Raw genomic sequence first — 123,763 nt, 5'->3', positions numbered from 1 at the left:
TCTGAAGAGTCCATCATGGTTTTTTAATCCTCCGTGTCCTCCTTGGCTACTAGCAACTGTGTGGAGGAGGGGTGGGGGCCATAGACAGTATATAAACTGGACCAACAGATCCCGTTGCTCTGGACGGAGACCAGTGAAGTCTATTAGAAGCACTTTTCCGGTGAGCGCTGAGCGTTACTGAGCAGCCTCCAACTGAGAGAGACAACGTAGATGTGACGTGAGCAACCTGTCTGAAAGTGTGAAGTCTTCTGGTAGTTGTGCCAAGAGAAATCTCAATCATTCCCAATCTTACAGAGACGGAGAGCGTAGGTATATGTAAGGAGATAACATGGGCACAGGCTAATTATTGCTAACTAAAATGCTAGTTAACATTAGTAATTAAACTTAAACAGCTCATGTAAGTCCAAACTGCCTGCGAGCTTCTCCTGTACTATACGGTAATTCCTCTACTATGCGACAGTAAGTCGCGTGGATATGACACAATCGTTAGCCTATTTTTCCAAAAGCGTCTGCTACGGAGCCATAACGTGAGGTACAAGGTAATGGAGCCTTTTATACATTGTCGTGTTTCTTTCAAAATTAACAATGGACAAATAGAGTCTTTAAACGCTTCAGATGTAAAGTTACTCGCTGTCAAAGTGACGTCAAAATGAATGGCAGTCAGTGGAATGCTAACGGCGGGTGAGTGCTTGTTGGCATCAAAATGGCGCCATAGGAGCTACGCGTTGTGAGGAGAGGCTTACCCCCTTGGTGGGGGCACGTGTGCGATCACGTAAGGCTTGTGGACGTGCTGAAAGTTTTGTTGTTATTACTTAGAATTCCTCTAAGGCAGAAACGACGCACTATAGCTTTAAACTAGCAGAAAAGTCATCCTATCTCCTTCAGGTTTTAGGAGACCTGCGGAGGGCTGCATGTCCCATACTACTTGGTCTTAATGTTTCATGGCACGGCTATAGATATAGCACCCCTTTGGGTAATTCTGTATACAATATTACTGAAAATGACAAAATACAGTGGCAAGATATATCAACATTTATCTTGGTCAAATAACAATAAATAACAATCTTAGGATTCCTCTCAGTTTTCAAAAGATATTTTACGTACTTAGAATAAGTGTAACATTATAAAGTGTCCGTCACTGGCCATGCTACAGACCTACAGAGGGGAAATAAGACAATGGCAAAGTTAAGGGATAAACAGCTTTTATGAGACAATACCATATTTCATATTTCCACAGACAGATATTGGCAAATGTTATTCAATTCAACAAACCCAACATAATTTAAATGTACATTCTTAAATACATACATCAAGTTGTGCAGAATTTGTGTTTTATTATAGAATAAACCCCGCATCACCACTACTGTCTAACACTGTGCACGGGGCTTTGCTTCGGTGCAAAACAAAAGTTGCATGAACCCCTTTATTTTTACTCAGATAAATTATTCACATGTCCACTCACACTTTTTTTTAAAACTGCACGTACATAGCTCGGATGAGATTCTGCATTTTCATTGGTCGCTATAAGAAAGCCATAAATAGAGCATAAAAAAATGTTTGTGTCGTACCAGTTTCTGTATGTTCACAAGCCGGCGGGGCGAATCTGAAGCATTTAGATACCCGCTTGACATGGACACATTTTGGAAAATAACAGGCCTTCAAGTGACTTCCACCAATGATTCAGTCCTGCAGTAGTGTCAGTGTGAAGGCTATTTCAGCACTAACTCCAGGGGCCGCTTCATTGAACACACTTTCTCTGATATTTTCTTTTTAAAAAGCTGTTTTTTATCAGTATCAGTTGAGTGTGTTTACATTTCAATGTCATACTTACTGTATGTATACTGTATGTTTCTATTATATCTGGCCTCCCAAATGTCTTCCATATGGTTGGAACCACCAAGGCTTCATCATAGAGTGTATGGAGCTGATGTACCGTCATTGCTAATCAACGCTGCTGCCTCTCCATGATGATAATGCTGTGTCTTTTAAGCTGAAATCTTCACCTTCATGGATACTGAGAAACAGGGGCGGAGCCAGATGTTGTAAACATTGGGGGCTCAGCCCAAAGGGAAGGGGGTCCAGGGGCATGCTTCCTTGGGTGAGATTTTCCCCATTTACAGCAGCTCTATGCACTTCTTTTCAAGCCATTTAAAAAAAACAAAAAAACATGAAAGTTCTGTTCTCCAACTGTCTTCATCATTCTGAAACCAGAACACAATTAAATGTCGAGGATTTTCACTCCTGCCACCTACAAAAAGGCAAAAACTGTCTGATGTATCTATTTATAAGTTAGGCTATACAACATAGGTAGGGTAGGAATTTGGCGTGAACAGCATTACTAATCTTGAAACCTATTTTTAAGAGAGTTCACAGAATGAATGGCAATATTTCCCCAGTAATACAACTTTTGCTTCATTGATTTGCCGGCCCAGTCAAAGAGAATGAGGGGTTATTTAAGTTATTTTAAAACCCTCAAAGATTCGGGGCTTTTGAGAAAACATTCAGGGCTGGAGCCCCAGAAGCACCCCCGCCTGCTCCGCCCCTGCTGAGAGAGCTGAAGCAAAAGTTGATTATCAGTTTCAAGAATGTGCAATTGAGTAGAGAAGCGCTCAGCTTGTAGTTGAAACCAATGTGAGGAACAATCAGGTGTATAATGTATGTGTGTGTGTGTGTGTGTGTGTGTGTCTGTGACCAGCATATGTGTCCACATCAATTGCACGTCAAGTTTGCATCAGCAGGTTTGGAGGTTTATTTAATGTCATAGCAGCAAGTTGTAATGTAAAGTAACAATGACATACACACTTGTAAGACCATCAATGAAGGAAACAAAGTTTGCACAATATTTTTTTTTCTTCAGTCACGGTTTATGCTGCCTATTTAATTTCGACTGTTCTGTTATAACATAGTGGGGGGGGAAATCCCCCGTGGGTTTCATAAAAGTGATGGGAAGCAAACACGTAAAAAAACGCACATGGTGATGCGGGCTAAATATCTGCCATGAGCAAGGAATCAGAACAATTACAGCCACACGAAAATACTATAGCTCCTATTTCAATGATAAAAAATATGTATTGCAATGACAGGCTGAGTCATTACTCAATAACCAATGGTTTTCTCTTCTGAACCTCTGTTTCAGCAAACTGCATGACATGGCACTTATGTAAAAAACAAACAGTGACTGACAAATGAAGATAACATTCACACCGCACAGCTTATCTATTCTCATTCAACTCATTTGAAGGCTGCAGTGATACAGAGAGATACAGCGCACTGTCACTACAATCCTCAAGTCAGTGGATTCAAATACTGCTGCGTCTGAGATATACTTTTGGTGTTTTTGTAGAAAGAAAAACACACATTTAAGGTGCACTTTGACAGGATGGGAAATGGAAAAACACTGTAAGAAAGTCTGAGCTGCTGCCTGTGTTTGACTGCACCCTGCATGTGCATTTCCTCCTTTGTCTTTAATGTGAGTACAATGTGTCAAGACGGCTACATTTTACTGACATTAATGAAACCTTTAATTGTACTTGTATATGTAAAAGATAACTGACATACATGACAATCAATACGTGGACTAATGCCTGTTCATCTCTGTGATCACAGCATACTGTACTTTAGTTTAACCAATAATTTGATTATTCAGAGCAGCGTGTACTGAACTACCCAGGCTAGTTGGTTTTATCACGTCTGTAATATATATAAATTTAGCACACCTCTCACAGACACACTGACTACTCAATCGGCTATTAATACAAGTTCTTATTGGGGCTGCGGGGCAACTCCTGAATCTGATATGAATACATATTGGCATATAAAAATACAACAAGCATACCTACAGTATGTCCTGCTGCTCTTCCCTGGTAAAAGGTGTTTCATACAACTACATACTGGTGTACGTATATACACTATGATATTTAATAGTGGCTCCTAATTTGCATATTTTTCGTTTAAATGTCGTAAACATTAATATATTTGAGTGACGATTGTTTTTATTTGTGGATTAATACAAATGTTTTAATTTTACCCATTTCAGTTCAGAGTATTGTTTTATTAGAGCACAGGATTTATTGGTATACATACAAAGATAGGTATATACAATTCATGACTTGAACCATGACAGTTTTACATTTAACTTGCCTTAGATGGAGAGATTCCAATCAGTTTGAACTTCAAATGAAAGACACGGTACAGAGAGGCTTTACTCTCAGTGAACTGCTTCAGGGTTTTACAATTTTGGGCACCACAAACTCTGCAGTGATTGAACATTTCACAGCTGAAATTAATACATTCTGTGGAAAATAAATTGCAGTAATACAGTACAAACAGCAGAGGGGCCATTTGGCTTCTTAATTCATGTTACAGATCAAGGAGTAGTCACTTCTCAGGTATATTTTCCCTCTCCCCCCCGCCCCCCAAAAAAAACATCTCTTTCTTCTCATGCTTACTGACAAACCTACTTTGTCAAACTTACCTATGGATTTTCCGAAGTGGACCATGATAGTAAAATACATTTTTTTCCACCACTCACATTAAATTATTGCAATTCCAATATTGCCCAACTTATTTCAAGAACATCAAAATAAAGGCAAGTTTAACAGGTGCACTAATAGACTTTTTCATGCAATGTTCAGATTTTTGTCATGTATACAAAGGCATTGTGTCACATAGGCTTAGTATTACTTTGAGCATTGCCACTTTGAACACACCTTGGATTAGAATTTGATGGAAAGCTTTTTTTTTGACATGGATCATTGTGGACAAAAAAAATTATAATAAGAAAAAGGAAAAGAAAAGCGGAAACTAAACTGTAGAACTGTGTATTCATTGACACCAATGAAGTCAGGTGGGTAACACCAGCATTCCATTATATTAACATGATTCAAAGCTAGCCATGTGATGGGATTAAATGTCATTATGATTAGTATACAGATGTGTCAAGTGTCTAAGGTGCACAACTGCCCGGAGTACGCTTACGTGAATGTGACAAATCATAGAGTTCACATTTGCAATAATTTCTTGTTTCCTTTTCCCCCTTTTCTCTCTTTAACAAAGAGAAGAAATAAAAAAGTATATTGCTTCAAAAAACTTTTTTTTTCTTTTTTTTTTGATATTGTGAAACATTTCATTCACCTCTTCTCGGGTTTGTCTAGCTAGACAAAAGCATTACATTATCAGTCAAAGATACATACAGAAAGATGCTGTGAATCCAAGAGATTAAACGATCAACAATGGGGACGTGACAGTGACTAATTCCTGGGACCACTTGTTGGGAGTCTGTCTGTCTGGGGCAACCTCCTATCTACCAGCAGGTGGGCACAATGCAAGCACTGATGTATTGCCTGGGTGAAGGGGAGGGGCTGAGAGATTAGTCCGTCACAGTAACAATAGTCAGTCCAAGGACCATGGACCTCAGCGTGTTCCAGCTCTGTGACTGAGGATCAGCAAAACCTAGCTGCACATGCTCTCCATCCATCCCTCCCTCCCACCCACCGCCTCCTACGCCTTTTGTCAGTGAGTAATGTTGAAAAACACAAAAGGGGGCTCCTCATTTGCTCTTTCCAGACGTGCTGGAGCCCCCTGCCCCGCCCTCCATTTTGTCGGCAATTTCGGACGTGTCTAACTTCTCTGAGCCATCCCCTTTCTCTGACCTCTCCTTCTCAGACCTCTCCTCCCCTTCGGCGAGCTCGGACCTCTCGGACCTGGCGTCTGCGTCCCCCTCCGACTTCTCCTTCCTCTCCGAGTGGTCGGGGTCCATGGACGAGGTTCCCGGCTTGTCCCACGTGCCCATGGCCTCATGCTCAGCTATACAGGTGGTGATGTTTGAAGTCCAAGCCTTCAGGTCCTCCTACAGAGACCAGCAAATGACACACGTCAAGGAGTGACTCTTTCTTATGTAATCTTTCTCTTTTGCATGTTTTTCATATTGGGTTTTGGAACTTTTAAACCATTTCATCATTACAGACACAACATGTAGCCTGCAATAGGGAAGAGAAACCCATTCCAACTGTTGAAATTCCACTTATCAGAACAATCTGATTTCAGGAGTCAGTAGAAACTGGTGGGTGGACAGAGATGGGATATGTTTCCAGAACACAGAATGCCAAAATTGAAATAACTATGACCATGAAAGAGTGTTGTACCTTTCCTTGATTACAGTGTCTTATAGTTCACTTTCATAAATCAACCCCACCAGTTACTAAATGAGAGGATTCCCCAACCTAGGGGTCAGGAACCATCTGAGCTAAATCTGATGACTACTGGGGCATGAACCAAGAAAAACATAAGTTCTGCAACAAAGATCTGTTTTAATTTTTAGACTTTTTTCTAAACTTTGAACTGAATTATTGCATAATTTAAAATCTTTGGGCCGTTGTTAAAATGACACCATCTGAGAAGTCGTAAGGGACATGTCTCTTTGGTGGAACTGCTAACAACTCATAGACATAGTATTCTAAAAGTATGTTTTTTTTAAACTTTAAATCCTAATCTAAAAGATAACTTGGAACTATCTGTAAAATAAGGAGTAACGTCTGATTTTAACCCAAACTGTGATCTTTTTCTTAACAGCCATGTGCGTGAACGGAAGTGAACTAACGTCTAATTTTACCCTCAGGACTGGATTGTTCATACCCCAAGGTCTCCTGACACTCACTGTCAGTCAAAGTAATGCAGTCCTTTATCAAGGGGTTTGCACTTGAAAATTGAGTATTCTTTCTTTCCAGTTTTCACCATACGTTTACTCGTATAGCCTATTTTCTGGCTCTTTGTCTGCATGTATACACAATGCTATCATGCTATCTGACCATGCTCTAGTCCCACGAAGATCTAGTTTAATAATTCCATTAGCGTGCAAGCTCTGTGGCATCTGAACATGCGCTTGCTCGCAAATGAGGACTGTATGGGATTTGTCTTATAGCAAATTGACCTTTCTGTGAGTCTAAACAGGGCTTCGGATGTTGTCGCCTCTCTCCTGTGGGAGACGTTGATGGCTACATTAGAGGATAAATAATTTTATACACAGACTATGAGAATACATTTAGGAAGGAAAAGCTAAACCAAGCTGGCAAAACAAATATCTCAACTTGATAATATGTATGCTGCCTCTCAATGCCCTGATGTATACAAAGAGCGGTTGTCGCTACAGGCAGAGTTTGATGTTCTTACGACACATCCCTCTACTGAGCTCCTGCTTCAGGCAAGATCAAAGCTTCTTGAACACAGCAATAAGGCCAGGAAACTACTGGCGCACCAGTCACTTCAGGCATCATCTTCCCATGAAATTCCCCAGATTCAAACTAGTTAAGGTATAATGACGGATCCTTTGGAAATGAATTAGGTATTTAAGGAAGCTAACATGTCTCTTTACTCACCTTATCCTAATTCTACCCCTCCAAACTTCAACTTAGTTTTTTGATCGAGTAGATATCCCTTCTATTGAACAAACTGTAGCTAAAATTAGAGAAAACAATCACTATTGAACAACTAAATGCTTCTATGGCATCTCTACAAAGTGGGAAGAGGCCAGGACCAGATGGTCATCTGTCTGAGTTCTATAAGAAAGTTAGCCATTAGCTGACCCCCCTACTACTGGACTACTACTATTAAACAAATCATTTAATTCTGATTGCCTTTCCCAAACTCTTACTAAAGCTTTTAATGAAAAAAAAGAAACTTGTAGGCTACCTCTTACCGGCCAATAAGTTTGCTTAATGTTGACCTTACATTATTGTCAAAACTGTTGGCTATATGCTGGAATCTATCATCCCATCTATTATTTCACCAGATGCAGAAAAAACTTATGACAGAGTAGAATGGGACTACCTCTTTCACACAGAAATTTGGCTTTAAGAAGACTTATTTCATGGGTTAAGTTGCTCTATCACTGCAAGCTTCAATTAGCACAAACAATATTCACTCTGAATATTTTTGTCTTTATTACTTCACTAGACATGGTTGTCCTTTGAGTCCCCTACTATTTGCAATTGCCATTGAATCCTTGTCAATCTAACCCTCATATTGAAGAACAGAACTGAAGGTCTCTCTTTATGCAGATGACTAGGTTTTATGCACTTCCAACTTGTACGTTTCTGTTCCGTCTGCCCTTGCCACTCTTCAATCATTTGGTCAAATATCAGAGTTATAAATGGAATTTTAAATAAAAACAAAATATTTCCCCATCAATATAGCTGCAGTAAACTGTCCTTCACAGAACCTACCCTTTAAGGTGGCCCAGCATAGCTTTACATATCTCGGAGTTCAGGTCACTCACAAGCATGCAGACCTTAACAAGACTAATACTTCATTTATCCACAACTGCACAAGTCATTTGGTTAAAATTTAAATCCTTTGACGGTTCTCCTATCTTTTTCAATGCATCATAATTTTTGTGCCTCAGATCTTCTTTCATAAATTAGATGGAATAAGAGGGTTCCCAGACTGTGTCAATTATATTTGCAGACCTAAGCCACTCGGACGGATGACTTTACCGGACGTCAGGTTTTATTATTGGGCAAACATCTGGTTTTATTATTGGGCTAACAACATCAGGATTTTAACTTTATGAGGTCTTTGATCCCCCTCCCCCAATGTGGCTGGTACTAGAGGCCAACTCCTCCAAGTCGGTGTCACCAAAGTACATGCTCCTATTCACTCGTTTATTTCTCCCTGTACCAAGACATGTTGGTTAACAACTCAAGATCTGAGGGGGCAGCTTAAGCACTTTGGCACTTTGGCCTCCAGTCATTTTATACAGTATCTATGCTCCGCTATTTGCTAATCATGTTTTTCCTTTATCCCTCGTAAACAATGCCTTCTTGGTATGCTCAAATTTAGGGGTCAAGACCTTTAGAGATTTGTATCTTGATAATGTCTTTGCATCCTTTCAGCAGGTCTCAAATAAGTTTTCATTTCCTAAACAGTTTTTTTGATATTTACAGGTTTGCAGTTGAGTATCGATTCTCTGCCTTAACCTCATCGGAACCTGAACATTTAATACTACTCCCTACCATTGTCGCTCTTCATACTACGTCATCTTACAGCGCTGCGGTCGAGCAGTTGCTCTTCCCTGTGCGTCCCATTCAGACTCTACAGGGTGCCCTGTGCATCGGTATCTGATGCTGAGGGCACTGACCAAGCATCAGTATGTTGATGAGTTAGGAGTGAGAATGGCTTGCTAATATTGTCCACCTGGAAATCTGCAACAGCTCTATATAGAGATATCTTATCCAACGCTTAAGATATTTCTTATCAGATTAAAAAATATTCAGCTACAATTAGTGGTTTATCCAATAAATGTAATGACATTTGGGTTCCTTTTTTCCATATGTCAGAAGGTTAAAATCCCCTCATGGTGAGCTAGTTTGGGATGTGGGAGTTGTGGTACTACAGAGGCCTGTACTATGAAGCAAGATTTGGCGTTAATGAGGTAACTTCAGGTTCAACCCAGGGTTTTATGTATCACAACGGTGGATCACTTGTTACTGGGTTATATCGCCATGGTAACGTATTTTTATGAAAGATATAGATTTTCAGTGGAGGGAATTACGTATCTTTGTCGGCTCCTTGAGCCGTATGTTGCCAATGCGCACATCGGTTTTTGTTTTTATAGGTTTTATTTGCTCTAAAGATTGCTTACCACTGCCAGGGCTGCAATTGATAATATAATAGGCTAAAGCAACGACAGTTTATGGAAAGCAAAAGTGTAATTATGGTCAGAGCTTGTGCCTGACTGATGGGGAAGCGATATTGATAAGCGTTGTGATTTACGCATAACAGCGTCGGCTTTTTTTGCCAGCTTTCCTTCCTGCGTTTTGCCTGTAAAAAATGTTTCTGTGTTCTTCATATTTATGTAGAATTATAGTTTGCTCATCTTATGTAAAATATGCGGCTCTGGTAGATGTTTGCGATTGGTCGTGCTGTGCAAACACCGCCTCTTTTATGTGAACGTTCGCGTCACTGGATTGGGAAACACTGGGTTGATTGAACTAGTTCTTAACCACCGTCGTGACACAGTTTATGCGGGACCGCGGTTGTTACTGTACGTACACACCGCCGACGACTTGAGCTGCAAAGAAGCTCTGGCCGCCCTGTCAAGGACGCTTTTCAAAAAGTACAGGGAAGCTTATTGACGCTTTGGCCGCTCTGACGTGGCAGCATTCTTCGATCATGTTCAACACACGATTGAAGAAAAAGCACCAGCAGCCACTGAACGGCCAATACATTGACACTAGAAACCTTTTATAAATTACATATATAATGACAGAATTTGTATTGTTTGTTGGTCGCAGCGGTGTCTGTTAGCAGTTAGCTCGCTCGTTAGCCACTGAAGCGCAGCAGAATGCAGGCAGAGCGAGCAGCCGCCAGCTGTTGACCCGTGCAGGACTTCACTGCGAGTGGACTGTTTAGAGACAAGGCAGTTAACGTTAACTGGTCCCTATACTCAAACAATATCATAAATGATAGGGAACCCAGCAACGGCGATCATGAGCTTTTCCTCCATTTTCACGGAACTAATGTTTTGGTTGGAACGAAAGTTTACATCATATGTTTCTCCAGAATCAGCCAGTGCGAAGGACGTCTATATTCCGATTGGTTGCTGGCGTTTGCCGCTGCTTGCTGCTGAACCGCGTCATAGCTCATTACCATAAAGTTGACCAAAGTTCAACTTTCTGCTCGACGCTCTGGTCGCTCTGGTCGCTCAAAACGGCCAAAATGCGGTAACTTTAGAAGCTCAAGTCGGCGGCGGTGTGTACATACAGTTAGATTAGGTGAAGCCGGGTAACTGAAAGAAATCCAGGGCATGTTGGTCTTGATTCGTAGTACAGGCCTCAGGTCTTTATATGTCTACAATACAATGTCTGATGTTGTTTTCCATTTTCCTGGGTTCGTGATATGAATTTTGCATAATTCTTTTCCTCCATTTTGGTTTGTACTGTTTGTTGTTATGTTTGAATGATCCTGTTTTTGTCTGTATTTTTATAAAATGCTACTCTACAAGAATTGTAACTGGAACACAATATTCAGTTTGTATGTGTCTTGTCATAATCCAGCATGTTAGTTTCTATTGGCCTCCAGGCCGGGGTGGGTGTGGCCTACCTAAATTACAGGGCTGAAAGCAGCTGTGAAAGATACAATGGGAGGCTGCTGTGGAATGACTGATTGAGAGAGCCAGCAGGTAAGGATTGTGTTCCTGATTTAACTGGCTACCTTCGAGTTTATGATTTAACTGACTACCCTCAAGTTTATGTCAGTGTTTTGAATGTCAAAGAAATGAACTGTCACTTGAGGAACAGGCTATTCTGCACCGAAGCTGGAGACACGCCAACCTGATGAACGCCAGGTAGGCCTCAAACCTTTAACTTCAGTCCGGCGGCTAAGCATTTAGCTTTTCTTAGTATCATATGTGCGAGAAAAACCAAGCTCTGTTATAATCCCTAGACGTAACAAGAATAATCAAGTTCCCAGGGTTTGTTATTCCGTGACATGTGTATATTGTATGCTCCTGAAAAGTCCCAATAAACTAAATTGGAATATAAATAAATAAACGTGTGTGTGTGTGTGTGTGTGTGTGTGTGTGTGTGTATGTGTGTGTGTGTGTGTGTGTGTGTGTGTGTGTGTGTGTGTGTGTGTGTGTGTGTGTGTGTGTGTGTGTGTGTGTGTGTGTGTGTGTGTGTGTGTGTGTGTGTGTGTGTGTGTGTGTGTGTGTGGTAATGAAGAAACATGTCACACAGTGCACAAGTGGGGCTGACAGACAATGGAGCTCTATAGCACAGAGGATTGAGATATATCAGGCTTTGGATACACACAAAATACTTTTAATAGGATTTGTTGACAAAATCACCAGACTTTTCCTTTGACATTACAAAATATGTGTCTGCAGCAAACCTAAATCATAGGTATATTTCTTAATGTGTAGACATCTCTTATTTGCCATTAGAGGTGTAGTCTTTCATGGACTGCTTATTTGGCACACAGAAGGTCTAAAGTAAGGAAAGTGGATTATGTCCTAATGTCTGCTCGTCTTTAACATGCCTCAAATATGAATGTTCTTACCTCATCTTTTGCATGGAATGCAAAGTTGATTCCATCGTTTATTCTGTTGCAGAAAAAAATCAACAGTGATTGTCAGTTTCTCATACACTGCGATGCCTTTTATATGTCTAATAAATAAAAATATTGCACGTATTTAATATTCTGTGCTTTGAAATCTGATAAAATAGGGAATAATATCTTTTTTAAATGTGAAACAACATTACACTTGAAAGTCCCTCCAGTAAAATCACAATTTAATATCACAAATTCTACCATTTAATATTTGCCGAAATAGAAAAGCTCTTACTGAAGAATGAAGACATTCTTCTTCTTCTTGTATCCCATTGAAGGATCGAATGTGCAGTTACTAAGGTCTACAGGAGGCTCTTCATTGTATGTCGTGGCGTGGTTCCGAGCATCCTTGTAGAAGGTCAGCTGTCCCTCTTTCAGCACACAATATACGTTCACCCAGGATTTGCTGTAAAATTAAAATGACACAGGAAGCAGATCTTAACACATTAAGATTGAATACATTTCTGGACATAACTTGGGCCAGTTAGATGTATTATATTAAAGGATACCTATTTTACTCGTTTTCAGGTTCATACTTGTATTTTGTGTTTTTTTTCTAAGACATGTTTACATGTTTTAATGTTTAAAAGAACAATGTTTTTTTTGGCCATGGCTGCTGCACCTGTATTTACCGTCTGCCTGAGATGCTCTGTTCCTAGAATGGGGAAAGATTAACAACATTTGCAACAAAGATTTTAGGTTTGACGTCAGCATGTAGATACATGTAGCAGTGTATGTAATGTAAACTGTGCAATAGTGTGCCTGCCTGGAGAAGATAATCATAAAACCGGCCCATATGACGTTATTCCCAGCCGAGAGTAGAAACAACTGTTAAAACCAGAGCGTTCAGAACATTGTAAAATCTGATGGTGTAGGGATTTATTTTAAATCCATTTACTTCATTATTTAAAGCTTTGGCCACATTTAATATGAACATCTGACATTGTAACATTATAGATATAACAGAAAATACGGAGAAGCAAATAGGTCTCTTTAAAGATGGACACAACTATTTGTTTAATATTAATCAATTAATCAATTATCAATTAAATTTTTGTGTCCAGTTGACTCGTTTACAATCATCATCTTGTCTTAAATATACACTTGGTCGCTACATACATGATATTGTGCTGGAAGCACCTATTATGGGGGGAAAAAAAGTCAGCATCCCCACCAGTTGATGATCCATGTAAATAAACAGCATTGCTCTTGTGTTGCAGTGTAGAGCTAGTAAGCCAGAATCATATAGAAATCAGGAAAGAGCTTCTAATGTCAGCCTAAACTCTGACAACTTCCAGAGTCAACTTCCACACAGTGGGGAAATACAACACAGTTGTTGTGCTAGTTGTGAACAGAGCTTTTATTAACCTAACTCCACAAATTACTCTAGTTCATAATGCACTCCTTGGCCTTGAAAGTAAAGACTGGCTACTACTGTAGGTTGTAAACTAGTTAACACTTGCTTGCACATGCTAACACTTGCATCTTATGTTAGAGCAGATAAATACACAGTTTTATCCATTCCTTACACGTTTGCTCGTGTGTTTCTGGAAAAGTTTAAAAAGACACCACTAAACTTTTTAAATGATGAGTATCACTCTTGTTGGAGCCCAATGGACACTGCTTCAGCATGTGGAGAAATCCAAAGCTTGACACGCCTATTTACGGTGGGTAAGCTATGATTGGACAATCGCTGTTAAAGAGGGTTAGGGGATAGGGTTTACGATGAATTGTAAGCTGTATGGTTTTTATCAGTAGTGGTTGTACCTGTTTGGGCTTCTCTGCTGAGCTTCAAGGTCAGATGCGGTGGCCTTTTTGCGGTAGAGGAAGCCTTCGTTTTGGGCAGTGTGTGAAGGCGGCTGAGGTGTCGTTGGGGCACCAGTAGCTGGAGCTGAGCGAGAACGTCGTGTCTCCTCAGGCTCCTTTGGACGGGGCCTCCTCCTTGGTTTGGGGCGGTCTCGGGCACGAGGGCGTCCGTCAAAACGAGTCACAGGTGCTGAGAGGCTGCTTCCAGGGCGATAAGGCTCTCCTCGTGCCTGAGAAAGCAGAATAAAGAGAATGTGACACCAAGTCACACAAGAATGAACATACACAACACTGTTGTGATATACTGTATGTAATCTAACTCACATTTGCTGCCTCTCTCTCCTGGACCTGTTCTACAATCTCTGCCATGGTAGATCTCTTCTCCCTGCAGCGACAACAGACATGAGTCACCCAAACAGAAGACACAATCATTATGTGACCTTAAAATGAATTCGGATCACGCTGGACAGTGCTGATTAGGCACATTTTGTAAAGATCATTTGAATTTCACTCTCGCCAGCACAGCTCATTCACATACCCTGAGCGTTTGTCAGATCCCTCTTTCACAGAGCCCTCCAGGTCACTTGAGTCCTGTCTCTGCAGCCTCTGCTTGCTGCTCCCCTCCTGTTCACTGGACGACTGCCTCTCCAGGCGCCTCCGGTAGCGCTCCTGACGCACAATCAGTGGCAGTTCGTTCAGCCTGGCCTGGATCTCTTGTTCGCTGGAGGTCTGTCTACCCAGCTTGTACTCCCTCTCTCGCCTGAGATGGTCCATCTGAGGATCAGAGCGGCTGCCACGGGGATCCCTCTGCAGACGGCCATGGAGGAGCTCCAGCCCTGACTCTGGCCCCACCATGTCTGCCATTGGGATGTCCCCAAACTGTTCCCGCTGCACTCTGCTGGCCTCTAGAAGGGGATTTACAGCCTTGTGGATGTGGTTGATCCTGGGTTGCATAAAGTCAGCTTTCAGGTGCTGCCATGCATATGCCATTTTAGGGTCCATGATGCCACCACTCTGCACCAGGTATCCAGAACTGCCCAGACTTCCACTGCTGTAATGATTTTGTGCCAGAAAGCCTGAGCTACCCAATCCCCCACTGCTCTGATAATTCTGCGCTAGGTATCCAGAACTCACCACATTAGGCTGTTGTGCTAAATACCCAGTGCTCCCCATATTAGGCTGTTGTGCCAAATACCCAGTGCTCCCCATATTAGGCTGTTGTGCCAAATACCCAGTGCTCCCCATATTAGGCTGTTGTGCCAAATACCCAGTGCTTCCCATATTAGGCTGTTGTGCCAAATATCCTGTACTTCCTAAATTAGGCTGATGTCCCAAGTATCCAGAACTGCCCATATTTTGTTGAGGCAGAAAGCCAGGGCTTCCCATACCTCCACTGCTTGGCTGCTGAGCTATGTTACCTGAACTTCCTAACCTGCCACTGCCTAGATGGTTTTGCGTACCACCCACACACCCAGTAGTCAGTCCAAAGTACCCGGAGCTCTCTGCACTGCTAGCAGTTTGATGGTTTATCCCAAGGTAAGTAGAAGTGTCTGCTCCACCACTCTGGGAGGTCAGCGCCGAGAAACCGGAATCACTTCCACCTCCGGCCGCCTGGTGGTTCATCCCAAGGTACGAGGAGCTCACCAGCTTCCCACTGCAATGCTGGTCCAGTCCTTGGTAGCCTGATCCATTTATAACTGGCTTGTAGCTGGCTAGAGTTGAGGACAACCTCTGGGTTGAAGGGGTGGCACCCAGATCCAGCCTGGTCTGTATGGGTTTGGGTTCTATATGCGCCTGTACCGTCTGCCTCAAGAAAGATGAGGTAACACTTGCTGCGGGAACACTGGGAGTCAGACATGATAATGGGAACATCCTTCGGCTGGAGAGTGGGGTTGTCTTTTTCTCCTCCTCTTTTTTCTTCTCAGCCTAAAGAGAGAGTTAACTAAATAACTAATAGCACTACTTAAACCCAAATAAAACCAGAAATCAAAAACGGGTCCAATAAAATGGGGGTACAACAAGTTATCAGGAATTATTTGCTCATTTTGTTACTGCCTACTAAGCAATGTAGCATGAAAGGCAGATGGAGTGCAGTGAATAAGGGTACACAACATGCAGTAAACGTCATGAGACAGATTCGAGCCCATAACGGTGCAACCTCATGGCATGCGCCCATGCCTGCTAAGCAAACACAACATCCCAAGGTCACGTTTTTTTTTTTTTTTTTTTCCTGTAGCAGCATTAAATTTCGACTCCACCAAACTGATTAAACATTTATCTACAGTCAAGCTTACTGCGGAAAGCTGGCGGAGAGAGCTGAAGCGTTCTTTCCAGGTTACAGCAGCCTTGCGGAAGGCCTCGTGGCGAAGGATGAGTTGCTCAACCTCGTCTGTTTGCGCCCGGGCCCCTCCCTCTGGCTCCTTGGAGGTGATCAGCGGCTCCTTGGCCTTCAGCCAGGCTTCCGCCTTTACCGTCTCCTGGGTAAACTGGAAATGTTCCTGCTCTGGAGGTGACAGCAGACCAACAGCATGGTTACACCAATGCACACTCCAGTAGAAATCCATTACATGCTTGTGTACATTATGGTGATATTTATGTGAGAGATCATAGCGGATGTGTATTATATCATTTCAGTCACGTTCAGAGCGAGTGTGTAATGTTAGCGCAAACAATAAGCTTCATTCATAATTCATGATGAAAGGACAAAGTGGAAAAAACATTTATAGTGTAAACCCATTTGACATTTAACATAGTGTTATGTTAAGAGCTGCTTCTGCTCTGATGTAGTCATCTACTGAGTTACTCACTGCGCTGTAACCTTTCCTGGTGTCTGTCCCATTTTTCGACAAGATCCCTCTGCTTAGCCAGAAGACTGTCCAGCTTCTCTTTTATCTGTGGTGACAGACAGATTGCAGTCATGACCACAACAACCCAACAACATATAGCTGAATCAGGTCATTTTATGGTTATAAATTATTTTGTGACATAGAGACAGAGCGCAGTCCCGCCCCCTCCGGCAAGACTGTGGGATTTTTCTGACACTAAGCTAATGCATTTTGTTATCCAAGTGAAATATCCAAATGTCAGTTTTAGGCTAATTATATTTCTGTAAGTAAAACTAAAGCATTTTTGTACACAGTATGCAACTTGTGTTATAGGGGAGTGTGGAAAAATCGGAATGCTATAGCATTAAGTTTGCGAGTGCTTTTAATTAGCTTGCTAATACATAGCTAACATTAGCTTACTAACAGCTAACTTGCCCTCTCTGGTAGACATAGGTTGCTAAAATAATCACTTGACATGCTTAAATCTGATGTTTTTTGGCTAGCTACAGGCACTTTAGTGTTTCAGTTGTATATTCGTTGCACATTGTGGCGCCAATTGTTTAACCCTCCGGTGGGCGTGGCTTTCAGAGTATGACAAGATGCGCCTGTTTGTTAGCCTGACCTCCTCTGATGCGGGGTTGCCTGCAGCTATAAGGATCTTGCCCAGATCTGCACACTGCTGTATGGTCTTGCTGCGGCCGTCTACTTTGGCTTTTAGGTCCTGATGTTGTTTCATCATCACTTCCAGAGCCGTCAAATCCCTGAGGAGGAATAGATCAGATTATTCAGGTTAAATGAAGCAAAACAGCGGATCCTCATACCTCCAGAGTGTAACATGTTAGCTTTATGCTTCACAAGTAGCCTATACAAGTTGACACACTGTAATACAGTGCTAGTGCTAATACGATGAAGGAGGTATAAAAGGATGAAGAATAATGACTTTTTTAAAATTATTTTTGGGGCATTTCACCTTTATCTCTGAAGTACAGTGGAGACATTGACAGGAAATGTGCGGAAAGATAGATGGGGATGATATGCAGCAAAGGCTGGATTTGAACCAGGAACGTTATGCTTACATGGTATGCATCTTAGATCAATGTTAGGGCACTGTAATAGCCTTTTGCCAGAAAATTAATGGGCAATAATTTTGATATTCAATTAATCATTTAAGCCATTTATTAAAGGTGCAGTAGGTGAGACTTATAAAATGTCATATTTGCTGAAACTGCCCCTATGTTCCAGTAGAACTACATGAAGCAGGTCATTAAAATAAAACATCTGGCTCCTCTGGCACCACCTACAGCCTGTAGTGCGATTTGCAAAAATACACCGCTCCCTGTTCAGATGCACCAATCAGGGCCAGGTGGGGGTGTCTAACTGCGTGTCAGTCACTGCTCATGCACAGCATTCATTCATTGTGCCTCCCTTGTGGGGGGAGGGGCTTAGGAGACCGTTTTGGGCTTTAGCAGAAAGGGGGGAGGGACTGAGAAGTTGTCGATGTCCTGGATCTTCGCAATCCTACCTACGGCACCTTTTAAGCAAAAATGCCAAACATTTACTGAGTCCAGCTTCACAAATGGGACTTAATTCAACTAAATTTTATTTTGCCTTAAATCACAAATCACATATTTGCTGTAAGGGGTTGAACAATCTCCACAGCATCTTCTATCCTCAGATAGAATCTTTAGACCCTTGGTATTTGCCTTTCTCTGTTGTTTTTTTTTAAAATTGTAAATCAATCATCTTTTGTGTTTAGGAATGTTGATTGGACAAAACAAGCAATTTAAAGACATCACTTTTTACTGGGCTTTTTTCTTTTTTTTTTACTTTTTCTGACATTGTAAAACCTGAACCACTGGTTCCCAAAGTGGGGTCCTTGAGGGAGTTCAGGGGGTCCTCAGCAAAAGGTGGAATTGTTTATTTTCACTATAATTCCATTCATATGCAACACAATGGAAATAACACTTTCTGCAATAAAACATTTGAGCAAAAATCCTATCAGACGGGGGACCCAGGGACTAGATCTTATCAAATGGGGGACCGTGGTCTAATTTGTGTCAGTTTAGGTGTCTTTGACATAAAGTTTGGAAACCACTGACCTACAAAATTGAATTGATTAGAAAATAAGCCACAGACCAACCAGTAATGTAGGTAGGGCTGCAAGTAATTATCATTTTCATTATTTTTAATTGTTTCAATTAATTGTCTTTAAAATGTCTTGTTTTGTCCAATCATCAGCTGAAAACTCAGATATATTCAGTTTACAATCCCATCAAGACAAAGTAAAGCAGAAAATCTCCACAACTGAGAAACTGGAATTTTTGCTTAAGAAAAAGACTTAAATAATTGCCCAATAATAAAAAAAATAACAGCTTTTTCTGTTCAGCCTAATGGAAAAAAATCTGAGTCCCGTAGTGTGTATGTTCGTGCATATGTTATGTCAACAGCTGTGAAAGATTGGAAGCCAAGTAGATGTGTTGCAAGCTTACTGTACAGTGGAACTGGCTGGGTGAAACGACAAGTACTGGCAGTGTAAAATGTATATTCCTCGATTACATCGTATGAAAAATTGAATAACGGATGTCATGTGAAATTAGGTCAAGGTGGCACAGCTGCCTAATTCGACACTACACAGTTATGAAATTCTGCAAGGACTGCACAAGACCACGGAGACTTTCAGTTAACTCAATAGGGCTAGGCGATAGGGAGAAAATCTGATATCACCATATTCTTGACCAAATACCTCTATCGATATTGCTGCGATATTCTAAGGTTGACAATTGGTGCTCTAACAAAATATCTTCACACTTAGATTTTAGATAAATAATCATCAGTAATGTCGACATAATGTCTAAGTGGGAAAAGGCAAATAATAGAACAGCTAGAACAGTCTGGTAAGTACAGAAAAGTACATCACTTTACTGTAATGCAGCCTTTAAAACCAGTAAAAGACAACACTTATGTCATATCACGATATTAGGATATCCAAAATCTAAGGCGATATCTAGTCTCATATCACGATATTTATATAATATCGATATATTGCCCAGCCCTATAACTCAACACTGAACAAAACACTAAATGCAGCTACTAAAACCTGGACCACATACTGTACACCACACGTGTCAAACTCAAGGCCAGTGGGCAAAATCCGTCCCCTCGCAAATTTTGATCCCGCCCATATATAAATTTAGGTTCACAATACATTTTGGTCCACCTAGATGTGCGCCAAACCAAAAAGACGAGAAACTGTTTTCAAACTGCAGTTAACAAGACACTCGAAGCCGAATTTGGCAGATTCGTCGACTTTGAGACTCAGAAATTCCCCCAGAACCGGAGAGTTTTCATATTCAGGCTGTGAAACTTGTTGCTGTAAAAAAAATGGAATCCTTAATCATCATCATAATCATTAATGCGAAACTCTACGATGGCGAAGGAACTTTTTTGCTGACTTTTTTTAGGGCTTTATGTCGACCAAACTGTAAGAAAGCTATATGAGACATGCAATAATACAAAGATATTGATTAAATACTCTTGATTAAATAAAAGCATGTCTGGCCCTTGATGTGATTCTCATTTTCCAGTGTGGCCCTTCGTGAAGTTGAGTTTGATACCCCTGCTATATGTATACAATGGGTTTTTTGTACATCTCAACACAGCTTCAAAGACAGCAGATATCTTACCTGGGCTCATCCCATCCTATCTGGCCCATGATGCCTTCCATCCACATCAGGTTTTCACGCACCACTGAGAAGAACTGCACCTTGTCGGTTACTGAAGTGACCTGGACGCGACTGGCCTCACAGGAGCTCAGCAGCTCCTTCCAGGCGTCCATCACTTCCTGCTCTTTGACCATGATGGCCTCCGCCTTCTCACCAGCATAGATGGTTCTCAACTGGGCAGCGTTCTCCTGCAGCTGCCTCACCTGCACCAAGACGGGATGAAGGGGGTTAGTGGCTTCATCGCAGTATCGTCGCAGTGTAGAACAATGGTTGTGTTTGTCGAAATTGAACTGAACTGATTTAATTAGGGGTTTTGCCTGTTGGTCGAACAAAACAAACAAACAAACAAGCACATGTTTAAGTAAACTCCTATTTTTTTTTTTCACTTCATGTTCCACGAGCTTGGTCTGAACTTAGAAAAACTGCTTAAGTTTCAGTGCACCCGACTCCTGCAACAAATTGCATCACTTTCTTAAAATCAACTCAATTGTGCCTCTTGGACAATTTAGAAATCTGGTTCTAAACCGGCAAACTTCTACTTGTAACTGCTTTACATCATTGTATTTTCTTTTGCATCCCTATTATCCTAATTTGTTTATCAAATAATTTTCCAATTCAAAATGTTTTATTGTCTCTCTATATTTCTTATGATTGTACTTTCTGTGTTGTTCTGTTTTTGTCTTTGTAATCTGACTCGATGACATTGAAAATAAAGGTCCCTCAATGGTCTCTCGAGGATAAATAAAGGTTGAATGAATGAATGAAGCCTAAGGCAGAGAGAAATCAACCTTTACTATCAAGAGAGGCATTTTGAAACATATTTGAGCCTTATAATGAAACTAATACAGTCTATTTAAGTCTAAATTAACCTATCAACATTGCTAATTATTGCATGGAGCATTTGTTATTATGGTGATGTTTGTTGCCATTTGTATGGCCCTGTCTTTGATGGTCTTTGCAAGGAGGGGCATATCTTAAATTTTCTGAACAATCCCAATTATTTTTTATTTTTTTAGGTCTAAGAATAGATACTTTAATATTTTAATGATACTTGATTCTTTCATGTTTTCACGCCTTTCTATCTCCTGAGCTGCCAAAACACTAGCATCGGTAGTTTGGAGATTTGATCCAATTCTTTAAAAGTGGATTTGGTCTGCTTTGCTTTCTCTTTCTCTTATCCTAGCCAGATACTTTTCAGCGAATGAAGTTTTTTTTTTTTATATATTACTGTTTTTGTTGGCTGCTAATTTCTCGCCGCAGATCAAGCATAGCAGTAAGCCAGCAGCGTTGACAGTGAAAGCAAATTAATCTGTCTACGCACTATTTCATTCTTTTTTCCTTTTTAAGACTTCTTCTGTTTTTGGATTTGGAATGCATAGCTAGTCTATGGAAACTCAAAACCGCTTATGAGGTTATGCCCAGGTCGTAGATGTAGCCTACGTGTAGGCTGTGACGCAAAGGTGTTGACTGAAATGTTACGTAGCCTAAATGGAGAATTTAAGAATATCTTTAGGCCTACAACAATAATAAATGTAAAAAATAAAAAAGCCACAGGGAGTCACGGTAGAGGGGCTAGTCCCGCATTACCAGTCTTTCCTCCACAGCGTTGCGGAGGAGGGTCTGGCTAGTCCACACAGCATTCCAGGATGGGAGAAAAACGTGCTCTGGTTTATTGGCATTTCTTTAAACCAATCACAATCGCTAGGGCCGGACAGAGCCACAGACTCTCATACATTTCATTTGTCCAGAGAGTCTGGTCACTCTCCGTTGACACGTGTTAACTTCCTTGAAGGCGGGTACTCTGTTGAAGTTTAAAACTATTGGATCTGCCCAGAGCCGCTCTGGATCTGCCATAACCAATCGCTAACGTTTGGTCGTGACGTCGGCTTAGCATCGCTAGCGTTAGCCTTAGCCAACTCCTTCACCACTAACGGAGCGAGCTGGAAAATCAAACTGTTCCCGAACCCCGTGGGGAGGAGGGCCACAACATCATGGCCCCCAACACAACTCAGCAAAGATTGTTCTCGGTCGGCCTTTAACTTCTGGATATTCGGCAGCGTCGCCACAACGGACCCTCGCATCTTTCTCCGCCGCTATTAAGGAACTACAACTCAAACTAGCGCACAACCTTTGCGAATATACCGCAAAGCCAGACGACGTACTGAAGGAAAATGAAAATTGAGCAGAAGCACGTAGAAGGGTGGAGCCAGGCTAGTATTTCCGCCGGCAACGGAGCAATCCCGGAAGTGGAGCGTCGCGGATATAGACTATAGAGGGACTAACGAGCTGCAGGTTGCCTATGCCTGGCCTTAGGGCTGGGTAAGTTCATAGTTGTGGCCAATGATTCAGGGGTAGTGTTTTTTTTTTTTTTTTTCTCCAAAAAAAGTTTGGTATATATGCCCCCATCCTTGTGCTCATGAGCTGCAAGTACTGTGTGTGACTGATGGGTTCAGAAAGCAATCATATCACTTGCCTGTGCAACGAGCAGTTGAAGGGCATGCTCAAAGGAGTGCATGAGCCTCTGCAGGGTGGCTGGATTGGTGATGTTGGCTTGGCACGCCCTCACCTCTGGCAGCTGCTTCATCTTCCCTGCGATCTGAGCCAATACCTACAACACAGGACAGCGTCGTTATGACGAGCGCTTTAAAAATAGCACCTGCATGTCACGGACAGACTTGTCTATCTTTTTGAAATGAAGAACACTGTACACCTGAATCCCAGGCGGATATTAATTTGGACTGTACCTCTTTGCAGTCAGTGAAGAACTTGTGCAGCTGGTGCGATGCTGCCAGCATCTGCCTGCGCGTCTCCATCAGCTCCAGGAGGTCGGCCCACGACTCGTTCAGTCCGTCCTTCCACTCGGCGATGGTGGCCGCGTCCGAGTGGCCGCAGTCGATCATCTCGTTCACCATTTTGTTCACCTGCTCCATGCGCTGCTGGCCAATGCTGTTGGTTTCTGAGGCGAACTTGGTGAATCTCTCCTGAAGCACCTGGAACACGCACAAAGCACACAACACTGCAGAAACTGGACCCAATGACACAAGCTTAGTGATTCTGATACAATGCAATAATTCATTAACTGACCACCATTATGAGTTTCATATCAACTGTTTGTTGAGACAGATCCTGCTTTACATTCTGTTAAGAATTTTGTTGCTTTGTTGTTAAGATGATTGATTAATCATTCGAGTCATGTTTCAAGCAAAATGCCAAACATTTGAATGTACTAGCCTATCAAATGTGCATTTTCAATGAGTCTTTTCAGCTTTTCAGCGTCTTTATATCATTGTAAGTTGAATATTTTTGAGTTTTGGACATCTGGTCAGACAAAACGAATAATTTGAATAAGCTATATGTTAATAAATAACATAAAATGATTGGATGTGTGTGTGATAGAAGTGATGAATGAAACAAACGCACTTTTTCTTCATCAACCCAAACTATACAGCTGTACAGACGCACAGTCGCAGTTAATAATAATAATAATAATAATAATAATATAATATCAACCTGAGCCTTTAGTCTCTCCCAAACGAATGATAAGATTTTATTTAGAGTATTTATAGCAGCTGTATCGCTTTTATGTCTGTTCTGTTCTTTCAGTGTAAAAAAAAAAAAAAAAACCCTGACGGTTTTATTTATATCAGTCACATGTCTGTGATGCCCTGACGCCACAATAGATCTATAGTTGGAATAACTGGAGCAGCAGTCCTTAAACATCAGGTGTTTCTTCTTTGAAATGGCTGCTTTATGAATCCCACCCGATAGGACAGTCGGGTTGCTGTGCGTCATGAGTAATTGGCGTCTCCTCAGAATGACGCTGGAATGAGCGAGGATGTCCCGTATGGTAAACTTCCTTCATCTTCGCGTCTCTCTCTCTCTCGCAGGAGCCCCGTTAGCCACATGGAAAGCCCCCACTGTCAGACAGGTGTTGATTAAACTCCATAATCATTTTGTATCTGTAGTTTGTGCGTATTAGTGTTGAAGTAATTGTCCACCAATTGTCTAGGTTATCTATAGACAGAGGAAATGACTGCAAGGCATGCATTATATGCATATATGTTTTTTTATGATCTTTAAAATCTAAAAGAAGTTTATTCTTCTACCATCACAGCTACGGTAGCCTTCACGCTTCAAAAAGCCGGTCTCTTGCTCTTTTCAATATCCTTTTTCTTTTTCTGGGCGAAGAAGAAGAAGACTCCTGTTCCTGAAATTTGGATTTTGAATACGTGTGGTCCTCCGTGTTTCCTTCTTCAAACTTGCCAGGGGCCGGGAAGCTACGATACCCATTAGCAGCACCTGTGAGTTTATGTGACAGCGAAAAACACGGAAGGCGGAGCAGTATGTCCTGTATGTCCCTTACCGGCTAACGTATTTCAAGATGGAGCATGAATATGGAGCGTCTACCCCAGTTCATGCGAATGCAAATGTAAAATTTCAAGCCAAAAGGAATACTTGGAATTGATGCTGGTGGTAAATATTCATGAAAAAAGGACAAGTTTTTGAACGGGCAACACCGATTTTGGTAATGAACAACAAAACACGTTACACACTGGACCTTTTAAGCTAAACTGTCTGTTTTGTTACATTCTTACAGTGCGGTGGATTCTTAAGTCTACATTGGTAACAAAATTGCTACATGCTGGTTCATTTAGACATGCACAAAATGAAACAAACACATTTCTATCATCTTTTTGTATAACAATTAAATACGAGAGGTAAATAAATGGTAAGGTCTGGGCTTTGTCATAGCTGGCAAGCAGAAAACTATGTCCTTACATGATGGGACTATGTGTACTGTGTTTACTATTACTGCTTACTTGGCCTCTAAGTGTGAAAGCAAGCAACACTTTTGTGAAAATTAAAGTATTCCAATAATTGCATCAAAAAAAAAAAATAGTTTTGATGTGAAATACGTCGTGTAGTTCATGGTGTTCCCTCATAAATTACTCGTATCAAAAGTTGAACATGTCCTGGTTGGAGTAGTGTAGCAACCACACAAGCACAAGCTTCAGCGTGGTCTGCAGAGGGCCACCGGTCTGGAATGAGGTTGATAACACTGGAAAAATGTCTTAGTCTGGGTCTGCTTCCAGAAAGATCAATGATGTAAAATCTTGAATACTCTAAACTAGTGACTCTGAAATCCTTTGATTTAATTCTACTGTTATGCTGACTTGTTACAGGTTAGTGTGTATTGCATTTGATCGATTTAACCAATGCTTGGACTGATGGACTAAATGTCTTGGGACTACTTAGGAAGGGTTAGGGTAGTTAGGGTTTCTTCTTTTGAAAATGAGATTGTAGAACACACGTTTCCTTTTTTTTTTTTTTATCCAAACAACATGATAGTATTTATAATGTGTTATGTTTGCTAGTGTCTGGGCCCCCATACACAAGCTTCAGATAGCTTACCAGGGTGTCCCATTCCACATATCTGCATCATGTCTTATGGTTGTACTTGTCTTTTAACTTTTGTGAGTAAATTGAATTGAATTGAACCCAAACGGTGTTGACGGACTGACCGTGACATCCTCCAGGTCTTGGCCCAGGTCAGTGGAACTGGCCACCGTCTCTCGCTCAGTGATCCACTTCTCTAACTCTTCCACGTCCTTGTTGAGCTGATAGAGCCAGTACTGCTGCTCCAGCTTGGTCTTCCTGTGCTCCACCATGTCCTTCAGAGACACATACAGCCGGTCTATGTGGGACTGCTGCTTGGTGATCTGCTCACTGTTGAAAATGGATAGAAAACTACACGTTACAGCTATCAACAAGATGGGCGTTGACAATGTCACCCTTATAGTAACCTACACGGTAGATTAGAGCATGCAAAAATTGAACTTTCCTCTTTTCTTGGGCTATATGTGCTGCTTTGTGAGTGCACGTGAGATGGTGGGTCAGGCCACACCTTTCTGGGTGTCTGAGTTCTCGTAGACGCTGGCATTGCTGGGATAGCATGCCTACTGTCTCTGCATATGTTTCCACCGTTTGCTCCAGAGCCAGGTGGGCCTTCAGCAGCTGCAGGGTGCTCGCTTCGTCCTGAGAAATATCAGAATGATGTCAGAGTACAGGTTTCACTTTGACATCACATTTATGCCAACAAATAACCGTATGAGCGCCGGGGCTGTCCGTACCGTGCCTTTCTCTTCATTGACCAGATGGAGCTTCTGACCTGACAGCCAGGACTCCACTTTGGCCGCCTCGCTGTAGTACTGCTGAGCCTGCAGCGTGGCGTCCAGCATCACGCACCTCCTCTCTGTCTCCAGCTGCAAAACCTCCCACAGCTGGCGCACGTGCCCCGCCCCTTCGCGCACAAACTCCACCTCAGGAGTCCTCAGCGAAGCGATGATCCCCGCCCGGTCCAGAACCTCCTCCACGCGGGCGCGCCGCCCCGTCAGCTCCCTCTGGAGAGTCTGAAGGACCAATCACAATCAGAATACCTTGATTCCCTCAGGGAAATTATTTAGTTGCAGTTGCTCACAGTCAAATTCAAGGTAAAATAAGAGTTAGAAAAGAGCAAGTCAATAAGTGTATAAAGTAAACAATATAAACATAGCTACAGTAAGAAATAAAAATGAAAATAAAAACGTTAAGTAGAAGTGAAGTGAGATTAGGTTAGAAGTAAGATTAGGTTAAAAAGATTGTTTCAAATGGATTATACAAATGTCAACATAAATACAGTACACACATAAATAAGTACAATGTGAATAATAAGTAGCAGCAGTGAATGAATAAATAACACATTTTGCACATGTAGCTGATAAATTATTGCAGCAAATAATTATTGTACATAATTGTCCAAGAATATTAAGATGGGATGTGGAGATATGTGCTGTGAGACCAGTTTTGACACTAAGCGTGTAACACTCAGAGGGAGGAGTTATATAGTTTGATGGCCACAAGCAGGAACGATGTCCTTTGGCGCTCTGTGGTGCATCATGGGTGTCTGAGTCTGTCGCTGAAGGAGCTCCTCAGACTGACCAGTGTGTTCTGGAGTGGGTGGGAGGAGTTGTCCAGGATGGGAGTGTATTTTGGACAGCATCCTCCTCTCTGACACTGTCAAATCAGAGGTAAGTTCCCACGCTGAGCGGGGTAAGGTCACATTCCAGCTGACCATGGGCCAAATGTCGTCTTTGACACTTACCTGGTTCTTTTTTACATGCTGCTGTACACCCTGGAGGTTATTCCCATAATCCTTACAGGAGGCCAAGGGAAGCCGCTCCTGAATCCACATCTACAGAAGAGAATTAAAAACAATGTGTATGGAAGAGGAAAAGTGTGGAAGGAAACAGGGCTGAGCCATTAATCGTTTTCAAATCGAATTGCGATGTGAAAGAATGCGATTAGCTAATCGTGAAGACCGTGATTAATCCAATGGGACGTATTCAGTTGAATGTTTGGTGTTACATTTGGTTTAACATTTTTTATTCCTCGTTTCATTATTATATTTACTGTTTTTCCATAAGAAATTATATTTTCAGTGGATCTTTCATTTATTTTTTATTACTTTATTTAACATGATGGTAGAAGGTGCAATTTGTAGCTTTAAAAAAAAAATCACAAATTGATTCGTAATCCCAGTATCTGGCAGGAAAATCACAATTAGATTTTTTTTCGCCCCAAATCGTTCAGCCCTAGAAGGAAAGGATGGGAGGGACAAGAAGCGTGCATTTACCATCTCATCCTCCAGGTCCTGGGCGACTTGATGCATCTCTTTGGAAGCCAGCAGGATGCGGCGTCTCTCCTTCAGGGGCTCAATGAGGCGGACGATGCGGGTCTCTACCACGCCTGACTGCTCGCTGGCCTCCGCGTCACCGCCCACCCTGTCACCTGCCATCATCCCTCGCTGGGGTAGGCAGACCCCCTGCAAGCTCCCCAGTTCTCCCACATCCTTGTAAAAGTCCCCTATCTGAGACTCCATAGCCTGCACCGGAGGGGAGGGGAAGGTCATGTTACAGCCATGTGAGGGATGGACAAACGCAGCACATCAGCTGCTTTTCTGTCGGAACATTTCAGGGTTATGTAATGGACTGCCTCGCTTTAAGGAAAACAAGCATATGGTGCATATTTTTTAATGCCACTGAACCTCGTGCTTAAGAACACGCCACAACTGCGGCCTCCGTGGACACATGTCAGAGCTGGGGGAAATGACATCCGCAACATTGAGCTGAAGTATGCAGTCTGTCAGAAGCATTCGCTGCATCAAGGCAGATTAGAGAGTTTTAGTTTTACAAACATTTCTCATGGCCAAAGTGCTGTGGAAGTAGAAATCATCTTTTTGTTTCATGTCACATGGTGTAGACCAGGGGTCTTTAACATTTTTTTTTAAGCCAAGGACCCCTTAGCTGAAAGAGACACAGAGCGGGGACCCTCTACTACATATTTTATAAAATGAAGTTGCATAATACACTGGGCCTACAATAACATGTATGGTGGCCTAAAGCCTTTACACATAGCTTTTTTTGCATAGAATACTAAGCTATTCAAATAGCCTACTAATTGTTGGCATGATTTTGTAAATCTTTTGTAGATCTTCAACAGGGGGTCCGGGACCCTTTATGGGGTCCTCAGAGTCAATGCAAATTATTGTTATTTTTTTTTTTTTTAATTTCAAAAATGAAAGTCTTATTATGAATCCAACATATTATTATAAATATAAATCCCCACTGATGATAGGCTTACTGGCCTATAGGTAAGTCACTAAGTAGTCACTGTGCCACATCTATGTTTTAACATTAAAACATGATTTACATAATCATGCCAACAATTATTTATCAGTATTTTATGCACTAAAAAGGTACAGTATGTATAAAGGCTTTAGGCCGCCCTACACGTTATTGAAGGCCCAGTTTAAAGGTGCACTATGCGTTCCTGTATGGTTTGAGTGCAATTTCATTTTTGTCTCAAATCGTAGGCATCTCTCCTTGATCCGCTAGCTGCCTGGCCCCTGAATCCACTGTGAAAAAGCCAGGTCTCGGGAGACAACACAGGGGTCGTAAACGTCAAACAAACACTAGGGGCACAGGCTGTGCACCAAAATACATCAAAACACGTTCCAGCCAATCACCGACAAGATGGTCGGGGGAGGGGGTGGGGGTTAGTGACAATCAGTTAGTCATGACAGTTTTCAGAAACATGAGGGGAGGGGCGAGCTTGCTCTGTTTTGTTTTGAATTTACTTGGAATGTCAACAGAAGTAACGTCATGCAGGAACGCATAGTGCACCTTTTAATATGCAACTTCATTTTATGCAATATATGTAGTAGGGGGACCCTGCTCCATTCCATCCCTCTTTCAGTTAACGGGGAACTTGGCTTAAAAAGGGTTAAAGGTCCTATGACATGCTGCTTTTTGGATGCTTTTATATAGGACTTAGTGGTCCCCTAATACTGTATCTGAAGTCTCTTTTATATAGACCTTAGTGGTCCCCTAATACTGTATCTGAAGTCTCTTTTATATAGACCTTAGTGGTCCCCTAATACTGTATCTGAAGTCTCTTTTATATAGACCTTAGTGGTCCCCTAATACTGTATCTGAAGTCTCTTTTATATAGACCCTAGTGGTCCCCTAATACTGTATCTGAAATCTCTTTTATATAGGACTTAGTGGTCCCCTAATACTGTATCTGAAGTCTGTTTCCCGAAATTCAGCTTTGGTGCAGAATTACAGCCACTAGAGCCAGTCCCACAATAAGCTTTCCTTAGGCTGTGCCATTTCTGTGTCTGTAGCTTTAAATGCTATTGAGGAGGAGAGAGGGGAGGGCAAGGTGGAGGGTGGGGGTGTGGCCTTGACCAACTGCCACTTTGCTCATTTGAAAGCCATGATGTCTCTCTCTCATGGGTGGGCCAAATTCTCTGGGCGGGCAAAGCAGAGAAAGGGGAGGTAACCTTTCCCCTTATGACCTCATAAGGAGAAGATTCCTGATTGGCCCATCTTAGCTTTCATTTTCTCAAAGGCAGAGCAGGATACCCAGGGCTCGGTTTACACCTATCGCCATTTCTAGCCACTGGGGGACCATAGGCAGGCTGGGGGAATTCATATTAATCTTAAAAAATCTCATGAAGTGAATTTTTCATGCCATGGGATCTGACCCCTGTGTCAGACAAAGCCGAGGAAACAGAAGTCAGATGATGACCAACTGATGGTGCTAACCACCAATTTAATCATTTGTGTCTGGAGAGCCGCTCCGTTTCACACGTGACAGCGTATGAAAGAATCCTTTGGGTTTCAGTGACACTATTTCAAGAGACGGTGCCAACAAGGTCTCAGAGAGACCCTGGGGAGCTTTGAGACTTGCCTGGAATTTCTGGAGTTGCTCATTGAAGGTGGGCAGATGGTGTGCCTGCTCCAGCTGGGGGGGCTGCTGCTCCAGGTGGGAGAGCTGGTGGTCCAGGTCCGAGTAGCTCTTCACCGCCGGCTCAGGCTTGTTGTTTTCAAAGAGCTGGCGCGCCTTGGCCTTGGTGGTGCTCTCCAGGTCGCACCAGCACTCTCTGATCTCCTCCAGCTTCTGCTGAACGACTGAACGCAGCTCCGGCTTCTCCTGGATCAGCTCCAGACCCTCCTGGAGACAGGAAGGCATGACTGTTCAGGACCACTTGTTAAACTGACTGTAAACGCATTGCACTGCATGGATCAAAATCATAGCATCAATTTAAGCCACAGGACAAAAGACGCACTGGCAAGTCCGAGCGATGTTTGACAACACTCCTACTCAAAAAGCAATATTACAAAATTTCATTTTAGACATTCATTTACTATTTTATTCATATATTATGCTACTTTTGTGAACCCAAGACTTTTGTAAACTCATTTTAAGCACCAAAACATTTGAGTGTAGGTATGTTTTCACAAGCAAGTGGAGAAATATTTCCACTTTAGGGCCAAATTATCTCTTCACACATAGCTCTGGAACATTTTGGGCATCACTATCCAGAAAGCTGAGTTTTTTTTTCTGAACATTTTGATATGAAACCCATGGGATCAGTTATATGTGAAACACATGGGGATCAGTTATATGTGAAACACATGGGGATCAGTTATATGCAAATACACTTAAAAGGAGAATTCTAGTATATATGTAAAAATGCTAGACCTTTAGAGGGTTAAAGGTGCAGTAAGTGATGTTAATCTAATGCACTTTTTGTCAAATTCAGTGAATATCAATGTCACCTAGCTCTCTATTTTCTGTGTGCGCTGAAAAAAAATCCAGTGTCTTCTGCAACACAGAATGATGTTAATTTTTTAAATTATGGTCTCGTTGATTTTAAAATCGGCGATAAAGCAGGAGGTGTTTTAGGGCGTGGCTATGATGTGATTGCCAGTGAAAGTGTGTAACCTAACGTAGAGTGTAAGTCACACATGCTCCGTCCATTAATAATTACAGTCTATGGTTAATACACAGTAGTGTATAGTGTAAATGGAAAACAAACAGAAAGGATCACGGTGCGATCACGGAGGGCTTGTATCATGTTGACGCGCCAACAGTTTTGTTGTCATTACTTAGAATTCCTCATGGGGGCGACAGAAACGGCGCACCATAGCTTCAACGTGCCGGCCGGCCAGTCCGGGAATCTTGGGGGCGGTTGTATTTTTCTGGCAGTTGAGTTCACATATCAACAGTCTTTGCGCAGCATCACTTACTGCACCTTTAAGTCATCGTGTATTTTCCCAGGTGTTAAAACTGAACTTATTTGAAAACCTTATATGTCGGCCTGTCATTTCGTTGCTGATTGACCGTTTGCTGCTCAGTCGTACACTCGTTTAATGTCAGCTTTTGCTTCAAGGGATGGTTCCTATGGGCTGAGATGATTATTGCTTCACTTGGTACCAGAAAAATGTGAACTGCACTGTTGCTGCATATAACTGTCCACCATTTTAGATTTCAAGCACAAATGTAATCTATTTCTAAACTCGAAAATCCATATTCTTTTACATGACAATGATTTTAGGTACCCCTTTCATCGATTGTCTCTACCAAGGGGAGTTGGCGTTCAAAGAACAAACTGTATTATACGTACTTAACAGCCCCATTGCAAATCTCCACACACCTACCAAAACACATCATGCTATAGAAAGGCACTGAGAATAACATTTCATAGTGCCGAAAGATAGTGGCTAAATTCAGTTTTGTCCCCAAAATAGCTCGGGACAACACAGCTCCATGCCAAGGATGGAGCCCCCTGCTTGCAGAGAGGCAGGTGTATGGAGCAAAGTTTGGCCTCGGGCTGACCTAAAAATCATGCATGGTAAGTCTAATAAACCCCTGTTCTGTCCTTCGCCTGTGTTCTTCTGCTCCACTTCTAGCCCCTAAATCTTGGGCTTTGTTCATGAAGTGATCTGGATGAGGAGATGCACGAGGATCAAAGCTTGTGGCACTCTTTTTTTTTTTTTCTTTTTTTTTTTTTTTTTGTGTCAGTGAAGCTCTTCCCTGACAAGGATTATTACCAGTCTCCTCCCATACCTAGACTTAGGGGAGTTGGAGGTGTTTTTCTCCTATGACAAGATTTTGGATGTATTTGCATCTGGCTCCCAAACACACATTTTAAGCGTGGACCTTCATGACTTAACATCGCCGGATAATGTTGCAGATTTTATTCCATATTCTACAAATACAAGCATTTATGCTCCACATTCTTCTGTTACATATGACAGTGGGTGATGTATTTGTTATTTACTTAGCTTGTATTGTAATAACAACCGTGCATATGATGGATTTTATCTTCTAAATTCTGCTTCCCTCCTTTATCTTTTCACAGGGAGCTGGCCCCGTATCCTATGGCTTTCATAATGCAGTGCTGCATTCCTCCTCTTGGCACAGGCTCTCTGCTTAACTGCTGCTAGCGCTCACTCTCTCACATCCCTCTCTCTCGCTGCTATCTTTCCTCAGCCTCGCTCTGCCTCTCATAATGCAGAGCCAGCAGAAAGCAGGTCTCTCTGTCTCTCTCTCCTCTCTTGGCTTTACTGACACCGAGTGAGGCAGAGGGAGAAGAAATCAGAGAGGGGGTGGAGAGAGGAGAGGAGAAAGGCAGAGTAAAGGAAGGAGGGAAGCAAAAGGAGAAAGAATCAAAGGTTTATGGAACAGGAAAGAGGCTGCGGGTGTGCTGGGCTGTGCTACAGCCTGGGCACAGTTGGATCCAAAGGGCATCTGTGAAGTGAATTTTCGAGGTAGTCGTGGCTGAAATATTTATTTATTTATTTATTTTTAAATGGCTGCCACATATGAATCATGCTATTATGGCAGCATTGTGTTGCCAAATTCTGCAGGCTTTCTTGTTATGCTGATGCAGCACAGTGAGAAAGTGGGTGGGATTAAAGGGCTTGTTTTATACTACTGGCACAAACAACAATGTATTCACACCTACTGTATGCATAAAAGTAACACTATGCAACTTATGCTATTACCTGCAAAAGACTTGCACTAACGGTGAATCAAAAACCATCCAAACAAAACACAGAACAGACATCCAAATTCTAATTAAGCTAAACAAAGAATCATAATGCTGAACATTTCAACAAATGTGGATAGCAGCGTCCTTGTTTGATGCCATGTTGTCCCTTCAGCACAACCCACAATGCAACATAACGCTATGTATTACAGCCACGTCAAACCAGCAAATGTCAACTTTGAGTACACGGGCCATTGTTTACAATTCTGGATTGTTCCCTCTTGATACAAACTTCGTTTAGCTGTGACATACTTCACACTAAAAATACTTTATTATGCATTCAGGATCTTTGGTTATTTAAGTATATTTAATGTGTCTTGGATTAGTATATTAATAAATTGATTTACCTTTTTCTAAAATACATATGCCAATTTGGGTGAATGTCCTCAGTGATTAAGATGGAAACACTGCAGGTGAATAGGGAAACCATTTTAACTAACAGATATCACCGTTGAACTTCCCCAGTTAATTACTGACATTAAGACAATTGTTTTTTATTACAAGTTTTCTGAAATTTTGCACTTACTATTTGTTTACATTTCCAGAACAGAAATGTGAATATTGGATAAAGCCAGCTTCGAAATTCTTGTTTCATTTTATTGGCATATTAGACTCAAAGGTTCTTACAGAAGGGATTTTGGATATCTCTTTTTATCACTCCATAAATCACAAAATACATACCGAAATTGTGTTTTTTAGAATAAAATGTTCTAAAAACCTCTGTACAAACCCTTGGAATATGGAAAGTTTGGTGTTTGTAAGGGCTACTGAAGAGAGATTTCTGGCTCAGAGTATATCAAAACTCAATTTGAGAAAACAGCCTTAAAAGATATGGATTGTAAAATTTCTATACTTTTAGCAAGACACTATAGGTGATCATGGTAAAAAGATTATTATTTACATTATGACTAGTCTATATCCTCAACATTCCAGGTCCAGGATTGCTCAGTTGCTGATTGAAATTCCGCTGGATTTCACTCATTTAGGCCGGATATCCATTGCCTTGGGCTCTCTCTGTGTTGGCATTCTAACCTCCGGTGGATTTGTGAGGACTATGGTTAACTGCTCCTCAGATCTCTGCAGGGTAAATCCAGACAGCTAGCTAGACTATCTGTCCAATCTGAGTTTTCTCTCGCACGACTAAAAACAACTTTTGAACTTATTTTGCAGAGGCCCTGCAGCTTTTCCCAGAGTTTAGCACCGCCCAAGACGATTGTGATTGGTTTAAAGAAATGCCAATAAATAAACCAGAGCACGTTTTTTCTCCCATCCCGGAATGCTGTGTGGACTAGCCAGACCCTCCTCCGCAGTGCTGTGGAGGAAGGTCTGGCAAAGCGAGACTACATTATGACAAATATTGCTTGTATTACAGGTTTTATGAAATGGGCATTGAGGCATTATCTAATGCAATTTTTTTGGTGAATTTAGGATAAATCAACACATGCAAATAGACAAAGTGTAGTAAAATAAATCTTTTCTGTCTAATAGTCTGAAAGAAGACATGTTATGGAAACAAAATAGCGCAAAATCTTAAAATTGACAAGTACATTAAAAAACCTGAAATGTCTCGCCTTCTCTTTTCACGTCTAATTTTAGAGTATATTGCCTCTAAATTTTCTACTGTGTTGTTTGAAACCATTTCCATACCAGTGAGGCATGGGTGGCACGTAATGCTAGTAGCATGTTCGTTCTGAAAACACCATTGACATCAAGACAGAAATGTTTCATCAATTAAGGTAGTTGTTTTAATACTGTAAGTGTAACATGCTGGTATTAGTCATAGTTTTAAAGTTTATTTAAAATATATATATATAAATAAAATGACAGGATGACATCAGTTTATTCTTATTACAGGGCTATGATAGGCTATACAAACAGTGATAATAAAACAAAAATAATATTTTGATTTACATTGTGGCAGTGTACTAGACCAAAAATACAAATGTGCAGGTAAGGATAAATAATTCAAAAGAAAAAGAGGACAACGCACAATAAGCTAATGAAGTAAGTTAAATGAGGTAGCCTACATTTAATATGAAAAACAGAAACATCTGGAAAGTGGGGGAATGGGTAACTTCATCTATTCTACATGTTTCATGAAAAAGTTACTAAGAAAATGCTAAACCACTGAAAGTCATTGTTGGATGTTAAAAATGTATAGTGAAACCAAACAGTTTTGAATCATTACATAATTTGGAGATTTGAGACTTTTCAAGAGCATCAGGACAATATTATGCTTACTAAAATAATATATAAGAATGTAATGTAATAAATCCAAATGTAACATCAAATAACACTACACTAGAGTGTGATAGAGACGATGGTTATTGCAACCTGTGTTTGCAAAATGTTTTATAGCAGAAGCATGGTATGACTGGACTGGGTTTATATGTATATAGTGTTTAAATGAAGATGTTTAACAGAATGCCCGAATCAAAAGCAAGCACAATTAGCTTTAACTGTATTTAAAGTAGACCTACCATATACTGTTTTTCGGTTCATACTTGTATTTTGTGTGTTCTTTAAAGGTCCCATATCATGCTCAATTTTAGGTTCCTACTTGTATTTTGGGTTTCTACTAGAATATGTTTAAATGCTTAAATGTTCAAAACACATTTTTTCTCATACAGTCCGTCTGAATATCCCTGTATTCACCCTCTCTCTGATACGCTCCGTTTTAGTGCCTGTCTCTTTAAGCCCTCCTCCTGAAAAGCCCAGTCTGCTCTGATTGGTCAGTGTTTCCAGGTCTTTACATCTGCGCTCTGAGTCTCTGCACCATCACTGCAGTTGGGGAATGACTGTAACAGCTCAGTAGCGGCACTTCCTATATATATATATATATAGATAGATATTAGGGGTGGTACGGTTCACAAAACCCACGGTTCGGTTCGTATCACGGTTTTAGGGTCACGGTTTTCAGTTCTGTACGGTTCTTGTTATTTTTTGTTTTAATCTTTAACACTCCAGAATATACTTCAGCATATGATATATAGCTAAAATTAGCATATTGAATGCATGTTGCACAAAACATGCACACAGTGGCAGTTCTATATATTGTTTTATTTCATCATAGGTACCATGAAATCCAAAATGTTCCCACACACCAGACTATAAACGACGCTGGCGCATCCTCCAGCTCTGGGCAGCCTCTCTCCCACTGGACATTTCTGCAGGTGAGGCGTCGCATTCCTGCGCAGCGCCCCACTCCACTTGAGGAGCGGTCGGCTCGGGGGCCCTCAAAATCTGACGAAAATCTTTTAAACTGACCTTTGTCGATCTGAAATGAAGACAGATTCAGCAACTGCATGGCCTATTTCGCTTAAAAATGTTTTCAGAAACACTGTTGGTGAACTATTTTAGTACAATATGAGATTGTATTCTGAACGAGCCGCCATGACAGTCTGTTCTGAAATTAGGGACCAGCCAGACCCATGTGACGCGATCGTCCAATCAGCTGCCATGGGTTGCGTTTGTCACGCCCATCCCGCTCGTCATTTCCAGTTAGTGTTTTAACATAGGTGTTGAAAGTGGGCACTACGGCAGTAAGAGGTTAGTGCAGCTTAACAGTGTACTGACGAACCGTGCGGTACACACACGCTCCGAACCGAGACTAGCGAACCGAGCGGTTCGGGTGTTTTTTCATGAACCGTACCATCCCTAAAATATATATATATATATATATATATATATATATATATATATATATACTGTAGTTTAGTTGTGACATGTACAGAAGTCCTAACTGCTTATTTAAAGGGCAAGTTTCTGAATATGGCTGTGTACATTTCTTTGTGGATTGAGCTTTTTGAAACTTTTACAGTATTTATTTAGCACCACAACCTGCTTTATAATCAAAAAGACATGGAAATCTCACTTTTTACAATACCTAAGAACCTTTTACTGTTCCTTATTTTTCTAATTCTGCCCATGGCTGCACCTGTATTCACCCTCTGTCTGAGACGCTCTGTTGGAGCACCTGTCTCTTTAAGCCCACTTCCCCCTCCCGAAAAAGCCCAGTCTGCTCTGATTGGTCAGCGTTTCCGGATCTCATCTGTGCTCTGCTGTCGCTGTCTCTGTACAGTCTATTGAAAATGAAGACTGACTGCAACGGAGTTTATAGCGGGGCTTTATTCACATGAATAATTGCTGATAAAGGCTTACTACACAACCGGTTGTGTAGTAAGCCTGTTCCAGCAGGAATGTTAACCCGAAATTGGGGAGAAATTAACAACATCAGCAGCCAATATTACCGTTTTCCCTGGCGTTAGCATATAGCTACATGTAGCAGTGTTTGTAATGTAAATACTGCCGTAGCGTGCCTCCCTGTAGCAAATGACCTTATGCCGAGAGTAGAAAAAACGGTTGAAACCAGTGCGTTCACAGTAGTGGGAAATCTGAGGTTTGAGCTCACAGGGATTTCTTTAAACAATTTAATATGTTTACCTGTAAACATATTTATGAGGCATTTGTCTCCTTTAACATATATGTCTCCTTTAAAGCTATTGTGTGTAGTTTCCTTCGCCCCCATGAGGAATTCTAAGTAATGACAACAAAACTGTCTGCGTGTCCACCGTGGATGTATTAAGAGAACTGGATACAGTGTTCAGCGGGAAGCCTCGTACATTCCAATGAGAGTTGCTCAAAAGCGCCGGTAGCAACATGCGCGTTCATGAGCTTCTCTCCCGTGTCTCTTACATCCACGGTAAACGTAGCGAACTCATGAACTCGCCATTTCATTGTCTAAAATATTCACTAACATTAAACATTGTGTTTTCGTTGTTCCTGATCGTTTACATGCTTAGCTAAATAAACGATGGATGTATTTAGACAACCAAGGAGATGTAATTATTATGTCATGCTACTATTTAGCTAGCTAGTAGCTAGCTAGTAGGTTAGCCTGCAGTTTCGTGAACAGAGCTTCTCTTAATACATCCATGGCTTTATCTCTCATCTACGTAACAGGCTTTACAGCATACATACATCCATCCATCCCTCGGATGTATCATAACATAATACCATGGATGTATTAATAGAACACATGGTTAATTACAGCCATTAGCTGGAGCTATATCCATTATTACAGCTACAGAACAGTCATATGAGCATGCACAGTGCAGGCGACGTGTGCAGGCGCAGTCTCGCGTGTCTGCTCGTGTCCATTATGCGCGTTCATCATGCCTAGTTTAATAACTGTGGATTTGGCTACTAGTGAATGTTAAAAATGTTAAAAACGTGACGTTTTAACCAAGGACCTTTTTAAGTGTTCGGGCTGGTAAGTTAATGTACCCCAAAAAAAATATCCGCTGAAATATAGAAGTTTCTTTCGCCATGCAAAGTCTATGTGAAAAGTCTTTCTGGGCCATGAGGTGCAGTACCACCCTTATCCACTAAGCCCATGGTGGCTTTTAGACATGGCGCTCTTCCTGGGGGCTTGGTGTCCTCATGATACCAGCCTTCCGTGATCGCGCACAGCCCCCCCATTTTACGGTTTGTGGGTTAGTAGGCACTCCAGATACCCAAATGTATGTCCACAAGCACTAACAAAGTGGGTTTTTTATGACATGCCCCTTTAACATTCTTACTAGCTCTTTAGTGTCCATGTGGCTGTTGTGTGTGTGTGAGAGGTTATAAACAAAGTCAATAAAGTGAAATAATGGACAAAAGAAAATCCATCTACACTGTCTTTTTCCTCAGTCTAATGACGTGTTAGCTAGAGTAAGTGAACATCTTTTAAAGCTGGGGTAGGCAATTTGTTTTTGGCATCATTGGGTAAGAAATCCATAATAATCTTTCAGTATATTGTAATTCAAGGGGTCTGAGAGACAACTAGACTTCTGCACCTCCTCCTGGCTGTTATCAGGCTTTAGAAAATCTAGCCCGTGACGGGATACTTTAGCCAATAACGGGTCATTCCAGAGAGAGCCGAAAGAAAAAAAAAATTTTGCTTTCTACCCACTGTAGCTTTAAGATACATAAGTATTTCTTAATGCCAAGATAGCAATATCGTCAAAGTCGGCCAACAACATTACTAAACCCTAAAGTAGATACGACCTAATTTGATTTGGCTGTTAAACAATATGTTGACATATACTGTATGCAGTGTTGGGGAGTAACGGAATACATGTAACGGCGTTACGTATTCAGAATACAAATTATGAGTAACTGTATTCCGTTACAGTTACAATTTAAATAGTTGGTATTTAGAATACAGTTACATTGTTGAAATCAATGGATTACATGACGATACTTCTGTTTCACGAGTTTATTCACTCTGAATAAATTAAGGCAACTCTATGCATTTTCCAGAAGCCCCGATATGAAATCGAAAAAAATAGCTATTTGCGTGATCAGTAACAATGGAGTCGAAACCGGCACGACAGAGCCAGGACAGGAATAAGTTTCTATCTTGGAAATTCAAACAGCATTTCACATTAAAGAACGAACAGGGAGAATGAAATATAACTGTGCAGTTCAAGCACCTCTGCTTGCCAGCAACCAACCTCCTTTCAGCGTCCAAATTACTCCACCTCCAACCTGAAGAAGCATCTTAAAGTAAGCTATTTTTTTAATTAGCCAAGGGTAGTCGTCTGCTGTAGTTTTACTGGTCACCTTGCTATTTTAACATTGACGTGCGACTTTACATTCTCCTAGGTGCTGATTTACTAGCTCCAGAGCCGTTTAAAGACTGACTAGCCCCGTTTGACATGCTAGCTAACGTTAGCTAAAATTAGCTCGTGGTAGCAAGACTGCGGTTAGATTTTTGTAGTATGCAGTTCGCGACTACCAATACAATAATCTATCTGCTTGTTCAGGTACACATTCAGCTAGTTGTAATAAAAAGAACACACCATTATAGGCCTGTTTAGTAAGCTGGATGTGATAGCTGCATTCCTACACTTATAAAACGCAATTCAATGTGGAAGTAATCCTGAAGTAATCCAAGTATTCAGAATACGTTTCTCAGATTGAGTAACGTAACGGAATACGTTACAAATTACATTTGTGGGCATGTATTCTGTATTCTGTAACGAAATACGTTTTGAAAGTATCCTTCCCAACACTGACTGTATGAGCATGTAGTACTCATACCAATGTCTTACATAATTAGCTACCCTCATACTGGAACAACTTGTACACTTTTGATACAACCATTCAATAAATCCCATGAAAAAAACAAAGCCAACAATAAATTGATCCTACTAATATGTAGTAGCCAAAGCCTTCATTGTTGTGTACACAGCAATTCAATGTCCTTCTAAATACTCATGAGAGTACAAAATGTAATCTACCACTGAAAATAGTCCCCAACAGACATTGGAAGTGAAGTTAGAAAGTATAGGCCTTTTTCACAGCATACAATTTGACTTGTCATAGTAGGAAAAACACAGCTTTTACTTATAACATTAATGATAACTTTGTGTCCCAGTAAGCCTTGACAGTGAGCCAGCATGCAGAATACTAGGACCCTGAAACTGAAGCAGCTAAATGGAATTCAGCCATTTTATATTTACACCTGTGCTTTTTCCTATTGTAAAATGTCTAAATGCATGTCTTCAGGGAAGACAAGCCTACTGAGAGATGCATTATTAGTTTGGTTTATTGGGATTTATTATTAGATCATGGAATGCATTGACAATCAGAAAAACATAGAATAATGCTAGCCAAACATTGAAAAACATGTGCATGAGTGCATGGGCAATGTGAGACCCCTTATTAGGGGCGCTCAAGCCCCCCTAAATTTCATCTCAGCCTCCCTAAAAATTATAATAATAAAAACTAATTTAGTTAGAGTTGCAAACTTGTCTGTTAGTTACAGAGGACAAACAATAACGGGTTTAAAGGGCTTGAAACAGGTTTAATATCCTGTGTTGCTGTCGCCAATGTTATGCACCTGTAACCCAGTCAAGGAAAGGGTTAACAGAAACTGACTTTTGGCCAATCAGAGGTGGTTAAGGTCAGAGATTATTGGCTAATGAAATTACTGATTTAGTGGGGGGGATTTAAAGGTCGGATCCTAGAATCGCCCCTGACTGAATGTATGTATAAAAGTGAAGACATCATCCCTTGTTAATTTCCTTGACTTACGTTCTACCAGTAACCTACAAAAGAGGGGATGAAGATAAAAGTTGATCTAAAAGATCTTTCGAATTTTTAAGATTTGGACTGTTTGAAAGGGGCAGCAACTAAATATGAAGATGCCCCCAATATTTCAGATGCTTAGTGTATGTGGGTATAGGATATAAACTAATAATCTTTCTTCTGAACGTTTCATTCATATTGATCCCAAATCACTTAAAAGTATTGGGTACCAGCCCCTAGACAGAGGCAACCAATTGATATAGTGTCCATATGTAAATATGTACGGTAAGTGGTGTGTGTTCATTAGTCTGTCAATGATCTATGTGCTCCAGCAGCTAGACAGGCCCATGGTTTGTCTGTGTGCTAAGGCTTGGCACAAGGTGAGCTGCCAGTCCTCTCACTGTAACAGAGATGCACCCACAGATCCTCCACACCCACCAGCCACCAGCGGTGGAAGAAGTATTCAGATCCTTTACTTAAGTAAAAGTACTAATACCACACTGTACTTCAAGTATTAAAAGTAAAAGTACTCAATGCAGAACTCTCCTCCCATTGTAGAAAGTGTAAAGGATCCAACCAGTCGTGTGTTTAAGGGTCTCATCATCTCAGCTGGACTTGTAGCCGTTATATTGTTGGCTAGTTTACTTTAGAATCAAACATCAGATTTTATAAACTACATGGGTTTTGTGTGCAGAAATCTTTGTGTAAAGTAACTAGTAACTAAAGCTGTAACAGATGAATGTAGTGGAGTAAAAAGTACAATATTTCTCTCTGAAATGTAGCCGAGTAGAAGTAGAAAGTGTCATGAAAAGAAAAGACTCAAGTTAAGTACAAATACCTCAAATTTACTTGAGTAAATGTACTTAGTTACATTCCACCACTGCCAGCCGGCCTTCATGTGCTGAGTAAGTACTGTGAGAACAGAGGTGAGGGGCAGAGGCGGGTTAGCCTTCCAAAAGGACGCGGCGTTCTCCGATCACGGCAGGACGCGGCCTCATCTTTTCTCTCCGTCTCTCAGGTAACGACAGAGAGGCAGATGGGGGTTGATGAAGTGGTGTTTGGAGACACGAGGGTCTCTGTAACTGTCTGCACGGGGCTACAGCACATACACAGGAACTTTAGGAAACCCAGTCAGCACAGGACAGACAACCTCTGTGGAGCAGCCATCTTCTGCGCTCAGCGTCAATCCTTTCGGTTGATATATCTGGTATTTGGCATGAAAGGTTATACAAATACGCTGATGATTCAGAAGTAAAGCCGTATCCTGTTCAATCCATTTCATTTCAAGCTGCGATGTCATTCTAGTTAGAGGTCCTCTCAGTGTCTCTCTGATTAGAGTCTTGTGATGAGGCAGAACATTATAACTGTTTTTTTTAATTCTGGAAAAATAATGAAATGTCTTGTGTACATATATTAAAGGAACCTGGTTATGGGTCAGAAGGTGTCATGGTGGTCTAGTGTAGTAGTTGAAGATGTATACTGTATAACCAGGGCCACACAGAGTCTGTGCAGAATTCTGCAGAATTTTCCACAGAATTTCAAGAAATTTCAGAAATTAAAATAAAACTCGAACACGTCTGCTAAATTCCGCAGATTTTCATTTTGGATCACCGCTGAAAACATAAAAAAAAAAAATCTGCAGATTCCATTTGGGTTTGCATATAACTGTAATGGCAATGGTTCTATTCTGGTCCAGGACCATTGTTGCCTTATGTTTTTCTATGCTTCTTGTCTGTATCTGTACTGTAAGATATCCCATGAAGGTCCCAGGACATGTCCAGGCCTTTATCTCACTATTGAACATATATAATAATATTGGATTTCAAAAATACCCATTCACACATGCTACATGGAGTATATTTCAGTTAACTGTGATAATACCATGTGTGCTGAGCAGACACTAACTCACGTGTACCAAGTATTCTCAACTAGTGTCCAGCTTCTGTTGAATTAATCATTTCATTCGATTTCACCAGTGCTAAGGATAACATGGATACGTTTGCTTTTTAATATAGATACTGTACATACAAATGCCATTGTTCTACGATCTGATTTTCTTTTTTGGCTGTAGAGCATCCCTACTCTTCCATTTATATTTCCTCAAATGTGAAGTTTCTTTATCCTCCAAACATCCACTTGAACACACGGCATACATAAACTGGGATGCACAAACCTAACTGACCACAGGAGATGATTTGGTATAAAAAACTAATTTACATAATAACAAGAAACATTATATTAGGGCTGCAACAAACCATCTATGATATGGCTGCACAGATTGAGTGACCAAACCTGCTAACCTGGAAACTGTCTATAGCAGGGTTCTTCAACATGTTTTAAGCCAAGGACCCCTTAACTGAGAGTGAGATGGAGCAGGGACCCCCTACTAATATTCTATAAAAGGAAGTTGCATATTAAACTGGGCCTGCAATAACGTGTAGGGTGGCCTAAAGCCTTTATACATACCTTTTTAGTGCATAGAATACTAAGCTATTAAGATATTTGTTGGCATGATTTTATCATTCATGTTATAATGTTAAACATCCATGTGGCCCAGTGAAGCCTCAAGATGAACTGGATCTGTGGATGGCTACCTTACCTATAGGCCAGTAAGCCTATCATCAGTGTGTTTTTACAAAAAATAGGCTGAATTATATTTGCTAATAATACGTTGGATTCATGTTAAAAGTCCAATGTGTAGGAATTTCTCCCATCTAGCGTTGAGATCATATATTGCAATCAACACTCTCGCACCACGCAACTCAAAGTACGTATTACAGCTACAGTAGCCTTCACGCTTCAAAAAGCCAGTCTCTTGCTCTTTTCAATATCCTTTTTCTTTTTCTGGGGGAAAAAGAAGACTCCTGTTCCTGAAATTTGGATTTTGAATACGTGTGGTCCTCCGTGTTTCCTTCTTCAAACTTGCCGGGGGCCGGGAAGCTACGATACCCATTAGCAGCATTAGCAGCACCTGGGAGTTTATCATGTGACAGCGAAAATGCGAAAGGCGGAGCAGTATGTCCTGTATGTCCCTTACCGGCTAACGTATTTCAAGATGGAGCATGAATATGGAGCGTCTACCCCAGTTCATGAGAATGCAAATCGTGAGCTGAGAATTATAAGGTTCTATCTCTGTTTAGGGTAGTTCTGAGATATTGAGCATCAAAGTCTTTACATCCCTTACAACCTTTTTATTTTATTAATAACTAACTAAGAAAATATTTTTTTACATAAATAACACCACACAGGCATTAATAAACACCTAAGGGATCAGATTATGTCAAAAACTCAATTTCGGCCAAAAGTGGAGATAGAACCTTATAATTCTAATCTCACGAAATGTAAAATTTCAAGCCAATAGGAATACTTGGAATTGATGGTGGTGGTAAATATTCATGAAAAAGGACAAGTTTGTGAACGGGCATCACAGATTTTGATAATGAACAACTAAACACGTTACACACTGGTCCTTTAAGACATTTTAATTTTTGAAAAAACTAATAAATAAATAAATAGAGAAAAAATACATAAAGAGTCAACTACTAAAAGCACAAACCTATCTGCACACATTGATTGCTATGCAGAAGTAATCTTTTAGCTCTTTTGCATCGTGACTGGACAAAGTCGAGGTGTCTGCTGGCTCAATGGGAGGGTCTAGACTATGATAAACCTTCAAATACATTTCACACATGGACAACTAAGATGGCTTATGAGGATTTCCTCATTAGGTAATATACAGTAGTAGGGCTCGTCTTCTTGGGCCATGGATATAATTAGTTACACTGCTATTTTATGAATATTTAATAATAACTGTATATGCCACCAAATGTGTAAAAATCTATGCAGTTTAATGAATTTCTTAATCTCTTCAATAAAAAATGAATAATTCAAACACAACCTCTCAGGATTTTATCAGAGATGTACTGTAAATACATTTTTGCAATGTCAAAGTCTGATAAACCTCACCAACCCTGCAATTGCATTATTCAGCATATTCTTTTAAACGTTGTCATGTGTTTTAGTCACACTGTTACACGGTTGCAGGTAGAGGACTGACAGGAGCCACGCATTTTCTTCTAGATTTTAAGTTTAAGTATGAAAACTGAGTGTGAAATAATCGAGGGTTAGGGTTAGGGAACACACTTTACACAATAAATCATTGTGCACAGATAGATTTTGCCATGGCGGAGCTTTTGGCCACTGAAATGCATGCAAGGAAATGAGAAATCGGATCATTAACCTGCCTTAATTTCCTACTGAGAAAATAATGATTAAAAATATTTTATAAGAAATAGGAGATTTAAAGGATTCCAGCTGCAAAAAAAAATGTTTCTGTTTGGCTTCTGTCTTTCATATGATGCTTGGGAGCTGAATGCAAAAGAGCACTTCCTGGTTTAACTAACCCCCCCCCCACCTCCTCCCCAACCAAAGGATGTTACACTGTGCTGAACAAAATAGATAAACTACACATTTTTCCACAATGCACATTCCTACATTATGAGCAAAAGCATTGGTTTATGCAAACTTTGCTCGACTAACTGCTGAATCCACTTACATCTCATATTCTCTACGAGTCCTCCTCATCCGCAGCTCCATGTGACTGAGCTGATCATCACATTTTTCTTAATAATAGCGGCAATATATTTGTGACTGGTCGAACCGGTCGAATGCAACGTGCCATTAGCAGAAATGGAGTCTCGTTGAAGAATTTACATCTCAAGAGCCCACCTGAGCTTCACTGAGGCAGAGGGCATGGAGAACATTCCGTGTGGATGAGATGGTGCCCTGTCACTTAAGCAAAGCATGATGGGAATCTGGGGCAAAGAAGCAAACCCGTTTTCATGATGTGAACTGACTTTATATGCGTCCCTAACAGATAGCAACATGGGAGTGAAAGGAATCTGCCTTCTCTGTGTGCTTGGCCTTCACTGCTGCAAAGGTTTAAGTGTCCTCTATATGATTCACTGTAACCTCCATAACTGATCAATGGAATTCAGGTGGTCAAACCCCCCCTGTGCAGAGAGACCGGAGAACCACAGGGATCACACCACCTGTGAACCTGAACCACACAGCTGCTATAGCAACATAACCTTGAGAATGTAATTCAGGATGTCCCCAAGCAAAGTGATGAAATGGAAGCTGAGTGATGATAGCTCTCCCACTTTCACCTATTTGATTTTCCTGCCACCACACCCAGTATTACTCATGTTCTGTCTTTGGCCTGCCCCCCAACCCCGACTCACCTGCTCTGCCTATCTGACCTCCCCATCCAACCCTCCCTCCCTCCATCACCATGCCCTGGTCACCTCCACTCACCTGTTCTATCTTGGCAAGCCATTCTTTATTGCGGGCCAGTTCCGCCATAAAGGCCTGGTGCTTCAGCCACTTCCTGTGTAGCTTTTGAGCCTCGTCCCGCGCTGTGTCTCGGGCCATCAGCATCTTCTCTTCCACCCGCTGTCCCAATCACTCAGCTAGGGGAGACAAAAATAGCCACCATCAGGAGCCCAACGCTTGAGCCAGCCCTTCTTCCCCCCTTTCCCACAGGACGTCCTGCTCTGCCTCCTTTACGCAAGAGCCACCCGCTCTGCTCTGCTCTGCAGGGGCCTGGGTACCTGCGCTGTCACCACCCACCCCTACCCCCACCAGACACCCTTTTCTGGAGAAAAAAAAAAAAATCAAGATAAGCACCTCAGCAGCAGTGGTAGCAATGGAAGCACTCAAGCCCTTCCTTTGGGTCGCCCCTGGGTCCTCATGCCCTACTGCTTCATGGGTCTTGCGGTCCTGATGCTGCAGTGCCTGCTAGCCAGTCTCAGAGAAGGCAAAAAAAACAAACCAGCGAAATAGAGAAAATGCGCCAATGACAACACTGGTAAAGAATGACACACACATCCAAGATTCCTTTCGCGTCGTGGGTTATCTTCTAGTTTCAAATGTCGATTACAATCCAGCCATCAGGAAAGGTGTAGATGTAGCATAGCCACGGAAGAATCTTTCAGCCGGGGCGAACCTGACCATCCACCACTAGCCAGTCCCGGTCAATCTGTAGTCCGGTCTACTGATGCTGTAGACAGGAGGAGGAGGAAGAGTTGGAGTGGGAGGAGCAGGGTGAATGGGATGCAGAGGCAGTGCAGAGGAGGCCGGATAACATAAGCTATCTGCTCTTGAAATGCATCGTTCCCACCGCTGCAAAGATGCACACGTAGGCTGGTGTGAGATAGCACACTATTTTCTCTCCTCAGTTCCCCTTCCTCGTGTCCCCAAACAGCTCAGCCGCGGTTGGTGCATGCTGCTGCAGTCCTTGCCTCTCAGCTACGCTCCTCTGTGTGTGTGTGTGTGTGTGTGTGTGTGTGTGTGTGTGTGTGTGTGTATGTGTGTGTGTGTGTGTGCTTGCGTAAGTGTATATGTGTGTGTGTGTGTGTGTGTGTGTGCAATCACAATCAGCACTGCAGTGCCGGAGTAGAGAGAGAGAGGAAGAGGGAGAGAGAGCTAGATGGAGGGGAGAAAAAGGGGGGGGGGGGGAGACGGCAAAAGGAGAGAGGGGGAGAGGGAGACAGGGAGAGGAAATGGAGAAAGGGGGAGCGCCAGATCAAAATAGGAAGGAGAGAGCAAGTCAAAAGAGGGAAAAGATGGTGTTGGTGGGGGGGTAGTGAAACGGAGAAAAGGAAGAGAGAGTCTGCGTCATCCCTCAGTGTCACCAGGGACATTTCTCTGCACTAGAAATGACTGCACTCGGAGCGGGATTTGGGAAGGAGGTGGGGGGGGGGGAGGTGTCGTTTTAAAACAGCTGAATGAGAGGGAAGGAGGATGCCTGCACACATGGTCCACGGTGCAGCTGACTGATTCGGATCACTGTTCACGCTCCCTCTTTAAGGGGACCTGCATGTGATCCTCCTGCTGCAAATATGGCAATTGGGTACAGAGGGTGCACACATAGCGCTAATACCGCTCCACCAGGTCTAAAGTATTAATGAAAAAGACAATTTGAGGTCCTCAAAAAATGTGTTCTTCTCAGTTTTAGTCTCTGTTTGTGCTGTGGCATTAAGAGGATTTTTTTTTTGTAGCCTATATACTGTTCTTTAAAAATAACAAAAATGTGATCAAATTGAGTCATCATAGCATCCAGAGGTGATTAAAGTTTCATGAGTAGAGAGTGAAATGGAGCACTACCCTAAACCACCAAGTTTTGTTGTTCTAGCTGGTTGTGTATTTTTTATTAGTTGAGAATTTAATAGACTAGTGCGGTGCCCAGTGAAAACATGCCTAGTAGCATGTTCGTTCTGAAAACACCATTGACATCAAGACAGAAATGTATCATCCATTAAGGTAGTTGTTTTAATACTGTAAGTGTAACATGCTGGTATTAGTCATAGTTTTAAAGTTTATTTAAATATATATATATATAAAAGTTAGAATGGAAAACTTACACAGTGTGAGTTGCAATGGCAGAGTGGCGCTGTATCTATGGAAGAGCGGTAGAGTTTGGTTGTAACCAACTGGCATCCTTCGGTACGAAATGGCTTATTGGTGTTTTAAGCCCCCAACGTCTCAAGCACTAGGCTTAGGCAATGGTTATGGTTATGGTTAGGGTTAAAACTAGTGTTAGGTGCCTTGAAGTCAATGGTCGCAGCGCTGCCTGGAAGGAGACGTTGGGGGCTTAAAACACCATCGAGCTAAGAAATGACACAGAAATGCCCGAAACTGCAGTTCATTGAGAGGCCACTTGAGGCTGGCTCCAAAAGGGAGTCAGTGCACAGAGACCCCCATGTTAAAATGCCCAACTTGCACTGTCTATGATAAACATAAACACTGTGAAGACAAACAAGTATGCAAGCCAACCCTGATGAAAACGTAGTTGCGCCATTGCATGATCAAATCTGCAATGGAGCAACTAAGTCCAACCCTCGCAGGTGATCATATAACCCAACAAAGCTGATTTTACTAGGAGGGGCACAAGGTTCTTCTTTACCGTTATGCTTGCAGCTCTGTGAGGCTGTATTTATTTATTTTTTTTGCATTTTAGGCCTTTATTTGATAGGACAGCTTAGACATGAAAGGGGCGAGAGAGCGAAAGGGAATGACATGCTGCAAAGAGCCTCTGCACATGGGGCGCACATTCAACCAGGTGAGCTACCCAGGCGCCCTGTGAGGCCGTAGTTTACTACACCAATGCTTTGACCTCCATGAAGGGCTGGGTATCGCCAATGATTTTCCGAATCGATTTGATTCCGAAGTTCCCAATCCGATTACATTTCTGATTCAATTCGATATGAATTAGGTTAGGGAAATTTCAGTTACAATACCAGTATTGCTTGGATATAAAAGAGATTCTCAGAGAGAATCCTACATTGTAAATTGTACAAGCAAGACGCAACCCTCAAATAGTTTTTATAATGCACCAGGTTAACGTTTACATTAATAATTGACCCCCAATGGTGGTGAAAATGCATATGTAAAAAGAATGATTGTGCTCAGTGCTTCTTCTTCTCTTTTTCTCTGTGCAGTGTCCTCAAAGTATGGTCCTAAAATTCAGTGCTTTTTATTTCTACTACCTTTGTAAACTTCCTCCCAGTGAATTTTAAAGGTCCAGTGTGTAACGTGTTTAGTTGTTCATTATCAAAATCTGTGTTGCCCATTCACAATCTTGTCCTTTTTCATGAATATTTACCACCACCATCAATTCCAAGTATTCCTTTTGGCTTGAAATTTTACATTTGCGTTCGCATGAACTGGGGTAGACGCTCCATATTCATACTCCATCTTGAAATACGTTAGCCGGTAAGGGACATACAGGACATACTGCTCCGCCTTCCGCGTTTTTCGCTGTCACGTGATAAACTCCCAGGTGCTGCTAATGCTGCTAATGGGTATCGTAGCTTCCCGGCCCCGGCAAGTTTTGAAGAAGGAAACATGGAGGACCACACGTATTCAAAATCCAAATTACAGGAACAGGAGTCTTCTTCTTGCCCCAGAAAAAGAAAAAGGATTTTGAAAAGAGCAAGAGACCGGCTTTTTGAAGCGTGAAGGCTACCGTAGCTGTAATACGTACTTTGAACTGCGTGGTGCGAGAGAGTTGATTGCGATATATGATCTCAACGCTAGATGGGAGAAATTCCTACACATTGGACCTTTAAAACAACCGTACAAGTAAAATTCCCACGAGCAGCCACTAGAGGCTGCAATGTCTTTTACACTCACAACAGGAAAAGTCACAACAAACGTACTGATGCATGTTTGCCCTGATGGGAAAAAAATAAGGTAAGTCAAACAAAGTAACCCTAACCCTATAAAGTATGTATTTAGTTGATAAGCAGAATTGATATTTTTCGAAGGTTGAATTCTTGAATTATATTATATTTAAATATACTTGTTTATTAATGTGGTCCGATTTAACTTTAAGTGCGGCTAAAAGAGACCATTTGACATTTTTGAATGATTTGTTTTAGAGAGCGAACTATCCAGCTGGGACCCATTATTGTTCTGCCACCCAGCAACATTGACAAAAGACCATCAGATTCCAAAACAGTACTTTCAACCAAAGACCTGGACCACAAGAGACTCAGAATGGCACAGTGGAGGCTGTAAATGAAGATGACAAAAAAAAACCATATCATCGCTACCTTGTACAGGATAAACATTTTGGTGAAAGTTGAGGGGGTCTCAAAAACCACAAGAATTCATCCTTTTAGAACCATTAATATCCACCACAACTTATAGTTTCATTTGTTCTGGAGACCATGCAGACACAAAATGTCAGGGGTTCATGAAAATCATTTGGAGCCATTCTCTGCACACCATGGACATCCAAAGAAAATGGAATGGGATTCTGGTTAGTATACATATGCTGAATATCATACTCTGGACCAAACAGTTGGAAAGACTGACGGCCTGACTGACAGACAGACTCACCAATCGCCCAAACAGCATCACTGTTGGGGCCCACCAATACTAAGGCAAAAAATCCTGATGGCCAACTACAAAGAATAAAGTACGTGTTACACTCTTTCTCTTTTAACTTTGTATTTCTACACAACCAGAAACAAATCTGATCAAATCTACAAGTTTTGGCTTTACACACGTGACTCTATCATTGTTGCTTGTAGTGATTTATTTTCAGTTTTATAAATGAGTGCAGTTCCATGTGCACTTGGGGAATTGTTAAAATAAGGTAAAGTCCGCACAACAGTTAAATTCTCCACAAAAATATTTAACAGTGCAGAATCAGGCACACGACGTTTCGGCCCCAAATTTGGCCTTCCTGAGGTGTTCCTTGGGGAATTGGCCATGTGAGTAAATAACAGGGTTAAGGGAGTTAGGAAGGACAAGCACTATAGCACATGTACTAATACATACCAATAGTACTGTTGGCATTTGGATCTACCGGCACATGTTATAGCTAGGATATAAATAATTCCTTACATTAAATGTAGCCTAGGGCGTAATTTCCACTTGGGACAGGGGGGACATGCCCCCCCCCCCCCACACACACACTTTTCAAAATCCAGTTTGTGCCCCCACCCCTAGTTTGAAATTTGTCTCTGTGATCTGCCCTTATTTTAAACAATAAAGAAAGTAAGACAACTTTTTCTCATTCATAGTTTAGTACTATTCTTTCTGGAATAATTTATCATTATGATCAACTTAATTATTTCCTGTATTTTGTATCACCATAGTCCCTAAACTTATGTAGAAATGCAGGAAATGGGATTCAAATAGAAAACATTTTTTTGGCAGAGGACCCCCCGACGCCCTGTTTTGTGCCACTCCCCCTCCACCTTTTCTGGCCTGTCACTCTATTTTTACATCCTCAAGAAGCCACCAGTTAGACAGTTGCCTATAATTATGTTGTATTATATTTTCAACTGCATGAATGGAGTTCCAATGGTGATGTACAGTGTTCAAACATATATTTTTCATTTCTGTTGAAAATATAGCCTACCATAGTAATATACTATGAATAGGACAGAGATCTTCAACAGGGGGTCCACGACCCCTAGTGGGTCCTCAGAGTCACTACAGGGGGGCTGAAAGTTGTTTCCCCCCCAAACATTTAAATATGTCTGAAAATATACATTAACATGAATCCAACATATTATTAGCAGAGATACATTAGCATATTCATAAAAGACAACAACAACAACAACAACCTAGCATTGATGATAGCTTACTGAGTTCAACAGTGACCACCCACTTTTTTACGGCTCTGACTCTTTTTTCAATTGTTTCATTGATGTTTAAAAAATTGCTTATATTTAGAGTTTTAAGTCTGGAACCAAGCCAACCAGCTACGAGATGAATAGTGAGCATAACACATTTCATTCTGCGCAAAAAAACATTTTGAAAATGGCGAAAAAGGCAAAGGTACAGAAACTATCATAGACTTCAATGTTAGAATCTCGCTCTAGCCGTTCGCAGTTTCGCGGGTACAGTGTACGGTAAACGTTTCTATGGTAACGGCGAGTTGCACCAATCAGAGACGTTGCTGTTATGCTTAGGATTGTGGGTAGTGTAGTTTTTCTCTAAGATTGCGGATAAAACATGTTTTTTCTTAAAACAAGGTTGATTGATTTCATACAGAGTTCTAGCTTCTACAGGAGCAGAAACTTTCGATTTACAACCACATAGCTCGGGGTCAGTCCACCTTGGACGGTTTAGACAATATGACTGATATTCTAAATCCTTATGGAGAAAATCAATGGGATTTTTACTTCCGCAGTCGGCTGTGGGCGGGACTGTTTAGGGGGTCTATAGGTAAGGTGTTAAGGAAAAACTCAGGAGCAGCACAACTCATTTCACATACGTGAGGAAAGTTCAGGAGACCTTGATGAATTACACAGAAGCATTTAATGAACACTCAATTGAGGAGACAATTAAGCAGGCAGTAAATTTTAAAGGTCCCATGGCATGAAAATTTCACTTTATGAGGTTTTTTAACATTAATATGAGTTCCCCCAGCCTGTCTATGGTCCCCCAGTGGCTAGAAATGGTGATAGGTGTAAACCGAGCCCTGGGTATCCTGCTCTGCCTTTGAGAAAATGAAAGCTCAGATGAGCCGTTTTGGAATCTGCTTGTTATGAGGTCATAACAAGCAAGGTTACATCCCCTTTCTCTGCTTTGCCCGCCCAGAGAATTTGGCCAACCAATGAGAGAGAGACATCATGGCTTTCAAACGAGAAAAGTGGCAGTTGGTCAAGGCCACACCCCCACCATCCACCTTGCCACTCCCAGTCTCTCCTCCTCAATAGCTTCAGACACAGAAATGGCACATACTAAGGAAAGCTCATTGTAGGACTGGCTCTAGTGGCTGTAGTTCTGCACCAAAGCTGAATTTCGGGAAAGAGACTTCAGATACAGTATTAGGGGACCACTAAGGTCTATATAAAAGCATCCAAAGAGCACCATGTCATGGGACCTTTAACCAAGATGTGTTATTGTGCAGTGCCGTCCAACTCTCTGAAGTTCCTGTCCTCCTGAAGGTGTATTTAAACTCATTCTGGACGCGTTACGTTTAGCTGAACCTTTAAGGTAAGCAAAGATATTACAGGCGCCATAAATACAGATGCTGAAGCCTAGTTCAGCCTATCTCTCTCTCTCTCTGGGAAGTATCAGATACAAAAGCCTATTTCAGCCTATCTCTCTCTCTGGGAAGTATAGGCTACAATGTGGCTGTCCCTCCGACCTCCAAAAGGAGACAGTCCTGAGACGAAACATTCCCTTATCATACAGCTGCCTAGATTCCCTGAATCTGTAGAGAGAGGAACATAATTATCCATGAGCAGGTTTGGTTAACAGAGACTGGCCTAGTGGCCGAATGTTCTCGTCCCCTGACCTGTGAATGACCTGATGTTGTGTGAGCTTTCCCTTTAGTCTCATCATACCACAACACGGTGTTTCTGGAAATACCACCACATAAGGTAGCCACTAAGGTAGCCATCCACAGATACAGGTAAGCTGATAGATTCACTGTGCCTTCCACATGTATGTTTGACATTAAACATATGTAAATCATTATTATTTGAATAGCTTAGTATTGTATGCACCATAAAAAGGTATGTGTAAAGGCCTTAGGCCGCCCTACATGTTATTGTAGGCCCAGTTTAATATGCAACTTCATTTTATACAATATGAGTAGGGGGTCCATGCTCGCCTCTCTTTCAAGTTTGGGGTCCTTCTCCTAAAAAACATTGAGGACCCTGCAATAGGTTATATCAGTCAGTTAGATATCGTTCAAACCTGTCAGCATAACAAGGGACCCCACAAGAGGTCGTTTGCACTGGGACTACATATTTCCATCAGGTTTCTGTTTCTGTCTCAACCACTGAGGCCTTCACTTGATAATTAGGGAAATAGTCTGAATCTCACTTTCTTCACTAATGTCAAGAATTAACACTTGACTATAACGGCCAGTGTTACACACTATTACGTTAGCCTATTTATTGTGAAATATACCAAGCAGCCCGTTTCACCCACCTTATGCTCCAGTGTCATGCCTAACAAGCCCGGGTCAATGCGTCAATTTGGATAATGTGACGTCATCGCATAGACAGTTACGGGGAACGTGTTTTCAGTATTTTTTTAAATACAAAAATACAGAACACTAAAATATTAGATATTAGATCGAAAATACAAAGCCATTCTATCAAGTCCATCAAATACAAATGACGTAATACAATTTTGTATTTCAAATGCGTATTTTAAACACATTTATCAGAAACACTGGCCACTCTAATAGCCTATGCCAACAAAAAATATGCATTAGTTGTCCATGTCAGTCGATTGTGGGACAAAGCAATAGTACCCTTTATTTACATTGTAGATTCTCACTGAAGGCATCAAAACTATGAATGAACACATATGGACTTAACAAAAAAGTGTGAAATAACTGAAAACATGTCTTATATTTTAGATTCTTCAAAGTAGCCACCCTTTGCTTTTTTTGATAACTCTGCAAACCCTTGGTGTTCTCTCAATGAGCTTCATGAGGTAGTCACCTGAAATGGTTTTCACTTCACAGGTGTGCTTTGTCAGGGTTAATTAGTGGAATGTTTTCCCTTATTAATAAAAAAGCAAAGGGTGGCTACTTTGAAGAATCTAAAATATAAGACATGTTTTCAGTTATTTCACACTTTTTTGTTAAGTACATAATTCCATATGTGTTCATTCATAGTTTTGATGCCTTCAGTGAGAATCTACAATGTAAATAGTCATGAAAATAAAAAGGAAACGCATTGAATGAGAAGGTGTGTCCAAACTTTTGGCCTGTACTTTACATACAAACAGACAACTTTATTCCTAATTGAATTAACTTAGCCTTTGACACCAGACATTGACATTTTTATTTACTGTATGGCCTTGTTCTATTGTTGTGTCTCTTAACTTCTTTTATTTGTATTTTGCCTGTGTGAGTTATGTACTATGTCTTTATTTATTATGTACATCACTTTGGTCTACTTAAAGTGCCATATAAATGAATTGATTACTAATCACAGTAGAATGTAGTAAGTGACACTTTGACATGTGCTAGTGGAGCCTGGAACCACCAACTTCAGGGTTATGGTGTAACCACTCTACCACTAAACCACAAGCCTTATTGATCTATTATCAGACAGCTACCTGCTCGCTGTCTGATTATCTGATATAAATGACCACATTGCATTGTGGGATATAAATGCCCTCATAGAGTCCTGTCTTATACACTTCCATATCCAGTGGGAAATAATGTCAAAATGAAATAGCACAACGTGGTGTCAACATAAAAACAGGAAACACTTGTTTGTTCCTCGGAATGTTTTAATCCAAATCCGATGTTTTTCTCCACTACCACGGCCCCTGAAAGTACTGTCATCTGGCGGCGCCTGTAGCCGGCTAACAGTCACCTGTTGGTGGCTAAACATCTGCCGCTGGAAGCCGGAGTCCCGGAGCTCTGTAGCAGCTAAATACAACCAGCATCTGCCTCTCGGATTTTATCGTTATGGCACTATGTGTTTACGTTACAGCGCTAAAATACTTCTATTGTAGGTATATAATTAATATATAGTCTAGGCAATTGGTGAAGTAGATGATCACTTTGAGGGGGGGAGGATAAAAATAAATCACACCCTGCGTATATCACATGAGCCTGGCCTCCATCGTATCCATAGCAGGTTCCTCCTCTAAGACATCCTCTGTTTTTTGTTTTTTTATCCTCCGTGTCCTCCTTGGCTACTAGCAACTGTGTGGAGGAGGGGTGGGGGCGCACACGTGAATTTGGAAGGCTTGTGTGATGTGGATGCAACAACAGCGGTGTTGTCATTACTTAGAATTCCTCATGGGGGTGACAGAAACTATGCACTATTTATAAATGCTCATTTTGATCTGTGTCTCTTGGATGTGTAAAATAGGCAAATAACATCTCATCCATATTAACTGTATAGGGTGATAATATGGTAACCTTGTGTGTACAGATTGTTGTAAGCATTGAAAAATAAATGTACACCTGGGGTTACAGTGATTCAGTAGGGACTATTGCTCTAGCCTGGAAAAAAAGATTTTTTTTCTCCACATTTTCCCAGTATTTTTAAAAAATTTTTTTATTACATTGTGTGATCAATATGCCAGGGTAAATGCACAGGAATGCAGATAGCAGACATTGATATTGGTACCAGACAGGGTATTAATAGAACACATTGCTGTGTGCACCGGGGTATGAATAGCATTCACTTCTAATTGCACCAGGGTACGAATAGCGTACACTGCCAATTATACCAGGGGTGCAAATAGCCTCACCCTACAAATAATTAATTCAGCAGAGGCAGCCACATCCATGGTGTGTGTGTGTGTGTGTGTGTGTGTGTGTGTGTGTGTGTGTGTGTGTGTGTGTGTGTGTGTGTGTGTGTGTGTGTGTGAGAGAGACACCGTTTTGCCACTAGAGGGCAATCTTTCTACAAATGTTTTCTCTCCTGGTAGCTGACCAATCTAAATGAGGACCTGAGCCAGGGACAGATGGAGAGTGTGCAGTGATCAAGGTTTCTGCTCCTTAAAGGTCTCATGACATGGTGCTCTTTGGATGCTTTTATATAGACCTTAGTGGTCCCCTAATACTGTATCTGAAGTCTCTTTTATATAGACCTTAGTGGTCCCCTAATACTGTATCTGAAGTCTCTTTTATATAGACCTTAGTGGTCCCCTAATACTGTATCTGAAGTCTCTTTTATATAGACCTTAGTGGTCCCCTAATACTGTATCTGAAGTCTCTTTTATATAGACCTTAGTGGTCCCCTAATACTGTATCTGAAGTCTCTTTTATATAGACCTTAGTGGTCCCCTAATACTGTATCTGAAGTCTCTTTTATATAGACCTTATGGTCCCCTAATACTGTAACTGAAGTCTATTTGCCATAATTCAGCTTTGGTGCAGAATTACAGCCACTAGAGCCAGTCCCACAATGTGCTTTCCTTAGGATGTGCCATTTCTGTGTCTTTAGCTATTGAGGAGGAGAGAGGGGGGGCAAGGTGGACGGGGGTGTGGCCTTGACCAACTGCCACTTTGCTCGTTTGAAAGCCATGATGTCTCTCTCAAATTCTCTGGGCGGGCAAAGCAGAGAAAGGGGAGGTAACCTTGCTCCTTATGACCTCATAAGGAGGAGATTCCAGATCGGCCCATCTGAGCTTTCATTTTCTCAAAGGCAGAGCAGGATACCCAGGGCTCGGTTTACACCTATCGCCATTTCTAGCCACTGGGGGACCATAGGCAGGCTGGGGGAACTCATATTAATGTTAAAAAAAAAAACTCATGAAGTGAAATTTTCATGCCATGGGACCTTTAATGCATTTAGATGATTAAGATGATCTTTTATATATCAAGTGAAGAGTCTCCTACATGTTTAGGCGATGGTGCTGATGATGATATATTATTGCATTTACTTTAGAGCATCCACCCAGAAAGTGAATGCAGCAACAGCTAGGGGGTGGGGGGACTTGGCTCTGATGTAGACAGACCGGTGTTTAGGACCAGGAGACAGACTGCAACAGCAGGAAACGGACACAAAGAAAGAGCGGAACGACAGCGTCAGCGTAGCAACATAACCGGACAGTTTATACCGGCGCACTCACGTAGCCTCCATGACAGGTAGCTAACTAACAGTTGACAGCATCCAAGGTAAACAGATTTTTCTTTCTGTTAATGTTCGTTATAACACCCAGTTGTAGTGACTGCGAGTTTTCTGGTCATGGACGGCCGTCTTTAAGGTTCAACCGCCACGACAGAGTGCTCTCTGAAGCAGGTCATTGGAATGCGAAACTAACCTTATTGTCAACGTTAAAGCATATATTTTTCAGAAACTAAAAGAAAATACATTTTGAAACGCTTTTCATAGTTATTTTTGCTGAAATTAGTGTACCCATTTAACGAAAGAGGTGTACAGCAATCCAATATTCTAGTAAGTGTAGCTAGCTAACGTTAATGGTATTTGAAAAATGGTACAATGGGGGATAAAAAACAAAAACCTAGCAGCCGAACAACTGTAACGCTAGCTAGCTAAGTCTTTTGAACGTCATTACTTAATACATCATTATATGACTTTTTTTACTTGGTGGAGGCTGAAGAGAGCATTTGGAAATTATGAACTGAATTAAAACTACACACTTAAAATGTGTAGGTAATTGAAGTGAGCATTAATTGTGCAAACAGTCCATTTATTTGTATTAGTGCAGGTCAAGAAAGTAGGCAGGCCTAGCTACATACAGAGCACATGGTGTGTATTTCAACGTCAATGAAGAGCAAGACAAAGACAGCATGCACTAACAACAGCAAACTCATTCAGTGTCTGTGTAGTTGAAATGTAGATGGCATAACAAAAGAGAGGTGTGTGTGTGTGTGTGTGTGTGTGTGTGTGTGTGTGTGTGTGTGTGTGTGTGTGTGTGTGTGTGTCAGCAACTCTGCAGGCAGGTCCCAAGCAATTGGGGTCTGGTGGGCTGGAGGATTATTTTTAAAATGTTTACTGCCAGTCCAGTTTTTCTCCTCCTTACCTTGTTTGTTTGCATGTGTGTTTCTCCCTACCTACCATTTCCTTGGTAACAATAGTATGTAGAAAATTATTAGACCTGATTTTTGGCCACCCTCAGACTCTTAGGAAGGTGCAAGTCCAAAACTGCTGAACTTGTGCCTTGTGAACATTTTTTTTTTTTTTTTTTACAGACCCTGTATAAATGTTAACATGCAGCTAGAGAAATAGGTTTACCGATTTGGTGTGGAGGAACTTGAGTGGCCTGCACAGGAGCCCTGACCTCCTAAACCACATCCAACTCAGTCAGCTCAGTGTTTCTTTCCAACAGTTGAGAAGTAGCCGACAGTGATGACGGACAACTAACGGACAGTCTGCCATTGATCTCTTTTGTAGTTGATGTTGGCCTCTCTGTCCACGATGATGTCCCATGGCTTTAAGAGCAGTAAGCAGGACTACACCTTTGGACCATGGACAGTTACTGCTGCCAGAAACCACATCATGAAATCCAAAGACATTGAACGGTGAGATGTTCCTCTAACAGTAGGTAGCAGATATGTGTAACTGTTTTCTGCCTTTTACTTGTTAACCTCTGTTGGGCCCTCCGGTGGGTTCAGCTTTTACTCACTTTAGGCATCCCAGGTATGTTCAACACAGCAGATCATTCTTTTTTAATTCCATTCTAAGTGTGTATAAAATGATTAGCCAAAAAAAGGTAACACAAAAACGTGACACTGTGTCTCTGAGTACTGCATGGGCCCAGTTTTGCAACCTGTACCCTCCTAAACCTGCAGACCTCAGTACTGGTCTTGTGGGTTGATGTTTAGTGTTGTTGACACAACAGGCCCAAGGTTTGATTCAGGGAAAGGTTATAGCTCTTCCGCAGTGTGCATACATTTTTTATAAATGGAACAAAGTTAAGTAAACAGAACACACAGTTGACAAAAGCAACTATGAATAAAAGCAAAATATATACAAGGTATCTTAAAAAGTAAGAAAACATACAATTGCACACAAACCAAAAGCACCACTAAAGCACAAAGAGCTCTGGGCCGCTGCGTGTGACCATGCCGCCATCTTTAATGAAGGCTGCTGGACAAACGCTTCAACAGGCACAAGTTGATAGACTTCAGCTACCAACACTGGAACAGACCCGTTCCCCACAGTTATCTCTCAATCAAATGGGACTTCAAAAAACATAGCCTGCATACAAACTAAAGACAACGACATACAGCCCTAAAAGCCAGAATGCAGCATTCAATTAAAGTTCAACGGTAAGCTTATTACAATCAATCAATCAAATCAATTTTAGAAAAACATGTAACACACATAATTGATATAAAATAGTCAACTGCAATGACCAGGGCAAAGTTTTATACACACACACACACACACACACACACACACACACACACACACACACACACACACACACACACACACACACACTAAAAAATTACAAAGGTCAAGACATTGGGTTTACATTAGATTGCATTTAAAGTGGATTTCACGTTTCATAGCAACACAAATTCACGATAAAAACACATACACCTAAATAATCAATAAAATAGGAAAAAATAAAAATAAGATGGGGGCGTTGGCTGAGATCGAATTAGGCTTGATAATAATATTAATTATTGGGCACTAGTCAGTTCAAATTGAATAAAATGCAGGAAATGAGACCAGACCTGGGAGAATTTACCCCTACGATTATTCAGTCTTGGAATAAGATCTTCAATTGAGGCTGTGTCTGTCATTAACTTCAGCCAGTCTATAAAACTAGGCCTTACTTGGCTTTTCCTCCTGAGGCCATTTGGTCTTGGCTTTTTGTTTGAATATTTAATTCTCTGTCAGCATCATTAAAGCTTTAGTGCGTAACTATTCTATCTTAATGAACGTCCGTTACATTCAAGCCGTTGCCAAATGAGTCGATACAAAGCTAATTAAGACTATCAGCTCCACACAACTCTCTCTGGACTTCTCAGTATGGCTGTGTTTACAATATGGTGTCGTCTGGCGACATCCACGCGCAGAAATATAGATATTGATAATTACCTCTTCAGAAGAGTCCATGTTTTTTTTTTTTAATGCTCTGTGTCAGCGCTGCGTGGAGGAAGGCGGGGGGGCGGTGCACGGTCACCGAAGGCTTGTATCATGTGGATGCACCGACAGTGTTGTTTTCATTACTTAGAATTTCTCATGGGGGAGACAGAAACTACGCGCTATAGCTTTAAAGGTTGAAAGGTGTTAGCCAGCTGTTTGCCGTTTGCCTTTTCCAGGTTAGCGGAGGAGATGAACATGCCCTCCCTTCCAGAGATGATGTTTGGTGACAACATCCTGCGCATCCAACACACAGAAGGCTACGGCATCGAATTCAACGCCATCGACGCCCTTAAGAGAGTCAACAACATGGAGGACGCTGTCAAGGTGGCCTGTGCTCAGGAATGGCAGGAGAGCAGGCAAGACTAACCACCCAGCTGGGGGATCCTTTTTGTTAACTTTTGATATGTCGCAGCTGTCATGGGTTTCAGAGCAGGAAAAAATGTTGAGAATTTAAAATGTGTCAACCGGCCACCACATGACATCACAGATATTCATGTCAGAGCAACTACTGGAGTTCTTTGTTGGAAAACGATGTGAAAGGTCTATAAAGCCGTTGATTCCCAGACACAAAGCGTGTCCCCTGCGTAGTTAACATGAATCTCTGTGATCTCCTTCCAGAGCTGACTCTGAACATTCCAAGGAGGTGGTGAGACCTTACGACTGGACATACACTACAGACTACAAAGGCACTCTTATAGGAGAAAGTATGCAGCTGCAGGTGGGTCATAGCCATTCATTCAACCTTCATTTAAATACTCATAAATGATTGCGGGGCAGCCTTCTTTTATAAAGACATCGTGTGAAATTACAAAGTGACACCATCATAAAAAAAAAAATAGAAAGACACTAAAACTTTCTGAATTAGAAAAATGATTTTATAAATAAATTAGGGTAATAGGGATGCAAAGAGTACAATTATGCAGAGCAGTTACAAGTAGAAGTTTACAGGTTTAGATTTCAAAATTTTCCAAGAGGCACAATTGAGTTCATTTTAAAGCTACATTGTGTAAGAATTTCTCCCATCTAGCGGCGAAATTGTATGACAACCAACTGAATATTACTTTCTAGCCCCCTCCCATTCCAAGCGTATTTTAACTCCTACGGTGGCCGTATTATTCAGAGAAGTACGACTTTGTCCGTGAGGGTTCCTTCCAGTGTAATAATAGTTTGACGTTATTTTGGTACAATTTCATTGCTAACATCAGCTATCACGTTCCCAAACGAATGCAAGCTAATGTTAGTAAAGTATCAGCGCGATCCTCCATCTTCAACAGGCTTTCAGATCTGCCGGCAGATCGAGTAATCTCCCCCTGGCATTCGTCACGGTGCCAATAGGTGTAAGAGGGCGAAAGGCGGAGGTATGTCCCTCTTTGGCTAATGTGTTTTAAAGATGGAGGCGCTACATGACTGCCGCCACTCGAGCGACTCGTATGTATTCTGAATGTCAGATTCTACACTTAGGAGAATACTTTGATTAGTTGGTGGAAGTAACTACATATGAATGAGCACATATTTGTGAAAGAACAAAGGCGTCTTTGCTAAGAATCAACTCTAAAAAATTACACAATGGAGCTTTAAGAAAGTTTTGTAATTTGCACCAAGTCAACATTTACCGTGCTACATTTTGGTTTTTAAGCAGAGATTAAAACCAAAAGCTATCTCTGGGCACACGAGTGTTTTTAGCTCCAGTAGAAGAACTAATCTCAGTTTTAAACTAACAGGGCCAAACCAAAATATCTCATCAACATTCTGGTATACCGGGCATAAACAGGAGGCAGTGTGTGTACTCCGCCCGCTGCTGGTAGTTGCCATGGTAACGTCAGTAGCTTAGTCTCAGAGAACGAAACGTCAAATCAGGCGGCGAAACGTTGGCGTCCGTGTCGGTGTTGCCAGAGGTCTCCGTTAGCGGCCGTCGCGACTGCAACACAACCCTGCAGATTCCAAACCAAAAGAGCGTCGGAAGTGTTCTCAAATGTCTCTGGTTTAGGGGCTCGGAAACACCAGAGCAGGGGGAATGAGAGGTGTAACCGTAGCAAAAGATATTCGTTTTTAAACCAAAATGTAGCGATGTAAATGTAGCCTGAAGTTAAAAGCATTTTTTCCAAGTTCAGAGCGAGCTCGTGGAACGTGACGCAAAAGCCAGTCAGCAGAGCGAGTCTGCTAATGTCCCTCTGAGTGACAGAGAAGTTCTGTAAGGGAGTGTGGTAGTTTTCCAACAAGATCCTTCCAGATCTTCAGTAATGGAACGGAACACAGCATATTCACCACCTTTTTTGTTATTTTTGTTATGTGTGTGTGATTTATGTGAGTGTTTTGATTTCCACCTGGGGTTGATGTGAAGGTGGTGAAGACGGCGGAGCGTATCGACATGGAGAAGCTCAAGGCTCGGGAACAGATCATGTTCTTCGACGAGGTGCTGCTGTTCGAGGACGAGCTGCACGACCACGGCGTCTCGATGATCAGCGCCAAAATTGTGAGTGCTGCGTTGATGTTCAACTCATTTTTAAACTACTGCCATCTAGGCGTCGTTTCTGACCAAGAACAGATCCAAATTCTCTTTAGTACCACAAGCCATAAAAGCCTTAAATCAGTCAAAATAAGCTAGATGTCCAGCTGGCCTGGTCATACCCAAGGGTGTATAGTGTATTGTAGTGTGTGATGTATGTTCTTCATGTTATGTCTGCCGGTGTCTGATGTAGGGACTATTTCTTTGTATCATATGTCTGATGAAGTGCCTTGTGACTGTGCCGCAAACTCAACTGCCCCACGGGGACAATAAAGTTATCTACTACTACTATTGATCAAAATGACGACCAGATTTAGTAACATTGGTTTCCCACGGTTTGTGAAAGCGGGGGGGTTTAGGCGTCCTTCCTCAAGAAAATGTGACATTTTTCAATAAAAAAAAAAAAAAAAAGCAGCAATTTCCCCATAGATTTTGTGTTTTTCTTTGGGGTGATTTTGCATCTCTGTGGTTATTTGGCATCTCTTTGTAGTCAGTTTGTGTCACTTTGTGGTAGTTTCGAGTCTTTTTAATTTTGGACAGTTATCACCATATCTGTCTCTGAAACTAGAGCAAATAATAATAAATAAATAAATAACTCTCAAAAGGCTTCAAGACAAAACTTGCTAAAGAAGTCCAACTCCAATCGTTAGATCTGAGAAAAGTCTTTTAAGTTACATTCATTTGGCTTAGGTGCTGCACCCAAACCTTCTAATGGTCAGGAAAACCCTGATTTAAGAGGAAGACTAAGCTTTGAATTAATTTTTCGGCCACAGTCTGTGTAATCGGTGCGTAATTCTCTCTTCAGCTCATGTTTTTTAACCCTTAATTCATTCAGGGACGTTTCAGGGAGAGCCCAGCTCTCGCAGTTCAACACATTCACCGCTAAAAGCTGCCCATAGAGACAGAGCGCATGGCCTCGTACTCCGACAGCCACGCCCACCACAGGGGAAAACAATCGGCTCCACAAAATGTAACAAATTGCTTCAAAGGCCAACAAAATGCCCGTAGCTAGCTAAAAACATGCAATTTGTTAGCTTTTTTTTTTGTTGCATTTCTGTAATATACAGTTTCTTGATGCATGCGAACAGTTTGAACGAATAAGTTGAGTGTAACATGTTGCTGTGTGTCCTGTTGCTGATGCAGAGGGTGATGCCCACCAGTTTCTTCTTGTTGCTGCGTTTCTTCCTACGAGTGGACGGAGTGCTGATCAGAATAAATGACACACGACTGTATCACGAGGCAAGTTGGTTTCCTCCAGCCGGGACCAAGTACAGCGCATGGTGCAATTTAAATGTGGGCGAAGTTATCCACACTGACTAACGGTAAAGGCTCTAACAAGTAATGGGTGCGGTTGCTGTTTTTGATTCCAGGCTGGGAAGAACTTCATGCTACGAGAGTTCAGCACGAGAGAAAGCCAGATAGCAGAACTGAAGGTGAGCTGTGACCCGTCTTACACTCACTAGGGCTGGGACGGTGTGCTTTTGTCCCGATTGGATTCTTCTCGCGCTACATGGGCGCCGATTGGATTTGGATTTCCGTTTATTGCGATTCTAGAAGTATTGCGGTTGGAAAGTATTGAGTATTGCAGTTTTCTTTTTCTTCTTCAACAAAAACAAAAGTTGAATAATACACTTCTAGAGACAGTATGCTACGAGACATTTCTAAAAACTGATAGTTTTCTAAGAAGAAGGCAGATCAAATGTCAGTCAGTCTGACATTTATTTACTTTGTAAAGAAGAACATAACATGGATTCTCTGTCTGTTTTGCTGGAAACAGATATGATGTAGTCGCTGTCAGTGGTACCGTATGAACAGAACATATTTAGGTGAATCATTGGTTAAAAAAATAACCAATAACCAAAATAACCCCCCCCCCCTACCCGTACTGCTCAGGTGATGAAGTGTATTGTAAGCCTGGCGGCCCACCAAGCCTAAGTTGCCCCCCAACAGGCCTTAGCCACTGGGAATACTTTTTTTTTTTTTTAGGGCTGTCAAACGATTAATCGCAGAATTTCTATTTCTATAGTTCTATAATCGCATGTTTTATCACATGATTAAAATTATTTTTAAAAAAAACAGTTTTTAAGTACATATTAACAATGGAAAGCAATTCTTACCAGTGTATATTGATTGGGAATCAAATGAATGCAGGCTTTATGAACTTGATTTTAAGATTTGCATTTGTTTATTATTTATTTATTTACTGTAAACAAAAGAAAAATGTGTGAATCTAGTCACACAATTGAATCTAGAGTCAATATTAGTGTTGGGTATTGTTGGGATTGGATACCGGTGCTAAAGCGGTACTTTTAAAACGGTACCGGTGCCTGAACTGATACTTTTTAAGAAAGTAAAAAAAAAAAAAGAAGGGTACTAAACAAGAGTTGGCGACATTAAAGAACGGCTTGTTTATTGCTAAGGCCATATGTTCAAAATTAAATTATTTAATAATAACGTAATAACTATAACAATAACTTATTTCACTAGTAAATAGCTGTTGAACAACAAAAACAACCACCAGATGGGAAAAGGGCATTTAACAATAACTTTAAATGTGTTACGAGTACGTACGGCAAAGGGTCAAAATAGTCGCCTGTTAGGCACGATGAAAAGCAGAGTGAAGTGAAAATAAATTAATAAATGGCGGCATGCGACTAAAAGTGTTTTTAGCTCCTGTAGAAGAACTAATCTCCGTTTATCTCCTCATATCTCATCAACATTCTGGTATACTGGGCATAAACAGGAGGCAGCAGGTTTACTCCCCCCTGCTGGCAGAACTTTGCCACGGTAACCATAGGAGCTTAGTCTCAGAGAAGGAGACGTCCTGGCCGATAAGGCCGGCTGAACACTGGCTGCGTGGCGTGAGCGTGGTGTGAGCGTGTCAGCTGCGTGGCGTGTCCGTTTTTATTTCGGCTCCCATGGTAACAGGTTAGAGCTTGCACACTGCCTGCGTGACACACACGTCTTAAGACCGGGACACACAGGGCCGATAATCGTCCATCGGACAGTCTGGCGAGGTCAGTGACTCGAGTCTGTTCGGTGTGTCCCGTGCCGTCTGGGGGGCTGTCGGCGTTCATTTTGGCCGACCTGACATGTTCAGTCGGAGACGGGGCAGTCGGGACTCACACGGAAATGGCGAGCGGAATGAGCGTGACTAGAGTCGCTCAAAATCTGACGAAAATCTTTTAAACTGACCTTTGTTGAGCTGAAATGAAGATTCAGCAACTGCACGGCCTATTTCTCTCTTAAAATGTTCTCAGAAGCTTCAATGAACTATTTTAATACAATATGAGATCGTATTCTGAACGAGCCGCCATGACAGTCTGGCTTTGAATTTCTGGAGAAAACAAACCCATGTGATGTGTTAATAATACAGAGTAGCGCCGCCTGCTGCTATGGAGACCTATTACGTTTCTCAAGTCGGTGTCGCCTCAGTGTGTTCCGTGGCAGTTTTTTGGACCTCGGGGACCTGACTGATCATTCCGACTGGCTTTTCTGTCGACGGTCGGCCGCCTGGTGTGTCTCGGCTATCAGGCGCGGCTCGAGCTGCACCTAAAAAGCGTGCATGCTAGAAATAGGACCGACGCCTATTTTTCACGTGTTTCCAGGCAAAATAGAATAGGAAAAGATGTTTATGTTATTTTGACACAAATACATTTAATAAATGACATTTTGATGTTTGAAAGTCTCTAGGTTTTGACATAAATGCAGATATAAATGTAATTTAAAGTAGTAATAATAATAAATAATTACCGATTTTCAAATATTGCACCTGTCAATACAGAACGAAATATTCTGGAGCCTATTTTGCCGTCAATACTGCCGACGTTGTCTTTGCTGTAATCAGATCAGAATATATTTATGTTTAACACGGTATTTAATTTTATCAATGGGAAACATCCATGTGACCAGACAAGGCTAGCAGCAGCAGCGCCGCGTCAGACACGTTTCTGGTGTGCAAAGACATAAAAAACGCCACGCAGCTGACACACAACAGAAACGCCACGCTCGCGCCACGCAGGCAGTGTGCAGCCGGCCTAAGACCCAGTCGGGCGGCGAAACGTTGGCGTCAGTGTCAGTGTCCGTGTTGCCAAAGGTCTCCGTCTCCGTTTTTTTTTCTCCAAAACATAGCAATGTAAATGTAGCCTTAAACCTGTCCCTCTCTCCTTCAGAATGTTCCTGCTGCACTGTACACAGAACCCAATGACATCGCCCAGCACCTAACGCTGAAGCTGACAGAGTGTGAGAGGCTGGAGCTCCCTGGGATGCAGCCTGGGAGCGCTGTCAATGACGTCCTTCCGTGACCAGTATACTAAGAGGTCCACAGTGATGTGTTGCATGATGAAAAAAACGGGAATAGTAGTCCAGAAGCACATCCTTAATCTTACAGTATCATAACAACCATTGATCTTCCCTGAAGTATCTGTACAGGAATAGTTTTTATATGTGACCACTATGATGGTGTGTTCTTAAAACTCAAACGCAACCTGACTTTAGACAGTTTGTAATATCATAGAAACTTTAACCCCCCCCGGTTAAATACTTCGGTCAAGCTTCTGGCTCTGTTCATATTTGAACTGATTTTGTTTTATGAGACATTTTTTTTCACTCTCAAAATTGATCGCCCTTTTGACATAAAAGACTTATTAGTAGGTAGGGTAGCTGCTTCCACGCTTGTAATATTAGTATGTCGCTAATGTGTTTGTAAAAAAAAACAAAAAAAAAACGCAACCGCTACACAAAACGGCACTGTATTTTCTGAAGTCATCAAGAATTTCTGTAAATATGTCTACTGTATTTTCTACGGTGACTTACGGACGGTGAAAAAGCTTGTTTTTCCATTTGTGAATATATCTTCGATATGGCCAAATAAATTCTGTTTGTGCAAATGTAGCTAACTGCCACCTGCTTGGGTTGAATTCTTTGTTTCGTTTTTTGTCAAAAAAAGGGTCTGTGATAATCGTTGAAAGGTCCCATGGCATGAAAATGTCACTTTATGAGATTTTTTAACATTAATATGAGTTCCCCAAGCCTGCCTATGGTCCCCCAGTGGCTAGAAATGGCGATAGGTGTAAACCGAGCCCTGGGTATCCTGCTCTGCCTTTGAGAAAATGAAAGCTCAGATGGGCCGATCTGGAATCTTCTCCTTATGAGGTCATAAGGGGCAAGGTTACCTCCCCTTTCTCTGCTTTGCCCGCCCATGAGGAAATAGAGCTACAACCGTGGCTGAAAGCTGGTCCCCACCTTCCACCTTGCCCCCCCTCTCTCCTCCTCAATAGCATTTAAAGCTACAGACACAGAAATGGCACATCCTAAGGAAAGCTCATTGTGGGACTGGCTCTAGTGGCTGTAATTCTGCCCCAAGGCTGAATTTCGGGAAAGAGACTTCAGATACAGTATTAGGGGACCACTAAGGTCTATATAAAAGAGACTTCAGATACAGTATTAGGGGACCACTAAGGCCTATATAAAAGAGACTTCAGATACAGTATTAGGGGACCACTAAGGTCTATATAAAAGAGACTTCAGATACAGTAATAGGGGACCACTAAGGTCTATATAAAAGAGACTTCAGATACAGTATTAGGGGACCACTAAGGTCTATATAAAAGAGACTTCAGATACAGTATTAGGGGACCACTAAGGTCTATATAAAAGAGACTTCAGATACAGTATTAGGGGACCACTAAGGTCTATATAAAAGAGACTTCAGATACAGTATTAGGGGACCACTAAGGTCTATATAAAAGAGACTTCAGATACAGTATTAGAGGACCACTAAGGTCTGTATAAAAGAGACTTCAGATACAGTATTAGGGGACCACTAAGGTCTATATAAAAGAGACTTCAGATACAGTATTAGGGGACCACTAAGGTCTATATAAAAGAGACTTCAGATACAGTATTAGAGGACCACTAAGGTCTATATAAAAGAGACTTCAGATACAGTATTAGAGGACCACTAAGGTCTGTATAAAAGAGACTTCAGATACAGTATTAGGGGACCACTAAGGCCTATATAAAAGAGACTTCAGATACAGTATTAGGGGACCACTAAGGTCTATATAAAAGAGACTTCAGATACAGTATTAGGGGACCACTAAGGTCTATATAAAAGAGACTTCAGATACAGTATTAGGGGACCACTAAGGCCTATATAAAAGAGACTTCAGATACAGTATTAGGGGACCAGTGGTAATATAATTTATATTCTATAAAAGCATCCAAAAAGCAGCATGTCATAGGACCTTTAAATTAATCCAACACTCACCACAAATCAAATTTCATCACCGATTAAATTCAAATCAACCTGTGACCTTCGTTTAGTTTCACGACATCAGCAGTGACCATGGAGCACATTTGAAGTTTTGACGTTACAGTAGGAAATGGGACTCAAACGATAGGGAAGTATCCTTTGAGTGAAAACCATTGCTAATTACTAAATATAACTAAAATACGGAATTATTACTAATCGAACAAGATGATTCCCCTGAGAGTGTGTATAATCGCAAAGAAATAGAAGAAAAATTTTAAAGGCACACTGAGCCACACTGTTGCACTGGGTGACATGTTCCATCATTACCATGAATACGCACACAGTATTTTATTTTTTGACTCAATCCCACACACACACTGTCCCGCTTCCCAAAATAGTGCCAGCAATGCTATGCTGCTAGCTAGTAACCAATGACTGGAGCTGAGAGCCACAAAACAGAGAACAATGCCAACCCTATTGCTGCTAGATATTTCAAATTCGAACATTTGAATGAATGAAGAGTGAAAACGGAAACTTAAAAGTTTTTGGTATTTTCCTTGTCTGTTTGGGACTTCCTGGTGTCCCTCTAAAACACGTGTCAAACTCAAGGCCCGTGGGCCGAACCCGGCCCCTCGCAAATTTTCATCCGGCCCGCACATCAATTTAGGTTCACAATAACGTTTGACCCGCCTAGTTGTGCGCTGAACCAAAAAGACCGGAAACTGTTTTCAAATTGCAATCACGCGACACTCAAAGCAGAATTTGGCAGATTTGCGGACTCCCAGAAGCAGAGTTTTCATATTCAGCCTGTGAAACAGGTTGCTGTGAGTCAGCTTTTAAAAATGGAGTCATTATTTTGCTTGATTTGATAAACTCTTTGATGGCTAAGGAACTTACTCAGGGCTTCATGTCGATCAAACTGTAAGTAAGAAGACTATGTCAGACATGGAATAATACAGTCAAAGATCTTAGACTTTTTTGATTAAATAAAAGCATGTCAATAAACTACGCATGTCTGGCCCTTGATGTCGTTCTCATGTTCCAGTGTGGCCCTTCATGAAGTTGAGTTTGACAGTGTTACAGGGTTATTGCACAGGGATGATCTTGACACTGTAGTTTTCATAGTTGACAACATTCCAATACGTGTACTGTTTTGAATCTGCAGAACGTATTAAACGATGCAGCAGATGAATGAATGAATGAATAATAATATTTACATGAAGCATGCAGAAAAGGCACAAAATGTTGCAGAAAACTTCACCAGAATGCAGGAAATGAAGCGTTTGATGCTTGAAATTTACCCCTGTAATAGGGGTAATAGGGGCAATAGGGGTAATAATATATAATGTGCCCCCCCCTAATGTTGAAACAAACTCAATACCCCCCCTCCCCCCAATGTTGGACACAAAGTTACGCCCTTGGAGCATGGTGATGGAGACCAGTTCCAGGTTGTTTTGACCACAGATCAGTCCACACATCAATGGACCATGCAAGAGGCCCAACTGGAGGGAAAAGTGACCCAGGACTATACTATATATTGGCTATGTCATTCATAAACAAAGTGTTTTTGCTGTCTAAAATGTAGCCTAGTTAAGCTGAAATCAATTCGAAAATAAATGTTTTTTTTCTGATATTAGAGAATATCATGGATGAGCTTAAAGGGCTTTTGTTATGGAATATATCAAGTAAATAAAGTTTCTTTGAATACAAAAAAATGCAGCTATTTCACAGAAGAGACGGACAGCAATATGGCGCACACACAGCCGAAGCGGTCCAATCGGCTTTCTCCATTCCTGACAGCTGGCCAATGACAGAGCCCGCATCAGGCTGAAAACTATTCAACATGGAGACAACAGTTGAAAAGCTTGAGGCGATGGTAAGCACAGCGTCAAACTGTTTCGATTTTCTGTAATATTCGCCTTCTGAATTAGCTTTTTGTCCTTGGTGAACGATTCCAGACACATTTGGCAGACCATTAGTTATCGACGAGGTATTCGTCCTTTCACAGTGAGAGCAGCAGGTCATGGTTTTCTCTTTGTATTAATAAACAATTCAAACTCCTTTGCGCCATTCAGCAGGCCTGTCTACGTACCGTTAATATGATATCCCTCCGTCTTACTAACTAGTACTAACGTTATTAAAATAACAGCGGAAGGCCCGTTCAGACCTAACGTTAAGCTGTCAAAAGCCGCTTTCCTCCTTCAAAATATTAAACCTGGCCACCATTAAAACCTGTACGTTACGTAGCTGTCGTTCCGTGTGAAAAAGTATTCATGTCATGTAGCATCACAACAACAAGCCAGCGGTCAGTCAACACAGCTGGCCACAGCTCAGCATTAGGTAGCTAGAGACTAGTCATTTTCACTACAGCTCAGATGTGTTCCCGTTTGGTTTTAGCCCTTTCCAATTAACAGACAATTAACTTTTATTCCAGACATAGCGTTACGTTTTTCGAAACTCTACAACAGTGTTCGTAAGTTAGCTCTGTAATTAGTAAGCAGAGGAGGACTGCAGATGGTCCAATAAAACAGGTATACAATGTTTGACCAAGTAATCTCAACTCAAGGTCCACTAACTAGCCTTTTCCAGAGCTTTCAACATCATCTCACTTGCCATTTCCCATATCCTTAATACAGTGGCTTGCATAAGTTTACACACCCATGTTAAAGTTGACTAAAAAGAGGAATAAAAAAAACATCTTTTGGAATTTGATCTTAATAAAAAAAAAAAGAGGAAAAATCCAACCTTTGAGAACACCAATTTTCTTTGTGAGTGAATAATGTATCGTAAATAAATAAATGTTCTTCCTTAAAATACAGGGGGCATAAGTATAGACACCCCTATGTTAAATTCCCATAGAGGCAGGCAGGTTTTTATTTTTAAGGCCAGTTATTTCATGGATCCAGGATACTATGCATCCTGATAAAGTTCCCTTGACCTTTGGAATTAAAAGCCCCCCATCATCACATCCCCTTCACCATACCTAGAGATTGGCATGGTTTTATTTCAGTTAGCCTAATAGCTGGTTTAATTTGCATTGAGAGATGCAAATCTTATGGAAAGTACCCCATGCCAATATCTAGGTATGGTGAAGGTATGGGGGCTATTTTAATTCCAAAGGCTAAGGGAGCTTTATCAGGATGCATAGTATCCTGGATCCATGAAATAACTGGCCTTAAAAAATAAACATCTGCCTGCCTGTATGGGAATTTAACATAGGGGTGTCTATACTTATGCCCCCTGTATTTTAAGGAAGAACATTTATTTATTTACGATGCATTATTCATTCACAAAGATAATTGGTGTTCTCAAAGGTTGGATTTTTCCTAATTTTTTTAATTAAGGCATTAAGATCAATTTCCAAAAAATAATTTTTTTTTTATTCGTTTTTTTTGTCAACTTTAGCAGGTGTGCCACTGTACTGATTCTAAGCAGGTTTTAGTATGTGGTGTGTTGACACTAGAAAAGTAAAAAAAAAAAAAAAGTATAGTAGTGGTATCCAGTTGATACCTTTCACTCAAAACCAAAAATGTGAACCCAGGGTTTTCCTCCACTATTAGAAGTCTTAAGTGCAGGACCCAAGCTGTTTTTTGGCAGCACATAAGCTGAATGAATGTGAAATGCTGCAAAAAAAAAAAGCATTAAACTAACTAAAAGACTTTTCTCAGATCTAATTTGGTCCCCAGTGATCTTCTTTAGCAAGTTTTGTCTTTAAGCTTTTTTTATGGTGCCAAAAAGGCTCACCTATGTCTTCGACAAACCCAGAGAAAACACTGGAACCTCATGGTGTCACTAAAGGAAAACTCCTTTTGGTTCAGTCAATCAATCTAGTCAATGTTGGGATATTTGACTGGATAAGTGGAAACCTTGACCTGCTGGCAGCGCTAAAGGATAAGTCCCTCAGTCCCCAGACCTTGAATGTCTGTACCAAATGTTATGGCAAACAGTTGTTGAGATCTTTCAGTCTGGACCGAGTGGTGAACTGAGCGTATAGGATGTATTACACACAACATATGCCACACATTGTGTTTGACACAGCGAGATATCTTCTCACATTTATGTGACCCACTGACTCCCAACTCACGGAGCCGTGAGAACGTCCAGCCTTTGGCTAAGCCAGCGTTCTGTCTGTCCAGTGCCCCTTTTATATTGTGCTACTGGTGACCCTTCTAGAAAAGCAGTGCAATGTTAAAAGGGCATTGGCCAGAAAATGGTTACAAGCGATGGAAACGTCTCAAACTCTGAAGCTTCAGCTGTTGGCAGATGCTCTGACTTCATTGCACTACTGTATCAGACAGCTAGCAGTGCAATAGTATTGTCAAAGCATCTGAAAACTGCAGAGACCAGCTGCACTGACTACTTTTACATTTCTAGACTGTATCAAGTCCAGTGGACATGATCTTTGGACTATTGTGTGGTCTGATGAAGTGAGTGGGACTAGGCCAGTGTATTGTAATAATAATAATAATAATAAATTGAATTTATATAGCGCTTTTCATGGACTCAAAGTCGCTAAGCCCGGCTGGCGGCCCACCAGGTCTAAATTGCCCCCCAACAGGCCTAAGCCACTGGGAATAATATATATATTTTTTTAAAGATAATTTTTAGGCCTTTATTTTTATTTTTATAGGACAGATTAAGACATGAGAGGGGGGAATGACGTGCAGCAAAGGGCCACAGGTCGGAGTCGAACCCGCGGCCGCTGCGTCGAGGAGTAAACCTCTATACATGGGTGCACGCTCCACAAGCTGAGCTACCCAGGCGCCCATTTTTTATTTTTTATTTTAAGATGTTTTTTTAACTACAGTGGGGTGGCTCTGTTGGAAACTTAGACATAGTCATATTTTCAAATCTCCAGTTAGCTTTTAGCGCTGACTTAATGTAGGGCCCTGTGGAATCTGCGTTTAGCTCAGAGCTGTCAAACTCATTTGAGTTCATGGGCCACATACCTGTGATCTGATCTCAAGTGGGCCGGACCAGTAGCCTAGAAATCTAGACGCACCCTAGCGGCAGCAAATTTATTTTGCAGCCAGGGGGGTCTAGGCACTCTCCGTTGGCTTGCGAGCTGGAAAAACCAAACTCTGGTCAGGCCAATCACATCGTGTATAGAGTCGGTGGGCGGGGCTTATGGCTGCTGCTGCTGCTGCTGGGAACAGCGGTCTTCTGGAAGACTTGGAGTTCAGCTTTTCTTTGAAAAAAGAACAAAGAACGGAACAGAAATCATTCTTAAAAAAGGAAGATGTCAGAGTTTTACCGACCGGATACGGCAAAAGTTTAATCTATCAACTAGCTCCGCTACCTTCTTCGTTGCTCTGGTTGGTTGTAGAGCTATCCTATTGCGTGCAGAGGGAATTTAAAAGACAACCGTTTATCCCGCCCCTCGGATTGAGCCCTGTCAATGGTGAGTTCCCAGACCCGACATCTGGATGTGGGTCTGGCTTGTCAGGCTACCGGACCAGTAAACCTCTCCAGAAGGATCAGAAACTTTATCTGCCACAGAGTTTCTTGTCAGCTTGATGTTGGCGAACGCAAGTTGCTTATTTTTCAACAGCATTCAAGCGTTCTAAGACCATTGTAGGAAAATAATGTAACGGACCCGGGAGAGAGGGGTAATATTCTGAGAAACAATTTCTAAGAATTTCTAAGATTAAAGTCGTAAATTTACGGAAAAAGAACTTGGATATTCTCTGAGATTAAAGTGGAGAATTTGGAATTGGAATTAATTATGTCTCTGCAAATTCCACACTTTGCAAAGTCGTTCAGTTGGGCCTGATTGGGCCCTTTGGCGGGCCGGTTCTAACCCACGGACCGTATGTTTGACACCCCTTTTAGCTTTTTATTTTTTTTTAATTCTCAATTTTGCGATTCCGTCCATGATTCTGTTATCACCGCCGGTTACACACTGGCTGCGTGGCGTGAGCGTGTCCGTTTTTATTTCGGGCTCCCATGGTAACAGGTTAGAGCTTACACACTGCCTGCGTGACACGCACGTCTCGGGCGCGGCTCGAGCCGAAAACGCGTGCATGCTAGAAATAGTACCGACGCCTGAAAAGATGTTTATATGTTAAATTAATAAAAAATAAAATAATAATTATACATTTTCAAATATTGCACCTGTCAATACATAACGAAATATTCTGTAGCCTATTTTGCCGTCAATACTGCCGGCGTTGTCTTTGCTGTAATCAGATCAGAATATATTTATGTTTAACATGGTATTTCATTCTATCAATGGGAAACATCATGTGACCAGACAAGGCTAGCAGCAGCAGCGCCGCGTCAGACACGTTTCTGGTGTGTAAAGACATAGAAAAATCCACGCAGCTGAGACGCAGCAGAAACGCCACGCTCACGCCACGCAGCCAGCGTGCAGCCGTCCTAATGCTGCCATCAGCCTGGGACTGGTCCCAGCCGGGCCCTCGTTAAAAAAATAAATAAATAGACACTTGCCACCGGGCTAAACAACTGTTCTGGGAAAAACCCTGGTGTCTAAGTCTTGGCTGCTAACCTACTGTGAGTTTGTGCTGCACTCCACATGGTCACATTAACTGATAGATAAATGCTATGCTAAAGGGCTAAAGGACATTCTGTGCCATGCTTTATGGCACAGAATGTCCTTTTAGTAAAGTAAGCCTGGCTTAACAGCTGATCTCACTTTATGAAATACCCTTTGCAGAATTGAACTAGGGCTGCAACCAACCATTATTCCCACTGCAGATGAATCTGTCCATTGTTTTCTCGGTTGGGCCTAATCGATTAGTTATTTGGTCTATATAAATGTCAGAAAATGGTGAAAAATGTTGATCAGTGTTTCCCAAAGCCCAAGATATTCAGTTTACTGTCATAGAGGAGGGAAGAATCTAGAAAATATTCACATTTTAGGAGCTCGAATCAGAGATTTTAGACGTTTCGTTTTTCTTAAAATATGACTCGAACCGATTAATCAAATATCAAAATAGTTGGCCATTCATTTAATAGTTGACATCTAATCCGATAATGGATTCATCTTTGCAGCCCTAAATGTAACCAGTCTCATCAAACACCACTGTAACACAGTGGCTATAGTTAGACAGCTATAACGTTTGCCTCTTTTTATCCACAGAAACTGAATAGGCAACGTTTTACCAGTTGTACATTGTGTTATTGTATCTTAAATTCTTCATGCCATTTTTTATTTCAAACCCTGCCCTACTTGAGCAGGGTGTGTGTGTGTGTGTGTGTGTGTGTGTGCACAGCAGTGTACTAGCAGAGCGTAAAGCTGAGTGTCTTTGCAGTTCCTGAAGTCCGAGGCAGACCTGGAGTACATCGAGAAGCGGCTGAAGCTGGACTTCATCAACAACGCTGCAGAGAATGGATGTCCCGCTGAGGTGATAACTGAAACCACAGCTGTTATCTCTGCTGACATTCCCACCCAACTAAAGACAGGCTTCCATCCAACACCATCTGCAGTCTGCAGGACATTAAAAAAGCTCCTGTAGGTCAGACACAGGAATTATCGGTGGACAGTATTTATGGGCCATTGTAGGGCTGGGCAATATATCAATATTATATCGATATACGTAACTAGATATCGTCTTAGATTTTGGATATCGTTATATATCCTAATATGGCATATGTGTTGTCTTTTCCTTGTTTTACAGGCTGCATTACAGTAAAGTGATGTCATTTTCTGAACTTACCAGACTGTTCTAGCTGTTCTATTATTTGCCTTTACCCACTTAGTCATTATATCCACATTACTGATGATTATTTATCTAAAATCTCATTGGTAAACTATTTTGTAAAAGCACCAGTTCTCAACCGTATAATATCGTCGCAATATCGACATTGATGTATTGTATTTGGTCAAGAATATGGTCATATCTGATTTTCTCCATATCGCCCAGCCCTAGGCAGGGGCGTATCACAAAATTCTGGGCCCTGTAGAAAGGCATTCTCTATGGGCCCCTCCCCACATCCACAGCTATTCATTCTAGCCTCATTTTGGGCCCTCCTCACACGAGGTAATACAAATGTTGAGGCACTTCTACTTTACTTGAGTCTTTTCTTTTCATGCCACTTTCTACTTCTACTCCGCTACATTTCAGAGAGAAATATTGGACTTTTTAATCCACTACATTCATCTGTTACAGCTTTAGTTATTTACTTTACACTAAGGCTGAGCAATTTTATCGATTCTGCGATATAAATCGATATTTTTTTCCCCAAGAAAGTATTGATTTTTAAGCCGCGAGTATCGATACATAAGTCCCATTCAAATCCCCCGTGTTTACCCCCGTTCACGTTGCAGGAAGAGCGATTTGGTCAGCCAGCCGCTAGTGTCGCTGTAGAGCAGCCAACGTCAAAGCTTTTAGTCTGGCCCGCAGAATAATCATGAATTCACAAAATATAAAGAGGAAAAAATGTGTTCTGTTATTTATCATTTCAAGCATTTAGAGCAAAAACCCAGCCCCCTGTATTTACATCTCTGTTCACATGCCGGGATTCTGTACAGCGATGCCCGAGCTCCACACACACAGCTGAGCCGAGATGTGTGCGTTAAAACACACACACAGCTGAGCCGAGATGTGTGCGTTAAAACACACACACAGCTGAGCCGAGATGTGTGCGTTAAAACACACACACAGCTGAGCCGTGATGTGTGCGTTAAAACACACACACAGCTGAGCCGTGATGTGTGTGCGTTAAAACACACACACAGCTGAGCCGGGATGTGTGCGTTAAAACACACACACAGCTGAGCCGGGATGTGTGTGCGTTAAAACACACACACAGCTGAGCCGGGATGTGTGTGCGTTAAAACACACACACAGCTGAGCCGTGATGTGTGCGTTAAAACACACACACAGCTGAGCCGAGATGTGTGTGCGTTAAAACACACACACAGCTGAGCCGTGATGTGTGTGCGTTAAAACACACACACAGCTGAACCGAGATGTGTGTGCGTTAAAACACACACACAGCTGAACCGTGATGTGTGTGCGTTAAAACACACACAGCTGAACCGAGATGTGTGTGCGTTAAAACACACACACAGCTGAACCGTGATGTGTGTGCGTTAAAACACACACACAGCTGAACCGAGATGTGTGTGCGTTAAAACACACACACAGCTGAACCGTGATGTGTGTGCGTTAAAACACACACACAGCTGAGCCGAGATGTGTGTGCGTTAAAACACACACACAGCTGAACCGAGATGTGTGTGCGTTAAAACACACACACAGCTGAGCCGGGATGTGTGTGCGTTAAAACACACACACAGCTGAGCCGGGATGTGTGTGCGTTAAAACGCACACACACAGCTGAGCCGGGATGTGTATGCGTTAAAACACACACACAGCTGAGCCGTGATGTGTGTGCGTTAAAACACACACACAGCTGAGCCGAGATGTGTGTGCGTTAAAACACACACACACAGCTGAGCCGAGATGTGTGTGCGTTAAAACACACACACAGCTGAGCCGTGATGTGTGTGCGTTAAAACACACACACACAGCTGAGCCGAGATGTGTGCGTTAAAACACACACACAGCTGAGCCGGGATGTGTGTGCGTTAAAACGCACACACACAGCTGAGCCGGGATGTGTATGCGTTAAAACACACACACAGCTGAGCCGTGATGTGTGTGCGTTAAAACACACACACACAGCTGAGCCGAGATGTGTGTGCTACACACACACAGCTGAGCCGAGATGTGTGTGCGTTAAAACACACACACACAGCTGAGCCGAGATGTGTGTGCGTTAAAACACACACACACAGCTGAGCCGGGATGTGTGTGCGTTAAAACACACACACACAGCTGAGCCGAGATGTGTGCGTTAAAACACACACACACAGCTGAGCCGAGATGTGTGTGCGTTAAAACACACACACACGTGAGCGGGATGTGTTGCGTTAAAAAAAAACACACACACAGCTGAGCGAGATGTGTGTGCGTTAAAACACACCACACAGCTGAGCCGGGATGTGTGGTGCGTTAAAACACACACACACAGCTGAGCCGAGATGTGTGCGTTAAAACACACACACACAGCTGAGCCGAGATGTGTGTGCGTTAAAACACACACACACAGCTGAGCCGAGATGTGTGCGTTAAAACACACACACAGCTGAGCCGTGATGTGTGTGCGTTAAAACACACACACACAGCTGAGCCGAGATGTGTGCGTTAAAACACACACACAGCTGAGCCGAGATGTGTGCGTTAAAACACACACACAGCTGAGCCGGGATGTGTGTGCGTTAAAACACGCACACAGCTGAGCCGAGATGTGTGTGCGTTAAAACACGCACACAGCTGAGCCGAGATGTGTGTGCGTTAAAACACGCACACAGCTGAGCCGAGATGTGTGTGCGTTAAAACACGCACACAGCTGAGCCGAGATGTGTGTGCGTTAAAACACACACACAGCTGAGCCGAGATGTGTGTGCGTTAAAACACGCACACAGCTGAGCCGAGATGTGTGTGCGAGCTGAGCCGAGATGTGTGTGCGTTAAAACACACACACAGCTGAGCCGGGATGTGTGTGCGTTAAAACACACACACAGCTGAGCCGAGATGTGTGTGCGAGCTGAGCCGAGATGTGTGTGCGTTAAAACACACACACAGCTGAGCCGGGATGTGTGTGCGTTAAAACACACACACAGCTGAGCCGAGATGTGTGTGCGTTAAAACACGCAGCACCTGACTGGGAACGATACGGCCGCTGGGGCAGATGAACTCACGCTGGTCTCTTTTCTGTAAATAGGCTACAACTAAACCTTCGTGAGTAGAAAGTCAATACTGATCAATGCACTCACCTGTAGACCAGCTTAAACATGTAGAAAGCCATATTTCAATCTGCTCAGTCCACCGCGCTGTTTTACGCAAACACAGCTCTACTCTGCAAATAGCAAATTTTTACAAACAAGCTAAAACAAAAGCTGTCAGTTTTTAGTCTAACTGTTTATCTTAGGTTGCCGGGAATCTGGAAATTTTGACAAATTCTTGTAAACCTCACTGCTGGCTGAACAAACCAAATTCTCCGCTAGAGCGGACAATCTGGAGCTACTTAATATGCACGTGAATGATGCGATCGTTATGTTTGAGTGATGATTATGATGCTGGTTGTATTATTTTGCAACAACATTGTTTCATTGCAAACGAGGCATACATGACGAGTGCATAGCCTGCTTATCAGTCCATTCATCATTAAAGCTGGGCTTTTGGCTTTTCCACGTCAACTTTTTGCTTCAGCCTCAGTGACATGTTTACCTGACGACAGCCTTTCTTTCTGCAAGCATTTTCCACCAATCAGGACGCTGCATACTACAATAATGTTTCCATAATCAGACTTTAACCATCACTCCTCAGTGAACTGCCTCCTAGTCTGAGATCTTTCTCTAGTTAAAGAGCCAGTTATCATTATGGAGTTTCCATGTTTTTAGGAGTTTGCTCACACTACTACATGTAAAAAAATAAAATAAAAATGTAGCATTAATTCAGTAAGAAAGTGAAAATTTTGAACAAGAATAGGCGTATTAGGTATAAATTCATTTTATTTTCTTTATTTGAAAGTCCGGCTCACAAGATGTCACCAAAATCACTCGGTCCCCTTTAAATCTTTCAGAAAATGATGTAAGTGTATCAAATTATATCGAATCGAAGCGTATCGTGGGCTAAATATCGTGATATATTGTATCGTGAGCTGAATATCGTGTATCGTATCGTGAGATTAGTGTATCGCTACAGCCCTACTTTACACATTAAGATTTCTGCACACTAAACACATGTAGTTTATAAAATCTGATGTTTGATTCTAAAGTAAACTAGCCAACAATATAACAGCCTACAAGTCCAGCTGAGATGATGAGACCATTAAACACACAACTGGTTGGATCCTTTACTCTTTCTACAATGGGAGGAGAGTTCTGCATCGAGTACTTTTACTTTTAATACTTTAAGTACATTTTCCTGTTGATACTTACGTACATTTACTTAAGTAATATTTTCAATGCAGGACTTCTACTTGTAACAGAGTATTTGTACAGTGTGGTGTTAGTACTTTTCCTCAAGTAAAGGCTCTGAATACTTTCCACCCCTGGTATAAACCCAGTGCATCGAGGACGTGCTGGCAGGTTTTTTCATTTGTGTGTTTGAAACGCATCACACATTTGTGGGGTTTCCCCATTTCTCCTACTAATATAGACATTTCAATTGTAAGTTTTCTCATACATGAAGAAAATAATGCAACACAAGACACAATATTTTAGCACGAAACAGATCAGGACACGTAGAGATAGCTACGTGTCCACAAAAGACCATTGAAATAACTTATACATACAGCATAAATGGTACAGCACATTTTCACACTGGAATAAGTAGGACTATTTAGTCCCTGTTATGTTTCATTCATTGTATATGTTAAAAAATGTTAGACCAAACTTCATAAAACCTGCATTGGTAATTGTTAGTTCTATCCATTAGAGGCAATGTCCATCATTCATTTTAACCTTCAGCAACACTAAGCTGTGTCTGACTTAGAGCTGGAACAATTCCAAATGTTGCTCTACTATCAATTGTCTGAGAAATAATTGCCATTAACAATATAATTGTCTCTTTCAGTCCGATTTAGAAAGATTGATTCATGTGTTACTTTTTTTAAACAAATTCAAGTTTAGAATGAATCGCAGGAACCATCTTTTGGTTATATATCCCTGTCATGTGACCCAGATAATGCAATAACACAAACACACAGCCTATGAAGTAAACCACGCCTCTTTTATGATCATAAACCATATTTTCTAACCGTATCGCAGGAGAACCCGGCGCTGATGCTGGAGAATCTGAGGGCCATCAAGGCCAAACACACGGCGCTGTGCTCCCAGGTGAAGGAGATCTCAGCCGCGCAGAAAGAATCCATGGCCTCCATCAGGAGCGACCTCAGCAGTGCCATGGAGCTGGTCCAGCACCTCCAGCAGACTGCTGATGTGGAGGTACCCACGCAAACACACAGCTCACACACACCACCGTATGTACTCCTACTCTATACAGAGGACAGGTTCCATATTCTACAGTCTTTTATTAGATTATCATGCCAGTGATGACTTCTGATGCACATGACTCCTGTCAACAAAAAGCCATTTGCGAGCACTATTCCACACACAGATTGCAAACTGTAGCGGATTCACGTTTCACAGAAGATGGTCGCTCACAAACGGCAGATGCATTTGTGTGTTGATTGCGAACAATGAGTCAAAGTAAACATGGGAGGAAATGATCTCATGCTGCAAATTCGCTGTTTGCACGTTGGAAGTTTTGGAGAAATGGTGAAAAAATTGTACAACCATTGCAGTTACATGTATATGGGTCTGTATATTGGCTTTCACTTCAATACATTACATTACATGTCATTTAGCTGACGCTTTTATCCAAAGCAACTTACAATTGCTACATATATCAGAGGTCACACGCCTCTGGAGCAACTAGGGGTTAAGTGCCTTGCTCAGGGACATATTGGTTGATGTATCGCAGTGGGATTCAAACCCAGGTCTCCCACACCAAAGGCATGTGTCATATGCACTGCGCCATCATCACCCCTAGAAAGATAAAGCCAGCAACGTCAACAGATTCTGTCCATGAAAAGAACTAGACAAACAAAAATAGTACATGATGATCATACAGGGTACCCACAGGGTCTTAACAAAGTCTGAAATATGGGCGCCTGGTGGAGCACGCACATGTATAGAGGTTAACTCCTTGATGCAGCGGCCGCGGGTTCGACTCCGACCTGCGTCCCTTTGCTGCATGTCGTTCCCCCTCTTTCTCCCCTTTCATGATTTCAGCTGTCCTGTCAAAATAAAGGCATAAAATGCCCCCCAAAAAAGAAAGTCTTAAATATAATTTTGAAAAATAAGGCCTTTTAAAAGTGTTTTCAAACATTTTGTTTCAAAGGTCTAGCATTTGTATTGTCCTTTTATGAGATTAAATAACTCCTTCATTGTTTCGTCACAAAGCATGTACTGTATGTATTGAGTATTACGATAAAATGTATTAAGATCAAGTACTTGGTCAACAATTATTTTTATAGCCTGCAATGGTTTCTGATATTCCATTATATGCTACATGCGTTTGCCAGAATGTTCGTGAAGTTGGTATTAAGTTATATTCTAAATGGTGTTAAAAAAGGTCTTAAATTGAACGTGTGGAAACTTGGGGGTACCTTGTCATAATGCATAAGAAATGGGAAACGTGGCGTGTCCTCCTCTTATTAACCTCTAAGTATACCACCGCTGTGGGTACCAACGGTTGACCGTGTCCTTGTTGGCGTGCTGCAGGTTCCGCCGCTGACGGCGCCGGAGCAGGAGGCAGCGGAGCTCCTGGGTACAGCGGCCAGTGAGACCACAACAGAGGTAAGACCCAATCACTACCCAGAAACCTTTGTGGTTATTGCTAACCTTTGTCACCACTTCATTGGCTGCATCCCAACAAACCCCCTCCAGCCGGTCACTGAGCAGCACGGCTCTGTTCTAGGCTCAGTTTATGAAGGGGGGGGGGGTTCATCCAATCACACTTTGAGTTAGATGTAGGGCTTCTCACTGTGAATCAAATAATATATATATATATATATATAGAGCTCAATATATATATATATATATATATATATATATATATATATATATATATATATATATATATATATATATATATATATATTGAGCTCCTCCAGGATTGTCACCTGCTCATCTTAAGAGGAGACTAGCTTATACTAAGCTGTATAACTACTAGATATTACATACTGTCCATTCTCAAACAGTGGACAGGGATTTGATTTATTTCAATTAGAGAAAAAAAAATCTAATTGTGTTTTTTTTCTGCCAGATATTGCGATTACGATTTGATTTGCGATTATTATTGTTAAAGCTTAGCTAAAGTTCAGTATTCACTGTGCAACAGATAAAACATGTCATGGAGCATTATAACACGAGACACCACTACAACTGCTCTATATTCTTATGCAAGGATGAGAACATGGATATGAATTGCCAGCAATAAGTGTTTTTCTTTAAGAATAATAATAATAATAATAAGAATGGAACAGTCAAGCACAGAACATTTATCACAAAAGCTAAAGTTATATACCATTCTAATAAAAACATATCAGTACTTTCCTGTAAAGTGAAATGTCTGCTCTGCCTCAGTTCAACAGCAGCATCTCCATATGGCACCTTCTACCATCATGTTTAATAAAGTCATAAAAATAAATGAAATATCGATTGAAGGTAGGACGTTTCTGTAAACAGTCTGTGATATTAACATTATTCCAGCAATTATCTTATGGAAAAACAGTAAATATAATAACAAAAAGAGGAATAAAACATGTTGAACCAAATGTTACACCAAACATTCAACTAAATATTGCATATTGGATTAATGGCGGTCTTCACGATTAGCTCATCACATTCTTTCAAATCTCGATTTAGATTGGAGAAGGATTAATGGCTCAGCCCTATCACGGACTCTTGCAGTATACAGAGCTGTTTGGCTGCTTTTTGTCAAGATGTAGGGAAGTTTCCCCTCACTGTGGTGGAGGATTGTAAACACTTGGTGCCCTTAGAAGCCCTCCCCCCTCTCTCTCTCTTCCTCCCTCCCTTCTTGAAGCTGTCCATGATTTTATGACCGATGTATGGCTTCCAAATGCATGTCACGGCCCTGCCAGCAATTTCAGAGGGCTGCTACTGTAAAGACTTCCAGCGGTTCAAAGGCAGTAATCCTCTCCTTTCTAGTAGACTTTTAATTTGAAAGGTCTGTCCAGGAAGCGTTGAAGCTTAACACTGGCCATGGCCCTGGCTGTTATTAGAGCCATAGTTTAAATACCAGCTTTGATTATGAAACCTGCTGCTTTATAGAATTAACATGTGAATATAAATGCTTATGTCGGATTTTGTTCTTCAGGATTCTATGATTTGAGAAATTGTACATGCTTTAGCAACACAAGCAAAAAGATGTCCCTAAGGATAAATCTAGATTCACAAAGTAAGCCCGTATATTGTGACAGCAGATGTGTTGCATCAAGAGATGAATGTGACTCTGCACTACACGTGAAAATATATATATATATATATATATATATATATATATTAGATATAGAGGTGTTGAAATGAATCAAATAATCGATGCATCGAATCGTGGACATGGAAGATGCTGCATTGATAATCGGCCGGCTCATAATCGATTATTTCTGTTTACAATTTAATGTAGGCCTAACAACATTTATGTTTACATATTTCTGCACATTCAGGTAGTGCCATGTGCTCAGTGCTGTATAGTTTTATGTATCCAAGTTATTTAGTGTTAGAGCACTGCAGAATGTTTTGTTTTTGAAGCTTGAAAAGCTATGCATGAAATATCCTACATGGCTTTAATAGAAAAATTTATTTGACGCATCGTGATGCATCGAGATATCGAATTGAATTGCTGACATGATAATCGTAATCGAATTGGGAGATCAGCGAAGATTCACACCTCTAATATACAATTGTCTCTTTCACTCCAATTTAAAAATATTAATGTATTACTTTTTTTAAACATATTAAAGTGTTGAATGAATCTTTTGGTTATATATCCCGGTCACGTGACCCAGATAATGTAATAACACAAACACACAGCCTATGAAGTAAACCACGGCTCTTTGTTATCGTAACTTTTTATTATCATCAGATTTTTTCTTTCTAACTGTCCCCCTTTGTCATTTTTTGTTGCTTTGAATATGTTTAGGGTCAAGTCAAGTGCCAACAGCTAACAACTGAAATAATAATACAAATATATAGTCCGACCAATAATCACTTATATAATTACAAGTTGGCATATCTAAACAAAATCAACAACTACGAGTCATACGCCTTTAGCTAATGTTAGCGATTCATTGCGGTTCGACAAAGAACCAATGATTATGTAAAACAACCCAGGCCTACATGTAAGCGTGTTGAGTTAGCATCCCCAGTCTACTATCCCACTGATCCTCTCTGCTGCTGCTCTTTGTTTTTTCCAGGTGCCTCCTGCTGTAGAGGCTTCTGGCCCCCAGCAGCCACTGAGTGAGTCTCTTACCTTCTTAGTCTACCCCCGCTCTGAATAATCCACAATACTGTAGAGATGGCAAGAGTCAAGTCTGTCTGATGGGTCGGTCCACAACCTTAATCCAGACTGAAATATTGGATTGGGTTACCATGAAATAGTATACATTCAGGTTCCCCCTCAGGATGAATTGTGCTAGCTTTGGTGATCCTCTGGCTTTTCCCCTGGCGCCATCATCAGGTCAACATTTTCATCGGTCTAATTCCTTAGTTTGGGACCAAATACCAACAAAACTAAGGCCTTTCCCATCAGCCTCAGCTCTACTTTGTGTTTAGTGCTAATTAGCAAATGTCGGCATTCTAACACAACTAAGCTAAGATGGTAACCATGGTTAAACTTTATATTGACATCAGCATGTAAGCATCATTATTTTGAGCATGTTAGCATGCTTACATAACTAAAGAGCCAGCACTATCATGGCTGTTAACACATCAGCTCAGCGTGTGCTGTTCAGTCCCAGTGTCCTGGTCTCAGACTTTGATGGCAGCCAGGGCTCCATGTGTATAGCACGTTCTTTTTACTTTGTATTAAACCCATCCAGGCTTTGGTCAGTATTCTACAGTCTGTAAATGTTTTACAGGTCCATAGGAATTCTTTTTTTTGTTAGCTTCCAAAAAGCTGCTGTTAACCCACCAGTTAAGAAATATTTGCACAAATAGTTCTGAAGGAAGCTAGGAAATCTAAATTCTAGAGGCTCGACAAGATCAATGTTTTTCCTCCAGGGCCTCTACTGTCAGACTTAGATCTTTGCCTGCCATTTTTGATAAAAAAAAAAATAAAAAATTGTTATTAGACACTGCAACTTGAAGTTCAATTTGTCAGGTACTTCACATAAAGAATGTATTTGTATATATCATCAAATGCCACAGGGTGCCTTGTGTGTGGGTGTCGGATAACAAGGGGCGCGACAAAGCGGCGGTATTGGAAATATGAAGGTGCTGCGCAGCCTGCGTGCTGTTATTGGCTGGGGGGGTTACACACCCTTCACGTGGGGCCCAAAGGCTCTTTGCTGACAGCCAGAATCATCCCGCACACAGCAAAATAAAAAGAGATAATCCAGGCACGGGGCACAAGGGCCACAATGGAAATAAATCCTGGACTTTATTGTGTTTTTATCCTCGATTGTATTAGATGTCTTTTCATGTTTACGTTTATGGCATTCTTGATACAATTAAATGAATCAGAAATCGGGCAGATATAGGCGGCGCCACACACTTCTAGTGGGTCATAAGTGATGATTGAGAAGGATTACTTTTGTATTAGTCTATACGTTGTTCATTTAGGAAAACACTGCATATCACACCTTTTTAAAAATAAGATGTAGTGGCTGGGTTAGCTCAGTTGGTAGAGCAGGCACACATATATAGAGGTTTACTCCTGGACGCAGAAGGTCTAGTGTTCGAGTCCGACCTGTGACAATTTCCTGCATGTCTTCCCTCCTCTCTCTCCCCTTTCATATCTAGCTGTCCTATCAATTAAAACTTAAAAATGCCCCAAAAAGAATCTTTATATATATATATATATATATTTTGTTATATTAAAGGGTCAGTTCACTCAAATTGCAAGAAAAATAATTTTTTGGGTTCCCATCTTGTGGTATCCATGCAGATACTTTTTTTTTTTTTTTTATTTTTCACTCTTTTTTTTTTCCCCCCCCCCATAACCTTCCATGCAAATACTTTTTTTTTTTTTTTTTTTTTTTTTTTTTTTTTTTTTTCCCCCCCCCCCCCTTTTTCAATGTTTTTTGGGAGCGTTTTTTTTCACAGTTGGTTTTTGCTTTTTCCAACGTTTTAAATTGTAAAAAAAATGTTCTTCACATTTTCAGCGCTTATTTCTACGTCCCATATTTTCTGATATAAAACAAAAATTGAAAACGGGTCAATGTGACCCGAAGTCAACACAAGGGTTAAAGTAGGGCTGCAGGATATGGGGATTACCATTAACAAATAAATCCCAAACTATCTCCATGGAAATAAGTAATTAGGGGACTGACCCTTTAGCGGAAACTACAAGAAGCATGTTTTCCACCTCCGATCAGCTGGACTGTACTCGTGCAGTTGACCTGTTCCTCCGTCAGAGTTGAGCTGCGAGGCTGACGTCTCGGTGCGTGTCCATCCCCAGGCTCTGAGTACGAGGAGCTGAGTGAAGCCATGTTGGAGACGGTTCCTCCCAGCGTGCGCTCCAACATCAAGCTGGCCGACCTCAACGCCTTCTACCAGCAGCTGCAGCAGCACCTCGGCAACAACAGGTTGGAGAGCAACTGCAGTGATTCTTTTACTGTCATATGCACAATAACATGTTCATATTCACACCGGGTTCCTACACATGTACTCTCAAGTGATGCATCTTAAACAGGGAAGTCAAACTACCTTTGAGAAGGTTTTGGGTGTAAGACCGCGTTCAGACAGCCTGCGTCAGCTGTCCGAAAGTCTTTCCATACATTTTGAATGGGGGTAGTGTGTTTAGGCCATGAAGTTGCGTATGTATGACACGCCAATTCGTATGCCATTTTGGCGTGTTATCAAGATGCATACTCCCTTTTTAGCGTGTCTATCAACGCCGTTTGGCCTCCGTTGACTTACATTACCTCGCGATTGCGTGTGAATTGCGTGCAGATTATCAACATCGTGCTGCATCATTTAATTGAAATGACGCCCGTTGAATTGATCAGCTCACTGCAGTGCCTGTCTGTTTCCTGTCGTCCTGTGCAGCAGCTCCCTCAGTGTGCAGAAGATGAAGCAGTTGAAGATGAAGGTGAGCGATGCCAAACTGAAGGTCCTGCAGCACCTCTCTTTAGTCGAGCTGGACCGGAGAGGCCACGTTCGTCTCGCCATGTGAGCTGAATTCAACCAATGGAGACTGTTGAGTGGGTGGGTGTTGTTACTGGCTGGGCTGGATTTGGCCGCTCCTCCACCTGTCCCACCTGGAGTATGGAGGGGGGGGGGGGGAGCATTGGCCAGACCAGATGCATCCAGGCCACCAGATGTTTGTGGGCACATGGGTCATATTTTCAGTCCAGATGCCGTTTATTCTTTGATCAGGTTTTACCTGAGCTATATAAAAATTCTTGATAAATGTCTTCATATGTCTGCATATGAGTGATGTGGATATTCCTGTACTATTGTAGACCGCAGTCTGATTGTATCAATCAGTCAAAGGGGATACCTTTCTGCATAAAATATGGAACCCAAAGGAGAATTATGATTGCCATTAATGGGCTAACAGTCATATTCACCTACACATCTATGGTCAATTCAGTGTTCAGGTGCGTAGACTGAAATTCAGAATGTTGAAGATTAAATGGCATTCAACATCTTTGCTTGGGCCAGTGTTCCTGAGGAGAGGGCGGAAGGACTGTCAAAGGAAACAAAGGTTAACCATAAGTGGGAGGGGGGGTGGGATTGTTTAAAATCAGACGGTGTGTCTTTGTATATCATTTTTATTTGCATATCCTTAAATAGCACAATGTAAAATAAAAACCTTTGCAGAAAGTGTTTTCTTAAATGGCTCTAAGGTTGGAACCATTGGACTCATTGGGTCAAACTGTTTTTTTCTTTTAACAATCTGTGTACATCAAAAGGACTTCTGAAAAGAATTCATTAAAATTCTTTTAACAATTCAAATTAACACAGCTGCGATTTCAACCATTACATTAATAGTTATTTTATGCACAGCTTTAGAAGCTGTTAGCATAACACTGTGAGAATGCTGCAGGATAACAAACCTTGCTTAAAACCATCAAACTAGTAACAGTGCACTACAGACAACTTCCCTGTAAATGCCACACTAGTAACATTAAAGAACGTTTCCCTTGCTGATTTGACTCCTGAAGAGTCTGGTGCTGCTCCGACACACTCCTCCTGTAGTCACAAACACACAGAGTGGAAAAGGCACAGAGAATTCATTTTCAATTTGACTTGTTTACAGAACCGCAGGGAGATTATCAAGTGCATTTTATTTCAATCATTACTGACATCAAAGTCTTGCACTTTAAAGTCTGTTTTGATATGGGCGCTAGAAACCAAATTAATTGATAATACGCTTAATGATGGTAATTGAAATGTCACTAGTGATGGTAGCTGATGGATTAATGTGATAATTTTTATACAGGTGCTATAAATAATAACTGCTGTAACAAGTCTGTGAAATTGCACTTATTTCCTGTTGTTTGACTGACAGGTGGAGCAGAAACCATGTGTACACACAGCTTTATAAATCTGTCCAAAATAATGTGTTTTAACAAGCCGCAACAGAAAAGCTGGTATTTTTTCCCCATGTTTTATACCCCTGGGGCCAGGATGTATAAACAATGCCTTCATCTTTATCCTGGATTGTGAAGCATTTTGTCAGATTTAACGATAAGCAAATGAATCAATGACTGTTTACATGCACAACATATATATATATATAATATGTTTAAAAGTAGGTGCTTTTCTCCTTTTGACCAGAAATGTGGACTTTTCTTTTGGCCATGCATCTCTACGGCAGCCCTGCAAACTAATGGTTGGTTGGTTTGTGTACAATAACCATAGCAACGCACCAAGCTAACCGTAAGCCCTGAACAGGCAAGAAGCTGTAAATTGTCGCAAACTGTGGTAAAAACCCTAATTGAGACGCATATTCCGAATGTGCCAGATACATGCCCAAAGAAAGCTTCTAAAACCCAAATAATACTCCTGCTATTTTTTGAAAAAAGGGTCTAATTCAGAATATTTAAACGGAATATGCCGTTTAAATGACCTGTATCAAATTCATCCAACACGGGTGCTTAAGGGCGTTTCTACATCTATTTATAGCTACCTGTGCCACTGAAATGAGGCCCAGCTCCACAATGATTGAGAAATATTAAACAGAATCCGGTGTTATGTGTGGCTTAATGAATCCGACAAAAAGAACATGTATGCATATTTCTATTTTTGTGCGTACACAGGTTAAGTGTAGAATCTTCACACACAGAGTTTTATGCACCTGGCCCCTGGTGTTTCACGTGCCCACTTTAAACTTTACCAGTTGAGAGAGTTTTCAGGTGGAGGCTGAGTCATCACTGGAGCGGACTGTGTGCATGCTCTCCTGCTGGGTGTTCATCATCACCAGTCTGACCTTCAAACAGCTGACACCTAGCAAGGGAGGCACTCTGTTAGGATATTTCTTGTCATATTTTTCTGGACTTTGTTCTGGGCCAAAGTGTTACCCCTAAATTCCACCAGGCGTGTCTGTGCTGTGTTCCGGTGGCACTGCGGCAGCAATCAGCAACCTGCGCCTGGTGGAATTCCAGGGTTTTAAGATTACTTTTTGGGCATTTTATGGCCTTTAACTGATAGGATAGCTTGAAGAGGGAGAGAGAGGAGGGACAACATGCAGCAAAGGGCCACGGGTGGGATTCGAACCTGGGCCGCTTCCAAGGCCTCAGCCCACATAGGGTGCACACTCTACTGGGTGAGCTAGAGGTCGCCCCAAAATAATTGACTTTTGTGCCTGATTAACTGTGCTGTCTTTAACTAGCAAAACAAACTGGAAAAAAGTAAAGATATGAATAGAAATTGCATTTGAAACAAGTAGAGTTTTAGTAGCATGAAGTCATGCCCAGTCTGTCTGTACTTGAAACTCACAATGTGGCAACCCTTCCACTTGTTCCTGGGCTCTTCCTGGTGCCCTCCACTACAAAGCCCTGCAGCACATCATCTAGTGTTGAATTGGCTCTGGAGAAAGGAGAACACACACACACACACACACACACACACAGAGTAGTTGCATTACCAGGACTCTGCTACAGGCGTTACAAAATCGGAATAAACCTGGAATGCTGTGTTTATAACTCAAAGATAAGCAGATTGACATCGTTGAGACTAAAAAGGCACAAGCGGGAGTGGGTGGAGGTTCTGGCACCCGTGCAACAAACACAGCTGCTGTCACCCACCTTTTTGTGTCCTCCAATAAGCTGGGACCTTGCTGTGACCCTAGAGACACCGTGAGCTCTTCCTTCCGATCTGCAGACACTGTGTCGGCAACAAGCTCACCTGGATGGACAAATCAATCCGAGACTTTTGGAATTATTGTCAGTAAACAATACTTGACACACTACCACGCTATTCCCAATTTAACTAAAGGCCAGATTGTTGAGTATTTGTTACATTGTGTACATTTTGCTTACTGATCTTAACCAAGGCATGGCCCCCTGTTTCTTCCCCATTGCCAAATAATCCTGTTATTTCCTTCCTCCTGTCACCAATATCTTCTTCATCGTCCACTTCTGACCCCACATCTTTAAAACAAAGTCAAATGCAGAAATCTCCAATTATCTATGCAGTGGTGAGAGGGATTGAAAGTATACTACGGATATATATATATATTTTTTTAAATAAATATTTCAAGTTTTGTTGTTTGCAGTTCAATGTATTATATATATTAGCAAATAAAAAAAACTAATCCAATACAATATCAACTTGTTTTTTGAATGACATTAAATCATATTCTTAATAAGTATCCCTTACATTTAGTTAGTAAAGCTTTCATGTTAAGATTTCCATTGAATCAAACCCAGTTTTTGGATGGTCAGCATTGTTTCAGCAGTAGCCACCTGTCCACCTTCCTTGCTCAGCGTTGACAGGATTGTCACAGTTTGGAAGTCTACTTCTTTGATGTCAGCCTCCATGTTTACTGTTGGATGAAGTCAGTGCTAATGCTAACCTACTGTTGATGCTGCTTCACAGATTTTTAAAAGATTGTTTTCCCTACTGATTTCAACTCTTAATGGTCACAAAAATAGAATAATCCACAAAACGATGATTTTGTACATTACGTTTTGCAAGTCAACTCTCATTTTTGTCTTTTGTTTTGATTGTCATTTTTATTTTCAAATGCAAAAGTATTAAAAGAAATCTACATTTCTAGGTGTTTTCATTGTTGATTTGTTTAATGTTTTCACTGTTTTTTAAGTTCAATAAATTAGGGTGACCAAACGTCCTACAATACTACGGTACTTTGTTGTGTGACGTAATTCCCGAGAGGCTGCCATGTCGCACGTACTGTCCCGGTCGGGACGGGACAAGTGGGAGGCGGAAGCTGGCACATATGTTTCAGTGTCTTTATTATTTCTCTTATTACATTGAAAAGGTATTAAGAGATATTTTGTTGAAGCTGGATCTTCTAACAGAAGAGGTCATATTTAGAACATTATTTCATATTATTTATTTATTTTAAAAGAGAGCTATTATTTTGTTACAGATTTTATTTTATTACAGAAGTTATTTTTGCACCATTGAGGCATAATAAAGCATGTTCATTAACCTCTGAGAAGCCTGTCTGGATTTGCGTCTCGAGGCCGGGCCGAGCGTCCTCTTTTTTTTGGAAATCAAAATATGGTCACCCTAAATAAATGTAGCATCTTTCCAAAAGACAATGAGTAAGTGAGTTAAAAAAATTTTTTCCCATATGGAGTGGCCCTATGTTATCATTATTTTATTCCAAAATGTGTAATGCTGCAGACCAGGGCTCTGTGGTGATACAGGGATCTACTGCATAAAGCCTGACCACAAGGGGACTGTTCGTCAGACATGTTGGTTCTCACCTCTCTGTGGGTCACGGCAGCCACGCTCTTCTTCCTCACTGCCTTCTTCAACATTCCTTCCTCCCTCCTCCTCGTCCATGTTTTTTTCTTCTTCAGTGCACCCTTTGACCGTCTGCAATCCTTCCTCCATTTCCTCAAGCTCGTCTTCTGCCCTGTTCTCCTCTTCTTCTGCCTCCACAGATGGTTGACTAGTTCCATCCATTTCCTCCTGCCTCTCTTCAATCTGCTCCTGTTCAGACACTCCTTCCTCTTCTTCTTCTTCTTCTTCTTCTTCTTCTTCTTCTAATTCTTCTTCTTCCTGTTCTAGCTTGTGCTCTCCAATGCAGCTGGGAGATATAGTATCTGACCGCTCTTCCTCCTGGCTGGCTGTGATGAAGCCCTGGGGACTGCTGGCTGGGTCTGCGTCGAAAGGTGGAGTCTGAAGAATTGACAGGTAACAGCAAATATGGCTCAGCTTTAAGAACTTTTTTCTCTTGGTGTCATTTCTAATCTTCTAGAACCAACACAAAACAATTATGTAAGACATATACAATATGGGATGTTAAAGCTGGAGTGAATTAAAAGGAGGCAAGTTAACACTTCATTAGAATGCTTTGGGTCAATCCAGAGTCCTCTGCAGAAACCCCCACTGGTGAATGAAATGAGTGACTTTACCCAGCTTTCTCTTGGTGTGGTGAAACTCTCAGTCCTGAGATGCACAGAGCTGAGGTGGCTGCAGACAGGGGAGTCCGCGAGATTGGCCTCAATCGTTCCTGTCATCACACGCCGGCGTACGTCTGTCAAAACACAACACGAGCAACATGGAAAGACTTTATGTCACTTATGTTCTCCTTTACTGGAATTTAAATGGTTATAGTTGTCCATCAGTGGGTTTACATGCATGCAAGTAGGCAGGTTACAGTCGCCTTCCTCCAGTAAAGTAGTGATTTCTTGAATGCCATGTAAATGTAAATCTTCTTTTATCTCCCCTGCTGTCCATCTACTCTCCTTGATGTTGATCCTACAGTGTGGTGCTACGTGACATCTAAGTTACAGGGGCATAGCTAGCATTTATTATGCAGATTTAAATGTTCTAGATATTTGATCCATCTCCACCTGTTATTACTAGTAGGTTTAAACTTGAGGGGACTGCCTAAACATTTATGGTCGAAAACACCCAAGTCAAATGATGTGAAAAACAGAGGTAGTTTTCATTAAAGTGCACATTTTGTGTGGGTTTACCTGGGCTACGTGGGGTACTATTACAGGGTGGGGCTTGTCCGCTCACAGAGATACTGTAGAGTTTCCCCTGAGGCTGACCTGGAGAGTATGAGATGCTGTAAAGTTTTTCCTGAGGCTGAGCTGGAGAGTATGAGATGCTGGAGAGTTCAGCCAGCCCAGCCATGTCAAAGTGAGCCCTACACACACACACACACACACACACACACACACACACACACACACACACACACACACACACACACACACACACACACACACACACACACACACAGACAATTGTTTTTATTAAAGTGAATTAATTGTATGAGCGGCAGCACAGATATGCTCCCATTAATATTGTTGTTAAACTGATATGCTGTTATCTGTTCCACAGTGATTATAGTTGTTAATAGACTTGAGGTGATTAGCAAACTAGTTCCTCTGTTAGACAGTGACAGTTAGATGTTATTGTGCACAGTGTTATATGTGCTGCTAGCAGGCCATTTTATATCCGAGCAAAGTATATTTGCCCCCTTGAATGTCCCCTTCCCTATATGTTAACATTTACTTCACAGGCATCAGTAGGCCACCTCTTTACAGAAAGCAATTCCTAAAGCTTTCACTGCATTGTTTATGTGTGTTTTTCAAAAAAGTAATCCTCCCTGACTTCCTGTGTTTTGATTGACACTCCGGGAACAAGGGCCATCCTATATATCCAAACATATCCTTTTCTACATTTGTCTTTGGCCTTATCGGGCTGTAGATGAGCCTTAATTATTAATAGTTTTCCTACACACTACACTATGTAACCTCATCCAATCCCATATAAATCCTCAATGCACTTCACAATATAGGTCCATGTCAGTGTCCTTACGTGTTAGTGTTGGGTGTATACTGAGCCTGTGTTCCACTGATTTCAGGATCAGAGTCCGTTTTCTCAGAGTTGTTGGGAAAGCTCTCATATTCTGGGGAGGAAAACATTGAAACGGAGTTAAACATTTACACCGGTTCGCATACATCGTCCTCACACATTCTTTTCACACTTCAGTGGTATGAAATATCAATGTCTTACTGGTGTTGTGAGTATCTAGCAGTAGACTCCCACTAGCTGCTGGCCTGCACACCTCCATTGTAACGTCTGCATTTTCTTGTGAATGGGATTTCTGGAGGAGACATTTCACAGTTTACTCTTACTTGAACTGCTTGGCTTGGGGCAGCAACTCACTCCCAACCCGGAGAGAACAACAAATTAGGGAACTCAGTAAAGGGATGTGTGTCTAACCAATTGTAAAACACTGCAACAGTCTTGTTGAGTAAACCCATGTACCTGCTGCTTCTTCCCAGAGACGATGTTGAGAAGGCTGCTGTCTAGAGCTGATCTGTACTGGCTCAGATCCTCTGTGCTGTGATCAACTACCACTGAAGGGCTCTCCGTCATGTAGCACCCTGAGGAAAGCCAAGGCGGCGACCAGCCCTCCTCATACTGCTGCTGTTCAGCTGGATAGCGACTCAGCCATAAAGCCAGCTCTTCCTGGCTCAGCAGCTCCCAATCTCTGCTCAGAAGCTGGGCCTCCAGGTTCCTTCCCCAGTGATCTCCACTGTTCGGTAAGAGACAGTACTGCTTTGAACGTGGTCCAACAGCAGCGCTAACTCCTGAAAGATTTGTGGTGGACATAGAGAAGGAAGACAGGGAGGAGGCACAAGAGGCGTCGGTGTGGATATAAGAAGGAGCATCTCTGAGCCGGGTTGCTGAGTCTAACCCTATGTGGTCCAGCTGGCGGTGTTTCTCCACTGTGTCTAGGCTCCTGTTGGCCTGCTGCAGCAGCTCCCGGGACACTTTGAGGTTGACCGCAATGGTGCTGATCTGCTGATCTGAGATCAGTTTCAGGCCATCCAGCTGCTCCACTAGCTCCCTGTCTATGTCTGCCTCTGGTTCAGGTTCTTCCTCAACACTAACTGAGTCAAAATCAGCAAGCAGATGAAGCATGTCTTTGTAAGGGTACACCTGATGGAGCATCGTGTCTCCCCCCATACATTCATCTCTGTCTCCCCCCAGCTTTGGTTCTTCTCCTCTGTACAGCTGTCTTGCCACTACTGTGTCTGCCTTGACTTTGAGTGGCCTGGCAACTAAAGGAGACGGAGGAATTTTCTAATCAATTTGATATGAATTGTGTGTCTGTCTGAAGCACATTAGTTGTGTATTTTGCACACAATATTAATCCTTTCAAGTACACATGGGAACCCTACATGTCCATGTTTGTGTGTTGTGCTCAGTACCCCTCTGTACTGGTTCCCCCACTATGGTTTGCTCTGCTGTGGTCTGGACTTCAGATGGCCCCAGATCTTGTTCTGGGTAAGCACACTGACCACCACTGAGCTGTTCCTCCAGGGAGAACCTCTGCAGCACACACACACAAACAAGTGTATCATGTCATGGCATTTCTCAGGATCATAGTACAGGATGGAAAATGTTTGGTGTCATGCAAAAACTCAATCTTTTATATTTGTTGCAGGCGTCTAATGAGAAAGAAAAGTTTAAACAGGAAAAGTATTAAGGGAAATTTCGCAGTTCAAGGTGTTTTCGCTGTTGATTTGATTAACTGTTTTACAGTTTTTAAAATTAAATAATTGCAACATCTTTCCAAAAATCAATGAGCAATCGTATTAAATAATCGTATTTTCAATATTGAACAAAGTAATTGTGATTATGCTTTTTCCATAATCGAGCAGCCCTAGTCTTTTAATACCAAATTCCCACTTTGGGTTACTATCCCTGTGTAACAGTGTCTGTGGAAGCACAAAGAGGAAATTTCATACTAAAAAGACTTGTAAGATACCAACTTTGCTAAAGTCTCATATCAGCTTCATTTAAACTTTAGATTGGATTTTTGCACAGAATGAGGACTGTGGATTTTGTCCCAATCACTTACATTATAAGTGCTTGAGGAAGGGATCGATTTGCAGCCAGTATGGACAGGGGGAAACATTACAGCAATTAATGTATTGGTTTCAATGTACAAATGGGCTTGCCAATATTGTTTTAAGATATAATTAGAACATTGTGAACTTGTACTTTAGTGCAGAACAATAAATCCATAAATACACATGCACACACCTTGACCTTGCAGAGACTGAAGCATATAGTGCGAGGCTACCTTGATGTCCTGTTGTAGCGTGTAGCACAGGCTCTGCAGGCTGCACGTGCGGTCCCGTGGGTGCGGCTGCAGGCCTTTCAGGACCACATCATAGTAAGGCTGTGGAATGCTGCAGTCTACTGCCAGGGCCCATCCTGCATCCATCGCCTGTTTGATTCCGTTCAGGTCCACTGTGTCCCATGGTTCTCTGTCTGAAACGATGTATGAAATGTTGGAGACTGACGTTATCTATTTGAACAAACTGTCACCTACTGTATAGCCTATCCTAAAACTACAGAAAGTGCTTCCCTGCTGTTGATTTATTTGTCTTAATTTCCTGGTTGAAATACTCAGTTGTGTTCAATTTTAAGTTCATTAGGCCAGTTTTCATTTGATAGAGAAAAGGAAAAGCACAAAAAACACACCATGTTATTTACAAAATTCTATTTTGGTTTCAATTCAATATTTTCTGAGACCACAATAACTGTGAAATCATCTCAACAATAATTTATTAATAATAAAAGGCAACAACATATTCCCTGACATACAATGTTGAAGTCCAAAGTGAGAAGGCATGAAGTGAGAGCTACCTGTGTAGAGTTCCAGGATCAGAGCACACAGACTGTAGACGTCAGCTAGCGTTGTGCACGGCCGCTGTTTAATGACCTCTGGAGCAGCCCATCTGTAGAGGCTGGGGGGCAGGACTGTGTGCATGGGGGGTTTCACACATGTACTTTGACCGCTGGACACGCACACACGCATGCACGCACACACACACACACACACACACACACACACACACACACACACACACACACACACACACACACACACACACACACACAGCAGTGCAGTGAAAAACATTTTATTTATCAGGATTTGAGACCCTCTCCATACTCTACTATTGGGAAATATTCATCAGGTTTGTTGCATTACATATGTCTCATTTACAATCTACTGTACACAGTAAATAACATGTTTCCATTCATGGTACCTTGTATTCACTACAGACCAACAACTGTCTGGCATTGACATTAAAGCCCCCTCCATGTTATAAAGTGTGTAGAAATACTCTGCTATGTATTTTGTCAATATTTTGTTTAACATGGTTTGGGTTTCTCCCTCATTGAGAAATTCTGGATCTGGCCTTGCATCCCGCCTTCCACTGCGCTAGGTTAATCGGTGAAAGAGCAGTGCGCATCAAGATGGCTAAAAACATCTGAGGGATTCAGCCATACATGTTTGAGCCTCACAGCAGGTTCAGACAGCCTGGAGCCCCCAAAGTGCTGCCCATTTCCTTTCGGCGCCCATGCTAACTAACTGGGCTGTTCAGACCTGGCCACGATCTGCAATACTTTCAGCGTGTCAGTCAGACTCAGATTAACAGTCTGTTGCGCACCAAAAATCAGCATCTAGCAGACTATCAGAATGGTAGGTGTTGTTAGCATCTGTTATTTGTTTGTGTTGTTTGTTAGCCTGTTAGCCGGTTAGCTGGTAGCTTGTAACTGGCCGTGGCTGACAGCTACGATGATAGTGTGTTTTCGTTCTCTGTACTGACATCATAGTCAGACTTAATATTGAAATGGTCATTCAGTCTGAATCAGGCTACTAAAAACAGATTTCTTTTTCTAAATTCTCAGATATTTATTTGAAACACTTTTCATCAATCAGGAAGTTAAATTTGTACCTCCTCCATTGAGGATACATTGAGCCTGGTGTAGGCCTGGGCCTGCCTACCTGGGGACCATGAAGCATAAATCAGTTAGTTTGGCTACTGTGAACTTTGTGAGGACCACACTGTGGGAAGACAGGGCCCTCATCACCAGGCCTCCCCTGTGGATGTACTGCAGACCTTCACAGACCTGCAAGATCACTGACAGCAGCCACGTGTTCTGTAGCACTGGAAACTCTGTACGCTGCAGGGACAGGGAGTAGACAACACACACACACACACACACACACACACACACACACACACACACACACACACACACACTAATCCATCATTTACTTGTGGATTTTACTTGTCCAGTATTGCTGGACCGAGTAAAATTCACTTGTGAATGTGCATAAATGTACACTACCGGTCAAAAGTTTGGGGCCACTTAGAAATTTCCATTCCACTCCATTATACACAGAATACCAGCTGAGATCAGTTGCATTGTTTTTTTAACCAGATGTAATTTCAGATTACATTATGTGCTTACATAATTGCAAAAGGGTTCTCCAATGTTTTCTCAGTTAGCCTTTTAAAATGATTTCAGATTAGTAAACAGAATGTGCCTTTGGAACATTGAATGAATGGTTGCTGATAACAGGCAAATTAGATATTGCATTAAAGATCAGCCACTTATTTCAGTCGAATTATGTAAGCATATAATGTAATCTGAAAACTGCTGACCTGATTAAAAAAACAATGCAACTGATGCTATCTAACTCAGCTGGTATTCTGTCTGGAATGGAGTGGAATGGAAATTTCTAAGTGACCCCAAACTTTTGACCGGTAGTGTAAATATTATAAATGTGTGTACATCCTTATTGATGTTGCTATGTGTATTGTTTTGTGTTGTTGCAGTGTTTAATACATTATCATCATTATATATATATTTATGTTTAAATGTTTCTTCTTTCATGTTTTGTGCCCGATCACCCTCTTGAAAACAAAATGGTGCATGGTAATTCAACTTAAAAAAGGGCCTACATTTATTGACATATGAAATTCAATGATGCATTTGATTTGTTATGGTATATAGTGCTTTCTGTGTAAAATGCCTTTATGTAATTTTTTGTGTTTGTTTCTATCACTTGAAGTCTGAAGCAGGAAAAGGAATGCTACAGTTTTCCTTCCATCGCTATAACTTGCAAATGACACAAACGGCAACTTCTGACTGGTGTTCCTGTTTGAAACATAAATCATACAGTATGCTTCTGGGACAGAAAGTGTTCATCGTCTGGGAACCATGATGATATGTGTAGAGAATGGCAATCTGTTGCATGTTGTTGAAATGTTTCAGTCCGACTGACTGACCAACTGTGCCATCCCTCAATCCGGATGCCGCTAGCATGGCTAAAAAGCCAACATAAGGGGTGCCCCATCAGCCTAGTGGTTAAGGCGCATACCATATAACCACAGTGTACTTCCACTGATTCCAGCTGGGGCCTTTGGGTGCATGTCCTATCCCGCTCTGTCTCCCCACGTTTCCTGTCTATCTCGACACTCTCAAACAAAGGCAAAAGGCCCAAACAAGTCTTTAAAAAAAGCCTATATGAATGGTATGTACTTTATGTGTCTGACAGGAGTATAAAATAATCCTCCAGGTGTCTCTGTTACCCTGTTGTGCAGCAGGTTGTGCAGCGTGCCGACGTTGACTGGTTCAAACACCAGACTGGTCCTCTGGAGGTCATCAGACACACTCACTGCCATCAGCTGCAGCAGCTGTGGGTGGAACAGCTGGCTGACACACACACACACACACACACACACACACACACACACACACACACACACACACATACAAATTTAATTTTGGTCGTCAAGTTAGTCATGAAATTAATGTTAGTTTGCAACAGCTGATATGCAGCAAAATGCTCGCACTGTAGAGCCCTGATATCTATATCACAATGTAATCTTTTTGCACATGTTTACTTTTATCCTGTTTCTCAATCAGGTGGTAATTATGATCTCAAAAAAGGATTTTTTTTATTTTTATTTATCCTTTATTTTACCAGGTGATGTCCCATTGAGATAGTCAAATCTCTTTTACAAGGGAGCCCTGGAGCAACAGTACACAAGTTACACATAATCACAAAAACAGACACAGCAAACAAAACTGATTTACAGTACATGTAAAACAATTCAAAATAACATAAAAAGGCTTATTGAAAACATGTGCATTGTTCAAATTTCGATTGTTTAAGTAATTGTTTAAAATGTTTAAGTGGGATGAGAACAGAAAGCTTCATAACATTTTGGAGTAAATTCCAACACCAAGGAGCAGCATAACTAAAAGCAGTCTTGCCAAATTCTGTTGTCACACGTGGGATATTTAGAGCCAAAATGTTAGCGGAGCGGAGATTGTAAAGGTGATGATTCCTGGTCAACAAACTAGTAAGATAACTGGGTAAAGTACCATTAATTGCTTTAAAAATAAAAAAGTGCCAGTGGAACCATCTACGCAGACCTAAAGAGCTGAAACCAGTTTCCTCATAAAGACGACAGTGATGAGTGCGTGACTTGGCATTAGTAATGAAACGTAATGCACCATGGTAGACTGTGTCAAGTGTGTGCAGCGTGGTAGAGGCAGCATGCATGTAAATAACATCCCCATAGTCTAAGACTGGTAGGAAAGTGGCACTGATCAATTTCTTCCTAGCTTGGGTAGTAAAACAGGATTTATTCCTAAAATAAAAACCAAGCTTCACTTTCAGTTTAATACAATACAACAAGTATAAACTATTACGTTGTTATGTTACTTTAGAAAATCCACAAGTAAACAAAACCACAACCAAAAAAAACGACTTTCCTACACACATCCTGTTCTCTCTCACCTGCAGTACTCTTGTTCTATGAGGAGCAGGTCCAAATTGGCTGTCTGACTGTCCCTCATGGTTTTCACTGTCACCCTGGAGCCCCTCCAGCTGTAACTGAAACACACAGTGGCACACAATTTGGTCATCAATGTAATAAAACATCTCTTGGTTGAAGAGCAGGTCTGACTGAACCCATTAAGCATTTGTTTCTTAATGAATGTTTCTTAATGGATTACATACTTGAGTATAATGTTGATACAAGTTTCCTTTTATCCTTATTTTTATACTTATCAATACATATGTCAGTATCCCTTTAATTAACTTGAGATTGACTGACATATTTTCCAATTATGATTTGATAAAAGCACTGTTAAAATTGATAACAACATATATATGAATCAATACGTCAATAATACTTGAATTCTAGTTTTCTAGTTCGCACCTGCCCCCACTGCTAAAAAAAAATCCTAAAGGAAACACTGAGCTGAGCTACTGACAAACAAAGTCAAATTCCTTGATTGTGTCAACATTCTGATTCTGGTGTGGTTCTAGATATGGTTCTGAGTGACTAAGGGCGCTTTCACAACTGCCTCATTTAGTTTTGTTGGATCACACTAGAGTTCGTTCGCCCCACTGGTGCAGTTCGTTTGGCCAGGTGAGAACGCGGCAATCGCACTTGGATGCGCACCAAAAGCGAACCAAACAAGCGTAACGAGACCTGCTTGATGAGGTGTTCTCAGTACGCTTTCAAACAAACTCTGGAGCGCTTCGTTTGTGGTGAGAACGTGATCCGACCTCGAACCGCACCAACTATATGTACTCCGCAAGTATAAGCTAATGTCTCTGTAGTAAAGCAGAAATTAGCCAACTGCTAAATTAGCAGTTGACGATGTTTACAGTAAAACATGGCGATGGACGATGATATCATCATGAAATGAGCTGGTTTGACCATGGAGATGCAAAAATATATGCACTAGTCCAGAACACGGGACCTTCTTCTTGTATTTACTTTCTTGCTCTCGCCCCGGACACATCTGACCAATGAGAGGAGTGAACGTTCTTCCATGATTTGTAATGACACATTTTGGTGCCCTTGGATTTTTCCTGGTGTGAAACAAAACTGAACCAAGGGGAAATCACTCCATGTTTCCAAACTCATCAACTGCTGCAGACCAAAGCAAACAAACTATAGGTGTGAAAACGCCCTTACTTGGTCATGGAGGTTAAAGAGCCACATGTGAAGGAGAGCAGAGGTTCATCATCATCAGCCTGGCTCAGATCACTGTCTCTGATCAGTGGAATAGATGCTGGCACAGCCATTGTCGGGCAGGGCTTGTTAACACACAGCTAGACAAACATACACAAGGAGAACACTCAGTCCACTGGTACTACAGTGTGATTTATTATAGTACAGTGACTTTTCAGTCTGTGTCCTATACACAAAGGCTTTCCAGATAACAGGGAGAGTATGGCGAATATCCATAACACACCACGCGCAGCCTGGTGGTGGGGACAATCTCAGTCTACATGTGCATGTAAGACAACTAAATGTTTTCAATTTTTTTCCAAAAACATGTAAAGCCGCTATATAATTCCGAGTTTGAGAGTCTCAGACGCTGATACATAACCATTAGCATGTCTAATGCTGCAATGAATGATATAACAAATTCAAATCTTATTAAATCTGTCATTTTTAATGTGTGTGTCTGACTCTGTCCTGGTCAGTGGGGCTGACTTTACTTCCCTTACCAATTCCACAGCTTTGTGAAGCCGGTTTCTCATCTGTCAGCTACAAAAACATGATTTTCAGAATTGAATGGATGTGGGAAACACTGTCCCATCGCGATTTTCCCAGGCAATTGTTGAGTTTAATTTTTCTTATTTCTTCGTAATATTGGTATTAATGGCAGCGATAACCCAATAAACTCTCTACCTTCCAACCTGAAGCCTGAGTAACTACTAACTACTAAATGAGTAACTACTGTACCATTCTATGGGTCCAACTCATGTTTGGCATGTAGAGGGGAATGACAAATTACAAGTCTTTGGAATGGCTATATTTGGTTGTATAGATGGCTTTTTAAGCAGAATCATGTGGCTCAAGTGTGCCATACACTGACTTCTGTGGAAGTTTGCTTCTGTATGCTGTCAGAGCTTGTTGAAACTGACTTGGGTTCTGTTCAATCACAAACAAGAGATGTTGTCCATGCCTTTTCCATTTTGTGAAATGTTGTGTTTTCTGTTTTGTGAAATGTGTTTAAAATAGCATGATTAGTTGGCATGCACATTATATAACAGGCACCAGGAGATTGTCCACCCTTGGCTTGGCTCAAACTGCACATACCAATGTGTAAATCAGCATCTACTTTACACTGTATGAAGTGATATACCTTTCCAAAACCTAAACAGTGGGCTGTTGTACCAGAAGACTTGCTGTTTGTCCTCTTATTGAACTGCTTGTCATGTCCACTAAAATGAGTAGAAACACACAAACAAACAAAAATATCAGTTGATTAAACATTATACAAACAACAACAGTACTGTACTGTACTGTGGGTAGGTAATCATGAAATAGTGTTCATTCTAACTAGCTATTCTTTCATATACGTGTGAGAGTGTATGGCCATCTTTATAGGTCTGACCTGAGGGTTAATACTGTGTGCAGGGGCATCTGTTGTCGGCGTGTTTTGCACCACTGTTTTTTGAAACTGCTCTCACCTGTCACATTACACAATACTCTACCTGTTGAACGGTGCTCTGCACACTGAGTTAGGCATGGTGATTAAGACACTTGTTGAACCGCCTGCTTGATTTTCAATTACAGATTTTGCTCTGCACTTAGTTTATTCTAAAGTATACTAGAAGGAAGTAGAATTAGGCGAATTCCTGGGAAATAGCGGGACCTTCATTTCCAGTATTAAATTGTAGTATTTCCTGTATAGTAGGAAGTGGATAATCTCTGTATGTCAGAAGTTGTGTGTAGTTCACACAGGATGTGGTTTCCCATCTGTTTAGGGATGAGGACCACAAGACATTCCTAAGCAGAAATGGAGGGTTCATTTAATTGTCTCCTTCATTACATTGACTTCTTGGTAGAGCCCTGGTTTGGTTTCTGTCAGCATGTCTTGTGTAACAAATGTTTTTTGGGGTTAGAGCATCTGCTCAGGCCCAATGAGCATTAACTAAATTATATAATGTTCTTTAAAAACAAAATTCTGGATAGAAAACACCTCTAAGAAAGCAAAAAGACTTTAAACATGAAATATGATGTTGTATAGATGTATGATCCACATGGCGTTTTGTGCACCATACCGTGCTTTTAGACGATCCAGCAAAGATACAGGGTGTAGCAAGATGGATGTTGACATGTGGGACGAGCTAGAGTTGGGCTTCGTCGCGGCTGGGCTCTGACACAGCTGTTGCATGAAGGACATGCAGCTCTCCAGGAACTCTTGCATCTAGTGAGGTAGAAGCAGTTTGAGTTCCAGGTCTTAACTAAACACGGATGCAATTGAGTAGGACACTGACTGAGCAATCTAATTCATCAGCAGTCATTTTGGACTTGCCTACCTTTTGGACATACCTAACATGGTTGGCGCAGTTCAAACATCAGTGATCTATATAGTTATGCAAGATGATTTGGTAACCATGGACACATATGGATTTTCCTAGATCCTACATCAGAAAAATCACTTAAAACAGAGATGTGTTGTGCTTGCATATAACCCCATGTGTTTTCGCAATTCTACAGTAACAAGTTATGGAGAAACGTGTATTCCCATTGACCAGATGGAGCTCATTCTAAAGGATCACTCCACTGTTTTTGCACGAGGGCTGGTTAACTAGTTATGGGGAGAACTACAGCCAGATGTACTTTGTTCTCTGTGGCTCTGGATGAGCTTTGTTAACTCTGAAGAAGCATTCCGACTGATGAGACACAATTGCATATAAAGTCCATGAAAAGAAAAAGTAGAGCTCTCTGCAGGATAAGAAAAGAACTTTCTGCTATGTTTTGAGATCGGTAAGAGGCTGTGTCTGAGCTGTCAGTAAATATACTGCTAGCTAGCTTGCAGCTAACCTCTGCAGTTGGTACATTGGCTGTTTGACTGCAAGACCATTCTGAACGTTAGTCACACAGGTAATACAAGCCGTAAATTCACTTTGCATTCTGTGTGAAAACAACAATTACTAAACAATTCCTGCTGATGTCATCAGGTTAGGGTTTGGACAGAGACTGCTTTACCAGCTGTAGGTGTGCACAGCAGTTTGAACGATGTTGCTTTTTATTGAAAAATGCTATTAAGTCGGATTTTGCGAAGTGGATAATCATAATGACAATGTTTTTGGAGTTTGACACATATTGACTACAAGTCAGGATACCCCTGCCTCTGTTGCTTCAATTTGGACATAAAAAACACTCCCTTTACTTTATGGAAGTGCAATGCTAAATCACTGGAGTACCTCTTTTATCAGACAAACTGTCCACTCACTTTAAGTTCTGCCTCCACTGTTGTTGCAAATGTGCATGTCCCACTTCACCAGCACCCAGTGAGAGAACACTGACACGCTCAAACTAAATTGAACTGTTTCCATTCGGCAGCATACCTTGTCACTGTCTTTCTGCTTCACAGCCCTGAGCCAGTCAAAGGGTGTCCTGCCTTCCACATCATGGAGTCTTAGATCTCCTCCAGCATCCAGCAAGCCACTCACCACCGAAGGGTTGCAGGAGAATACACCTGCATGAACTGGGGTGCTCCTGTCCTCACAACGACTAGAAGAAGGTGGATTGTTATTTCAATATCCTGTCACCTGATCATTCTTGGTGTTGTTGGACTATCAATGTAAACAACTCATTGTTTTGCAAGTCACAAATAAGTCTAGGAAGTTCTGAGTCAAGTCCTAAGTCACGACCAACAAGTCTCAAGTCAAGTCCAAGTCCTAGCCTTGCACCATTATGCGCCCCTCATAAAATATGAATAATGTTTTAAACAAGAACAGCCAGTTAGTAGGTTACGTTTATAGAAACAAATGCTTTTTGAAATTTGTATTTATAACTTTTACAAGTATATTATCCTGGGACTAAAGTTGAGGTTGATATTGTTGATATTATAGGCAAACGTACTGCAGATTATGCCATATTCTTAACTTGTATAAAACCTGAGATGAGCAGCATAAGATATGAAATGCTGATAATAAAACATGTACCTGACACATTGAAATATCAGCTGTAGCCTACTTTAGATTCATGAGCTACTTCTAAATGATTATTTCTGAATGATTAGATTGTTATATTGATATCATATGAATCAAAGTTTAACTGAAAGATTTCAGCCACTGAAATGTATGTGAAGTGGCTAGATTTTTTCACTAGAGAGGAGTTGCTACTCTGTTGAGGGTTTCCACCAGTGTACTGCAAGCCTCGAGGCCCACCGAGCCTAAGTTGCCCCCCAACAGGCCTAAGCCACTGGGAATGATTTTGTAATGTATTTTTTAGAATGTTTTTACAGTTACAGTGGGGCGGCTCAGTTGGAAACTTAGACACAGTCCAATTTTACAATTCCTTCCATGATTCTGTTATCACAGAAATTATTGGGCTCACATTATACACATACATTAATGCTGCCATCAGTCTGTGACTGGCCCAAACCGGGCCCTCGTCGAAAAAAAGACACTTGCCACCGGGCTAAACAACTTTTCTGGGGGAAACACTGCTGTTGACCTTGTCTAAGACATACCGTCCACTCAGGATATTGGAGTGACATTACAGTTTTACCTCACAAAAGATCTTTGGCTCAGTACGGACACCAGCTTGCAGAAAGGACACGGACCAGAAATCAGATAAAAATTTAAGACAAGTAATCCACAGCTGTTATAATCTGCCGTCCGAGACGTTTGTCGTTTAAACCGGCAAAAAAATGTATATTAGAAGTCTACTTACTGTAATGTTTTTTTTTTTCACCTTTAATGGTAGGGTTGGGCATCGGGAACCGATTCCTAATCGGAATCGTTTCAAAAATTACGATTCCATCGGAATCGTTTCTTTATTGGAATCGTTTGGAGGATTTGGTTTCAAATCTGATCATAGGTTGCAAATTTGATATGCGCAATATGCGTTCCGTAGAAGCCAGGCGCTTGTTGTGTTGCAGCCGTGCAGCACAGTAAGCGGAGCTCTAGCTTGGCTTTATTTTGCATTGTAAAAGCTGTAAAACTGCAACCCACCTATGAATCAAAATAAAACTTTCCTCTTATTTGTGAAATAAGCATCTAACCAGTTTCAACTCCACCACTCAAAGAATTGGAATCGAGAATCGATAAGAACCGGAATCGAAAGGAAGAATCGGAATTGGAATCAGAATCGTTAAAATCCAAACGATGCCCAACCCTATTTAATGGATAGGAAAGCTGAGATATGAAAGGGGAGAGGGGGGGGAGACATGCAGTAAACTGTCACAGGTCAGACTCGAACACTGGACCTTCTGAATCGAGGAATAAACCTTGACATATGTGCGCCCACTCTACCAACTGAGCCAACCAGCCCCTACTGGAGTGTTTTTAATGTTCGAATGGGATACTGTGCTGTTTTGCACTGCCAAACTCATCTATCCCTCCTGCTTGTGCAAAGGCTGCTGTTAGATTGATTCAGCTGTGAAGAGGTAATACGAGGCACACTTTTGTATGACATTTTGTTTATATTTGGGCTTGGGGAGGGATTAAGCCATTCCAAGTCAGAAAGCTAAAGTCTGAGTGAAGTCAAGAGTCATTGATGTTAAAGTCAAAGGCAAGTTGCAGTTCTTTTTTTTATATTGCCTAGTCGAGAGACTATCAGATTTCGGCCCAGACTCACTGGTTGGGATCAGCTCCGTAACGCAGGAGCAGCTCCATCACCTTGACTTGGCCCAACAGAGCAGCACAGAACAGTGGAGTCTGACCCAAGTGATTCTCACAGTCCACATCAACACCTGGAACACATCAGAAAACACTGAGACCATGGTTTTCTTTAGCATTTTGAAGTACAGGCGTCCCTTTATTTTAAGCACTCTGTGTCTGACTTAAGAATAGTATTGACTTTTAAGTAGTGCTTTTTTTATAATTATATTTATATTATGCATGATGCCATACATAGATGTATAACTGGTACAAGTACAACACTACTATTACAGTTAGTTACATACCCTTATTCAGCAGTTTCTCCAACTTGGTCAGATTTCTTTCCAAAGTGTATTTGTGCAGTTGAGCGTGTGCACCTCCAGTGGTCACAACACCCATATGTACAGGACAGGGGAATAGCAGCGCATTCATCCTGTTTCATCTGGTCCACCCAGCTGTCAGCAGATGGCGCTGTGAACACAGTGAGGTCAAATTTGTCAAAGCTGGTTTGTCTTTATGGATGCTTTCATATCTGGGTCATTCTATCTACAGATTGGGTGACATTTCAGTAGTGTCGGTGTCCCAAGATGTACTACTGTTATAACTTTTCAGAACAGTTATCAAATTACACTTAAATTACAATGTTTCAAAGTGTTAGAGTAGTAGAGAATATGATTTTAAACAGAGATGAATTTCAATACTTTATATGTTTGTATTAAGAATTTCGCCTGTCCCCATTGACCATCATGCAAATGGCGTGACTCATTTTGAGTACACAGTGTTAAATAATAATGTTTTTTTTTTGTTAAATTAATTGTATATGCCCCCTTTTCATGCATAATGCATTTTCTCAGCAAAAGACATTTTATTGTCAGAGAAATTTAGGCTTTTACCCCTGTCCTTGTATTTCTTTCAACCCCGCAACGCAACAATTCCCCCACTCACAATGAAATAATGGTTTGATCCTTTGGACAAAATGTATGAGGGAGTCACATCATAAAGGTCTTCAGAGAAGCCTGGTGTGACAAGTGGTAAGCTGCTCTCTCACTTTTTATAAATATTTCATGTTTTTTAAGCACATATGGGCCTTGTCAATCTCAGGTATTCAACTCTGTTGGGGGGGAAATTCATAGTTAAGAAGATTTTACCAAAAATGGTTTTTATAGCTATGAAGTATAACAATGTCCATTGTGGCACACTGGTAGCTGCTAGCATCCCGAATTAGCAACAGATTAGCACAAAATCTTCAACCCTATCACATTCAACCCCATCGCATTTTTCAATGTTACAGGGTTGAATGGCTGTTACAGGGTTGAATAGCTGTTAAATCTTAGCAATATTTAATGTATATTGCTTAATACCAATCATATTTTCTTGTTGATGTGAATGGTTGTTGTTTATGGTTTTACAGTATTAACTAAAAGTACAAGGAATTTTTGAAAATAATAAGTTAAAAATGGTAAGTGAAAATGGTAGGGCTGCTCCCTCTTTGTCGATTAGTCGACTAATCGGTCGTTTTGGTCTTGGTCAACTTAGATTTCTTTAGTCGATTAGTCATGTTTTATGCTTTTTTCACGCTGAATGACTTATTTACAAGAAACGTACGAGCACATCTCTGGTAAACACAAGAATTAAACTGGTGCTTTTGCATGACTCGTTGTGGTGAAACTCAGATTTACAGATCTGTCGATTAAATCAACTAATCGATTAGTCGATACAATTGAATGAGTGTTAGTCGACTAAGAATTTCTTCAATCGAGCACAGCCCTAGAAAATGGTGAACAAACTGTAGGCTTAGCTATAATGTTAAGATGTTTGCTCAATGTTCAAATAGACATTCCTGCCATTACTCTGGATATTTCTATGAAATCAATTAAATGTTGTAACTGTTAGTTTATTAATGTGTTTTAATCTGTCTAGATGTCATCTAGATTGTTTAGATATGTTGACAGTAAGTTTAAAAATGTTTAAAAAATGGCAACATGTGAGTGATCTCACAAAAGAAGGATAAAACATATCACATGGGATGCTTTTCAATTTCAATTTTTGTCAGGAATTAAGCAGCATTCTTGCACATTTCTAGCGAAAATGTGGAGTTGGATTAGAAATTTCTTCATCGTAAACTGGAAAGGATGGTTCTGGTCAGTTTTCCTTGATTTTTCTCTTTAATTACAATATGCCATTATTTACAAGGGACATCTAAACTGTGAGATTATGCCAGAAGCTGATCTCAAGCTTATTGGAAAACTTAATAGCTGAATAACAAAATGACTGTGACGGGGTTGAATTAAATTGGGACTTGTTTGAGAAAATGATGCAGAATAATAAGTTAATACTCTACATTGAGATGGGAAAAGGTATTTTCTGTAAAGTACACACATTACTTTGTCACATCAAATAAAAAAAAGCTTAAGATTTTAATGTTCATTGTTTCATCCTCCTCAATCACAAATGGCACCGAATCTGTAGAATGACCCATCCAACATGGTTGGTGCAGTTCAAACATCAGTGACCTATATAGTCATGCACGATGATTTGGTAACCATGGTCACATATGGATTCTCCGAGATTCTACATCAGAAAGTAGGAGTTAAAACAGAGATGTGTTGTGCTTGCGTATAACTCCATGTGTTTTAGTAGAGAGGCCTGCGAGGTCATGATGTTTTAGCGGTTGTTGCAGTAATCTTAAGCAGAGATAGGGTGTCTGTCAGTCGGGTACAAAGCTCAGCCTGAGTAGGGGCTTTTATGACAACATAGCCATCTAACGTTAGGTACTCCGCTGCGCTGTGGAGTAATGTCTTGCTATGTGAGACTAGCGTCTTTAATAACTTGCATCAGTCACTAGAATTTGATGTCTCCTCCTGTATCCATGTTGCTGTGATGATGCAGGGTGACAGAATTGTTTTTACCTGCAGTCTATATGAGCATAGGACCTGTCGCGACCTGGCTCAAAGGCATGACAAAAGGTGGACACCACACATGATTTCTCAACCAAATCCAATTTATTGTAATAAACGTGCAATCAGTTAATCAGTAATGTATGGATGTGTATAGGTGTATCAAGGGTAGAACGCAAAAGTAACTAAACCCAAAAACCAAGCAGCCTTGAGGAGGGAGAGAGGGAGAGCGACTGCCCTGGCACTCCTATTTATGGACGTGAGCAATCAGTTGATCCAGGTGTCCATCATCAGTCCTTATTAGCTAATCCCCAGATCCCAGCAACCAAAGGGACTCAATAGGTATTGAGGCCTAGGAGCCGTCACAGACCACCAGAACTAAAGGACAACAATGTGTAATTTTTCCCTTACCAAATAAACTAAACTACAGGTGTAACCCATTGGAAGTGAAACATACAGCTTTTCTACTGTGGCCCTTGTACTGCACTGTACAAAATGTGTGCAGATTAATTCCTGGTCTGTTTATTGGTTTTATTTACCAAAATCAGATTCTGTGAAGGTACAGGGTAAATTATTGAAAAGTCCTAGCTTCCACAGACCAATTTCACCTCAGATGGAGAGGACACCTTCTCAAGGTGTGATCTACAATGTTTCAGAACATTCTGATTTACAGTTTCAAAATAAAAGCCTGTCAAAGTCAAATATGAGACAAATTAGATATGATTTTGGATTCAATTTAAAAGGAAGCGCCCTGTTATCAAAGAATAATTCCACTTGAGGGTTATAGTACACGACCCCATAGTGTGACCCAGTAAGTATCAAGACATTCTGATGTATAGTTTCAAAATAAAAGCCTGTCAAAGTCTCAAATATGAGGCATAGAACATATGATTTTGGATTCAATTTAAAAGGAAGCGCCCCGTTATCACAGACTATTTCCACTTAAGGGTTATAGTACACTACCCCTTGGTGTGACCCATTAAGTATCAAGACATTCTGATGTGTAGTTTCAAAATAAAAGCCTGTCAAAATGTCAAATATGAGACTAATTACATATGATGTTGGATTCACTTTAAAAGGAAACGCCCTGTTATCAAAGAATAATTCCACTTGAGGGTTATAGTACACGACCCCATAGTGTGACCCAGTAAGTATCAAGACATTTTGGAAAGCTGGAAAGTAGGGCTGCACGATTATGGCCAAAATGATAATCACGATTATTTTGATCAATATTGAGATCACGATTAATTATCACGATTATTTGTTGATTTTAGCCAAAACAAATTTTATTGTCACATAATTATATAATTATAACTGCTTTTACATCCATATTGTGCTACATTCCTACTAATACATCCATATTGTGCTACATTCCTCCTTTATTGAAGGATACTGTGAAGGAGTATGCCATTTCAGGTGTTGTGCGACCGCTTTCCACACATGCATGTTTGCCGTGAAAGATACAGGCAACGCAATTTTCTGTTCACGTTAACGGCGCATGTGGTGCCTGGTATCTACCGGACGAAATAGCTACGCAGATTTCTGTGGCTCATTACACTGCCACTTACATGTCTGCGTTGCTCTCTGATGCTCCGAAACCCACGTTAGAGGCAACATAAACATCACTGAATGTCACGCTAGTAAACACTAATAACAGGTTACACAGCAGCTAACGTTAGCCTACCGTTAGCCACAGTAGTAACTGGATTAAACACGGCTAAAATGCTGACTGCTAAACAGTGTAGTGCGTCTGTATTTCACTGTAGGTTTCCAACAGCGGGACGTCCAACAGTCTGCTGCTAAAGCTATGAGCTAAAAGACACAAACTAGCACTCGTCACTGCTGTTGTCTGAAAAACAACACAGCCGGGACAAAACGTTGCGTTTACTGGTAAACTTTGTGACCGGCTTATGATGAACGACTGCTACCTGTTGTGGAATATTCCTCACGTTACTCTGTCCTCTGTGACTGTCTACATCTAGAAACTAAGCTGCGCGGTGCAGGCAGGGAACAGCTCTGATTGGCTCATGGAGACATGTGATCAGACAGTGGTTTATGGAGCGCTAGATTGGCTTTGCAAAAACTGTTCTATGAAGGGAATGATGCATTTTAAATATCGCTCGATCACGCAAATTTGATTGTGGGAAGCCAAAATCGTGATCGTGATTAAAATTCGATTAATTGTGCAGCCCTACTGGAAAGCATGAAGACATGCTGGAAAGCATCTTCTGTTGGGGGTAGATTTGCTGCTGACGAATCTCTGGTAAATGCTAATCTGTACCTCAGCACATCCAGGTTGGATGTCCATCCAACTTTTTCTTTTGGCCATACAGAAGAAGGGCATACCATCTTGCCACAGGCAAAGCCTCTTCCAGGCTACCAGAGAGTCCACATTTAGTAATTGCCTGTAACTTACAAAGATGGGTCTTCAGTCTTGTGAGGGCAGTGGCCTTCCCAATTCTGTACAAACTGCTTGTGGTGTTACAACCTGTGAGGGCGTGTCATGCAGGTAAACAATCACAAAGCACTGCTCCAAGCTTCTGAGCGATCAGCTAGGGACAAATCTTTCCTTAAGGCCATGTCCCGAGTGCATAAACACTGCTGAGGATCCAAACATCCCTTTGCTTGAATAGTATAGCAGCAAAACTAGTACATCTGTATCATCACATTCAACAATTAGACAAGAATGTGACTGTGCAAGGTGTATTGCATGTACAGTGCCTTGCAAAAGTATTCACCCCCCCTTGGCTTTTTACCTATTTTGTTACATTACAGGCTTTAGTTCAATGTTGTTGTTTTTTATCTGAATGTTATGTGATGAATCAAAACACAATAGTCTAAGTTGGTGAAGTGAAATGAGAAAAATATACATAAAATTATTTTTTAGAAATAAAAAACAGAAAAAGTCAATGTGCATAACTATTCACCCCCCTAAAGTCAATACTTTTTAGAGCCACCTTTTGCGGGAATCACAGCTCTAAGTAACCTTGGATAAGTCTCTATGAGCTTGCCACATCTACATCATCCCATTCCTCCTTGCAAAACTGCTCCAGCTCCTTCAAGTTGGATGGTTTGCGCTTGTGAACAGCAATCTTTAAGTCTGACCACAGATTTTCTATTGGATTGAGGTGTGTTTGGGGTCATTGTCCTGCTGGAAGGTGAACCTCCGTCCTAGCCTCAAATCACGCACAGTGTTACAGGTTTTGCTCAAGAATATCCCTGTATGTAGCTTTGTCAGCACCTACATCGCCAGTACTGGGCCAACAAGTGCTGAGAGCCTTGTACCAAACAGCAGTGTGGCGTCACAGCCACCTGGTCAAACCTCTTCTCTGGAACCCAGTTGGTAGAGGATGGAGGCTCAAAGAAGATGGGTGCATTGAACCTGTGATGTTACAGAAGACACCAGCACCTAAAGAAGTTAGAGACATCACCCACTACTATACTGTAAAGACGGAAACTGCAACGATGCTACCAAATGAAGGTGTCTTTCAGTGGGCTTGACCTGCAAAGAGTCTTGCTCTTGCCCTTTCCCAGGCTATCCAAATATGACCCACTTTGTCACTGATGACAATGTGGATGAGTGACAGTGGTGTGTTGCAGTGGTAACATCATGGGGAGCTGACCTCCCCAAAGTGGCCACTGGAGATGGCCTAACCCCCAGAATGACTACCAAAAGCAGTTCATGTTCCAAATGGTTGCTGCTAGAAAGAGCTTGAGATTCAGTGATGAGGGGGGTCATTCCCCCTCACAGTGTCATTTAATTTGTATTGTGTTAAGTTATAGTTTTATTAAAAGGCTCATTAAGGTCAAACTGCAATCCTGACTCCTGGTCTCCTGTTTGTGCTATGGTAAGGTGTTATCTTTGGTTTTAAATTTTTTTTTTAAAATGAATAAAATATAAAAAATTCCTTTTTATAAAAAAATAATATGGGGCGCTTGGACTTGAGACTAAATTATGTCAGTGTTCCATCTTCTTTCATTTTAGACACATCATACATTGAGTGAAAGAACACCCTGATTTGTCATGCTATATTTACACATTTGGTATTGCTGGATTAAGCACAACCCCACTTTTCCAACAAGAAATCATATGTGTTTCTGTTATAATCCCAGTAAAATATCTTTAGCCAAGATTCAATTTCATATATGCGAGACCCTAGGGATGAGCAAAAACATTGTTGGGTTTAGTTCTACCTCCAGTAGGGGTATCCCAAAAACTAAAGCCCTTTTTGACCATTTGTCCCCAGCCTAAATATGCCTCATATTTGAGGCTTTGACAGGCTTTTATTTTGAAACCGTACATCAGAATGTCTTGATACTTAATGAGTCACACCATGGGGTCATGTAATATAACCCTGAAGTGGATTTATTGTTTGATAACAGGGCGTTTCCTTTTAAATTGAATCCAAAATCATATCTAATTTGTCTCATATTCGAGACTTTGACAGGCTTTTATTTTGAAACTGTACATCAGAATGTCCTGAAACATTGTAGATCACACCTTGAGAAGGTGTCCTCTCCATCTGAGGTGAAATTGGTCAGTGGAAGCTAGGACTTTTATTTTTATGATTTTCTGAATGTATGGACAAAACAGCTAATATATGAGTTTTGGGGGGCTCTTATTTTGGAAAACAACATCAGAATGTCCTGAAACATTATAGATCACACATTGAGAAGGTGTCCTCTCCATCTGATGTGAAAGTGGTCTGTGGAAGCTAGGACTTTTATTTTTATGATTTTCTGAATGTATGGACAAAACAGCTAATATATGAGTTTTGGGGGGCTCTTATTTTGGAAAACAACATCAGAATGTCCTGAAACATTGTAGATCACACATTGAGAAGGAGTCCTCTCCATCAGACATGAAATTGGTCTGTGGAAGCTAGGACTTTTATTTTTATAACTTTCTGAATGTGTAGACAAAACAGCTAATATATGAGTTTTGGGGGGCTCTTATTTTGGAAAACAACATCAGAATGTCCTGAAACATTGTAGATCACACATTGAGAAGGTGTCCTCTCCATCTGAGGTGAAATTGGTCTGTGGAAGCTAGGACTTTTATTTTTATGATTTTTTTAATGTGTAGACAAAACAGCTAATATTTGAGCTTTGGGGGGCTCTTATTTTGGAAAACAACATCAGAATGTCCTGAAACATTGTAGATCACACATTGAGAAGGAGTCCTCTCCATCTGAGGTGAAATTGGTCTGTGGAAGCTAGGACTTTTATTTTTATGATTTTTTTAATGTGTAGACAAAACAGCTAATATTTGAGCTTTGGGGGGCTCTTATTTTGGAAAACAACATCAGAATGTCCTGAAACATTGTAGATCACACATTGAGAAGGAGTCCTCTCCATCTGAGGTGAAATTGGTCTGTGGAAGCTAGGACTTTTATTTTTATAACTTTCTGAATGTGTAGACAAAACAGCGTATATATGAGTTTTGGGGGGCTCTTATTTTGGAAAACAACATCAGAATGTCCTGAAACATTGTAGATCACACATTGAGAAGGAGTCCTCTCCAGCTGAGGTGAAATTGGTCTGTGGAAGCTAGGACTTTTATTTTTTATGATTTTCTGAATGTGTAGACAATACAGCTAATATATGAGTTTTGGGGGGGCTCTTATTTTGGAATTCAGCATATCATGCAGTTGTCACAGAGGTTGTGAGGTGTGCTAAAATCTTTCTTTCCTTCTTTCTTTCTGACAGACAGACACACAGGCAGGCAGATAGACAGACAGGCAGACAGAATAAATGAATGGGAAATTGCCTTCGTCAGAAAATTCCCTGTTTTTAGTTTCACCGTAATAGCAAGTGTATACGCGCACCGCGAAATATAGGGGTGGCTAGTTTGACCGCTCATTTTGAAGTGGAGGCTGGCTTGACTGCAGTTAATATTAACACTAACAATTAGAATTATCAGTAAATAAGAACTAGCCTAGTACTTTCACCTAATAAAAGGTTTGAATTCAGCCCTCTATTCATCTTCTTTATTTCATTAATTTAGGCTATATTATTTTCTACTTGTGACGTTTCTCTCTGTGAGCTGTTCTGTTTTGTCTCGGGTTGATGCAATACAAATGTAGGACTTTTACTTGTGATCAATCATTTTTAATATTGTAGTAACTTATTGCTAGTTTTAATTGAGCAAAGCATCAGTGTATTTCATCTCGCCCCGGTTTCTGATATCAAAAAATCATCCTCTCTGTAGGGTCGTCATTTCTTGTAACTAGCTAAGTTACTAACTTGGCCATAACATTTTCAAAATGTGTAACGTTAGCGTGTGTGAAGTTGCTAGTTAACGTTAGTGCTATTAACGTTAATAACTGGATGTAACGTTAACACCGTCCATCAGTTTTCAGTAAAGATAACAATAAATAAATCCAAATAATTTGGCAAATAGCTAAATTAGCTAATCTGCTAACGTTAATACCATGCTAACGCTAGCTGGCTAACTTTATTTTTTCGTATAACATTAGCTAAAGAAACAGAGACCAGTAAAATAAATCTGACAACTGACAAAACTAAAGTGTATACCATATAAATGCCTCATAAGCAATTTTGAGAAATAAAATGTAGACTTACATACAGATAACCGATGTGTTTAGCTTCTTTTAGGCGCAGCAAACTGTTCTAATGGAGTAACAGTACCTAGCTAGCTAGTCTCTGGCCCGCTGGGTCGTCACTTTCGGCAAATCAAAGACGAGTCACGGTTACCTTGACTCATAGTCCAGTCATTTTAAGCCAAAACCATAGACTGTTAATATTAATAATATACACCAAAATATAGCCTATTCATACGCCTATATTCATTCTTTTTCTCACGTGAATAGGGTAAAACTTTTTTTTCAATTACTAAGCTGATTAATTTTTTTAACGTTTTTTGAAATATTTGAGCAAACGGTGAATAATAATGCTTCAATTTGCATAAATACCACAACATATCTAAATATTGGATATAGCCAGGTGAAATGGTCTTGTAGAATATTGTTGACATCTTACAATAAAAGACTATAGAGGCAAACACATGTCACCATAAGGGGCAGAGATTCAGTCACTCATTCAAGGTCCGCTCAGCTGTCACTCAGGTAAGAAAGATTTCCTTTTGTTTCTCCTAAATGGATTATTCAACCTACATTAATAAAACAGACCTGGTGATCAACTACAATTAATTGGGAACATCTGGATGTGTGTTGAGCTGTGGTACGACTATTATTGGTGAGCTGCACAAACTGTGATGGCCTGTGACGAGAATAAAGATGATATTCTGGGTAGATGGGTAACCTAAATGGGTTCCATTAAGTCTTAAGATGTCAACAAGATTCAACAAGACATTTTCACCTGGCTATACCCAATGTTTAGATCTGTTGTGGTATTTCTGCAAATTAGCACGTACATAATTAGATTATGCACCGTTTGCCCATGTTAACAAACAATTTCAAAAAACTTGTAATACATTTTTTGTTTGTCTTGATGTAAGTAATCAACTCAGGAATTTTTTAATGGTGCTATCTAAAGGATAAAAGTTTTACACTATTCACGTGAGAAAAAGAATGAATATAGGCGTATGAATAGGCTATATTTGGTCTTTTTCAAAACTTTCCCCTAAGGGGATTCTTCTGAGCTTTTTTTTCCTTACTCAGGACATATTGAGGATACAAAATCAGTTGAGTTTGCTTCTGTTGCAATTTTTCCTACCCTTTTTCATAAAATGACTGGACTATCATAGATATAAAACAATGTTATATTACTATATTATTTATATGTTTTAGACATGCCTTGCAGACCCAGAATAAAGTTTATAAAACTAGATATAGACTGAGATAGGCTCCCTACAAGATATAGTAAAAGAAATGCCACATTGAGGTTTCTGTACTTTCACATAAGGCTACATTGTGCTTTAATGATTCAAACAAAATTTAATTTGTACAAAATTACCACAAACTAATTGCCACACAGTGACCTTTGGGACTTTAAACAACCCAAGTTGCATCAACATTGACCTATATTTTCACAAAATACCACAGTACAAAAAAAGGCTTAGCCAACACTGCCACCTAGTGACCACAACTCATAACTCTCAGAGTGAGCTACCCATATATGACAATAGGCTAATAAGAAAATGTCGACAGAGGTATTGTATGGTGCATCTTCTAATTCTGCAGAAACTTGCCAATCAGTAACCGATACACTTTGGTATAATTCACATCACTGTCAGCATTTCTAATGTTCTGGTGATAACAGATGTACAAACTTAAGCCATTCCAATTATCCAATAGTCACATGCTGGCAAAAATTGTGAGCTAACAATGTTTGTGCAACAGTGTATGGACTTTGATCTGGTATTATAAAATCATACGGCTTTCAGCTCTTCTCCCAGCTCCACACAGCTTTCTAACACTGCAGGTAATGTGCTGCCAATTTTAAAGTCTGGCCTAACATGAAATGCATATATACATAGTAAGCTCAATTACAAATGCAGCATTTGGGTAAAAAATCTGCTACATCTTCATGTACATGTACATTGTACAGGTGTAACTCAACAAATATCAGTAATGTTTAATGCACATGTAGGCCTACATTGTGCTGACTTTCAGATGATGCTGCACACAAAGATGAACATGGTGCTTATGAAATACCAGAAACCAAAGTTCCAGATGTTGGCCTCCCTGAATTCTCGGAGGGCAGGAGAGCAGAGTGTGCAGGACGGTCTGCAGCTGGAGCCATGCACATCCCAGGAGGAGTTCAGGAAGTTTGAAGACAAGCTGCAGGACAAGCAGTTCTTCCAGCAAGTTGTAATTCAACTTTTTCAGTTTGTGAGGGAAATATTTAATTCGGAGGGGAGGGGGGAAGATTTAGAATCAGTAACCACAACAACAACTCCCTGTGGTCTCAGTCAAATGAAAAAAAGCTGTTAGTTTTCACAGAAATATTTACCAGATTCAGCCAGACATAAAAAATCCTGTCCTATCCTTATTCTTTGAAAATCTAACCACAAGATGAACTTCTATCTCTGCAGAGTTCCAAAGTGAGTCAGAATCTTCCAGCTGACCTACTTCAGGAAGCCCAATTGTATTCACAAAGGTCAAAGATCACTAAACAGGACTCATTTTACTCAATGGTGACAACAAAGCAACAATTGGGAGAACTCTGGTGGGTTTCCACATGGCACAAAGACAACTTTAAAAGTAATGTCTCAGCCAGTGTTGTAGTCGAGTCACCAACGGTTGAGTCCGAGTCAAGTCTCGAGTCCCCAGTGTTCGAGTCCGAGTCCTATAGTCCTAGTCACCAAAGAAGAGTCGGAGTCAAGTCGGAGTCGAGTCACCATTACCTAGGTTTTGAGTCCGAGTCAAGTCACAAGTCCAGAGGATAGCGACTCGAGTTGGACTCAAGTCCGAGTCCAGGACTTGAGTACTCCATCACTGCCTATTACACATAAAAGAAGTCAGAAACTCCATCCAACTCCGAGTCCTATTTCATTATTGCTTGAGTCCAATTTCAAAAATCCTCGAGTCCGAGTCCAAGACATCAGTGCACCAGTTGAGTCGGACTCGAGTCGGACTTGAGTCCGACTCCACACTGGTCTCAGCAGTATTCACACAGACACAACTAGAGAATGATTGGATA

The 123,763-nt window shown here is 41.1% G+C and overlaps 4 protein-coding genes and 1 long non-coding RNA gene across 16 annotated transcripts; 3 read left to right on the top strand and 2 right to left on the bottom strand.

The window, feature by feature from the left end:
• Positions 1–4,030: 4,030 nt before the first annotated feature.
• Positions 4,031–48,336, bottom strand: sptbn4a (spectrin, beta, non-erythrocytic 4a). Of its 2 annotated transcripts, XM_039777922.1 has the most exons (20): positions 47,667–48,336; positions 47,295–47,449; positions 30,752–31,015; positions 28,131–28,379; positions 27,600–27,689; positions 26,590–26,868; positions 26,301–26,494; positions 25,981–26,185; positions 23,203–23,448; positions 22,932–23,066; positions 20,420–20,661; positions 17,359–17,497; positions 16,719–16,803; positions 16,206–16,414; positions 14,450–15,837; positions 14,236–14,296; positions 13,873–14,141; positions 12,341–12,511; positions 12,055–12,097; positions 4,031–5,848 (listed from the first exon to the last, which is right to left on the bottom strand). In XM_039777922.1, exons 2-20 carry the CDS (start codon positions 47,415–47,417, stop codon positions 5,549–5,551), a joined length of 4,692 nt encoding a protein of 1,563 aa, XP_039633856.1. In that variant the 5' UTR covers positions 47,418–47,449; positions 47,667–48,336; the 3' UTR covers positions 4,031–5,548. The 2 variants fall into 2 exon arrangements, with proteins under 2 accessions (XP_039633856.1, XP_039633857.1); XM_039777923.1 differs by lacking the exon at positions 47,667–48,336 and having other exon boundaries at positions 26,364–26,494; positions 47,295–47,631.
• LOC120544288 lies at positions 11,237–34,756 on the top strand. Of its 3 annotated transcripts, none has more exons than XR_005636478.1 (3): positions 11,237–11,341; positions 32,596–32,699; positions 33,210–34,756. It is a non-coding gene; the product is annotated as an uncharacterized LOC120544288 (long non-coding RNA). The 3 variants fall into 3 exon arrangements; XR_005636479.1 differs by lacking the exon at positions 11,237–11,341 and adding an exon at positions 20,589–20,685; XR_005636477.1 differs by lacking the exon at positions 11,237–11,341 and adding an exon at positions 24,859–24,983.
• A 10,616-nt stretch (positions 48,337–58,952) lies between the features above and the next one.
• tiprl (TIP41, TOR signaling pathway regulator-like (S. cerevisiae)) lies at positions 58,953–69,467 on the top strand. 3 transcript variants are annotated; one of them, XM_039778451.1, is made up of 8 exons: positions 58,953–59,082; positions 60,353–60,480; positions 62,236–62,415; positions 62,678–62,777; positions 64,401–64,532; positions 65,709–65,804; positions 65,936–65,998; positions 68,738–69,467. In XM_039778451.1, exons 2-8 carry the CDS (start codon positions 60,356–60,358, stop codon positions 68,867–68,869), a joined length of 828 nt encoding a protein of 275 aa, XP_039634385.1. In that variant the 5' UTR covers positions 58,953–59,082; positions 60,353–60,355; the 3' UTR covers positions 68,870–69,467. The 3 variants fall into 3 exon arrangements, with proteins under 3 accessions (XP_039634385.1, XP_039634383.1, XP_039634384.1); XM_039778449.1 differs by having other exon boundaries at positions 58,960–59,112; XM_039778450.1 differs by lacking the exon at positions 58,953–59,082 and adding an exon at positions 59,102–59,236.
• A 3,098-nt stretch (positions 69,468–72,565) lies between these two features.
• On the top strand, positions 72,566–91,564 carry ska2 (spindle and kinetochore associated complex subunit 2). Of its 2 annotated transcripts, none has more exons than XM_039777840.1 (7): positions 72,566–72,697; positions 78,096–78,188; positions 83,627–83,803; positions 85,145–85,219; positions 87,859–87,901; positions 90,063–90,189; positions 90,656–91,564. In XM_039777840.1, exons 1-7 carry the CDS (start codon positions 72,665–72,667, stop codon positions 90,777–90,779), a joined length of 672 nt encoding a protein of 223 aa, XP_039633774.1. In that variant the 5' UTR covers positions 72,566–72,664; the 3' UTR covers positions 90,780–91,564. The 2 variants fall into 2 exon arrangements, with proteins under 2 accessions (XP_039633774.1, XP_039633773.1); XM_039777839.1 differs by having other exon boundaries at positions 90,653–91,564.
• Positions 91,565–91,707: 143 nt separating this feature from the next.
• On the bottom strand, positions 91,708–120,812 carry LOC120544216. 6 transcript variants are annotated; one of them, XM_039777833.1, is made up of 24 exons: positions 120,722–120,812; positions 111,545–111,710; positions 111,217–111,331; positions 108,978–109,143; positions 107,685–107,830; positions 106,763–106,841; positions 105,583–105,719; positions 104,391–104,486; positions 103,174–103,297; positions 101,580–101,758; positions 100,433–100,584; positions 99,864–100,054; positions 98,956–99,106; positions 98,036–98,835; positions 97,781–97,871; positions 97,583–97,673; positions 96,730–96,905; positions 96,163–96,284; positions 95,509–95,926; positions 94,093–94,203; positions 93,859–93,958; positions 93,551–93,640; positions 92,949–93,058; positions 91,708–91,801 (listed from the first exon to the last, which is right to left on the bottom strand). In XM_039777833.1, exons 2-23 carry the CDS (start codon positions 111,669–111,671, stop codon positions 92,983–92,985), a joined length of 3,738 nt encoding a protein of 1,245 aa, XP_039633767.1. In that variant the 5' UTR covers positions 111,672–111,710; positions 120,722–120,812; the 3' UTR covers positions 91,708–91,801; positions 92,949–92,982. The 6 variants fall into 6 exon arrangements, 5 of the variants coding, with proteins under 5 accessions (XP_039633767.1, XP_039633770.1, XP_039633769.1 ...); XM_039777836.1 differs by having other exon boundaries at positions 98,986–99,106; XM_039777835.1 differs by having other exon boundaries at positions 120,726–120,807.
• Positions 120,813–123,763: the final 2,951 nt, after the last annotated feature.

The sequence above is a fragment of the Perca fluviatilis genome, chromosome 16 (genome assembly GCF_010015445.1).
Source record: "Perca fluviatilis chromosome 16, GENO_Pfluv_1.0, whole genome shotgun sequence".
Classification (NCBI taxonomy): domain Eukaryota; kingdom Metazoa; phylum Chordata; class Actinopteri; order Perciformes; family Percidae; genus Perca; species Perca fluviatilis.
This window is presented reverse-complemented; position numbering and strand designations above follow the sequence as displayed.

Coding starts and splice junctions, on each gene's coding strand:
- sptbn4a (XM_039777922.1), bottom strand. CDS start 47,417: ATGCTGATGGCCCGAGACACAGCGCGGGACGAGGCTCAAAAGCTACAC. Junction 27,690..28,130: donor AGGACCTGGAGGATGAGATG/GTAAATGCACGC, acceptor TCTCTTCTGTAG/ATGTGGATTCAGGAGCGGCT. Junction 26,869..27,599: donor AGCATGTAAAAAAGAACCAG/GTAAGTGTCAAA, acceptor TTGGTCCTTCAG/ACTCTCCAGAGGGAGCTGAC.
- ska2 (XM_039777839.1), top strand. CDS start 72,665: ATGGAGACAACAGTTGAAAAGCTTGAGGCGATG. Junction 72,698..78,095: donor TTGAAAAGCTTGAGGCGATG/GTAAGCACAGCG, acceptor GTGTCTTTGCAG/TTCCTGAAGTCCGAGGCAGA. Junction 78,189..83,626: donor AGAATGGATGTCCCGCTGAG/GTGATAACTGAA, acceptor ACCGTATCGCAG/GAGAACCCGGCGCTGATGCT.
- LOC120544216 (XM_039777833.1), bottom strand. CDS start 111,671: ATGAATGCGCTGCTATTCCCCTGTCCTGTACATATGGGTGTTGTGACC. Junction 100,585..101,579: donor TTATGCTTCATGGTCCCCAG/GTAGGCAGGCCC, acceptor GTGCGTGTCCAG/CGGTCAAAGTACATGTGTGA. Junction 99,107..99,863: donor CGCTACAACAGGACATCAAG/GTAGCCTCGCAC, acceptor TGTGTGCTGCAG/AGGTTCTCCCTGGAGGAACA.
- tiprl (XM_039778451.1), top strand. CDS start 60,356: ATGTTGGCCTCTCTGTCCACGATGATGTCCCATGGCTTTAAGAGCAGT. Junction 64,533..65,708: donor CGATGATCAGCGCCAAAATT/GTGAGTGCTGCG, acceptor TTGCTGATGCAG/AGGGTGATGCCCACCAGTTT. Junction 65,805..65,935: donor ACACACGACTGTATCACGAG/GCAAGTTGGTTT, acceptor TTTTGATTCCAG/GCTGGGAAGAACTTCATGCT.